Source organism: Bemisia tabaci, chromosome 3, assembly GCF_918797505.1.
Source record: "Bemisia tabaci chromosome 3, PGI_BMITA_v3".
Taxonomy (NCBI): domain Eukaryota; kingdom Metazoa; phylum Arthropoda; class Insecta; order Hemiptera; family Aleyrodidae; genus Bemisia; species Bemisia tabaci.
Window position 1 is genome coordinate 24405903 of NC_092795.1, and position 144179 is coordinate 24550081.

Genomic DNA, 144179 nt, shown 5'->3' on the forward strand with positions numbered 1-144179 from the left:
CCGTATTGTTATAATTATCATTTTCCTGAAGAAAAAGGTTAGGTTCCGTATCAAAAATGAGAACGCAATAAGGACAAGAATATTAAAAAAAACTCATTCTCGAAAATAAACATGAAAAAAAAGGATGCATTTTGGGACCTCGCGGTCGTTTTCTCAAGACAAAAATTCTGACAATCAGAATCTCCCTCCGAGGAAAAGACCACCGGGTCCCAAAACGCGTCCACTTTTTTAATTTTTATTCATGAGTTTGAGTTTTTTAACTCTCCGGCAGTCTTATCTTTCTCATTTATACATCTGACAGTTTGATAACTTGTTCTTTTCATTAATTTTGGTTTTATTTCGTTTCTGTTGGTTTCATTCATATCAAAATATTATTTGTTACAGCACTGAAACCAACGAAGAGGAGGAGTCCCCAGTTTTGGAAGAAGAATGCTTTGAAGAAGGGCAAGAGTCTCAAGTTTTTGGAGAGGAATGCACTGAAGAAGGGCAAGAGTCTCAAGTTTTTGGAGAAGAATACACTGAAGAAGGGCAAGAGTCTCAAGTTTTTGGAGAAGACTGCATTGAAGATAACCATTTGGATGAGAGTCAGAACATTGCACCAGTATACAATGTTTCTTTACTTAACGAATCTGAATTGAATGGGTCTGAAATTAATGAATCCGAACACAATGAATCCGTCCTTAGCGAATTGACTGAAGGAGAACGACAAAACACAAGTTATGAAGATGAAACTTATTTTCAGCAGTAAACCATTGTTCCGACTTTTTTAATTTTTTATTATTTTCTAGTCTTTTATAGACTTTTTCTTTACTAGTTCCTTTAATAGTTTAATTTCGTTTTTCTTAAGTTTTTATTTCATTGCCAAGCTGCTTATGTATTTTTATACTTAACGAATCTGAATTGAGTCTGAAAATAATGAATCGGAACACAGTGAAAACGTCCTTTGTGAATGGACTGAAAGAGAATAACTATACTTAAGTTATGACATGGAGGAAACATATTCTCAGCCGTTTATCATTGTTCTAACTTTTTTAATTTTTTTTTTCATCCTTTTATAGACTTTTTCTTTTCTTGGTAGTTCCTTTTTTCTTTTTTCTTGAGTTTTTATTTCATTCTCAAGCTGGTTATATATTTTTATACTTAACGAATTGAACTGAATGAGACTGAAATTAATAAATCAGAACACAGTGAATACGCCGTTGAATACGGCGTTGGATGACATCCCTTTTCGCAGCCATCAATGATGAACGCTTAATATTACATAATTATGATCTCTCAACGTCTGAAAATATGTATTTTCCTGTGGATCCGCCATCGGAATCCGTCACCAAAGCCGGTGTACTTAAAAAGATTCACGCGCCAATCAGAGGTGAAACTTTCTACGCAAACAGGTACCCTGATATGCCTTTGAGACAACTCAACGAAGAGGAGGAAGACGAGGAAGATATACCAACTGAGGAAACCCCCAGCGCCGAAGAATCGTCTTCCACTGGAGGTAACTGGAAATACAATCACTTTTTAGAAATAGTTTTACCCCATGGAACATGTATATAAAATGTTCCTTTTTTGTGTACGACGTAGAATTTAATTGAAGTTTCCATCGTGTTTCAGGTACTATCACAGCAGCACAACTCCAGGCGGCGTTAGCGAAACAAAGAGCAGATCTAGAAGCAAAGTTCCGGCAAATGACGAAAGACATGACGGCTGCAGCTCCCCGCGTTCGAAAACTAGGTAGACGACAAGAATACCAGTGTATGCGGAGCCAACCACTTCATATTAAACCCCAGTCAACCAAAAGACAATACGCCTCACAGCCACCAGGAAAACAAGATGGTCCCCAGACACAAGCGCCACAACGTAAGTTGGTATTTGCTCCACTCCTTCCATACCAATTTAAAGAAGAAAAGAAGAATATGGCTTCATGTTTTTCAACATACAGCATGAAATGTTCACTTCTTGAGCTAATAGAAGCGAAACTTACATATGACACAAACACGATATTAATTGTGTTTTGCTTTTTGGTTTCAGCAACTAGAGCCCCGCTGCGTCCTAACCCAGAATGGGACGACGACTTTGATGCTGAAGAGGATGCGTATTTGAAGAAATCCCGAAGTGAAAGAGAAATAGCTAACTACCTGATTCAACGCAATAACCGCGGCGCAAGACCAGCAAGTAACGTCCGAAACAACCCCAAAACGAGTGCAGGAACATGTAGCGGAAGCCAGGTTCCGGAAACGGCTACGGGATCATCCAGCGGCAGCCAATTATCGCAGGTGCCTCCAGGAGGAACAGGTAGTAGCGCTGGTATCCAGCAGCCCCATACACTACACGGAACAAATGTACTGTTCGTAGATGAGCATGGGAATATTATTGAAACCTCAATTCTCGGGGAGGATATGTGGTTCACTCAGTCGTCTTCTGAGGCAAACATTGATACATCTCTCGAATCTGCACCACGACTGAAAGTGCAAGATCCTCCGCCGATCTTGACCATAGAGTACAATAGAGTCGCAAAGTACTGGATCGCCGATGAAGTCACTTTTCGAGGCTGTTTTGTCCAGTTCTCCGGAGACTAGTGTGCGGCGACTAGCGATGACGCATACGCAGAGACTCGCGCTCAGCGCTCCCCACTCCCGACAGTCCCGACTCGGCTCCGTTCGTCGGCTAGACACACACTGAACCAGCTAAAATAAGTAGGCCGGTAATAAGTCTGAAATTGAGTCCATATATGAATATTATCTCGGAGTAACATACATTAATGGATTCATTATGGCTTTGAATATCTATTTCAAGCAAAATTTGCACAAATTAATACCGATGGAATTAAAAAAAGTCGAAAAAAACACAAGCAGTTGTTGATTTCTCCATAAGCCACCGTGTAAAAAAATGCCGGTTGGTTCACACTTGGTATAAGTCAGAAATTAAATTCCTATATGAATTTTATCCAGGAGTAATATACATCAATGGATTCATTATGACTTTGACTATCTAATTATAGCGAAAATTTGCACAAATTAATATCGATGGAATTAAAAAATGTCGAAAAAACACGGGCAGTCGTTGCTTTTCCCGTAAGCCGCCGTGATAAGAAATGCCGGTTGGTTCACACTTGGTATAAGTCAGAAATTAAATCCCAATATGAATATTATCCAGGAGTAATATACATCAATGGATTCATTATGGCTTTGACTACCTTTAAATAGCAAAATTTGCAAAAATTAATGCTGATTGAATTATAAAATACCTAAAAAACACAAGCAGTTCTTGATTTCTCCATAAGCCGCCGTGTTACAAAATGCCGTTGGGTTCGCAAATGGTTCACTATTTTCGGAGCACACGCGGCTCGGAAACGCCTGTTCATGGATTGGCTTCATCGCCGCTCCAGTACTTTGCGACTCTATTGTACTCTATGATCTTGACGGAGCGTGAATCGGCGCATAACCCTATGTCCGCAGAAGTTCAAGAGCACATTTCTCAGGACATCTTTTTAGATGCCGAATCCACGGCACAGGCTACTCTTGGAGTTGCGACGCAATTGCCACACACGCCAGAGAAACAACCCGGACCCACTCCTGGGACCCAAGTCGAACATACACGACAGAAAGAAGCCGGTACGAGCCCTGAGAACCAAGCCGAATCCACACTACAGAAACAAGCTGGAACGAGCCCTAAGATGCATGTCCAAACTACGCCTCAGAAACGAGCTGAGTCGACCCCTGAAAAGAAATCTATTCTCAGCTGTGAATCATGTTCTGACTATTACTTTTTCTTCATTCTTTTCTAGTATTTTCTAGACTTGTTTTCTTTTCTTTATACTTAGTTTCTTTTTTCCTAAGTTTTTATTTTCTTGTCAAGCTGGTTATGCGCTTGTTATTCATCAGGATTGCCAAGTTATTATATTATTAGTGATAAAGAAATAATTTATTATTTCATTGTTTTGTTGAAGTTTTTCAAGTCTGAATTAGACCCACCTACGCGACACACTAATTGTCAACTTTTTCTCTTAATTTTTCGTGGCCTTACTCTTTTAGTTTTTAATTGATTACCAATGTACATGCTTTTAACTAAGAAAACTTTTTGTTCCTCCTCCATTTATTGGTTCATTTCCCCCCTGTGCAAGCAAGTATGCTTGGAATATTCTAAAATATGTGATTAACTAGAATCTGCTGAGAATATCCTCAGCTTATTCCGAATTTTTGTCCGATTTTTGCGGATTCTGCAAAGAATATTCTAGGATTACTCTTCGCACAAGTCCGAAAAAGAATACCTATCCCAGGATTAAAAACGGATTTATTTGTTTATACGGAAAGCTCTCTTTTTTCTTTCTTTGTTCTCAATTAAAATTCGACACTTTCTTTTTTATAAAATTAATTTTGGCGCGATTTAAAAGAGTAGAAAGAATCGCGCGTGATTGGCGGGATCCCGGCCGGGTCCCGCCAGAGAGCGTAGGACGTCGGACGCTAGACCCAGACGGACGCTATTTTAATCGTTTCGTCATAAAATAAATAGACTACGTCAACAGAAGCGAAAGCTCCATAAGAACCAATATTAACATTTTTCTTCTCAGAGTCGGTACTTATTGAAACCAATTTCGAGGTTACCTAAAAAATAAAAGTGGGAAAAAAAACATAATTTTAAGCGAAATAACAGTACTTCTCCGGTTTAACGATAAATAAGTTAAAAGAAAACTCTTTTAATTCCTGAGAACGTATGCATCCGTTATTATTCGACCTCTCCAAAACGTCGACCTACCGCGAACGTAAACAGTACTTATTGAAACAGCTTCCCTTCGGTGTGCTTCGTTGACATGAAAATGGCGGTGGCTTTCGCTTCTGTTGACGTTAGTCTCTTTATTCTATGGTTTCGTTAAGTTAGAAGTTACATATTTATTATTTGTTATACGAGACCTGAAAATTGACTTCATTTAACCGGTAAGTTTCCAAAATTTATCTTTAAACGTTGACCAGATTAATATCCGAGCCCTTTTTGATTTGCATTCTGTATGGGTTTTTAAACTTCTGACGTATTTTCCTCAGCTCATGACTGACATCTGCAGGTCCACCTCCGTCACAGATCTTAGCAACTTTGAAATGCTCAACTTTGTTCGATCGATTCATATTGACTTGTCCTGAGTATAAAATGGTGTAAAATTTGGGTACCATGTTTTCCCCTTTCTATAGCAGATTTTTTAAAAGCTGCCCCCTATTGAATGCGAATAGTTGCTGGAACTTCGTTTTGCGCCTTTCTCTTGTGTTATATGTCCGAGAAGCAGATGATATTTGATATGCTCTTTAGAAATTGATCTGTTGATTGTTCGGATGAAGCAGACGTTTTTGGAGTAAGATGAGTACCTAATTATCCTTAGTCCTCTTTGACACGAATATGGCAAGGTATGGTTCAGCACTGTAAAGTTAGGTTAGGTTTAGACCGATCCGATTCTCAAATCTCTTTCCATTTCAGCTTCTCACTTATTTCAACAGCTATACACTATTGCTGCAATAAATTTCTCTTATTCTGGCTTATTTACTCAATTTCAGATTAATGCTAGCATATGTGTATCGGTTCAGGTTCAGCCATTGTTCTTGTCAATAATTAATTGTTGATGGAGAATCGTAAACCTAAACAAGTGCTGCTGTACTACGAATGCTCTCAGCGAACAAAATACAGACGGATAAAAAATGGATTGAAAGTTGCCATCAGAAGTGACAGAGGACTGCCTGAAGTGGAGGTATGCAGCCATTCTGACTACGACTTGGTTGTTGGAAATGTTGATGATGTTGAAATTGTTGTTGATAGAACTGAGAATGCAATTGATAATTTTGGAATTTTCGCTGATAGCACTGAGGATATTTTTGAAGATGCTGTAAGTGTAGCTGGTAGTGATGTCGATAATGTTGGAAATGACGTTGGTTATGTTATGGAGAATATTGTTGATAATGTGGCTAATGATGATGATGGTAATAATGATGATTTTCATGATGCCCTTAGCTATGTTAGTGATGAAAGTGGAGACCAAGGTGTCAATATTTTAGATTTTGATACTTCGGATGGTGAGAATAATACTTCGGATGAAGATGAAGGAATTCTTGAAGAAGGAAATTTTGATCTTAATCGAAGTCAGCTCTGGAAGGATCTAGTAATTTGGTCTATTTTCCATAGAATTGGGCATAATGCTCTTTGTGCATTGTTGAAAATATTAAAACTCTGTAATCCAGATGAAGCTAAATCCCTGCCTTTAGACGCCAGGACTCTGAAACGTACTCCTCAAGATGTAAAGGTTGATAATTTAGAAAGTGGAGGACAGTACTTTCATTTTGGCCTGTTAGAAGAACTGTTGAAAGCACTTACTTTACGCGCAGGTAAATTTACAAAAATTGAAGTCTTGTTCGGAATAGATGGTGTACCCTTATTTAAAAGTGTACGAATGGAATTTTGGCCCATATTATGTAAAATTTTGTCAGTACCAGGCCTAGAACATCATGTCTTCCCTGTTGGCCTCTACTGTGGTGCAGAAAAACCAAAGAATTTAGAAGAGTATCTCGGCAAGTTCATCACTGATGTAACCAACCTAACTAAAAATGGCGTAAATTACCTTGGTAGAAATTATGAATTTATTGTGAAAGGGTTTAGTTGTGATTGTCAGGCCAAGAGTATGATTTTGTGCACAAAAGCTAGTAACGGTAACGGCTCTTGCACTAAATGCAAGCAAACAGGTGTGTGGTCATATATTTGCAAAAGAGTATATTTCGCAGGAGTCAATAGTGCTCCCCGAACCAATAATGGTTTTCTTTCCCAGGAAGATGTTGGTTTCCATCATGGGATCTCTCCTCTCACCCAAATTCCTAATTTTAATTTTGAAGCGTGGTTTCCTCTTGACTATCTCCATCTGTTATGTGTTGGAGTGACTCGGACATTGCTTCGTCTATGGGTCACACCATCAAAAAATAGGTGTCATCTTCATGCTGATAAAGTTTCCCAAGCTTCAGGGAGAATGTTCTTGTTTCAAAAATTTGTGCCATCTGATTTTGCCAAAGATTTAAGAGCTTTAGAAGAATATAAACGGTGGAAAGGAACAGAACTCAGATTATTTATCTGTTATCTTGCTCCATATGTGATGGGCGGCATCTTGAATGAAGCTAGAGAGGCTAATCTTCTTCTATTGTACGTTGCTGTTCGTTTTTTACTTAATCCTATTACGTGCCAAGAGTACAAGGAAACAGCAACCCATCTTCTTGTTGACTTTGTGGAAAGCTGCAAGACAGCATATCATGCTAACATTCTAACTCATAATTTTCATAATATGATTCACCTTCCTGACAATTTAAATTACTTTGAAAACTTAGAGCAGTGTAGCGCGTTTGATTTCGAGTCTTTCCTGAACATTTTAAAGAAGTGTGTGGCAAAAGGTGGTTCTGCTCTCCAACAGGCAATCAAACGTTGGAAAGAGAGAACCAGTGTTAATGCCAATGCCCCCAAGAAACCTATTAAAAAACCATTTTGCAATGTTGGTCACCGTGGTGGTCCTTTATTGGAGTCTTGTTGCAACCCACAGTACCGAAATGTTAATTTCCCCTCTTTCAAGCTATCATTGTCAGCTCGAGATTGATGTTTCACATCTAATGATCAAAGCATAGTAATCGCCCGCAATATTTGTCTTCATAGGCCTTCCAATGAGATGGTTATTGTTGGGCAAAAGCTTTTATCAAAAGAAAATGCCTTTACTTTTCCTTGTGAAAGCTCCAAGCTTGACATTTATTATGCCTCCCAACTTTCGGATCTTGTTCTCGTCCCATTTAATGAGGTTCTGTACAAAAATATGATACTTCCATGCCGAGAAGGTTACATTGTTCAACCCATTTTGCACACTCTACCGCAAACAGTTTAGTTGATGCCCTAGTTTGGCAACAATGTGGCAATCGAGAACTGATTTTTTTTATAAGATTTTAATACTTCTTGAAACTTTTAAGAGATTTTAGTCTCTGTGTAACTAACGCCTCGTCAATATTTATAATCATGTCCTCCTAATTAATTCTCTGAATTTTTTTTTTTTTTGATAAAGCAAAATATTGAAAAAACAGAATAGTTGAGTACTCTCAGATCAACGATTGGAATGACTGTTAACAAGGAAGTATTGCGTTGAGTTAGGTTTCTTTTCTTTTTTATTATTCTCTTTTAAGCAGTCCTTCAGCTCATCGATGTGTGTTTCCATTTCATGTAATACCTGCTCATAACTACCTCCATTTTTGCCTTTAACTTAATTAAGAAATTTTAACAGAAATACGGAAAACTCATTTTCGAATTCTTATTTCTTTGTCATAGGTTATGGATTAACGATACAGATAATGTGGTGTGTAGCTATTTTTTGCGATGATGGTGATATCAGGATCGTATGTCAAAAATGGCTTGTCGAATCTACAGAAGGCAATGTCCGATGTTGGTATCCAACTGCTATTGATGGCAACAAATTGAACCGTCTGTTGGCGGAAAACACAGGTCCTGATCAAGAGAACTGGGGAAATGGTAGCAATTGAAATCCTAAAGGACAAAATAGGTGAGACAGGCTTTTTGCAAATATGTAGATTTTTTTTTTTTTTTTTGGTTATCCATTTGCCAGTTTGAGTAGTTACTCCTAGCATGTGGAGGAACCAAAAAGTGATACCTAAATTCAATTGAGGAAAGTTTAACTTAAGATCTAAAGTTTTCTATGTTACACGATTCTGTAACAGGTCATTCAGAAATTAAGATTCTTCGCAATGAAAGTGTGTCAGACAGCAGTTTATCTATGCTGAGATGTGTTGAGAATCGCTACTTACAGATTAACTGCACCAGTTCAGAATGCACTGAAAACATGATTTTGAAGAGCATGCCTGCATAGTGCCTATTGCAGGAAGGCAATTTTAAAAAGCTCAGCGTCTTATTCCTAATTTTCTCTGAGCATTACTTGTCATGATCTTAAAAATCTGGTTTCAGTATGTACTAATACTTAGATTTTATACTCCTTTCAGTCTTTTAATTAATTTTTTGCAGAGCTGAAAGTGAAATGTGCACAGTTTCTGTGTGTATTTTCAACATTTTGACCCACGATCCTTAGAATGATAGCTTTTTAAAGCTTATCTCCATGTGTGCAGTTGGAAATAGATCAGCCGGTAGATTTTAACAGTTTAATTAAAGGTGTATTAGTGAGTTTGAAGATGAAATAGCCACCAATTTTTACACCTAGTAAAGGAACAAAGTCTTTAGTGTTTACTCATCTTCTCAATTTCATTTGATTTACTTAAAATGTAATCAAATTTAAATCATTTCAGGAACCCTCATCGATGCTCGAAAAATAGCTAAAAAAGCTGAGGATGAAGAAAACAAGCTTATCCCTCACTGAACCGGAAAACATGGGTCGGGGGCGAAGAAAAAAGAAGAGCAGCCAAAGGGTCTTGTCTCTTTCTTCTAGTTATGAAGAAAACCCTTCCGCACTATCAACAGTTTCGAAGAGGTCTCGACGACAAGAGGAGCCACCTCGATCACTCCTAAGGATACAATCCCTTAAGTGGCCTACCAGTTGTATTGATAAAGCTGGTAGAATACCATTTTCAGATCTAAATCAAATTAGTAGACCGCAAGGTGTTGCATCTTCAACTCAGAAACCACCCCCCTCCTCTAGTAATGCTCCCAAGACTACCCACAAGACTGGTACACCCCAGCCTCCGAGCCATTTTCAAAATTCCAATCAAGTGAAGGGCTTCGCTGCCTCAACTCAGAAGCCACCCCCCTCCTCTAGTAATGCTCCCAAGACTACCCACAAGACTGGTACACCCCAGCCTCCGAGGCATTTTCAAAATTCCAATCAAGTGAAGGGTTTTGCTGCCTCAACTCAGAAGCCAACCCCCCTCCTCCAGTTATGCTGCCAGAACTACTGATAAGACCGGTACATCCCAGCCTCCAAGCCAATTTCAAAATTCCTATAAAGTACAGGGTTTTGCTGCTTCAACTCAGAAGCCAACCCCCTCATCCAGTCATGCTGCCACGACCACTGATAAGACTGGTCCTGTACCGATCACCAGTCAAAGGAAAAATTATCCAAAAGTGCAGATTCCTAATTCTAAAACATCAACCCATTCAAGTGCTGCACATTATGCACCGCCTCCAAGCACTAATTTTGATCCACGGGTTCAGGTTGACAGAACCTACTGCCGGTGAAATTATTCAAAAACTCGCAAATTTCCAAGGTGAGTTTCATTTTATTGATGGTTTCACTGTGTGATTCATAACTTAAGTGCTGCGGCCTAATCCCCCAGAGGCGTTTGGCGCATCTTATGTGCAGGTTTTCAATAGCATCAAAGATTGCGGGGCGTAATATATTTTTATTTTTTCGGGTAGCAGGCCTAAAATCACAATTAGAGAACAATGCTCTTAGCTCTGAAGGAATGTGGATCAGTTCTGGTGGTTTTATTTTGCCACCATGGCAACAACTTTTCGTTACAACTTCATCCTCACAGCATAAAACAAGGAAAAAGTTTTAAAAATACAAAATAAATAAATAATAGGAAGGGAATAGAAGTGAAGAGGTAAGAGTGGGAGCGCAAGGTAAAAATAAATAAGAATAAAAATGTGAAATTAAGAAACTTGAAAGTTTCCGTACCTTTGTTCACATATATTAACTTTGTGGCCCTCCTTTACTGTTCCTTTTACGAAATCAATTTAATCATCTTATGTCCTCAATTTTTGTATGCTTTCAGAACAATTGAATCGGATTGAGAAGATTACTGTGCAGACAGCCTCAAAGGTAGTTGCACTGAGCAATGTAAGTGGGGACGTGCCCACAGCTCTGATAGAAATTCAATCAAAGCTGTCAGATCTTCTGTTAGTCGAAAATAATAGGCTGAGAGATGAAATCCTGCAAAATTTACCGATCAATGATGATATGGCTCTGAATGAATTTGAAGCCAAGTTAATAGACCCGAAATTTCGCTCTGCTTTTGTAAGTTTGCATCATCTTTTGTTTTCCTCTCATTTCCTGATCAATTCGTGTTTTCATTCTCTGCTTCCCTCAAACTACGTTAAATACCTTTCAAACCAAACTTCTTTGTGTGTAATCAAAATAAGTATTGATGAAACAGAAGAGTTTCTTGAGAAGTTCAACTGTTTGAAAAAAATGACAATTTTAGAGGAATTATCCAAGAAACATTTTCAGTTATTTTCAAATTTTTCCTGCACAAATAGACTAGTTTCTTGGTAAGTAACATGGATTTTAGTAAAATCCTAGAAGTATCCTCTTATAACATACATAAAGAAAGGGGGTGAGGCAGAAAAACAAATGAATATCTTTCTTTTCTTAAGACTATTGTGTAGTTTTCTGCAGGTCTGGGCCCTTTTTTCTTTTCCTCTTGTTATTCCATTCTGGTCTTGTTGTTAATGTTCATTGAGTATATTGAGTTCATTCTGTATATTGAGTGAGAGACAACACAAATCTCCAGAGTAAGAGGGCTATGAGTAGATTAATAAAAGGCCTTATTTCAAGGTTTATCCCATGAAGGATATTGCCACTGAAGAGTACTTGTCTTGAAATTTTCGTAATATAGGTGTCATCTTTCAAGTTTTTTTTTGTTTTATCAGTGATCCATTTCTTTCAGAGCGAAATCACACTCTTCCTTGAAAAATAATCAGTCAGAGGCAGAAAACGCTGTAAATGAGCAAAACTCAGAAGAATCCATCATACTCCAAGAAGACTTATCTCAAAATAACTTAAGACTTTCGCCTGAATACTCTGCTCCCAATAACCTCAGACATGCGCCTGAAGATTCCTTGCCAAATGTTGCTGCATGTGATCTAGATTTGCCTGATTTCTCACAAATTTGGGGCGAAGGTGATGATTATGAATCTGCAAGCGAACTTGTTGCTGAGGAAAGATATGATGGGGAGAATGAACGTGATGAGAGGGATAGAGAAGAACTTGATGATGAAGAAACATATTTCGAACGTGATGAGAGGGATAGAGAAGAACTTGATGATGAATAAACATATTTCAAGGGGGGCACTGATTTTGTTGACATGTTTCGTTGATTTTTTGTGTCCTTTCCTTTTTAATTTTTTACATTATTTGAATATTTAATGCTACAGGTGATACTATCTATTAACTTTTTTTAGTCCCTGCTCTTTTCTTACTTCCCTTTTATAGTTATTAGTATGGAAATCTAGTTCAAATTGGTACTTTCTCAACAATTTTGTGTTAACTGCTATTTACTAGTTATTATTATGAAAAAAATTAAGTTCTACCAGTGTTCTCTCCATTTGTTTTGTCACTGATTGTATTTTGTAATTTCTTTAATATTTACTTTTAATGAGTCAAACTTTCATAACTAAGCCTGAGAAAAGTTTCGAAGGGACTTTACTTTGTAATTAACATAAACCTGAATGAGAGAGTTCAGCTGCTCTCTTCTATTGTTGTCATTTTAATTTTCATTTATTTTTCACTTTTACAGTCATTATGCACCGCTGTTTTTCTATAAAGGGGACTCGTCAAGGCTCTCTTTCAATGAAGGCAAATTCCAAAAGTTACCTTAGGCTTCTTTCCATTTCTGTGTGCCATCCGGTGTACGGAGATGAAAAGTTAACATTAATACAGGGCGTAATACTGAAAACTTGTTTTCAAGGTATTTGATATCTTATGCCAGTAATTTGTTTTTTTATCATTCCTTCTTTTTTTGGACTTGACTGTATGCTCACAATGTGCCTATTGCCCATAGCCCACTTACTTTGAGCTCTCCTTTGAGCATAGAAGTTTTGAGTCCGACTGAATTTTTTATATTTTGTCACTTAGCTCACTATGTATCTTTAGTTTTCAAATTTCTATTTTTCCTTTTTGTTTCGTCCCCACTGTTTTGTTTGTTTAATTTAAGTTTAGTTTTATTTGGGTGATTAAATTGGTTCTACGCGCATAAATTTGGGTCACCTGCCTTTTCTTGTTATTAGTAATAGTTTAAAGGACCCCGCACGGTTCTTATGGAAAATGGCCCTCGGTCAAATGCGTTGAAACTTCAGTATGTTGTGCAGCATGTCATCATGAACAAAAGTTCCAATAGGCCAAACAAGATCCCATGTACGGTTTTCGAGATATTCGCCGTTTTATGTGCGTAAACGGAGGTTTCGCGCGCTCCCGCCGGAGCCATACCATTGTGCGGCGCCGCTCGTGCCCTTCCCTCCCAGTCACTCTCCGCTGCCCCGCCGCCCATACCTTGGCTCCTCTATCGCTCCAACTACGACGCTCACGAGGCTGCGCCCATCATTACCGGACCGCGCCCGCACGCCGTCTTCTTACGCGGCCTCTTCTTCGGCCATGTCGCCTCTTTTTCTCATCGATCCTTTCTCTAAGTCTTCAAAAACGCTTAAGAAGTCCATTTTTACGCGGCTTTTTTGCGAGTACGAGTTTACGATCGGCGATCAGAACCCTCGACCTTCGAAAGTTACTTAGGGATTTTCTTGCAATGGTCTTCCAGCCGCATCTTTAATGTCTTTTTTATGGAACCTGGAGAAAACTCGTACTCACAAAAAGCCGCGTACGCGCATGAATGTTACGGTCGACCTGCAACTCTTTTTCATCATCTCTATGGAGTTTGTCTTGGATGTACGATCTGATTAGAGGATACGATCAGCAGATAATAAGATGGCTGATAAGGTGGTGCTGCAAGATGGAGCGACTTAAGATGTGACCATTTACGCCTAAATGGACATCTCTCTTCCTCGAGTTCAGTTATTAATGATCCCTCTCTCCTCCTCCATTGGTGCGGTTCAGCTAAGTCAAGACTAAAGCAAACTTAATTCCTACTTGGGCATCGTCAGCCGACTAATTACCCTCAACCTCCGCCACATCATTATTGAAAGAAAGAAAAAAAAAGAAAAAAGAAAAAACATCAACATCATCTTCCGACAGAAGTTACTTTCACTGCTTCCACATGAGGAAAATGAAGAAAAAAAAGAAAGAAAGGAAGAGGGAAGAAAATAAAAAAAAGTTCGTTTTATTTAACGTCTCTTAGGCATTCCAACTCTCTTACGTACTTTCGCATGGATTATCATTTGTTTTTCCTCTCTTTTTGTATTATTTGTGATATTAGCATTATCATGTTTAGTAAAAATGGACTTCTTAAACGTTTTTGAAGACTTAGAGAAAGGATCGATGAGAAAAAGAGGCGACATGGCCGAAGAAGAGGCCGCGTAAGACGGCGTGCGGGCGCGGTCCGGTAATGATGGGCGCAGCCTCGTGAGCGTCGTAGTTGGAGCGATAGAGGAGCCAAGGTATGGGCGGCGGGGCAGCGGAGAGTGACTGGGAGGGAAGGGCACGAGCGGCGCCGCACAATGGTATGGCTCCGGCGGGAGCGCGCGAAACCTCCGTTTACGCACATAAAACGGCGAATATCTCGAAAACCGTACATGGGATCTTGTTTGGCCTATTGGAACTTTTGTTCATGATGACATGCTGCACAACATACTGAAGTTTCAACGCATTTGACCGAGGGCCATTTTCCATAAGAACCGTGCGGGGTCCTTTAGTTGAAATTGGTACTAATGTTGAAAATTCTGCGTTACCTTCTTCTATTTATCAATATGAAAATTAAGTTCCTCCAGTGTTCTCCCTATTATTTTGTCGCTTATTGTATTCAGTTACCTCTTTACTATTAACTTCTTGCAATTCTAACTGTCATAACTAAGATTAACATTTTGAGACTGAGAAAAGTGTCCCAAGAGACTTCTCATTGTTTATAATATGGTCTAAAACCTGACAGAAGAAGTTAAATGGTATTTTTATTTTAATTTCTTACCTTAGGCATACTTAATCATTTCTATGTGTAACCAATAAATGCAAGTATTTTTCTGCAGATGATTGTATCTGTTTGTTTATTTGCTTTACTTCCATCTATCTTGCCCAAGTTGCGTACTGGTAACCCCATTGCAATGTTTCACAATTGTTCTCAACATTTGGAGCTTACTCACTGTAAAAGTTTCTGTTTATTCCCTGTTATTTTAACTTCCTAAACAAGAACTTTGAAAATTTGTGTCAAAATTGCACATTGACTGACAGATTTTTATAATTTATATGATGGTTGAATTTATGAGACTGAAAATCAGATTTTGCACTCCATTGCCATTTTATTTACTGGTGGATTTGGCTTCCTCTCGTGGAAACTATTTTATATTTATATTCTCAGAATATTCTTCTCAGGAATATTCTGAGGATATTCTCTGAGTATTCTATTTAGTGCCACGAGAATGTGCACAGAACATTCTGAGAATATTCGATGCATCAGTAGATCATTCTCAGAATATTCTCAGAACATTCCATTTTTCCGGTGGAATATTCCTGGAATAGTTCTAGAATATTCTATTTTTCAATAGAATATTCTTAGAGTATTCTCAGATTATCTCCTTGCACAGGGGGTCTGTATCCAGTATTAAACATTTAGAGTGATCACAGGATCTTCATTGTCTGGTTGATGTGTGAAGTAATCGGTGTGTAAGATTCCAATGTTAGCAAATTTTTGGGTTGCTACATTATCTGTATATAATGGAGATGTTGCATGTGTGAGGGATTTGCGATTTGACCATTGATTCTTACGTAAAAGTTCGCGAGAAACACGATGGTCCGACTGGTTTTCTCTGAAATCAACTCCCAAGCTCAAAAAAAACCCTCAAAGTGAGGCCAAAATGGAGGGGATATCCCACCCTACCCTGAGAGTCCACCTCTACATCAAAACAAAATCTCCATGCAAAGATAGGGAGCAAATACATTGGCAGGGTTGCCACTTTATTTGGGGACTCCAAAACTGAAAACACGGCATTACTGCTAATGTGTTTGCTCCCTATCTTTGCATGGAGAGTTTGTTTTGACGTAGAGGTGGACTCTCAGGGTAGGGTGGGATATCCCCTCCATTTTGGCCTCACTTTGAGAGCTTTTTTTGAGCTTGGGAGATGATTTCAGAGAAAACCAGTGGGACCATCGTGTTTCTCGCGAACTTTTACATAAGAATCACTGGTCAAATCGCAAATCCCTCACACATGCAACATCTCCATTGATGGTGTGTTTAAGGGTATATGTATGTGTGTGTTAACATAATTTTTTTTTAAAAAAAGTATATACCGAAATCTCACCCACTCTGTTTGTGAATTTGTGACATTTTTTCTACCATGTAGCCCTGCATTCAATTTGAGTGATTATAAAAACACTTATAATGCCTTTTAGGGTAAAAGAGGGCTGTGAAAGTTTTGGATTGTGGGGGGGGGGGGGGGGGAGGTCAGGCTATTCAGAATATTCGTCCAGAATATTCTGGAAATAATCTCAGAATATTCTATTAAAAAAAATTCGTCCCAAACGAATATTCTCAGAATATCCTTAGAATAATCTCGGAATATTCTCAGAATATCCTCGTTTTGCCAACGAATATTCAATGAAAATTCTAAGAATATTTGTGTGCTATCTGGGCAGGTAATGCCTATAAAAACAGCACCTCTCATCCTTGAAAATTTTCCACTTTAATGACCAAGAAACTTTCTTCTCTAAATTAGAGGAGTATGTCAATCACCTGAAAGATAGGGGTGGACAAGTGACAGACGAAAAGAAATTAAGTTTTCTTCTCGTGATACTACTTGGAAGTATATCTCACTCTATCCATATTTTCGATGCTGTTTCGAAAGAGAATCGTAACACCGAGTTCCTAAAATCTAAAATCATAGTTGTTTAGGAACGAAAGAAGAAGAGCTGAGACGAAGCTGCGAGCTCTCAACTTGTCCAAAAGCTCATTCAGAGGGGGGCGTTCAATCGTGGAAAGTTCATCGGCAATCGCAATAACGACAGTTGCGTGACGCCAATTCCAAGTTGCAGATTTAAGCCTGATTTCCAACAAGGATCAAACTAACACAGCTAGAATGGATGGCGGAATTCTAGAGGTCAATCTAATCGTTCTGGTGCCTGACTTCAGGGGCAAAAACAACTTTAACACAAATAGAGGTTCAAACTCTGGGAATCGACGTCCCTGAAGAGGTAATTTCAGAGATAGTGGAGATCAAAATAATGTTTTCTACCTAAAGGATAAAGAATATGACACATCCTAAGGGAATCAAGACAACGGAGCAATTCAAGGGAACGTCTTTTACCAAGGTAACCAAGGCAAGGACTCCAATCATTAACTTCGTGGTATGTTTCAGCGTATCAGAATAATTGTATTAATCCTAAGTCAATATGTGATAATATAAGTAAAATAGAAATGATTGATATGTGATTAATTAACAGTAGATAGTGACCATATTATTAATTTCGAGTCATATTCTTTAGAATGTGCATTGCTCGAAACCCATGAAGCCTATGAACCATAACATCATTTTTAGGTCGTTGCAACCTAACTCAACTAATATCATATGATCTACGGATGTATCTCGTCTGTCGAATCCTTAAAAGTGCAAGGTAAATACAAACGAACAAATGGCGACATGAAAACATGCACCACAAATTAAAGTAAAAAGACTTTGCACTTTAGTTAGCAGCAGCGATTGAGAAATCAGTCACAATGGTTATACAAAATGGTTCTTGTAAATGCTCTGGTAGCTATAATAGTAAAATCTGAAAGGTGTTTTCCTCAAACCCCATTTTGCACCTAGGTATTTCATTGATATTTTATTGGGAAAAAAATGTATACATATATCTAGATACGTCTGTTTAAGAGGTCACAGTGGGTTTTAACTAAATCTAATTAAGAAAATGAAAGTCCCCATGTCTGAAAGCGGAAAAGTACAGCGAAACACCTCAGGAAAACATCCCCGCTGAAAAGAAAATCATTCGTTGGGCCGTTTTTTTTTTTTGCCCCCCCAAAGCCAAAATGGCGGCCGATATGCGCCGCCGCGGGGTGCAAATGTTACAACTCCCTCAAAATGTCAAGTGACACATCGATTCCTATGTAATTTTGGTCGTAGAATCCGAATATGAGGTCAGAAATCCCTCACGACTAAAAGGGATCGCGCAAATTCAAGATGGCGGCCAAAAATAGGCCCCGGAGTAAAAATTCTCAATTCCAGCTTTTGGTGACGAGTGAGATGTCTTTTTTTATGTTTTTTGGGTCATAGGATCCAAATTTGAGGTCAAAAATTCCCTTCTGGCCGACAGGGATCCCTCAAATCCAAAATGGCTTCCATTTTGGGGCTGACATATTATTTCCGAAAGACGCGTATAGTCGAGTGAGGTGTCTTTTTACATGTTTTTTGGACCACATGATCAGAAACTGGGATCCAAACTGTGTCCCTGTGGGCCGGAAGGTAAGATTTGTCCCTTAGCACCTTGATTGTAACGTTTTTATCAACTATTTAAATAAAAACTCAGAATTTCACTGTTAGAACGGCGCCAACCACACCAAGAATGCTCTATTCTTACAAATAATGTTTGACCTTTTTGCCTAGCAGGGGCTATAGTCCCCTGCTTCACAAAAAAACTAGCGCAAGAGAAATAGGAACAAAACAAAAATAATCTTCTTTAGAACAGTAGAAACAGTGAAAACAGTGAAATTCTGAGTTTTTATTAAATAGTTGATAAAAACGTTACAATCAAGGTGCTAAGGGACAAATCTTACCTTCCGGCCCACAGGGACACAGTTTGGATCCCAGTTTCTGATCATGTGGTCCAAAAAACATGTAAAAAGACACCTCACTCGACTATACGCGTCTTTCGGAAATAATATGTCAGCCCCAAAATGGAAGCCATTTTGGATTTGAGGGATCCCTGTCGGCCAGAAGGGAATTTTTGACCTCAAATTTGGATCCTATGACCCAAAAAACATAAAAAAAGACATCTCACTCGTCACCAAAAGCTGGAATTGAGAATTTTTACTCCGGGGCCTATTTTTGGCCGCCATCTTGAATTTGCGCGATCCCTTTTAGTCGTGAGGGATTTCTGACCTCATATTCGGATTCTACGACCAAAATTACATAGGAATCGATGTGTCACTTGACATTTTGAGGGAGTTGTAACATTTGCACCCCGCGGCGGCGCATATCGGCCGCCATTTTGGCTTTGGGGGGGCAAAAAAAAAAAACGGCCCAACGAATGATTTTCTTTTCAGCGGGGATGTTTTCCTGAGGTGTTTCGCTGTACTTTTCCGCTTTCAGACATGGGGACTTTCATTTTCTTAATTAGATTTAGTTAAAACCCACTGTGAGGTCTCATCTTCCAAATTCTTTGTTATGAGGTTAATAGCCTAAGATGCTGAATGTCTTTAAATAAATGAACTAACTAACTTTTCTATAATTTTTGATTGCTTTAACAAATTCATATCCCAAAACCACATTCAGTGCATACAAAGGAAATACACTTGGAAAAGAAAAAAATCTTTGAAAGGTAATGTGATGCGTCTCATAATGAATGTTTCTTTTTTTCTTTTCTTTTTTTTACTAATGTATTACTATGTAATATCGTAGGAATGGACGGTGAATAATATTCATTGAATATTTATGGTTGTCGATGCTTCAAAGATAGACCGAGCTTTACAATGGCAAACAAGTTTGGAGTGTTGCCAAATACGTTATTTACTTTAGAAATTTCAATAAAAAGTGACCGTTTTTCCGTCAGTAACTCAGAGTAAGAAAACCGAAGTTCTGACCTGTGAAAAAGCAATTATTTATACTTTGTCTATGCACACAGAGGCAAAGTAAAAATTACAATGATAAGACCCTTAATTTTATAGTTAAGTACTTAAAAAATAACTTTAAAATATTCAACCTTAATGATAAAAACACCGATAAAAAGGACAAGGTTCCCCAGAATAGGTGAGGGAGGGGGGAGGTAAAACTTGGAGCAATTAGACTGCTGACTCAACCAATGCTACATTCATTTCCCATTGCTTGAGTTAAGAAAATTCTAATTCTTCCACTTGAATTCTTACCCATATTTTGAGGAGCAAAATTAAAAAATCAGTAGTTGCACCTCGCAATTTCATTGATAAATTGGTTGAATGATTCGACTTGGTAAATATTTTAGGTGCCTACATTTGCTCAGAGAAGATAAATGTTCTCTGAAGTAAATCTCTGGTACATATTAAAATATTAAATAAGCTATTAGCTTTCTTATTTTTATAGTTAGAGTTCCTTTTCTTACATGGGGTGCTCAATAGTATAATACACATTGCATAGTTAGGCGGTCAAATTAGGAGTGATTATAAGCCATTGTGCACAATTTCAGATCTGTTACATCTCCTATGCGCCTAAGATCAGTTTTTCCTCAAGAGCTGTTTGAAGAATTCGTCAGTTTTTTGGGAGTTTCTTTCATCTTCGAGGATGTGTCAAGAGGTGGTCACCTTCCTGCCAAAGTATCACAAGGGCCAATTTGTGCTGAGGCAGTGTATGGCGAAACTTCTCAAACTTGTCCATTTCTTTTAAAGGGAAAAACAGAATAATGAACATTATCACTTGAAAATGTACCTAACATTTCTTTGGTCATCAAGATTAATCATTAAAATTTTCATGAAATATACATAAAACCTCTTGAAAACACTGAAAAAAGTTCAAACTGCTCTTCGGAAAAGTTTGCTATGAGCAGACAGTAGATCAGCACTAAAATTGGGTACAATTGCTCCATATTACTCCTGATTGGACTCTTAGACAAAAATTTGGTACAACAAAACAATCAAAAAGGGCAGCATGAATGTTGTTACTTTAGTCCACGCCCCTCAAACTTCGAAAGAATTAGGGATCTGAATGATTTTCAGACCCTCATCTTAGAGAGTTTTTCATCTCAGGTATAGTGACAATGGATCTACTTGTTTCACGAATTGGTGGTAGCCCGAAAGGAGTATATTTGAGGTTGAACCATATAATACAGAGGAGAAAAAATTAAAGTTGGCACCTGCAGTTTCAAGATAGAGTTATTACGAAACATAAGTGGATTACAAGGAACAACCACTTCTTACTGCTATCGTATAGAAATGTATCAAAATTCAAGGCACTTTTATGCACTCAAGGCACACGAATAAATCGACAGTCCAGACAGCTAAAAGGTGAAGTTATGAGAATTATGGAATAGCTCTTCTAAAGAGGAATACTGCAAAGTTTAAAAAAAGAGCAAGAACTAGGAAAAACAGCAGAAGTTTTTTTCTCTTTTAAAAAATGAGCAGGTACTTAGGTACTAAGGTTAAAAAATAGCTCTTTAAAAAAGCTTTTGGAGTAAAATGTTGTAATCCCATTTAATTTATGGGGACCACATTCACTTCAGTCAGTCTATTTATTTAGATCATGGGACACCATCTGTGACACATTGATGTCAAGAAAATGGTGAAAAGAGCACCAGTATCACAGTCAGTATAAAAATCCTTTTTTCTTACAGAAATCTAAATCTACAGAGTGATTTAAATATTAAATACCTCTTGGTAACTTCTCATCAAATTGTCCAGTAATGCGTGTTTCTAGTAAAAAATACTGCATAAAATTATCATTGACATTGATTATGGTAGAGATTTGTACTTTCAGCTGGAGTTTGCAGGCTCCTTGAGTTGTTCATTTGAACTTAGTCTTCGCTGACAGATGACATAAGTCATCAGTAGAATAAGAAAAACAGAGATGAAGAACACTGATAAATGAGGAGATCTAAAGGGCAATGAAGCTCTAGAAGAGGATGTCTCTCCTGAAAACTCTGCATGCGAAATATTGGGCACACTGCTTGAGTGTTCGTTTGTGAAACATTCAGATGGCATAATGTCCGTGACACCAGTGATGTACTTAAATTTTTTATCAATATCCTTCAATTTGTCACAAAGAAACATCTTTAAATGCGTTTTCCAGACATTTTTGTCAAGATTATCTTTCGCAAACATCACAAAATCGGTCAAGGATTTAAAAATCTGTTGGACGATCAATCCTCTTGAACTCCGAGGCTCTTGAAGTCCAACAAAATTGTGGCCTGGTATTCCTCTTTTTCCAGGCTTACATGCAGAGAGACTTACTGAGTTTTCTCTCTCAATGTCCCAGTAATGCCCGTTCTTAGTCGCCAGAAAATCGATTACTTTTCCAGGCTTCCCTTCTATGCCACCTTTACCAGCCAAGCCACTAGTGCCATCCTCTCCTTTTCTAGTACTCCTTGAAACCACACATTTAGTCCCGAGAGAGATCATTTCAATTCTCCCTGACATGCCTCCTTTTCCGCCCACACCTCCGTTGCCACCATTTTTCCCATCGCTGCATCCAGTGCCTATCACTTTGCATCTCTGCTGTTCGCTTGGACTTGCTAAATTACCAGTTCCCGTGGCAGCAATGGCAGCGGCTGCTAAACCACCAAGTGGCCCACCAAAAAATGTGCTTGCCGCGAAGTAAGCTAATGTTCCAACAGAAGTTGCAGCCACTATTTGTCGAGTACAGTCTGGTGGTATTGGTTGGCAACTATGCTTCTCCGGCCAATATAAATTCCTCCGAGAACCAGAGGAAGGTGTTGTACCATCGTTCCCCTTCACACCATCTTTTCCTTTTTGGCCGCGACCACCTCTTCCACCATTGGCAGAAATACTTAATTTGTCGCAATTCACGAACTCATCCCCAATGCCTAAAAAGTTTCCAGCAGGGCCTCCGGGTAGACCAGGGTTTCCAGGCACCTCTTCAGCATCAGACATTGGAGCAATATCTGTTTCAACAGCATCACTCCCATCTAATACTATTTTGGGTGAGTTAACAACTATCCAGGTCGGTGATATAATTGAAATTTGAACATCTTCGCCTGTTAAATCTACGTTGGAATCGATGAAAACTTTTTTAAGAGCAAAAATTTCAACCAAGAGGACGTTTTCGCAAGATTTGTCTTCAAGTGGCTTTAAAGCATCACTGATTTTAACAAAGTAGCCTTTTACTCTCAATGTGCTATGAACTTTGTCACAAAACAAATTAATTTTGAATTTTAATGCAAGATCGATGAGCAACTCAAGCCTTTGAAATTTGACCGGACTCGCAATACCCATTTCATTGATTTTATCATGATCAATTCCAGAGTATAATTTACAAGAATCGTGGAGCTCATTCTTCAGATCATTAATATCCTTTATTGTGAAATTCTTCGGAGATTTCAGAATCCCAGTAAGTTTGTCTGCAACAATCACACAGTTTTTTGGGTCTCGCTGCACATCATACGAAGAAATAGCTGAACTAAATTCTGTTAAAAATGCATACCAACATTTTGATTCTTTCAGACGTTGATTGAGCCTGATAATATTTTGGTTCCATTCTGATGGTTTAATTTTTATGACTGTGGCACTGAAATTATTCAAAAATTCCAGGTAGCTATCATACCTAGAAAGGTCTACTAAGGTCTCTTTGCTAATGGTCAAATTCAACAACTGCATACTTTCAGTCACTAAATTAGTCAATTCATTTAAATTGTCAACTTTCTGAATGATTTTTGTAAAAATGTCATGCGCTTCTTGAAACTGTCTGCGTAAGTCTTCAATATCATTTTCCTTTTCTTCTTTGGCAGAAAGGTCTTTTTCAATTTCCTCAGTCAGACGCCTAACATCAGCAACAATGTTTTCCCTTATAATCTCTACCAAGTTATAGATGCGGTATTTGGAGTGCGCTGAGATCGTGTAATCAAAATCAGCCTCTGTTTGCTCAATGAATTTGATGTTCTTATGTATTATTCTCTCAAGAGATCTCTTGCTTTCTTGCAGCAAAGCCATCTTAGTAATGGGGCCATCTCGATCAGGTCTTCGAAAAATACCAATTCTGGGATAGTAATTTCCATCTTTCTGAAGAAGAATCTTTATAAATGTTATGATTTTCAAAGCTTTTTCTCTTTCCTTGTTCTTTTCTTTCAAAGCAAGGTTGCCATTAGACTGCAATTTAGAAATTATTTCATTCTTAAGTTTTTGTAAAAAATCAACAATTGTTTCAATGACAGTTTCGTCGCCTACCAGGGTCCCATCTATGTGCAAATTGTCCACCTTTGTGACAACTAATGCCAAGCTATCCCTGAACTTATCAATGTTTCTGACAGCTTTAGCAACATGCTCAGCAAACATCATGAAGTCTTGTCTATCTACACCAACTCTGACAGCAGGATACCCTACAATGAAAACTAATTTCACAGCTTGGGTCTTTGTGATGGTTTTTTTTGTGAAGTAAGTGGCGGTAATATCGTGAGCAACCCCACGAGTGTCACTAAAGCCTGGACAGTCATAAAAATTGGCTGAAGTATTATTATCAATGTGAAGTTCAGGATAAATAGTCCTTGAAGTCCATGTGTCAGTACTAACCTTGCCGAAGATATCTTCTAAAATGTATTCGCCGCTCCTCTTGACTGTTTCCACTGATATTAGACTCTTGTCATTCCCTGTGATGAACTGGGAGAAAGTGCTTTTTCCGGCGCCAGTGTTACCCATCAACATTATTGCATTTTGGGCAGGCTGAAATTTCATAAGTGCCTCACCCTCTTTGAGCAGTTTCAAGACCTTTTGCACCTCATCATCTGTTTCCATGTTGTTGCTAGATTCTGCAAAGGAAAAATATGTGTTTGAAAGGACTGGCTTTTAATGATTGGAACTGAAAATACCTGTCCAAATATGAATTTGCTAAATGTACATAAATCAGATCAAAATTTGAATGTGATGTTATGATCAAGTTTCCGTTTAACCTTTCATAAGATTTTTGCTCGAGAGTCTAGTGCCATTTACACCTTCATCCTTGTATGGGAATTTAGTGGTTATTCAGAGAATTAAAACACTATGATCATTTGCGTTGTGGAAATATAAAAGGGACCAACAAACAATGATTGGAGTCAAAACCAGAATGCTTTTGCACCAATGCTCCCTTTTTGGTTTAAGTTGAGGACTTCTTTTTCATTTGAGGAAAACTATGACCGAACATAAAATGGCCATAGCATTTTTACTGACTTGCCAACCAAAAAACTACCCAGGATTAAGAAAGCCAAACAAGTTTGCATCAATTTCATATTGCGAAACCACCTTTCTTCCTTTGCCACATTGCAAACTTCCCGTTGTAATTTATTGTTTTTTTTTTTTTTTTTTTTTTGGAAAACTAGTCTTAACTTCTCGAAAACTTCCTTGATTTTCCTTCTGTCTTAGCAGAATATTCCGTGGAAATTTGCAGCTATAAAGTCAGCTTGTTTCTCTCCAAAAAAATAAAATAGGAGAGGAAATTTTGAAACATCGCAATGGAAATATGGCAACCACGAATATGGAACCAATGGATACTTGGTTTTGTAATTTGGCCATCGATATTCTTGTGCTGTGTCATATATAAAATCAAGAAAACTTGCATGAAAAGTTATTTTGTGTGTATAGGGCCTAAGGCCTAAGAGATGGGTAACCAGCAACCGACTTAGGCAGGGATACAGAAAGTGCTTTAGAACAAAAATTAGTAAAAATTTCCTCTTTCGAAGGAAAACTCACTCCACAAAAAGACAATAGTGCAGACTCAGCCAGAAATTTCAAAAAATAGCTTGCAGTTTTATTTTTTCCGTCATTTGTTGCTTAACATAATAAGAAAATAACAGTTGTATCAAACAATTTCCTCCAGCACTCAAGAATTCTTTCAGGCTACAGCTTGCATGCTAGAGCATTTTCTGTGCTCTTGCTTTGGAGGTAAATAATATTTCCCATCTTCATGCTAACTTCATTGCAGTTTGTCACTAGTAATATTACTTAATTATTAAAAAAAACCAGGACAAGTAAAACCAGCCGATTGGTTGCAACGACAAACAACTATTTCATGAAAGAAGGTAAAATAAAACAAAATTGACAATGATATAAAAAATACTGCATAAAGTTTAGCTGCTGCCAATTCTTTTCTGTTCATATTCAAACTTTCTGAGAAAACTTGACAGAATTTGTCTTGGAATTTATTCAAGATTTGATTGGTCCCAGGTTATTCAAAATTCAAGGAAAAATTTCTCTAGATTTTTGTTAACATGAATATTTTATCAGAGAACTGCACAACATTTTGATGGTAAGGAGACATTCTTCCTCATCACAGCAACATTCTCAGCATTTCTTCATCAAAGCAGACTAAAATTTTACTCTGCAAATCTTAATTTTCTAAAACCTTTTTGTATTCGGACAAATGATTAACTGAGCGGCAGTGCCATATACTCAGAAAGTTAATCAAGAACACGAATAATGACTGATGAGACTGTTTTGGAAAACAAAAGTTTCAGTCGAATTCAAATCGTAAGCGCTCACAGATTTTGAGCCTTCTTGAGCTGTACCCAATGGCAGGACCAAATATTCTTTTAATATTTTCATACTTTTTGTAAAACATACCTACCTTTTTCTTTCATAAATAAAATAAAACAAGTCTCTTTTATGTCAAAAAGTTACCAGTAAATATTTGCGTGTCCATTGGTTCTTGCAATATTGGCCTGTCTCCATAGTTTGCGCTTGAACTTCCCTGAAAAAACCAAAAAGTATGACACATGAACGAATGGTAGCGCCTGCTAAATTACTGCTTTCAAATAATTCTCAAGTGAAAGGATGTTACTGACAACTAGGTAATATTTTTTTGGAGGAGTTGTACCTATTGCATTTAAATACCTTACAATGCTCAAAAATTACACCTGAATAAAGTTATTATACACCTAACTAAAGCGAATGTTACATTTGAAGGCAGAGGATATGATAGCAGATAAAATATGCATGAGGGTAGGGTGCTGAAGTGCTTAGGTGATTCTTCTTTCGTTTTTAGTTTGCAAAGAAATTTTTTTTTCCTAGAGTCAGGTCACATCAAATCATGATGATCAGACTAGGCTAAAAACTGAAAGACTTTACAGTCTAGAAGGGAAGCAAAAATAGACAAAATAAAGTACTTAAAAGTCAAGACACCCATGATAAAATTATGTAAATAAAATAAAAAAATTGGTTTGATGAGATTTTGTTATTCTCCGAAGGTTGGGCCGAAGGATAAAGCCAAAACCACTGAGCCAATACTGAAGTTACATTTAGCCCCTAAGATATGCGCCTTACTTACCTCCGTAAAATCCACTTTCTGTGAGTTTTAGAGAAGAAATTGTCAGAAAATGTGTGACATTTCTTAAGGATAGCAATACTACTTAACTCAAACTCACAAATTTTGGAGATCTATATTTTTTTGCGTGTAGGTAGGTAGGAAAGCTCCTTCGGTTTTTATACATTATACCTTGAATTTTTAATCACATAACAATCAAAAACTTTCAGAGCATGATGAAAGTTTCCTTAGCACCTCTGAAAATCTACAAGCCCAGCTCCACAGTCAGGATAAATACATAATAATTTTGTTGAGGTAAGGCTTCTTGGACACACCAACAGTGATTGAAACACACGCCAGCCAAACAGCAATTTGCTGATGAGAAATTAAATCTCAACTACTTATGAGTTAAAAAATTAAAAGTCTTCACAAGACCTAATCAATTTAAATGATTACCTTTTGACTTTGTTTTTTTGGCGACCTCTGAGCTATTTAAAGGGCTAAGTAACTGACAAAGTGGAGATGGACTGATGCTGATGGAGAGAGATAAAGAAAATAGTGGTTTTGTGTGTGGCTTCGACATATATAGCATTAGGCTGTTCAATAGGGTAATCGTGACTCCAGGTATTTCGGAAGGGCAACTTTCCATTTTGGCTCCGAAGAAATCTGAGATGGCCCCTGTAGGAAAAAAAGTTACAGGCCACTTGGCTGCTAAGACTTTATGCCGAGTTTCAAATACTGCACACCAACAAAATCAGTACGATGCAGAAACAATATGTTCGGCAACATAGCAGCTAAAGTCTTCATGGACTTTCTTCGGCTTACTAAGCAAGCTAGCTGAACTTCTCGGGAGTGTCGAGTTTAAGATGTCGTACATTTACTTGTTATCAAATGTAGCCTTCAGAACTTACCACACATTTCCTTGAAGAGTAAATCAGGAGTATGAGGATGGTTGCTGTAAGGGAGATCCCTGGCTTGTCATGACGAGACATTGACATTGCACTCGTAAAAACACGGCACAAGCCAAATGCGTTGTGGTAGCAGTATGCAAGTAGATAATAACACAATTTAAAAGAAAAAGTTAAAGAGTAGAGATTCCACTCAACAGCAATTTTATAATTACAAATTTTAAAGCCGGCGAAGTGGAGTTGAGTGTACGTAAACACGCTGTCAGAGCAAGCAACAAAAAAACATAACCTCCTCTCCTCTCTTGCTTCTTACGTCACTCAAAAATAAAGCACCGGCGCATGGCGCACAGTAATAGGTCTTTGCGCACAGTGGAGCGAGCCAATAGAGTAGATCGGACATGATATTTTTGACTAAATTTGCAAATTTTAATGTTTAAGCCGTTGCATTTTAAATGTAATATTACGATGAAAATTTAACAAGAAAATCAATGGACCCACCTTTCACATTCTGTGACTCGTGATAACGAAGATAAAAGATTTTCAGGTTCTTACATTACGTTCAACCTTTCCCATTGACTCACTCCGCTGTGTGGCGTTATCTGACAGATCGCCTCTGATTGGCTTAGAGCGTGGGCTCTAGAGTGGTTCTTATTTTTCGACTTTTCGAAAATCAAATGTCCGACCTCCCTAAAAGTTGTCATTTGGTGTGAAAAGAACCTACAAAAAATTTCAGCCCTATCATACTGACGAATATCGATAGGTACAGAAAACAACCAATGTTCCTTGTAAAATCGGGAAAAATCGATTAAATTTCGCGTGACGTCCTAGAAAGGGCTGAGAAGGGATGGACTCGAGGTGACAGTTTCGTCATTGTAGGTAATTGTTTTCATGTTTACAGGATAAAGATCTACGTTACAAGGGCGTTACAAGGACGGAGAGATGCAGGAGCAATTTCACTAAATAATAAACGGAACTAAATCCACAATATAATGCAAAAAAATTTGGAAAATCTCGTCATGAAAATACATAGGACCTAAGATTCGTAAACGCCTTCAATTGAGGCGTGATACCTCACGCGTTCCGGAGAGTTCAAATAGTTGTATCCCTGCGCCTTAGCAAGGCGATGGAAGTTTAATATTGAAGTAGCGTTCTCGTTTGGTTTTTCGGCTTTCCTGTGCCGCTACTGCAGTTTCGACCGTTAAGGCCGTAGTTTAAGGGCGCTAAAGCGAGGATTGTATTTCGCAAAAGAGAATAAGCTTAGCAGAATAATTAAAAATTAAGACGGAGGAATAATTTAACTAATTAATAAAAGGAACTCAAATCGACAGTATAATGCAAACAAATTTGGAAAGTCTCGTCATGTAAATACAGAAGATTCGAAAACGCCTTCAATTGAAGCGTGATACCTCACGCGTTCCGGAGTGTTCAAATAGTTGTATCCCTGCGCCTTAGCAAGGCGATAGAAGTTTAATATTGAAGCAGCGTCCCCGTTTGGTTTTTCTGCTTTCCTGTGCCGCCAGGGGCGGAGTGGCCATGGGGGCGGGGAGGCGATCGCCCCCTAACAATTTGCCGCGGAGGTCCCGAAGGAGCCCACGCGGAAATGTTGTAATTTTCTTATCCTTTTCAATCACTAAAAGGCCCCGAATTCCTTGAAAATTTGTCTCTAAGAGACATGGAAGGTCGCCAAAAGCATTTGTGATGAAGGGACCCCGGATGAATTCTGAGAATGGGTTATTTTAAAGTCCAAGTACTGTAGAATCCAACACCAATAATGCCTACGTGTTTAAAAAGTGTGAAATTTTCAAAATTTACCGGGGGAGGGCCCCTGGAACTTCTTAGAGGAGTTAGAGGGGCCCACGAACGACAGGAGGGGCCCTTATATTTAGGTCTCCTGCTATTTTTTCGACTACCAGTCCGCCCCTGCACGTATGGAATGTGGCATCATTGATTAAAAGTTGCACTTTTAGTTGAAAATTTCGTGTTCGACCTTTCCGGCGAGATCATTTTACTACACCATTTGTCAGGCGGGCTTTACTGCAAGGATCTAAAATAACAGGGTGCCTTCAATTCCTTATTCATGCCTCAAGGACATTCCCTAGGCATCTTTACAAATCACGCTGAGCACATCGCGATATGGCAACTAAAACACAAAGGATACTCGCACATACCACGCCTGTATGCAACTATTCGTACCTTGGAGACTTTTTTGTAGTATAAACAATCAATTAAAAGCGCTCTGACATTTTTGATCCTCGCAGTAAAGCCCGCCGTCATCGCCAAGTCGCGGGTGAAGCGGAGAGAGCTTGGACAGTCAAAACGCCTATCCGTGAGTATGCAACATGGACATCCATGGAGCCCATATAGTTGCATCCAGGAGTTTAATGAAATTTTTATTCTGTTCGTCATATTCGACACTAAGTAAGGGCGCTTTATTTGTTTTGCTGCTACCGTAACTGAATTCCAGCGTTGCATTATAGGCCAATGAAGTAAATTATTGCTGACTTATTGCGATATTGTCAATTTCTAAAATAATGCTTCGATTGTTTCAATACGCAATAGCGTTGCCGTCCTAAAATGTGGGCTGTAGCTCCTACCCTCGGATCTGAGAACGACGAATGCGGCAAAGTTGTTTCATGGTCACTTCAGGAAGTTTTCAAACGCGCATCTCAGTATATTTGCATTTTTTTCGCTGAAAAGTTGGAAAAAAGTCCAATTATAATTGGATTACATTTTGCAAAAAGGAGCCAAGAGCATTCCAGTGTTGCAGTGATTGTGCAGCTTACACTCTTCGCAAGTAATTACTGAAATCATACGCAAAAAATTAAATTTACAAAGGTAATTTTTGAATTGACTTCATAGTTTATTGCTGGAGTAAAGGTAAAACCTGTTTGGTCGATCAATTTCTATTTAGAAGGCAAAAAAAAGTTTCACAATCTTAGCGATAATGGCATGCTCCTGGTTCCTTTTTGCTGAATTCAATCCAATTGTGAACCAACTCACGGTTAATTCGGAGCCCGGTGTGGTAGGTAGGACCCAAAGCTTGTATTAGATATTGATCACTGTTATTGGTTACTGATTGCTTCAGGATCATCGAACCAGAGCATCAGAGGAGAATTTTTCTCAGTGGGGTACTCTGAGGTGAAGGGGTAGACGGGTACACTGAAAAAACAAACACATTGGATCTAGAGTCTAGACTCTTAAAAACATCGACAAGAAAAAGTGCTCTTGATTCAATCGGAATCTAGCCTAAATCAAGAACCAAGCCTCTTAATTTAAGCGGAGTTCGTTTTGATTTAAGCAAAAATCCAATTTGAATCAAGAGTATTTTTTCTTTTCAATTTTTTCAAGAGTCTGGACTCTAGAACCAATGTCTTTTTTTCCAGTGTAGAGGAGGAGCACATAATACCACGAAGAATAGTCTTACAGAGAAAATAAACTTCAACGCAGACTCAATTCATCAGATGCATAGCGTTTTATAGACCAGTACCATGTTGATTATCGTTATCTTCACTCGCCAGTATATTTTTGCATAATTCTGTCCCTCTGAACAAAATGGGTCAGTTGCGCTGGTCACAGAATCGTGTTTTGATGCTTGATTCTTGTAGATCAGCTAAAAATAATAAGATCTATCCAAACCGCAACTTTTCTACGTTCAATATTAACCGAGATAGCGCCCTTAAAGTCGGGTTTTTGACGTCATCCACCGCGGTTGCGACACCCTTGGTTATTTCTTCCTCTTTTGTTCGGTCAGTGATACAAAGGGCGCAAAGCAAAACTTCAACGATATTTAACATAAAAAAACTCAAGAACCAGACGGATTTGCGCTTCGAGGATCCTCTTATCAGGAGATAACGCACTCGATTGTGTTTAGTGTCGTTGAAGTTTTGCTTTGCGCCCTTTGCATCACTGACCGAAAAAAAGAGGAAAAAACCAAGGGTGTCACAACCGCGGTGGATGACGTCAAAAACCCGACTTTAAGGGCGCTATCTCGGTCAATGTTAAAGAAAGTTGCGGTTTGGACAGATCTTATTATTTTTAGCTGATCTACAAGAATCAAGCATCAAAACACGATTCTGTGACCAGCGCAACTGACCCACTACAGTATTTTCTACCATGCTTTTTTTCTACAGGACATAGTGCGAGTGTACATACGCAAAAGTCGAGAATGTAGCAAGCGCCCATGTCCAGACAATCACCGCCGAGTTTAAACAAGACAGAAAGCTCTCCCGCGTAATCGAACGAGTCATAAATTATCAGCGCTGGTAATTTAACGACCGCTGCTCCCGTCATTAATGACTGCTCAGTCACTCATTACACACTCCGTATGCTTGCAGTGGCGAGGCGTGAATGATCGATTATCGATATTTCCTCATTAAAGCTATGGCAAAGAATCGATTATGAAGGTGTTCGTTGCGTACACCCTGATTATCGATATTTTTCCATAGGTTTGAATGGCAGTTAAATCGATATATCGCAAAGCACGCCACGCCACTGTATGCCTGAGCCGTTTGATCTCTAGAATTTGTAGTAATTAACTACAACTCACTCAGATCTCACCGTAGGTCTTTTACACAATTCGAGCCAAGTTCGAACCCGCGGTCATTCTGATGATAATCATGATGTCATCGACTGCTGACTATTTACCGTGCGCTCTATCAGCTTTTACTTTTTCTCAAGCGAATCTGTCGTGCTGCGTGAAAACGGCATAAGCCTATCCGTGCGTTGCTAAATTTATTCTCAAAGAAAACGAATTTTCCCGAAAACTTATGCGAATAATTTCTTTTGAAAATGTTGAGGTTTTCTGCGATCAACTTTATGTACTAGATCAGTCGGTTTTCAAGGGAATTATGCGTATCGTTCCATACAAATAAATATTTAATCGGGGATAATTTGACAACCATCATACGTTCATACGATGTTTTGCCTCGACGCGGCAGACATTAACGGTTGTCTTTAGCACGCCATTTCACTCTCCTCGATTTGTTCGCGGCTAATTTTGCCGACGGACCAACGGAGGTGTGTGTGTTTAGAAATTTTTTGCTAACTAGTTAGCTGGTCTGAAAAATGTTTGTTCTAGAGAGGATCCTCCTGGAATGTCAATAACGGGAGGCTGGTATTGTTTTCATTGCCCAGCCTTTCCTACTTTCTCTGCGTGCAGGCGTGCTTACGACATCCGCGGACATTCGGGATTTACTCATGGCGATTCGTGTGTGCGCATAATGTTATCTTGGTCAGGAATTGATTGTTTGCTCCCTTTGAGCAAACTTCCCGACACTCACTTGCTCAATTCAAAATTGAAAATTGAATTAGTTAGTTAGTTAGTTAATATATTTTAAGACATTCAGCGTCACAGGCTATTAACGTCTTTACAGAGGATTTGGAAAATGGGTGTATATACGAAAATTTAGATTTTTAAATTAAGAGAGATGTAGAGTTAGCCTGGTAGTGACATTGGGTTCAGCGCATGTCAGTGGGTTTGTATTCCAAAACAGAATGGAGCGACTTTCATGTATGTATATGTAAAAACAGCATGACGTGTATAATGTGTGTATAGCGCGTTGTGAAAAGCTGTGGAGGATGATGAATAAGTAACAAAAAGTTCAGATCCAGCAATTTGGTAACATCGGATTGCCTCCATTTAAACCTATGCTAAATAATCGATTCTTGTCGGAGCATCTGGCCCTTCCAAGAATCGATAAATTTCCATAGGTATAAACGGAGGAAAGACAATGTTGCCAATTTGCTGGTGTGCGTAAGCGGGCGTGCGTAATTTTGACACAACTCTTGAGAATATTAGACATTGTTTTCCATCAAAAATGGGAAATCGATACCTAAGGCGTGAATCGCATTTTCCTGCTTCCTTGAGAAAACCCGGCCTTTCACTTGATGGTCCCTTTTTTCATGCTAGGTCACATTCGTTCATATATTTGACAAATAAGTGTGTTGCAACCTTTCGCCAGGGCATAATTTTTTATAGTGTATTTTTTGAAGCATGAAAGCGCGAAAATACGAAAGTTCTATTTGACGAATTGTGAGATTAGAACTCACTTCCAGACCATCTCGATGCTCTCATCGTGACTTTCCAGCCATTTTTCTTTAGAAATAAATCTTTCCTCGCTCTAGCGTAAGTTTATATCAGAACCCACCATCGCCGCGGGCTGTATAACGTCTGGCCTACTCACAGAATGAAGGCGCGCACGCCAGCCTTCACATTCCTCGACATCCAGAGCTGGTTCCACTTCTCTCAGTCTTCCAGCCCGGAGAGCGCCACTGTGCATATCTCCATGACGTCATACATCGATACAGCTCTTTTCTTGGCTCTCTAATTACTCCGTGGTCCTCATTCCGAGCGGGTTCGCGGATTAACATATCAACGACGAATTAAAGGCGATTCGCATGATCGAAAAGCAGAGAGCACGGCCGGGAGCATCGCGTCCCAAGTTGAACCTACTTCCAAGGAGATGAGGTCGGGGGTGGGGAGAGGGGGGTTGCTGGGGAGGGGCGGGGAGGGGAGGGGGAGGAACTTATTTGTATTCCGTGGACGCGACCCTGCCGCCACTTTGCACGCGCGCACGCTCAAGCTGAGAGAAAAGTGCGGCCCCGTTGAATTCCCTCTTTCCGACGTTGTATGATTTAAGTTTTATTTCTCGCGGAAGAACTGCACCTGCGACAGCATCGACGGCAGTGGCGTGGCGTGAATGATCGACTATCGATGTTTCTCCGTTTGAAGCTATGGTAAAGAATCGATTATTAAGGTGTTCGCTGCGGACACCCTGTTAATCGATCCTTTTACATAGGTTTAAATGGCAGATCAATCGATGTATCGCAAAGCACGCCACTCCACTGATCGACGGTGAAACTGCTAAATCACGTATCTCGGGTTGCGACGTTGCAGACTACCAGTAACACTTTATTTGTTGACGGGAAAACTACTCGATGGCAGGTTTTCAAAACTCCCGTAATTTTTCATTGGTATGCGAAGAAAATTCTGTGGGAACTTCGAGGAATGATTTTGATGTGGTGCCTTTCGAAAAAATAAAATGGAAGCGGAGACTTTAAAACACCGCAAACGAGATACGTGGTTTGAGAGTGTAGACGTCGATCTGAGGACTATGTGTTGGTGCTGCCTACAAAAGTAAAAAGATACCTTTCGTGGAGTGGCATGGGTACAAACATTTTGTAAGGGGAGAAGGGTAATTTTTACCCTTACTCTTAGATTTAATTTTTGCCGAACTCGAGAAGTATATTTTGCATCCGAGAATGCCATGGTGTATGATCCTGAGGGAATTTCTCTCCGGCCCCAACACCGTTGTGGTGACCGGGACACAAAAGAATCTCAGAAAGATATTCTATTTGGACACAAAATTTGCAATGCTTCGGCGAATGGTGACAAGGGTCAATCGCTGCACCGGCCAACATCTGTCCTGATCTCAGCTCCCACCCACTTTGGCCAGAACTTCGAATCTTAGAATTCCATAGGTGCAGATTCATCTGTGTGGATTGCGCTTTTTTTCTTAAATTTTGACCAGTTGACCATCGTAAGGGCAAATATTCTAATTTTTCCAAAAATCATCAAAAACGAAAATACTTGCTCATTTCTGACTTCCTAGGAGAACTTGTTTCACTCTTAGCGAATCTATAAGGAGTACATTTTTTTAAAAAATTTTATTCGTCAGAATGGAATTTTGAGTTTTCTATGAGACCTTCCCTACCTTATTATGAGAAAACTTCCAAAAAGTTAAGTTATTTTCGAACAAAAAAAGAGAGGATGATAAAGTAATGTCATAATCAAATAGTTTGGGTCCCGGAGATAATGTCCTACAGGCTGATGTTGAAGTTGATAGGCAAAGCTATAGACACAGAGGACATAGGGAGTATAGAGCGATCCTATTGGTTGGAAAGGTTGGTTCCTATTGACTAGGGGAGAAAATGATGGACTAACTTTAGGGTCTCTCTTGGGTTGTCATTAGTTAGTCAATTATCTATCTTTTTGTCCATCGCAACCACCCGCTTCCACCAATAGGATTCCTCCATATACCTTTTGTCTTTTTTGTCTAAAGCTTTGTCTATCAATTTCAACAATCCGCCCGCTGAGCTGTCAAAAGTAGCTCTCACTTAAAAAATACGTTCTTGAACTACAAATTTTAATTAGTCATAATCCTAGTTTGGTTCGTCATTTTTGTTTGTAAAACAATGTTTTACTCGAGGACAGTACTAACTCCGTTTCCGATTAGCTGAGCATCCTGAGCGTTGGAGGAATTGGAAAATTTTGAGCAGTGCATTTATTATACCGGAGGTCTGTCGATGAAGAAATTACAAGAAATTAACAGTCCGTCGACAGTAGTTAGTCAGCTATTTTTCCTAACCACTCGTTTAAGTCTCTGGCGATAATTCAATTTGAGTAGGGGACCAAGTATAATAAATACGCTTCAAGGCGCATTTCGGAAAAAAAAAATGAGTTGGAGGTGCGGTTTTGACTTCAGCTGGCCGTAAATATTTTCGCCATTTTTTCTAACCCCTCGTTTAAGTCTCTGACCAAATAGTTCCATTCCAGTATGGATCAAGTTTATGATAAATTATTAAAAACGGTCCAAGTCACATTTTGGGAAAAGAACGAGTTGTGAAAGGCACTGAATTGAACTAGCCGTAAATTTTATCGCCATTTTTTTAAACGCTCGTGTAACTCTGTAACCCCATTGCTAATCATTGTGATCTCTTGCACCCCTTGAGTCAATTTGCAAAGTTTTACTATTTGATTTTTCTCGATATTTGTTGAAATGGTCCTTTTCATGATGTTATTTTGAGGCAAGCTCCCTGTAAATCCCCCTCAATCACAATGTAAACAATACACTGTTTCTCCTATGGAGACGAGCCACACAAAGAACCATCACCGCCTTCTTACTCAAAAATGTGTACGGTTTTCAAGACCTGCGAAAGATTCGACTTTTTTTTTTTAAATTTGCAAATTCTATGGGTAGAGGTAAGATCATGCGGAGGGTGTAATGAGTCAATGATTTGCAAGATATGCTGACAAGTGTCGCGAGAGCCATTTGATCATCTTTGCAATTTTTTGGGGCATTAGCTCATCCTTCTAACGAACGCTCCAAAAATGAATCTCCCATGATTTCAATTCCGAAAATTTTTACTGAGCTCGGCAAGTAGCTCGGTAAGATCATGCGGAGGGTGTAATGAGTCAATGATTTGCAAGATATGCTGACAAGTGTCGCGAGGGCCATTTGATCATCTTTGCAATTTTTTTGGGCATTAGCTCATCCTTCTAACGAACGCTCCAAAAATGAATCTCCCATTATTTCAATTCCGAAAATTTTTACTGAGCTCGGCAAGTAGCTTTTGCACCCAAGAGTGCCATAATGTGACATATTATGGGTGTCTCACCGAAAATAAGGTCCTTCTCCTTCTCTCGTGGACGATCTCATACGGCGAACTCTCATGAAGTCATTCTCACGTGTGATGATATCAATCCTTCTCAAGCATTTCGACGGCGTAGGTAAGTCCACAATCACATATCTCGTTTGCGGTGTCCGAAAATCTCCGCCAAAATTGACATCATTCCTTGAAGTTTTTGCAGAATTTTCTACGCACAAAGAAGAAAAATTACGACAGTTTTAAGGTTGAGAAGTTTTCCGTTTAGAAAATAAAATATGCCAGGAAGTCTGCGACGTCGCAAACCGAGTTATGTGATTGCCGACTTACACCGTCGATTTGTTCTTTTTTTCATTATTATGCAGGCAACAAATAATTTTAAACCATTTATATCAGACGTGCGAGAAACTGACAACCATTTGCAGGATTTGACGTTTAAATAGGCAAAGGAGGGTTGCACTGATGACTAAGAAAATGTACCAGTGGATGCAGTAAATTGGAAAAAACTAGATAAAGGGATAAAAATTGTGCATTTTGATGTACCTAAATCAGCAGGAACTATCTCTATTGTGGCATGGATCCAGAAGCGCATCCAGCAATTTGGCAACACCGGCTTTCTTCCATTTAAACCTATGATAAATAATCGATTCTTGTTGGAGTATACCCGGCCCCTCCAAGAACCGATACATTGCCATAGGTTTAAATGGAGAAAATACAATATTGCCAATTTGCTGGATCCGACAATGCATGGATCCTGTCGTGCACATAGTCTTATGGGTCTTAAGTTCCTTTTACTTTAAAAACGTCCGTTTCAGAGTCCGTTACATGTGGACAAAGTTCTTCTCGTCCTTAAAACTATTTCGTTCATTTTAACTTTGAAAAGTCTTCTCAGTTGTTGTCTGTATCTTGTCTGTACAGCGGACCCCATTACAACCCAAGTTTCCATCTCCGCATCAGAAATGCGACCTAGGACGCGTAGCGTCCAGCGAAGGTAGGGCCGCGTAGCGACCAAATTAATCCGCAGGCTCTCCTTGATGAAGAAATCACAAATCGGTACAATCTATTTAAGTTTTTTTGATTAGAACGAGAATAGGTCTTGCCCACGCGCCAATTACTAGGTGCGCCGTGGCAGGCAAACGGCATACACGTTGAGTGGTCTCTCTGCTGATAGAAGGACGTAACTTTATTTTGGGATAAGCCCTGTCGTCAACACAACTCCATGCATTTCAGGGCTCACGTTTGAATGAAATTATGCTCTCTAGTTAGTGGTGCAACGGAGTAAGTACCTATCTCCTGCTCTTGGGACTGTGTTTTTATACCTCGGGTAGAAAGTCGTAATTGATACACCGACGCGGCAACTGACGATTGCTTTTCAGTCACGAGCGAGTATTATCTCGCATCGGCGCCCTCCTGGTCCTGGCCAGCGACTGCAATTTCCATCGTAGGTTCCGTTTCAGCGCCGAGTCCGTTTCGGGAGTGGTGGCACAATCCTCGCGCACCCGCCTTGCGAAGAGTTCTTGCAGCTTGCAGCGTCCTCCTTACCATCCTTCCATACTACTTGCGTAAAATTTTAACCCATTTCCTTATAGAACAGTTGATCTCACTCTCTCACTTAGAGGATAAAATTATGGTCATACGAGCCGATAAGTTCGGTGGGAGTCTTTGATTTTCATAAAATCAAACACTATTTTTCATGTGGCTACTAATTTTCAGTCTTGAAAAACGAAGGAAATGGATCATATGATGGAGCTCTTGCATGTGTCAGGAATTTGCGATTGAAGTATTATTATAGGTATAAAGTTGCTCCTACAACGCACTCTGGTGTTCTGCGACACCCAAACGCCACACATGCCTGTCCTTCCAGAGATTATCGGGCAACTGACACCGCTACATCTCTTCGTCGACGCCCTGCCGCCAACCCTTTACGGGACGTTCCCGTCGCCTCTTCCCAGGTGGTACCCAATCCAAAACTTGTTTGGGCAACCTCTCCTCCGACATTCTCTGCACATGTCCATACCAGCATAACTGCTTGGACATGACGTTGTGCAAGATATCGTTTCCAACTTTCGTCATCTGCGGCGAATTCTCTCATTACGGACACGGTCCCGTCTCGAAATGCCGGCAGATCGCCGCCAGAAATCCATTTCCGTTGAAACTGAAACTTATTGAACTAAATTAAATTAACTGAAACCTATTGAAAGTTCAACTTTCAGTTGAAGTACTATTGTATTTGTAAAATTTTGCTGGAAACACGATGGTGCCACTGGTTTTCTATGAAACAAACCATCCATCTCTTTTACCTTTACCATCTCACTTTTTTTACCAATTATTGGTAATTTTACCAAGACGGACCGGTAAGCTTACCTAAAAACCGGTATTTTTACTGTTTTTTTTTCAGGTAAGAATACCACTTTTATTGGTAATCAATTCCCGGTAACTTTCCCATTTTATCTCGGCAATTCTACCACAGTCGATAAAAAATATTGGCGTTTTTACCAAGGTCCAGTAAAATACCGAGAAAGTTCAATAATTTTACCGAGATGTCTCGGTAAAATTACAATTCCATAAATGGTAATTTTACCAAGAAAAAACTGGGATCAAATAGGACCCTGAATTCTTGGTAATTTTACCCTTTGCTCAGTAAATACACCGAGATTTTTTTTTCAGTGCTGTAAATTCAGTTTTTATCGAAGGAAACTTCGATAAAAGTCTGAAGGCTCATACGGCGTTCTTCCTTAGTACGGCAGTTCAGCACATCAGTGCAGCTGCTAAATCACAAGTCTGCCATTCTTGCGGAGCTTTCCGGATCTCGCAAGAACTCAATTCCCGCGCTTCGCTATTTTTGGGAGTGCGGCGCTCTCCCCTACCATCCTGGGCGCACCTCGTCCCGGCGCGATCACCGCGAGTTGCCCACTCGCGCGGACCCGCTAGTCTTCTCTCCGTCCCATCGCGCGTTGTCCGAGGAAGCCATGCTAAAACGCGCCCCGTTCTCCTAGCGCGTGTTCGGTGAGTCGGTGCGTTTTCGCGAGGGATGCTAACTATCGAACCAAATGTGTTGGGCACGTGCGTCCAAGTGTTTTACAGTTCGCAGAAGAGTTTCAGCAAAAGTGCTATGGCGGCCCTGAACAAGCTGCTGTAAGTGTCGTCGAGGTTACCCCTTCTCAGCCGTTTTGGATTGTGATTTGTTCCATGTGAATTATCCGTGTTCCTACGTTTTTACCTGGATTTACCGTCCCTGGAAAAGTTATGAAATTAATCAAGGTGCGTATGACCTTAGTTCAAATCGGTCTGGTGATTGAGTAACGATCTGCTCGTAAAAAACTAAAATAGTGTATTAAATACTGTGCACGGTGGAAAATGTATTGCTAAATTCGCATTCCGAAAAACTTGACAACTAGAGCTGAGATTCGTTGCCGCGATTCGGTAAAATTGCTGAAAACTCTCGACACACCATGTGAGTTTTTGGCGATATCTTGCCGAATTTCAGAAGCTTGAGCCACAAATTTCGACTTTAGCTGCAATGCTTTTTCGAATACTTATATTGTCGATCTCCTTTTTACCGTTTGAGCAGAAAAAATTGAAAAATTACCGAGGCCATAAATATTATCAAAGAGGCACCAGGAATCAAACCCCTAGGAATCATTTTCCCCACGATACTTTTTTTTTTTTTTTTTTTTGATGATATTCAATCATTTGACCACCCTTCTTTCAATGGAAATCTGACTACTTCATCGGTTCGAACCCAAAATTATAACATCTTTAAAGCTCAAAAATTTGCTAATATTATCTTCAGCTTACAATGATTGCATGCATTTATTTTATCGAAATAAGGGATTCCATCCTGGAATGAGAGCTCTATATTCAGATGGTCTTTTTCCACGAACTTGTTGAACATTGAAAAAGGTATGCCCCACTAAAAATGTCCGTTGTGATCTTTTTCTCCTTTTTTAAATACAAAATGTATAGTGATTGGATGCATCTATGTATAAACAACCTACCTGTACGTTAAACCCGATGTAGGCATAGACTTCTTTTGCATGAATGGGTTGAGTTGAGGCATTGTAATACGAAACTCCACTCTAATTGGTTTTGATACGGCACCTCTAAAAACATCGAAAAATAGAAAAAAAAAGTAAAAAATAACTACAAAATAAAGCGACACACACAATGCTAGATCTAGTAAGTACATCATTGACTATTTTTAAGCACACTGGCTGAAAATACGCGATTCTATCATTTGCAGAAGAGTTGCACCTTGTCTTTTCACCCATTTTCATCTGGAATTAGCCTAGTTGACGGAACAAAATCTATTTACAAAACGGCACTCTCATTTTTTTCTCACCTCCGCACTGCGCTAACAGACGTGTGGTCGTGTGGGCTCGCGACATCATCAACAAAGTTACTACCGCTCATCACTCACAATTAATAAAACGCTTCTGTGGACATCGAGGAATGTCTGAATGGCAGCTCGTCTATAAAATTTTCTTGTTTCCTGGAAGAGGGTCTTCATTATTTACGGCGGCTATAAAAATTCTACAAGACATTGAACTGCGGACAGCCGGTAGTCGCTATTTCGAGTGATGGCTTAAAGCAGAATCTAGATTACATTTTTGCGCTGTCTATTACTCCAGGATTACACCGAGCATGCTGTTCCCTCCCAGGTTGTGTAAACTGACATTTATGGAATTCGTCGTATTTTTATCGGTCGTCATTTTTATTTGATGTACGCGGAAAGAAGAAAATATGACCATTTTACTTTCTGCACCTTTTTTTGTCTGAAAAGAAATTCTATCATTCATTCGAGGAAAAATAAACGGTGAAACTATAGACATCACGTATCTCATTTTGCGATGTTGTGGTCTTCCGCTTCATTCCATTTCAAGAATGTAGAATTAACAATTTTTTCAATAGAGAATTTGCAGGTGTCTGAAATTTGATGAATTTCGTGTTTAAGTGGGAACTACTGAGTGAACTGAACACGAGGATACCCTTGGTTCATAAATTGAACAATTATTGGAGAGGATATGACAAAATGATCTTATCTGCTAAAATACATGTGTTTAAATGGGAAATGCCACAGATGACGTCACTAGGTGGTGCATTTTCTCACTTTTAAATCTATTTTTATACTATTTCCCATATCAGAAAAAAATCATAAAAAATACTGGGAAATCAGCTCTTCAAGCACTTCCAGAGGAAGCAATAAAAAAATTGCATGCGAATTCTCTATTGTGAAATTGGGCATAGCGATGGTTGACGATAAGAAAAAATATCTTTGCTCCCATACCATAACATTGATATTCATCAATTAAAAAATAAAGCAAGAAAGGTAAATTTAAGACACCTTAATAGAGATGAGTGACTGATACGTCTCGTCATCAAAATATTGTTGCGTCGACAAAGTTTCAAGGAGAGGACTGTTGATGCAATGACACTAACAAATATTTATGTTGAAAATTATAATAGAGTGGTAACGTTTCGCAGAATTGTCATTTTGTAAGATTTTTTTCTCACAACGGATAATCACAGGTGAAAGCATACCATGCACTGAGAGACTTCAACGCAAGGATAAGAAAAACAACCACCAATACTCATTTAAAACATACTGTAGCTAGAGCAGAGGGTGTTGTACATTGAATCGCAATTGCTTGAATATTCAATGACTTTAATATCCTCGTTATGACAAGAGATAGTATGCCCTGAATTCATTGTATGATTTCAAAATATCAATCCATGTAACATGTTGATATTTGCCTTGTCTCGCGTCAGTAAATCTCAGTAGCAAAGCGTGAATCGTCCATTATCGATATTTTCCTACTTAAAGCTATGATAAAGAATCAATTCTGAGGATGTTCGTTACAAACACCCTGATAATTGATCCTTTTCCATAGAATAAAATGGCAGATCAATCGATTTATCGCAATGTACGACACGGTCGACACGCCACTGATAAATATTGCAAGGATCGAAACAATTTTTTGACCAACTATTTTGATGTGCAATTTTGCGAGACAATGGAAGATGCATTTTATTTTCCTTGAAATTAACTATTCTGGCCCAATTACATATAAAAAAACTGTCATGGAGGAGCATTTTTAAGATTGAGACAACCCCATCATTTTCGACATTTTTTTATTCGAATTATAAGAAACTCCTATTAATCGGTCAAATAATCTTACAAATCCATTGGAGCTCTCTTCTTAACCATGTAGCTAGCTCATATTTTCATTGGAAATCAGTTGAAAACCGCCTAGAAAGAATATTGAATTATTTGTGGAGAAATATTTTATAGAAATACTTTAAGCGTCCTTGCATAAAACGGCAACTCTGTTCAAGGGTTCTATCCATTCTTTAAATATACAGTAAAACATTTTTAAGTGTTACATTACGACCTTAACTAAGAGAGTGTTTCTAATTGAGCTTAGGAATTGATTTTAGAGAAAAAAAGAAGGAAAAACAAGTTGGTTTTTGCAATCGCTAGCGATAGCAATATTCGTCATGGGAACTTTTGCTTCTGGGATATGAAAATTTTAAGGTACAGTTCGTTTGTAGTATCTTCAGAATTGAAGGGGCTATGTAATTTTGTGTCGACATCTCTTTTTTAACATTTTTAATTTTTTTTCTTTGCATACAAGAAAGCTGTTATTTACCAATTATTTATTTTCGTTGGATTATGTATGGTTTTTGGAAGTTAACGCATTTAACTTTCAGTTTCGTTTTTTCGGCGTAAAGTATGATATTTTTACTCTACGCATATGCCCGAATACGCATCATAACGACGGTGAAACTACCAAACCACGTATCTCGTTTGCGGTGTTTAAAAATCTCCGCTCACATTTTATTTTTTTGAAGTAGACCAAATCCATATCATTCCTTGAAATTTTCACAGAATTTTCTCCGCACGAAGAGGAAAAATCACGGAAATTTTCAAGACTGGACGTTAAGTAGCTTTTCATTTAAAAAATAAAGTATGACAGGAAGTCTGCGACGTCGCAAACCGAGATACGTGGTTTGGTAGTTTCACCGTCGATAAGTGACCTATGTGCTTCCTAAGTTGCCATTTTTTTCATTCAAATAGATGTAACCGAAATGTTAGATGTGTACTACCTATACTACTTTCATGTCATTGCTTTATTTATTTATTTACTTTTTGCGTAGGTATATATTGTTATTTTTTGCTGAATTTTGGAGAAAATATTGCTTTAAGAACGTGGAATGTAAATTAATTTTATTGAAAAAAGAAAATACCATCATTAATTTGGGCGAACAGAGAAAATATACATCAATATTTGGGTCAACATCTCCCTGATTATATAAAGGATGAATATATTAGTATTTCTGTATCAAAAAACTTAGCTTTTGTCTTCAGAGATACGATGATTCTAGTCCCAGTCAATTTGTTTTATTGAAAAAACAAAAAAACAAAAAATAAATAAAAAAAAAAAAAACAACTGAAATGTTAGCATACTATTTTCATGTCTTTCTATTTGTATCAATAGGTACTTTTTGCTTAACTTACGAACGTTGAATGCAAATTAACTTTATTGAAAAAAGAAAATAACGTCATTAATTTGGGGGAACATGTGGCTGATTATATGAAGGAGGTATATTCCAGTATTTTTGTTTAACATATTAACTCACGAGAAAATGTTCGTACATTTATCATCTAGTATTAATTATTTTTTGATGATTGGTCTAAAACATTCAATACAACCATTAAAAATTATCTCCCATCGCCGGGTATCGAACTCCCGATCACCTATTGCCCGCACCTTATCAAAAATATGGGGCGCCTCAGTCGACTAGGCTATCACAGATCGGCGAGAGTGGGAAAAAATAGCATTTAAAAGACTCGGACGATGGGCGGGACTTATCACAAGAGTTGTCCTTGAGCGATTCGGCGATTCGCGTCTTCGTAGCTTCTGGAGAAATGAGCTAAGCGCCTTTCTCTGTGAGACATTGTTTGCCTATGCTATCATGTGTCTCAAGGTTCATATCAGCAGGCATTTGCCATCGCGGCAGTAAGCTGAGGCAATATTTCTGTATTCATGGAATAAATCAATCAATCGAGTTCCGATTTTGGCTCATATATCCGTAACGGGTCCTCCAGAGCAGTTTTCCACCTTGCACAATAGTTATAATTTCTTTATTTCTATTTGTAAAATTTGAGGTGGGATAATGGCGGCTTCTCAAGAGCAACGAGGTAGGCGATCTTTTGCACCAACGAACAGAAAACTGATGGCGAAAAATAACCAATCAGAACCTCCCAAAAAAAAGAATTTGCCTAAAAACGGAACTTCGTGGATCTGCGCAGATTTACCAGTCAGACACGACATCTCAAGTGGAAAAAAACTCGCTGAAAGCGAATTTTAGCAATCAACACAACTTGACGTAGAGACATGATTGGCTAAAAAATACAACGGTTTTTGATACATCGGAAAATCAACCAAAAATCGGAGACTGGGCGAAACGCTCAAGGTCGCAGAGGTATAGGGAATCCCATAGCGAAAGCAACGGAACGATTGTAATATCATGGGGAACTCCGTTCCCATGACAAAAATACTGAAATCATCTTATTCAGTGATAAATTCTACCCATAGGTGTCGTTGACCAGTCCCAAATCTTTGACTCATGCAAACGCTCTATTAGGTAAAAATTTTCCTTATTCTGCCATCATTTTAATATCATGCCACAAGCCTGTGCTAAGTCTGGAGAACTTTATTTAGACTAGACTTTCGTCCAGAGGCTCCCGACTAACATGTAAATAAAATAAAAATGTTCGAAATGAGAAAGAACCGCGGAATGACGACACGGAAATGATAACTTCCTTTTTAAAGTAAAATTCGTAGGGGATGGAGCTGGTAAAGTCTTTCGTGCTTTCATAACCTTAATTTCTGTTGTTACAAAAAAAAGAAGAAAAAAAGAAAAAAAAAGAAAAAAGAAAAAAACCCTCGCTCTCAGTATCAAACTCTAATATGACTGATCCTCACTTTTCAATCGTATCAGGAACAATTAGGAGACAAATCTTTTTAAGGGAAGGGGGGGGGGGGGGGGGTTGGAAGTATCGAGCCTTAGATTTTCAAATGTATTATTTCATCAATTGATCTCAGAAAAAGTTTGATTTTAAGGTTCCACCAGATTCAGCCATTGAAAAACTTGGAATAAAGCACTTTAATTTGTGTGTGTGCTTGGGGGGGGGGGGGGGGGCTGTGGCGTTTTATTTTAAGAAAAAATCGGATTGAGCGGCGAGTAAAGGAACGAACCACGTTCACGCAAGGCGCTTTGCTTTTGCGATCCGAGACATCCAAGTGCCTTGCGTTTCAGCTTGACAGTTATTGCGTGCTTTCGTATCATACATTATATTCCGTCGGGAGGTTTTAATGAATGATGGTAACACATAGCATCAGCCTAAACGGCGCGTGCATCTAACCACCGGGCGGTCGGTGATGTGTCAAATCGAGATGATTCTGTAAAACTGCGTAAAAGAATTTAGACTCTACGATCGCCCCACTAAATGGTTGCCTGCTTATATGAGCCAAGATCTTGGACTCCATACTCATTGCTCAATTCTTTGCCTCTTTGATTGAGCATCATATAAGTATCTCTGATTCTTATTTTTTTTTATCATGACAGAACATGACGTGTTCTTCTCACTTATCTAACTTGACCAACCTTCACCTAGCTTCCTACTGACAGAACCTTATACTCGACCTAACTTAACTTGACCTATAACCTAACCTAGTTCATAGAGGCTTTCCTGTGTTACAAAGACCCATTTTTTCGTCTTAATGTAAGCGGAGTAGTCCTGGTAAATCTTTGGACGTTATGCCAGATAAAATGCCACATCACCACTGGAATCGGTGTTTTTCTTATGACCTCACCGATTTCTTCCATTGGACTTTTTAAGTTTTCTCTAGGACTTTTCCACAAAGGGCCTCAGCATTTAAGGTTTAAAATCGCTTCATGTGAGGAAAATTTATTTGAAAACGCATACATGTGACAGGAAAATTGAACGTAAGAACAAAATAAATGATAGTCAATTGATCGAAAGTTAGTCTTTTCGTCCTTCCGAATGAGAGAGAAAAATTTTGGAGGAAAATGAATCGACACTCTTCGGTGCGTAGCTTTTACTCCATGAGTGTACCTGCCTAAAGAGGTCACAGCCTCATTTTTGGTCAGCTTGTCGCGGCTTATCGTCAGAAATGCTAGGTTGAGCTGTCTTTGGACACCGTTAATTCGATGCTTTATTACGCGTGAAGTGCGGCTCGGGATGTACATGTGTATCTTTTTACGACACCGATGTCGAATTTTAATTGGAGCGTGCGTGCTGGGCCTGCCAATCATGAAAAATATTATGTATTTCTTGAGGCTCATCTGCAGGATCCAGGATGTAACTTCAAATGGTGTATTTTTAATACATCTCCATCAATGTAAAAATCGCGAGTGGCTTATAAGCATAAAAACGCTGTTGCGAGGGATAAAGAGTGATAATGAATTTCGTATTACAACTTTCAGAGGAAGATGGAGAGGGGAAAACAAGAAGAGATTCGTAAATGTAGGTTTATTTTTAAACGGTTTAACATCGGGCTTTACCTAATCTCTACTTCGTCGAAACAGACCTGAGCATAGGTCGCTGCTCCGAATTCATGGTGAGTTGCTCTCTACCGGAAAGCGCTGATCGATTCATACCCCGCAGATCATCGTATTCTTTGACATTTTGAAATAACCATAACACAATACAAACTATTATGAACTCAGTAAATGAATCAGTGAGAACGAAAACACACCAACTCGATAACTCGAAAATGTTACATTTTCATTGAAAACAGTCAGTTTTTATAAAGGTCATTGAAGTTGGCGCATATGTTCCATCTTGGACCTTTAAAATGCCCTGTACTACTTGTCTTTCGGCACCAAAAATCTTTTTCTTGGACCAAATTCTTCATCTACTGTGCAGTTTTGTGTAGGTCTTGATTATTTTAATTTTTCCGAGTTGGTGTTTTTTCGTTCTCACTGATTCAAATACAACAACAATTTTATTTTTTATAAATCAGAATCAATTTAAAACTAGACATTTCATGAAACAATGAAGTGAAGTCAAAATCATACGTAGGTAAATCATTCAAAACGTGTACGGGCTTCAGATTTATAGATTTCAGTTTCAACATTGATCTCTGTACGGAAAAAATGTGGAGCTCTGTATCCGAACCCGTGAAAAACAAAACCTCGAGAAACGGGCAAAGCTTTTAAGCAGAAAAATGCGTCAAGTCTCAATTTATTTAGCGGATACAATTGTTTTGTGGCCACTACGACCCACTCATCAGTCTATTAAAGAACCGGACTTGTACACACGTATTACATTGCTGCCAAAGTGATGAACAAATTGTGGATATTCCAAACGGATGCCATTTAAAAACTAGCGATCCCTTCTTTTTGGCTCATCGATTTGAAGGCACTCACATGGAAAATGTATATGAAATCAAGATTTTCACAATTTTTAGCCGGAAGTGTTGTATAATTCGTCGCTATGCTGATGAAAGAGCACAACTGCACATTGAGATCAGTGGCGATCGAGGCGTCGAGGCGTGAATGATCGATTATCGATCTTTCCCCATTTGAAGCCATTGAAAGAATAGATTATTTAGGTGTTCGCTGCCTACAACCTGTTTATCGATCTTTTTCCATTGATTTAAATGGCAGATCAATCGATTTATCGCAAATCACGCCACGCCACTGATTGAGATAAATTGTCCGTATGATCTCAATTCTTCATTACGTAAGGTGTAATAAAGTTACGCCATTTTATGTATCGCCAATGATCCGGGAAGAAGAGCTAAAACACAAGCTCAACTGTTGGAAATCCAAACATTGATTACGCCTAGCAAGAGTTCTTTAGTGTAGAACATAGTATTTGTGACAGAGCTTGCTTTGTAGGACTTTTCCGGGGTGAGGCCGCATTATGAAGAGGACAGAGTGTTCACATGAATATGAAAAAGAACAAACGTACGATTTGCTTGAAGAGACACCCGGTGATTAAAGACTCTGTGGGGTGTAGCGCACGCGTGTTGTTGCGATAGTTTATTTATTTGATGTTCTTATACTTCTGAGCGCACCCTCATTAATTTCACGGTCACATACTGTGATTTATTATTATGCGGGCAGTGTCGAATATTACGTGCACCCGAAATTTAATTTCGGACTTTCTTCTAACTCTCTCACCAAGGAGCACATATATGCAGGCTGAGCGTCGGATGAAAGGAAAGTATGAACAGTAGGTCAGCTCGCTGAATTTGGATGTAGAAGTATCAAGATAGTACTGTTGTATGCCACTTCATCATGAAAAAACAAATAATCAAGTCCTTTATGATCAATTTTATTAACCTTAAATTGATTCGATGGACGCCATATTTTGTGCCAGAACGGCTTGCGATATATCGCATCAATTGGTTCCATTTTTTCAGCTACTCGTCATTTTCCTTGAATTTTGAGATCGCAGTTCTGTTGTCAGGAGACTTAAGCACTCACATTACCAATTTTAACAAAGAAATTCAACGTAATAAAGGCGTGGTTTTTTTTAGAGAGAAAATATCGCATTAGAGTGCAGTTTCGATATCAGTATCGATTAAACAAACGATTTTAATTGTTTGTAAGTGTCTATTTTCAAATGTATGAGGTTCAAATTTACTCGCAAGGTTCGTAAGGATTATCTTTTGTTGATGATCTCTTTTAATTTTCCTAAACCTTGATATAATGCATATAATAAATGGGACCTCATTAAGGAAAAAAACAGCTGCTTAAGGACTGACTTTGAATGCTGTCTTTAAAGAAGATTACGCCGGAACGCTACCATAGGTAAACGTGTGCAATAGGCTTCTTTTCTAAACGTGCGTTAAAGTCTCCAAGCTTTTAAGTAGAGGAGACTTACTTCCTATCATTACATTTTTCATTAATAAAAGCACAAAATCGCAGAGCTGCAAGTTCACTGGTGGGCCCCTAAACTTATGTATCCCTTTCTCTCTCAACAAGTGCAAAACTGGGAAACTTCAAACATCGTGAATACAGATGTCGTCTTCGTCTTGAGTAATTTTTGAAACGAGGGTCACGACTTGTAGATATATTGTCAAAGCCTGTGAGCGTTTCGTCTCGATCATAAATCGATATCATCATCCTATTTCCGCGGATACTTTATTTTTCATCAACGTGCTTGACTTTCTTCCGCTGCAATCGCGAGCCGTCGCACAATGGATCGAGTTAGTTAAACAGGTCGGACACGAAAATTTTGGCTAAAACTGCGGATTTTGATGTTTATTTCGTCAAATTTGGAAGTTCAAGGGGAGCCACTAGAAGAAAATTTCACTAGGAAATCAATGGAACCACTTTTAGAACCGCACAATTTTGTATAAACGGAGTTATAAGCGTTGAAAGTTATCAAATTTTGTCCGACCTCTCCTATTGACTAGATCCACAGTGCGTCGTCCGTTTCCTTCACTATTCCACTTTCCTGATGCTGAAAGCAGCATCTCTTGCTACGAGGCATTGCATTGTATACAAATCGATGGCTCCATTGTTTGTAGCTTTGTAGCTCGTTTGTTTTCATTTCAAGTGAACTGGTTGCCGTACGAAACACCGCAATCCCTTTGATCAACAATTTGAAAATTATTCCGGAAGCACTGAAAATGCCCATCCCATGCGTATTCTATAGGCGTTTTTAAAACCAGGTTCTAAAAAGGAGCCGGACATATTTGCACTAAAAAAGGACATTTTACGATTATTTTAATTCAGTCCAGAGAATACGTGAAACATGAGGGTACAAATATTATTTCATCGACTTTTAGACAGAATATATCTTCCGTGTTACACAAATTTACATACCGAATGTATTTTGGAAATTTTGTCATCTCTCGAACAAAGAACGTACCTGTATTACAAGGTTGCAAAATTGAATTAAACGATTGCATTTATTTTAAAAATATTATTACGATTTCTATTTCTGTAACTAATTCTTTCCTATGATTAGAAAAAGAATCATTCCAACAAAACAAATCGCAGGTGGAAATTTTGCGACGTTGAAATGGAAAGTTACAAGTTTTCGTCTAGAAAATAACAATTTTTAATACATGCTCAGCGTAATTTTTTCACGATTTTCCTCTCACCGCACCGCAATCCGCACCGCAATCCTTTTGATCAAAAATTTGAAAATTATTCCAGAAGCACTGAAAATGCCCATCCCTGCGTATGCTATAGGCGTTTTTAAAAGCCAGGTTCTAACAAAGAGCCGGACATTTTTTGCTTTTCATCAACTGTTGGCCAGAATATATCTTACGTGTTACACAAATTTACATACCGAATGTATTTTGGAAATTTTGTCATCTCTCGAACAAAGAACGTACCTGTATTACAAGGTTGCAAAATTGAATTAAACGATTGCATTTATTTTAAAAATATTATTACGATTTCTATTTCTGTAACTAATTCTTTCCTATGATTAGAAAAAGAATCATTTCAACAAAACAAATCGCAGGTGGAAATTTTGCGACGTTGAAATGGAAAGTTACAAGTTTTCGTCTAGAAAATAACAATTTTTAATACATGCTCAGCGTAATTTTTTCACGATTTTCCTCTCTAAAATACTCAGTTGACTTTATTCTCTGCGTGCAGCCGCAACAGACTCATTCAGTGGCGATTCTTGAGAGTTGGCAAAATTGTTTTTCCACCATTCAAATGTATAGAAAACAATAGATTTTTGCTGAGGCAGTTGCCTCACCTTAAATCGACATTTTTTATGGCTTTAAATGGAGGAAAAACACTGTTGACGACTTGCAAAATCGTCATTGGACTAATTCCTCATGGTTCCTCTCTCCTGAATTCAGTTCAAATTACTCTCCGCTCTTCAGCAGATTTTCCAGACCCCGACTCTCTCGTGATAGAGTCAGTATTTAAAGTGAAACCGGACCTTTGCGTGGAGTGAACAATTATTTAGGCAAAGGGGTCTCGGAGCAGTGCCATTAAAACGGCCAGGCGCAATCGGGGATTTCCCTTTTAATGGTGCATGGATAATAACGACGACGAGAAGGGAGTGCGACAGCCCCCCCCCCCCTTGAGGGGGCAAGTGGGGGCCTGGCCCGGAGACCCAAAGCTCGTCGATCGGTTCTGTTCCCGCCGCTTCGTGCTCATTTCTCCAGGGACTTACTCCATGCATTCTTGTAAAGGATCTTTAACACAGGGTCGAAAAGCAGCGTTGTCGTATTTTGCTTCCTTAAGTACGTTCCAAGAGAGATTAGATGGACTCCATTTTGCAATTCGGAACTGCAATTTCTGGTCAATGGGTAAAAACACTTATCCGCATACAGAAACCGATCGTACATACGTTGTTTCTAAGCTGAGACAGAAATTGTAGTTTCTAATCGCAAAATGAAGTTAAGATATAACGCATTGACGAAGAAGAGTAAAATGTCCTCAAGGTGATGAGAGGGAGAAAAATAACTTTACCAGCCCTTAGAGAGGTTAAATCTCCTTTATTTAGCGCAAAAAACACCTGAAAATTGATCTCATAGCCAAAGTTTGAGGACTAAATACGCGGAATTTGAGGAAACCGCTGTTAAGTTTGTGGATGCTGTTGCCAGTCTGAAATATAATTCATGCAAGCAACGATTTGCATCATTGATCCAATGTTGAGAAAAGTGTGTGTTTAGAATGAGATAGGTGATTCTGTAGTTTCATCATTAACTTCCTTTGTTTCAGCAGCCCAACTACAGACTTTCACATCCATTGATTATATGATGCCGTTCCATAGGGAAGCACCTTATGGTACGAGCCTGTTCCATCACTTTCAATGGAACAGCCAAAGTCTGTGGCTGAGCTGCAGGTGAGTCATTTTCAGTTTGTCCTCTGCCAGAAAATGAGCACTTATTCACCGCATGAGAAAGACAAAACAAAACAAATCTTGATCAGACGGAGGCTCATGCTAATGCATGCAGTCCCAGTTTTTCTGCGCCTGCAAATTATGATTGTTTGAGCTTGATCAGAAAGAATAGCGTTATCATAAGAATGAATCTCAAAGGAGAGGAAACTGGTTATATTCTTCTTCCATATATGCCTCTTTGCCGAGACAAATGGCACGCGCTGTGCCGTGGAGTAATAAAACATAGTTATGCTTCTGCCCTTACTGCACTGTCAAATAGGTTACGCCATGAAAATTGCAAGAGCCCCGGACAAGTTGTAACGGGAGAATAAACTTCTCTGTAAAGGGAAGACGAATGTTCCGTGCTTCATTGATTCGCTTCAAAATTGAGAACCGGCAGGTCTGGCAATTACTTTCTATCAAATGAGGCCATGGATTGAAAGAAGAAGCATCAAAATTACTGGGTGTTTTGATAAGATTCAACTTAGCATCCCGCACAGGCGGATTTAGCAATTTGGCAACACCGCATTCTCTCCATTCAAATCTATGTTAAATAATCGATTCTTGTCGGAGCACCTGGCCTCTCCAAAAATCGATAAGTTTCCATAGGTTTAAATGGAGAAAAGCAATATTGCCAATTTGGTGGATCCGCCCACGGCATCCCGCGACTTCACTTCTCTACTTTGATGCCAAGATTATGAACCATAACGAATATAGTGGCAGACGTATGTGCTAAAAGTAATAAGCTATCTTGAAAATATTGAGGTATAAAATTAAGTATGTAACTGGTACATTTCGAATCAGAGTTGAAATATACCAAATTTTGTTTCAGCTCTAGTAAAAACGTGGTATTTAAGACGGACACAGGAGTTAACGCAAAACTTTGAAAATATCAATTTGACAGCATCCTATTTTAAACTCTGCAAAAGATCATTAATGCAACTGGTTTTATATAAGGTCAACTCCTGGTCACGAAAATAAAGCCTTTAAAGTTCCGGCCATAATGGATGAGAGCGACGCCGTAATAAAGTGGAGCCTTCATATTGAGTCAAATCCCCCATGCAGAGAATACCCTATTTAATTTTAAAAAATTACTTTCTTTATTACATCCACAGTCTATACATAAAGTGGCATTACTGGTGAAGTATCCCCTCTCTGTTTGAAGAGTTGGCTTCATATGGACACTCTCTCTCATAATAAAGAGGTCCTCTTCCTTCCGATGTATCGTTTAAACCAGATACGGTCTGTCAGGTTTTTAAAGATGTTATTTGTCCAACCATGCCACTCAGATCTAGATCATCCTACAGATTAACATGAAGACATAGAGCGGCCTGGAAAATCCCCGGAGGATTTTGAATTTTTAGTTTATTTGTTACCAAACTTTGAAGGGTTTTCAAATTTTCGCAATTTGACTCATTGTCAGGTTTTTTCTCCCATGATATGAAATTGCGAACCTCTTATTTTAAATAGTATAAATTTCTTTTGAGATAACATAAATTTTACTGCCATAGTTCGTTATAGAGATGTATCTGACTGATTCGTCTAGAACGTTTTCCGTAAATAGAAAAATGCTAATTTGGAAACCCTACAGGGTGTCCCATAGATAAGCGCAGATATTTGCAGAATCAATTTTTGGAATCAAAATGAGATTTTTTTGTTCCATAACTTTCTCATAAGTACACTTCCTTCAGAATTACAGCCTCTCACACTTCGGCCCAAAAAATCGGATATTCTTATAGTTATGACCACACTTATAAATGATAATGAATGAAAATCAACACTTTTGTGTTCTTTTACTCGTCAAACACAATTCTGACCTGAAAAAGAATCGAAATCATATTTGAAGTGGAGTTTTGGGAGGCTGGGATTTATTGGGAAACGCTGTAGATAAAGAAAAGTCTTATTTTGCGCCCAAAAATCGCGCTGAAAAAAATGGGGGAAAAAGTGTCTGGTGATCCTAAGATGCTACCTTGATTGCCCACGCAGTTGAATTTGCATTCATAGGATGTAAAGTTAACTGCGAGGGCAGTAAAGGCAATATCTTGAGATCACCAGACACATTCTTGACATCCTAGCCTGCTAAAACAGCATATTATTTTTTTCAGTGTGATTCTGAAAGAATTCTTGTTTATGTTTGAGACACCCTGTATAGCGAGATCAGTGACTGACTTAAAAAGTTCTTTATTTCACAAAGAAAATATATTTGGCAGCGAAGAGGGCAATCGGGGGCTAGGTGGGAACAGCGAGGTCTCGTGAGCGGGCGAGGGAGAGAGCGCTTATCAGTGGCTCGGGGCAAAGCTGCCGCCGTGATGCGCGCTGCGCTGCGTGCGATGCGATGCGATGCGATGCACCGACTGCAACTATAATTTGATCTTTTTCAGGTGCTGATCTCCGTTCTCCTTTTCTGCGCCGCGGTGATCTATCCGTGTGAATCACGCGACGCCACAGCCGATTTCCAAGACGATGCCCACAGTCACTCCCCGACCAACCACGAGAGGCAGTCCAGGGCTCCCGGGCTCGCGCACCCTCAGCGATACTCGTCCAGCTACAGGTAAATCCCTTCAACTTACACTCGAAGAGAGATTCCCTGAAAATACTTGCACGGAAAAAAAGCACGAAGTTTTTGGATGATATGGAAATTTCTAATTAATTGTGGTAGTACCCCAATTAAAATATTTAGAGTACCAGACGTAAAATTATGGTAGCACCCCAATTAATCATGGTAGTACCCCAATATTTCATAGGTTACTAACCCAAATGTTGCGGTCCTAACCTAACTTGAGTTGCGGTACTAATACAATTGAGTAGAAACGTCCATATCATTCAACAAGTCGGGGTAGTACCACAATTTTAGGGGATAACCCCTGACACTTTTTTTCCGTGTATGATGAAGACGGGGAAACAGAAAAAAAAACTGAACTACACTTTGCAGTTAGGAACTAAAATTTTTTATTCATCTGCAAAAACGCGTATATGTTCGTAGGAAAACTTTCGGCACACACGCTACTTTTCATATTCGCAATAATTAATTTTGTAAATTCGATCTCTAATAGTTTCTGCCAAAAAACAACGCTATGACCTGTACTTATGGTTGTATCTATTTTCTCTCGCTTTATTTTCGTGTTAGAAAAAGTGTAATCTTTCCAAAAAGCCCGGAGGTTTTTTAATCTTTTTTCTCAGCTTTTTTTATTTTTCTTTTTTTTCCTTTTCATTTTAAGTTATTATTTTAAACCGTCTCAAATTTTTGAATTAAGAAAAATGCAGTCGTACAGAAAATATGCGAAAAACACGCCATGAGTGAGATCGTCCAATTTGAAAAATTAAAGACTGATAAATAAAGCATGGACAGATTTTATAATTTTAAGTTATGCAGCAACAGGCGCAACGTGTGGTTAATACTTGAGCTTGAATACAACTATTCGTGCCCTATGGATGTCCGTGTTGCATATACAAATAATTGAAGGCGCCCTGCCCGTTTCTCGATTGGTAGGACGTCAAGAATAACGATGCTAACACGCGGTAAGCTGGTGGTTTATTTTTTTAACCAAATGCGGCAACTTGGCGAGACCTTCTGCTCGCGGTGTTTTGTCTCAAGTGCAATGGGCCGAGGTCTCGGCGGCGTCGCAAGCGCCGCGACGCGACGCTTTGCGTCGTTGGAGAAAGCGGAAGAGGTCGCGGTCCTCTCAGTCCCCTGATTTATTTAGAGTCAGAATTACGTCAATGCTTCGCTCGGCCGACGTGAGAATTTCTAGAATTCTTTTGTTTTACTTGAGACAAGGGCGTGAAAAAAACTTTGATTGTCATTCAAAGAGACAGATAGAGAGAGACCCTCCTCTAGTACGCCGGAAAAGGAGGGGACTTTTACTTTCGACGACTCAAAGTTTTTCGCGTGGGCAGCCGCCTCTTGTCATACCATTTTTTTGGCTGCTGAGCTAAATTTTTAGTTTTGTGCCCAATGAATCTACGAAACAACGGCTTGTTTGCTTAGTAAATTTCTTAACTCGTTCCTCACTATACAGCGAGGGAGTTATTTTAAGGGTTGGTTACCGAGACAACGTTTCCACCTGTTGCCAAGATACTGACGGGGGATGTTTGTCTCTGTTGTTAAGGTCAAAATTATTTGTGTTGAGAATAATTGATTTTGCATCAGCACAACTAGGCATAACTCAACCAAAGTGCCATCCAAGCCCTGCAAAACGAAATAAATTAGTCAGTCAGGTGGTTAAATCAACATCAGATGGTGATGATCATAGAAAAAAAAGAAGGTGATTGCGAATATTCCACAAAAATTGCGAATAGGTAATGTTGTTAAAAAGTGACTGTGCAAAACACTTCGGTTGATTTTCGTGTGCCCTTAATGACGTCTTTGGTTACAAATCAATAGTGCATAATCCCTCTCTCTCTCTCTCTTTTGTTCTGTGGGGAAAAATAGTTTGATCGCCATCCCCCAATTCCATCACGATTATCCCTGATTCAACGGTGATTGTGGTCAAAATGTCATTATATTTCTCAATAACGACCTATCAATTGACCCATTAGTATCTAGCGGGCGGACAAAAGTTGGCGAAAATTGACTAGCCCTGACGCTATTTTCAATCCGCATCGACGCAAACACAAATAGTATAACTGTAGTTGATACTCTCAAAGCAAGATTCCTCCGCGGGTTGTTTTTTTTGAAATTGTAGACAGAGAAGAAAAAGATTACATGGATCGATCCAATTGGTAGAAGTGGATGGTTGCGATGGACAGAAAAAATGAGTAACAGACTAACTAAGGATAACCCACGAGAGACCCTACAGTTAGTCAATCACTTCCCGCTTAGTCTACAACAACCACCTATTTCAACCAACAGGATCGATCGATTTTCTTATGTCCTCTCTGTCTATCGCTCTGTCTATCAATGTCAATAATCAGCCCGCAAAATCCCAGACAACACTGCGAACCTCTACAACGACACTTGAGACACAGTGCTAAAACCGCGGCAGAGTCACAGCGGAAGAAAGTGGCGGCCCAGCTGGAGAGGGGGGGAGGGGAGTGGGATTTGACTTATGCAAATACACGTCCGGATTCGCGGATGTGCTATCTACGGGCACGGGGTCCCGTTCCCAGCCCCGGCTCCCGAGTCTCAGTCCCCCCGCAGTGTTGTCGGATTTCCGGCGGAGCTAATGGAGATGTTGCATGTGTGAGGGATTTGCGATTTGACCATTGATTCTTATGTAAAAGTTCGCGAGAAACACGATGGTGCCACTGGTTTTCTCTGAAAATCATCTCCCAAGCTCAAAAAAAACTCTCCAAGTGAGGCTAAAATGGAGGGATATCCCACCCTACCCTGAGAGTCCACCTCTACATCAAAACAAACTCTCCATGCAAAGATAGGAGCAAATACATTAGCAAGGTGTCGTGTTTCAGTCTTGAGTCCCCAAATAAGTGCAACCCTGCTAATGTATTTGCTCCCTATCTTGCATGGAGAGTTTGTTTTGATGAAGTGAACTCTCAGGTAGGGTGGAATCCCCTCCATTTTGGCCTCACTGGAGACTTTTTTGAGCTGGGCGATGATTCAGAGAAAACCTGGCACCATCGTGTTTTTCGCGAACTTTTACATAAGAATCAATGGTCAAATCGCAAATCCCTCACACAGGCAACAATTCCATAGGCCAAAAATAACCTCAAAATCCACCGCGGAACGTGAGTTTCAAGGTGCGGCAACGGCGCCTGCAAACTGTCGATCAGGCAACGCGCGTGGCACTGCAACCTCACCCGCGCATTATCCCACCGTGACCGGCTCCGCATTACGGCGGGGATAGAATGGGCGACGCTCAATGAAAGTGGCGTCGATCTGCCCATGGGGTCGACTTGTGCGCGGTGGACGTCGCGAAGGAATGTTAAAAGCATGCCATCTTTCAAATGCCTGCACCGAAGGTCAAAGTTAGCGATCGGACATTTCTGAGATGTAGATACATCCAGGAGTATATCTGCGTACTTTTCAGATCCCCGGGGTCAATCTTAAGCACTTCACTCAATTTTCAGCTCAAAAAGTGGAAACTTTATCATCATTTCTTTTACATCTCTGTTTTTCACACTTAAAACGTGGTATTTCTAAACATGACAGATGGAAACCGGTGTCTTGGGCAAAACTTGAAATTATGAGTGGTTTTTTGGAATTTCTTTTTAAATTATCTAAATGGCTAAGTTTTAAAAAAAAGATAGAGATTTGGCCAAAGTTGTGTTTCCTGGTGACAAACAGAGCATAAAATGACATTTTTTCAGCTTTTTTTTGGTGGTCTCAATTGTGCATTATTTTCGTTATCCAGCGCGGACCAGAATCGGTTGTCCAGAATCGGTGCTTTACCAAACACATTTTTCAACTTAAGCAATCGATATGCCTAAAAATTTAAATTATTTTCGATCAATTTATTTTCCTGCGACGTTTTCCATTTTGTAATCACCACTGCAGGCCGATCATTGAAATTGACAGACGAAGCTAGAGACAAAGAGGACAAGAGGGATGCGGAGGGATATTGGTGGACGCGGGAGGTTGTAATGGACAAAGGAGGTAGGTAACAGACTAAGCAACGGCAACCCACAAGAGACCCTATAGCTAGTCCATAATTTTCTCTCCTTAGTCTACAGGAACCACTCATTTTAACCAATTGGATCGCTCCATACTCCTCACGGAGAAAAAAACTTCGTGCATGGGACCCGAAGTTGAGGTCATATGGATCTCTGCACTTTTCAGATCTCACATCTGAAAAATTGAGGTCCAGCTGCCGAAGTTCGGGTCATACATCTAAAGTACTTAAGTACACGCCGAGGGGTTCGTGTCACACACCTGAAGTATCCGGTACATACCTAAGTACTTTCAAATGTCTGACCCGAACTTCGGCAGTTGGACCTCAAGTTTTTGGATGCGTGATCCGGAAACTTCAGAGATCCATATGACCTCAGCTTCGGGTCCCATGCACGAAGTTTTTTTCTCCGTGCTTATACGTCTTCTTTGTCTAGTCTATAAAATTCAATAATCAGCCCGCTGGTTAATACCGGAGCTCCCCGGCTCATCGCCGAACGCCCGTTTTCCCAAAGTCTAGGACGGAGGGCTCTCACCGTCCGACCTATAAACCGGCGTCGCAAGACTCCCTTTCCAATCGCGGTCCCCGGTGGAGACTCCACGCTCGTGACCCGCTTAGTTACGTTGTCGCGAACTTGACCTCTGCGATTTTCTCTCGGCGGCACCGGCACCGGCGTCTACTAACCTTTTAGAATTTCACACATTCGTCGAGCAGCACCATGGGAATCCATTTGTGATCCTCCAGCTTGGCAACTTCCTCCCCCGATGACGTGTCCGGGGGAGACGGTGGTGGGGGACGACTCCCACGGGCACACCCAACATTCTTCGGAGCGTCATCTCTCCAGGATCTCGTCGGCGTGAACGGAGTGTCCGACGCACGGGTGGAGCGGCAGATCATGAGATAGCGCTCGAGAGCCTTTGGGTATCGAGGTATCTTTGGAAGACTAGGAGAGGATTTCAGGGACAGTCTCTATACTTGGATTGCATTTTGCAAAAAGGAACCACGAGCATTGCAATGTTGCTAATGAGACTGTGCAACTTCTTTGGTCTTGGAAAAAAGCCTGATTATCTATTGACAGTTTTTATTTTACTCTCTGGAAACTGTGAATCTAAGACTAAACTTACCATGTAAATTTCATGTTTTCTCATGATTTCAGTTATTTTACTGCAAAGGATGAATTTGCACAATCTTAGCATCATTGCAATGCTTCTGGTTCTTTTTTACAAAATGCAATCCACTTGTACCACGAGAATCATGAAGATCGAGGTTAACAGAGATGCATAATGTCGCATTTTTGGAGGAAATGAGTTGAGAGTAGTTTTGCATTCAATTAGTCGTCAATTTTCCCCTGTGAAAAACTCGAATTCGAAAAAAGTATTATAAACATGAAAATGGTCGTTAAATTTTGCTTTCATCAGCATTGAGTCTCGTAAAGGTGTAAAACTTCAAATCTATTTTTCTCGGTTTAAAGTTGATAGGACTCGGTGCGTTTTTGTTAAACTCTGTCGAGTCCATAATCGATTCCACTAAGACTGCGCCACTGATGAACTGATGAAATGTGTTTGTGGTTATTGAAAGATCCGAAGAAATGCATTGTACTTCTGAGAAAGTCCACTTTTAGATATGCAAGATTTCTGCGTGAAATGACCTCAAAATGTTAATTTTTTGGGGTTGAAAAGGGCTGTTTATTGCTCCTTAGAGTATTCGGCAGAATTAATGAAAATTTTGGAAATTCCCCTCAGTATGGCATTGCCTTTATGAGCAAAATGTTTGGGATTTTAAGAGTTGGAAGGTTTTACCTAGAGTGAAAAATATATGTCTGAAAGCACATTCAATTTTCAGAGTCATTGCATAATTTTCACAAAAACGATGGAAACCCTCCAAAGAAAAGTTTTCCGGAAAAAACTTAGTATTCATTTCGTTTTATTGTTAACTGACTCACATGTCTACCAGTGCGTTTCACCAAATACTTCCAAAATTAGGTTCTCCCGAAAACTCTGGATTGGACTACCTCTTCACAAGTCGTCGGTTCTCTGACGCAAGGGCGTATCTCGATTTCCACATGATCCCTGTTCTCCATATAACTTTATGCTTTCCAAGGCTCATTTGGAGACAGAGATACGCCGTTACGTCAGAAGAGCGACGAAATTTAGTTCGTACGTGCGCTTCATTAAGAAGACCTACGTGTTCCTCTACTTTCTCAGAGGAATGTGCGCAACCATGAAACGCCGATGTTCCTAATATATTTTAGGAAACATGGAGGTGATAAACATGTCCTCTTCCCTTTTATCCGCTCTTATTTCCTTGGTGAAAGGATGCCTCTGTCTCCCCAGATGTATATTGGCAGCAAAATTGACGTATCTCGAACTGAAAACTTCAAGTTGATCTGCCATTCTTCCTTTGCAATGTAATACAATCCATAGAGGATGTTAGGCGGGACATGGCAGCAATGATTGAAAGCCATCCTTTGTGCTGCCGCGCTAGAAACAAAAAGTCTTACGGACACGCGCGAGTGTTGCAAAATTTCTGCCGACAAAATGCACATTTTCTGGACAATTTGTGATTGTTTTTCCTGTGATCTTTCAAGTGATCTTTAGAACGTTATTTAAGGAGAATTTAGACCGAATGTTTTTCCTATAAAACACCTTATAGATCGTTTTCGAGAGCAAATTAAACCAATTTTGATAGTAATTAGCAGGGTATAGGGATATGAGGGATATTGGGTATTGGGTATATTTAGAAACATTATCTTCCCCTTAAGCAGATTGAATTCTGAATTGCATCTAAAATATTCGAATGCAATAAAAAATGTCGATGTCTAATCATAAAAATCAATATATCTTGTCAAAAGAAAATAGGACACTGACCATTGTAAGAACGGAGGTGCTCCGTTGTAGGTTTCCACACACATATTTAGCGCAGAAACAAAGTTTGGACACTGAATCCTAGAAAAGATGTAGTTATGATTTACATTAGTCAAGACAAAATCACAGTTGTACGACTTTTGTATTATTTGATGAGCATTAACTGTAATTGCGTATTCAATTTTTACGCAGGAATCGATTTCCAAACTCCCTGTTGTGAGCAAAACTTTCTAGTAATCCTTCTGGAGAAGAACCCTCCAACGTGCTGCTTTAGTTTACCCCTCGTTTGATGGCCAGCTGGCAACATTCAAAGGCTCATACTACCTTTTGCCTTAGCAGGGAGCCCTGTTAATTTCGCAATGGGGTCGAAACTAGTTCAATTTCGGGCTCCGAGCCGTGTCGGGCTGCATACCTAATTTATGCTACCAAACCGCGGGTATAGATAAGTACGTGTTTCCCCACCCTAATAGACCCAGAAAACGGTTCCGCGATACACAGAGCAGTTTTACAGCGGGTCTTAAAACTCCTCGCGGCCGGCCGTGGACTCGGAATGTCAGGACATGAATCTTGATCCGAAACTGGTTCTGCTGAGTCGCGACTTCCATTATGTGTCGCGGCGACGCGGCCGACAGAAGAAGAGCCACTCTATTTTTTTTTTCGAAATGCAATTACACCGGAAAGCCACTTGTAGGCAAGTTATAATGAGTGGAAGCTGCCTGGCCTAATGCTCGTTACCATTTTTAGAGTGGAAGCCGTGCCGTGTCGTCGGCTGTCCGCGTGCTGGATGGACGGCATTGCCGGATGTTGAAGCGAAAAAAACAAATCAGCCTCAAAGTCACGATATCAAATCAATCGGAACTCAATCAGTATACAAACTGATTGCAGTGGACGCACGAGTCATTAAGACAGGAAAAGTTGGTGACGTAGCCAACGTGCGTTAAAATTGGACGTATTTATGCTAAATGGGACTATGTGCCAGTGAGAAGATGGGGTGTGCTTGTCAGTGGTCGGGCTATAAGAATGAATGGGAAATATAAAGCGCCAGTGACGTCTGCGGCAACGAAACCATCCCCGTTTTCGCTCATGCTCGGCTTTAACTCATGAGCCCTGTCCACAACGCTCTTGTCACATGTCCACGGCTCACGAGTTAGCACTCAGTTCCTTTTGATTTAATGTCAAATCCCGCTTTTCCATTTTCTCAAAAGGAACTATATCCTCTTTTACATTGTTTCTTATCCAACTCACCACGAGCACACCCCATCGTTTCACTTGCACATAGTGTTCCTTTCAGCATAAATACGTCCAATTTAGTAAAAAGCTGAAAATCTCAATACATAGGGAAAAATCTCTTTGAGGGGAAATTGTGCTTGTATGAGCTTTTTTTCCCTCTGTATTGAGATTTTCAGTTTCATGCTGATTTTTAACGCATGTTGGCTACATCACCAACTTTTTCTGTATAATCAGTATAGGATAGAGCTTTGAAGTTAGAAACAATGTGAAGAGTGTTTCAGGGTATAGCCTCTATTGAATGAGGAGTAACGGTGTGGTAGCCAAGTTGTCAAGTACTAGGTAAAAAGTGAAAAGCTCGAGGAGAAATGTATACATTTTTCAAAACAGTTCTAGCCTTTTGGGGTCTTCGCACCATCGCATCGTCAAGGTAAAATAGCTGAAGATTACAAGATTCTTAATAACAGTAGAGGAAAGGGTAAGAAAGACTGCTTTTCTTCTACACGGAAAAAACGAGTTTAGGATGGGGCCCTAACTAGAGGTAGGGCAGTGAGAGGTCAAGGTAGATTTACACAGGTATGGACAGAACTAAACAACTGGCCTCTGATTGGCTCTCCAGCGGCCCCTTAACGTCAGCCATTTTGGATGTTTTGATTATTTTGATTTATTATGTTCGGTTTATCGTTTGTCAAAATTTTGTGGGATTTTTTGCACAATTTTGGTTATGCGATATTAATTTTAGCGTTTAAACGCACAAACGTTTGAATGTTAATTTGATTGTAATTAAATTAAAAAACGGGCCCCTTAACCTACGTCACGAGGTCATGTGACACGTACTGAGGCTCATGGGAAATTTTCACTTTTCCATACCTGTGTAAATCTACCTTGGTGAGAGGTAGCTCACGTCCCTACAGATTACAGGCACGAGACCTCCATGAGCTAGTTGCGAACGCTGCCACCGACTGGGTTTTGAGGTTTTAGTTACTGCGCATGCGCAGGAGTAGCGAATAACGTCATTTCTCGCTGAACGCCAGTTGAGGACTGATGCCCGTATGATCAGGTGTCATTGATATGCCGAGAGGGGGAATTGCACTCAAGAGGCGTAAATTCGCCGCCTCGATTATCGAGGCCTCGTAGCCTGGTGGTAACGCGCTGGTCTACCATCTCTGCGATGCGAGTTCGAATCCATGCGCGGGCACGGATTTTTTACGCTCGGCGTCGATATGGAGGTAGGGCTGGACCCTACCTTCAGCTTGGGCCTGACTCTCCGAGGTTTAGGTGAAGCAATTTCACCTACCCGGGGTTTGGGGCCGGGCCCTGCGCCGCAGTACCCGATCCTAAACCCGTTTTTTCCGTGTATCACTGCTCTTGCTACTATTATTACGAATCCTATGTATAATCTTCAACTTTTTGACCTTGGTAAGAAAAACTCTAAAAAACTTCCTACTAAGACATGGAACTAACTTAAAGAATATCATTTAGGTACGGAAAATTGTATTCGTTTTTGAGTAACGGTGCCTTATTTTGTTGGTATATATAAATGAGCCAATTAGATAAGGAGCGAATTGAAGCTCTCTGTTACGCATCTCCTCATCAAAATTTCATGTAAAACACGATTCGCGTTACGAAAATAACTAGACTTAATTCCTAACTAGGCTACATTAACGTTTATTGATGCATAAAACCAAACTTCTCGCTCATGACAAAACAAAATTCCACGCGAGTAAAATCGCGCACTAAACGGAACCGTAACCGTCTCTGCGGTATGAAAATATGGCAGCCTCAAACTCGGTGCTCCGGATCTGCTGTTGCACGTTTTTAACACGTTGAACGACACAAAAAGGAAAAAGAACACTGCCGATTTGAAAAACCTCCAAGACCGTTGTGGTTTCCGATTTGAGTTAAGTAGACTCTTGTATTTCTTGAGAGCGGGGGATTCGAAATTTCCGTGGCGACTTTATACTAAAAACGATAAAATATCTTAATCAGGAGTTAATTTCAGTAATTTTGTTTACTAATCGAGTTTTATGTGAAATTTTGATTAGAAAACATGTATCAGAATGTTTAAATGCATAACTTATTTAGTGGTTCATTCTAGTAAAATAATCAGACCAATAGGTAACTTTGGAGACTTTAACGCTGCCGTAGAAAAGTAAGACACCCTAAATTTATCTTTAAACAAAGAGGGGTATGAACCAAATTAAGGAATAGAACCTTAACTATTTTGTAACTTAAGTAGAGTATATTTGGGACTAAAATCGGTGTTTATAGAAGAGCCTTAAAGACATAAAGTTTTAGTTGAATATTATAGGGATCACTCAAATGGGGCCATGGAGGAGAAAGTAACCTATGTTCTTCATGTTTCAAAACTTTTAAAATAAATTAACATCTAATTAGCCTTCCAATTCAGTGTAAAGCTTTCCCATGCTTTACTTGAAGATTTTGTAATCAATAAATAATCATAATCTTGTGCAAAATCTCAAAATCATTGAGTGGATGTTCAATTAGTTCGTCTCAAAAATGTAAAAAATATTTTTAAAAAAATCGCGGTTTCAATGTATTCAGGTATTCAGCTTTGTTCATACGAGTTATTCCCACCATTATTTTAAAGCCACAATTATTTACCTTCGTATTTTCTGTTTTCTTTTGCCCACGCAGGAATCAATACATTAAAATAGCTAGTTAATTTTCACCGGGGGTGAATAAATCGAATTAGAGGAGATTCGCTTGAGCTGTGGAAAGTAAGCTTTGAAGGTTGATCGTAAATACGGTTTTTAACTCGGCTTTGAATGAGTGCGAAAGTGAGTAGTGGTCACCGTTCGAGTGCCCCGGGGGCAGGCATTATGGTTATGATGTCGTTTTTCAGTGCTACACCTCTCAGAACGGCCTGGTCGTAGTGACTTTAATGCCTTATTACAGTTACTCTGAGGATGTTGGATTCAGTCACGCGATGAAAGTAGAACACCGAGAATTAATACTCCAATTTTTACTAAAAGCTTTAAACAGAGCATGTAATTGTTGCTGAAATCTATTTTGTCTGAATTTTCCACAGCAAGGGAGCTTTATTGTCTATAACATAATGTACGTTTGCTAAGTTCTCTCTGTTTTCATATTTTAAAATTTCCTTAATCTTTGTTTTTTAAAAAAAATTGAATTGATTACAAAAGCTATTCTACTCATTTTAGGTATAGGATTAATGTCATTTTCAGCTGACGATAGCTAGTCCGTTTGTGTAAACAGCAAAATTGTTTTTTTACGGTTTGAACCGTCCAAAAGTGAATTTTTTGCTAAAAGATATACATTCGCTCTCTTCAGGAATGTGTGAACAACTGAATGATAAAGAATAGTGTTGGAGACTACGACCGAATGGAGTCAAATAGGTATGATCAGGAGAAAAATTCGACTGCTTTAAAGAGATTGAACGAGAATACAAAATGCTCATTTATAAGCTCATATGAGAGGTTTAGAGTCACGTATGGACATGCGTTGCAACATTCTCGTCGCAAAATAAAGACGTCAAGCGATATTTTTTTTTTAAAAAAATTGCGAGGCATTGATATCTTCCAGAGCAATTTTAAAATTATTAGATGTTAAAATTGAAGTGGGAAAATTCCTTTATCCGTGCAAGGAAACAAGTTGACACTTAGCAGGTCATAAAATCTTATGTAAATTTTCCGACGCTAATCTCATTCCCATCAAAATCACAAAAATGATTTTCACCACGAATTCGTTCACACTGCACAAAATAAAGCATGATTAGCCGTCGTTTAAAGGGACGGCGTGCAGCAGGAAGGAACCAAGTCACGTCAGCTGTTGCCAAATTGGATTGGGCAATTACATTTTTTAAAAGAGAACGTTTGTGTGGATCCTTTCAAGAATTTTAAGGAACTTGCTTCGTAGTACGAGGTAAGTCAAAACAGTCCCAGAAATCTGCACAACCGTTTTAATGTAAAAAATTAAATTGTCCAATTGAATTCGGCAATAGCTGATGCGGCTTGGTTCCTTTCTGCTTAACAAGGGCCAAATCTCCTCCACGTTTATTTAGGCCAACAATAGGCCACGTAAGATCGATAGTACCCCACTCGTTTCACTAATACATATAAATCGTTATCTATACTCGAACCTACTTCTAAACATCCACCCCCGCCTTCCTCTGCGAAGGCATTCCACCGAAAATGCCAGCGTAGAAAGTTGCGGCGGAGTAGTAGCCACACTAGAGAAGACGGGTCAGTCATAGCCTCGCCAAGCAAGAAACACGTTAGTTCAAGCGGAGATTAAGTGGATATCAGTAGCGACTATTACTACTGATATCCGAGGTTTCTGATCGGATCGGCGATGGGAGCATGCGGGAGACGCGCTTATGAGGTTGCGGCGTACGTGAACTTGGTGAGCGCGGTTGACCAGCTGACCCATTGGCAACGGCGGCCGTAACTCACCGGCCGCCGGTTACCGTCGATTTGATGACGGATACGGATGCGAGACGCGGATAGACCATGGTAATGAGTTACGGCCGCCGCATCTCGGTAGACTATGGAAGCGATGAGTGTGCCGCCTCGCGAGCATTCATGTGACGCCTCCGGAAGCAACCGCGTGAATTAGCAATATTTTAAAAAAAAGACTGATTTAGTGGCTGCGTCATTCGGTATAATATCGAACCCTTGGTTCGATTGTAAACAAACCCATGCTTTGTTTCTGATTCGCGCCTTTTGCGCCATGGTGGTAAAATGCGTCCAAGTGTTAATAACGATGGAGATTCCTCGTGTTTAATGAGGGTTTAATCGATTTATGACCGGTCAATGACTAAATTTTAATGAATTAACGCAATTAACGCAAAATGTTCTTACATGACGTTATGTTAGTTTGATAAGAGCGTTAATTAGGAGAACGGGCCTAAAATTATTTTCAGACATTTAAATGACAGTCTGATAATATACACGTGTCTTCAAAATAGCATTAAAAATGTTTTTAATGTGTTTCAACAATCATTTGAAGTTAGAAATAAAATTATCAAAAAAACAAATTCTGAAAACCAAAAACCTAAAAATTAAATAATTAAAATAGAGAACCGTTTGAGACTCAGATTAAAAATTAAAATGTAAGGATCAGACATTTTTCATAGATTGATAGTCACTTCACAGGCTGTGAATTAAAAATCTTTCTCATAAAACGGATATCATCACCCTCGTTTTCTGGTAAATATTTAAGAAAAAATACTATACGACAATTAAATCATTGCCAACATCTAAAAGTATGTTTGAAAAGTTCTATAAACGGTTGTAAAACACGTAGGATTATTATCTAACACAATACAACCTTTGTTTTTGTCCTTTTATCGTTTCTTTTTTTTTTTAAGAAAAAAAAGAAAAAAAGAGCTATAGCGTTGAATGTTGGGCGATAAGGACGAGAATATCAGTGAGCACGTGCACGTCCACTAAAAGCGGCTTCCAGACATATTACGCCTCGCCATAAATCTTGATGTCTCTTTAGGTCGGAACTTTCAATAAGAATCTGAAGATGCATAAACAGGTGATTCACGATAGCTGAAACATAGAATTTGGCCTACTTAGCGCTGAGTCGCGTCTTTAACCGCGACCGAGACGTCGTTCGTTTGAGTCGGCAGGATTTTAAGCGAAGGCATAAACCGCCGCGGAGAAAACGCACCGTTTCAACAGAAAAGCATCGCTGTTGCGCTGTTTTTCTCCACGTGCGTGTGGTTGGTGGTCGGCATGCCCAGAAACATGCATTACGCCCATTTCAAACAGCGAGCACAATTCAATCCATCAAATCCCCTTCCTGTGCGGATGTGCAACACCGCTTACTTTCCATGCCGCCGAATCGGCGTAGTTTGGTTTTATCCACGTTTATTTATGGAACCGCAAGCTTGTGGTTTATAAGGTTCTCCAGAGGAAAATTGAAACATCACATGTGCCAACGAGTCTTTTTTATTTTGTGGTGTATGTTGTTTCTTTCCGTTCTGTGGAAATGAAAAGTTCGAGTCTATGAACTTATAGGCACTGAACCTTATCGATAGAAATCCCGACTCGTATAAGATTCGCACAACAAAGTGTCTAATTCTCGTAACTAATTATCTTCTATAGGTCCGATTTAATCAAAAAGTTTGATCACATGAATCGAAAGTTTGGTTCGAAAAACAGAAAATTTCGATAATTATGGAACACCAAAATTCGGTTCTTAATGATCGCGATTTTTTTTCAATGCAGTCCGGTAACCCTTGGCGGAAGAACTATAAACTTATTGCGAAACTCTGTTGACGGAAGGCGAAAAGTAGAAAGGGGCAGACCAAAAAATGTTACGTTATTATATGTCATGGTTATAAAGCTTATCTTTTAAGCTTTTATACTTAAAGTAAACTAATTTACAATGCTCTCGTCTTGGTAATTAAATCATCGTGTAACTCATCGGAAAAAAAATCCAAATTCAATTATGTGTAAACATAGCTTGACATATTTGGAAAAAAAATGGCTTGTATATTGCAAAACAGAAGTTGCAAATATTTGAGTCAAATAATATTTAGAATAATTTTTGTTAAGACCGAAACCTGAAATTTTTTTAAATTAGTACCATGAAATTATGCATGAATGCGTTTTGCACTGCATACCAAAAATGAATAGTAAAGAACAAAAATAATTCATGCCATTTCAGCTTGTTTGAATGGAAGAAATGTTTCAAAGTGGCAACATGGTTATAATAGAAACCTGTTTCATTTTTACGGACGCAAACTATGAGCGGAATTCGAACTCATCCTAGGCCTTAAAATTCCGGCCTTGATGACTGATCAAACATTTTACGTCAAGATGATTCATCATAAAACCAATTTCTTTTTTTATCGTCATGACAGTGGGCCATTGACTGCAGCGAAACATTGAATTTCACCGTTGAAAATAGTAAATTAAGTATACCTGTTATGATGACTTGCTATAACAACACTACCATGAGCTGTGATATTTTGATTGAATTGTGAACTGATGTGCGTCTCGTTTTATGAGTATGTTCGCCTCACTTTCAGTTTTGCTCCTATGATAAGAAAAACAGAGTGGTTAGATTTGCGAAACCAAACAACCAAGGAAAATAACCTAACTCTTCGCCCGGGGTAGGGAGACTGACTATAGTCATGCTTCATGAACCTCAACAGCGGACTGATTTTTGTAATTGCGGTAGACAGAGCGGTGGTACGAATGTGAAGTTTGGCAGCTGAAGGAACGGACACAGGATATGTTAAGAGCAACGGAGATGGGTTTCTGGAGGAGGTCGGCAGGAATTTCTAGGAGAGATCGGGTCCGTAATGAGGGAGTGCGTCATATGTATAATGGAAGTCGAAATATCTGCAATGCGTGAAGTATTCATGCAGCCTTGTAGGCGCTATGCGTTCCACGTCAACCGCTGCTGACCGTACTATGTGTTTGGCGCAATGCGTGAAGTATTCATGCGGTCTTGCAGGTGCTAATATGTGTTACAAGCCGACCGCCGCGCTGAGGGCTTCTCCTTTTCATCTCAAGTCCTCGGCATCATTGCTCTCTGCGCCGCGCAACTCCATGTCAAGTTGCGTGTTTGGTTTCTCTCTTAACTCGACTAATTAAAGGTGCTGTCTCTTGTATCACCGAAAGACGACAAAATTAGAAATTACTATACTCTCAGCAGGAAATACGAGATTTTGTCGCCTTTTCTCGTTTGTAATTTTTTTTCTGGATCCGATTTTCTTTTTATACCTACATTAAAAAAATTTCGAAATTTGTCGCCATAGCGGCTCCATTAATCAAGCCTTGGACCCCAACAAACTTCCAGAGAATACTATGAAACCAGAAGACTAAACGAGTCCATACACTGACAAAAAAGTTACCGGCTATATAAACATACCATCCGCTCCGAGCTCAGAGGCCGAAAGTTCCGAACTGCTGGAGCCGTAAAGCTTCGACTGCTCCGGGTGCTACGCCCGGAACTTTCGACTTCTGAGCCCGGAACGCGGACGGTGTGCCCGTAAGTACGGCTTCCACGGTTATTTTTTTAGTCTACTGTATATTAGTAGGTTACACTTAATCTCCAAGTTTGCTAAAAAAAAACCGTTCTCTCTATGTTTTCAGGATGAGGAGGGTAGACGCCCCGTCGGATACCAACTCGAGTCACCTGACGGTGGTGCATGACGTTCGGTCGATTCTGGAGAGGAGTCGGGTCTTAGGGGCGCAGCTGGGCGACTGGCTCGAGAACACAGGTTTCCTCCCGGTCACCATCAACATCCCTGATGTCCTCGCCGGGTTGTACAGCTGGTTCCCGAACAACGCCGCCGGCTCCACGCCCCGGAAATTGATCAAGATGCTCTCCAAGATGTACAAGGAGATCACCACCAACTCTGACCTCAAGGACGAGCTCAAGGTCATCTCCGAGCACGCCTCGGAGTTCGAGTCCGGCTTCAAGACCTTCTGGGATGCCATCGACTTCTCCGAGGAGTTCGAGGCTATCGTCAAGTACATCTCCAAATAAGGCCGCTATCGGGTCAGACGATTCTTTACCGGAATGGCTCAGTTAAGCCGTCAATTGATTGAGATGTCTACAGCAGAAAAAAGATAAGAACCGTCCAATTGCCTAATTTTTTATATACAGTATTAACGGAGATATCGCCCTCAAAAAAGCACGGTATATGACGTCCCCCACTGCGGTAGTTTACCTTGGTTTCTTCCACGTCGGATTCATCAATTGATGATACAGATTTTGTACCGGTTACTTAATTCAATGACTTGAACGAAGGTGATAGAAACCGTGGTAGGCGTCACCGTGGTGGATGACGTCATACTCCGTGTTTTTGAAAAGGAATATCTCCGTCAATACTGGACCTAGGAACTTGATGTTTGGACGGATTTAATCACTATTTGCTGATCTATTATCTAAAATCATCAGACTACGATTCTGCGACTAGCGCTACTGACCCATTGAATGGTCGTGCGTACAAAAGGAGGTGTCTTTCTCGAGTGAGATTCAGTTTCATTGACTTTTTTTCATTGTACATTCCATGTAAAAAAAAATAATTTGTAATCATATAATTATGTCTGTAATATTGCTGGTGGTATTCATATTTTTTTCCACCGATGGTGTTGTCAGAGCATCAACTGGACGTATTTCTGCCAAACGGAACGAAGCGCCATCGGGGGAGGAAGGGAGAGCGGGGTTTGGATTGGCGGCGGAATCGGGTGTCGGGCTCATTCCGTCCTATACTCACAATGCTTTTCCATGGCGCTTAGTTCCGTTTGACAGAACGCGCTATCCGGCATTCTAATTTCCTCATAAAGAACTCAAATCGGCGCTTAGTTCCGTTTGACAGAAATACGTCCTCCTGCATTTCTACCTCATTTTTCCAATTTGAATTAGTTTTCATTTTGTATTAGATTTGCACCACTGTCTGTCTCATTAGCAGTGTAAACTTCTGGTGGCAAAGGTGAATTTTAGTCTTTTCTACTCGGACGAATATGCCTGCTGTAAACAATTCGCTGCTCTTCGCGTGGGAGAATCAGAAAGGAAAATAAAACCTCCTTCAAATACCATGAACTGCAGTCCATACAGGATGCATTCATCGGACGCTGAAGATCTTATTTATTAATAAACTGTAGAATTAGTATATATTTAAAAGGAAAAAAAAATACTTTGTAGTAAAGTTTGAACGGAGTTTCAGTCATTTAAGTGTCTGCGTAGCCAAATTACCTATAATTTTAATTCTAATTATGAGTCATTGCTCAATTTCTAATTCCTTGTAATCTTATTTATTTATTTATCTATTTATCTATTTATTTATTTATTTATTTATTAATGTGTAACTCATATCACTCTGTATATTTTTTACATATTACGCATACCTAATTTTGTAGAATTTACGACAAACCTGGAGACCGAAATGATTTGTTTCTATAAAGTTAAACTAAAATTGTGTCTTGAATTGTCCTTTCCTTAACTTTCTTTTAAATAATACTGTGAATATTTCAGACGAAAATATTGACTTGTTTATTATTTAAAAAAAAAGATGACACACTGAGACGCATACATTTTGTAACCATGAAATTTTAAATGGTCAATGTTGCCAAATGCAATGATGATACGTGTTTTTGTACTTCAAGCCAGTGCAGATAAGTTAACTGACACGGTTTTGAGGAATCATTCAGGTCTTTAAAGAGGCTTTTAGAAACAGATCTCCAATGTAGTTACGATACTAAGTGAAATAAAATGCACGGATAGACTTGAACCATTGCAATTTTTATCACTGACTAAAACGGTTCAGCACATCAGAATATTAATAATTGTACATAATTTTATTACTTCGATGCTTGTTTTTGGAGCAGCTACATTCGGTCAGCACATGTGTCTTCAATTACACGCCTCCCCTGTTAACCGATTAAAATTATTTACATATCCAGTATTTATTGCTTAATTATGTAAATAAATAAAGCAATATCCTGTTTATTTTATTGATTTTGTCATATTTTCCCTCACAACAAGATTTCTGTATTTTAGGAAATTATCACTGAACACGATGCTGCAAATTTCGCGGTATATTTTTTCAAACATTGTTATATATTTGACGGAGATAGAGGGTGTTTCCGAAGACTGCCACGCAAATAGATTTGTTTTGTTTGATTCTGCAAGTGGACATTGCATCAAACTGCAGAAGCGCTCAAAACTCCTAACTGGGTGTGGCCTTTAATAGAGACATAAATGGTTTTTCCGATAGGTATATTCATGGCTAAAGTCGAAAACTGAGTAGGTTTGATTACAATGATACGAGTTTCTGTTCGTATATTTAGTATACAGAGAAAACTAAAGAGTGAGTTTTTTGTGTAATTTGATGTATTATACTTTCACTCATTCCAAATTATTTGAAAGATAAATTTTAGTTAGTTTTCCTGCAATAAAACAAAATCTAAAATTCTGAAACTTTGCAGCAAAGATAAGTAATCATTCCATTTACATCCTATTGAAAACTTTAACTTTAATAGACCTGCCGTTCACAAATTACATGTCTCTGTCGCTGACGCCCCACAGAAGCCAATAACTTTTTCTGTGAATTAAAAATGTAAATTGTGTACGAAAAATGGAGGTAATCATCCATAATTAAACATATTAGCCTGCAATTTGGCTAAAACTAGGCAGTTTCAAGGACCATTTATGCAGAAAAATGACGTAACATTCAGAGGTGATTTTGCAAGAAATGAATTGGAGAGCTTTTTGATAGGTTAGTAGTATGCGAGTATAAAGATCTATAAGCCCAATCTTACCAGAATGGCAAACCTTGTAGGTGCTTTGTCCGATGATTTCCTCAATTGGACTACATTTTGCAACTTGGAACTACAATATCTGGCTCAGATTAGTTACAACGTATGCACCATTATTTTCCCTACTTGTACATAAGTGCTATGTAGATGATCCAGATATCGTAGTTCCCTTTCGCAAAATGTAGTCCCATTACAGAATGAATGGGTGATCGATGCCTCAATATAAGGCATGCGGCTGTGTGGGCTCTTAATCTGTTTGAAAATTTTATTAAATTTTATCGACAGCACAAAGAAAATTTAGTGGAATTTTCGGACAGCTTCTTTGAACAATTTCTCTGTCAAAAAATAAAGTGGCGGTGGAAATTTTGAAACGTCGCATGGCGCTTTGTGATACTTTGGCCGGAAAGTAACGAATTTATGTCGGTAATACAAGAATGAAAGAAGCCTACACGGAGAAAAAAACTCGTGCGTGGGACCCGAAGTTTAGGTCATATGGATCTCTGAAGTTTTCGGATTGAGCATCTGAACACTTCAGGTCTAGCTATCGAGGTTCGGATCACACATCTGAGACTCCAGTTTTTACATATGAAGTACTTCAGATGTGAGAACCGAAGTTGTTCAGATGTGTAAACCGAGGTACTTCAGATGTAAGAACTGAAGTTTCAGATGTGCGATCCAAACCTCAGCAGCTGGACCTAAAGTGTTCAGATGCTGAATCCGAAAACTTTAGAGATCCATATGACTTTAACTTCGGGTCCCACGCACGAAGTTTTTTTCTCCGTGTATATTCGAGACTGATCATTTGACAAAGAAGAGGCAAAATACTTAGAACTAAGCCGCCGGAGACATAATAAAGAGGGCTCTGACAGCGCAGATATTCTACCGCTGTGAAAGTGGCTTTGGGTGTGCATGTTACCGTCCGCGGACCGGAAGGTGGCTCTGGATACCCGAGAGCCAAGTAAATGAGCTGTCGATACATGTGCACTTGCTCAGATAGAATCTCTTTTGTTTGCGTTTTTCCCCTGCAACCAACGTAAGCGTCGTAATTAAAAGCAAATCTATGTCATTACTCTCCTTAAAACTCCATTGCTGCCACATTTCTTTTTTATTTCGGGCCGCACAGCTTCTGTCTTTAAAGAGGTCTTAGATGATTTACACTACGCTACCATACTAAGGAAGAAAGCCGTATGAACATTCGAGAGTTGCCAAATTTCCATGGATGAAGTATATATTTTTGATGAAATTCATGCACATTTTTCCATGACATCTTCAGATATTTTAGATTGAATTGCGTACAAAATTGTCTGAAAATGTTGGAAAAAAATACTCACAAATTTTCCAGTTATTTCGGTTTTTATCGTAGGAAACTTGGCTACATCTGATGCCTCATACGACGTTTATCCTTAGCACAGTAGCACGGTTAAGGAAGAATCGACACGGTCATTAACACAACGTCATAAAAAAGACAATTTTTACGTACCGAAAATTTATCAGTGCGAATTTGAAAATTGATGCGTGTGAGAGATCACAATAGGTACCTCGCCACTACACTGAAATAAGTTTGTACCTACTTTAAAATTTGTCAAAATCACAGAATCATCTTTCCGTATCTTGTTTCCTTTGCTGTGGCAAATCAGTTTGATCCAGTGTAAGGATTCATTTCCAAAGTTATGGTTGATTTTTCTATAGAAAAATTGTCCTTTTTCTGTGATACTATGTTAAAGGCGTCCTTGAACCTTTTTTTTCGCACAATTTAAGTCATATGGGGCCTCCCAAAGGAGAGAACTCACTTAAAGAGTGAGCATAAATCGTCACCTTCCGGCCAAAGTATCACAAGTGCCATGCGAGTTTAAAAATTTCCGCTGACAAGTTATTTTTTACGGAGAAATTTTTGGTTAAATCCTTCAGAAATGTTTTTTTAAATTTTATTAGCAGCGCAGACAAAGTTCAGTGAAATTTTCGGACAGCCTCGTTGAAAAAATTGTCCTTAAAAAAATAAAATCGCGGCGAAAATTTTTAGACGTCGCATGGTACTTGTGATACTTTGACCGGAGAGTGACGAAATGTGATCTTTACACACATTTAATTCGATGGTCCTATGGCATGCTCCAAAAGTTCGGCTCCCACATTGATTTTTAACTAGGCAATTGCTCCTAGAAAACGGCTGTCGACCGCTCATAATAGGGTCTGTGGGAAATGAGACGCAAATTATTTTGAAAAACAAATGATTCCCTGGTAAAAATTGGCCATAGGAGCTGCGTTTCAAAATACCTTAGGAGTTCTTATAGCCGACTGAAGAAGGCGATAGAAAATCATATAGCTGGCTGTAGAAAGTGGGAAAAATCATACGACCGGGCTATAGTTCCTATCGCCGGGCTTCACACTTTATCGCCTCGCTGTTGCTTTTTCGCCATCAGCTATAAAAGGCTATAAGATATTGTGTAGAAATTCGTGTGCTTTGTAAATCCTTAAGTTTGTGCGGAATCACCTTAATATTTACAAAACACACATTATATTTTCCTTTAATACATATTTTTTTTTCATCAATTAAAATGAGAATAATCCATACAGAGTGTGCAAACATTTCAAAATCATGAGTTGAAAACGCTGACTCCACGATATTAAATATTAGAGCCTAACACAAAGCGGAGCGGCGGCGTACTGGCGCCTACAAACCTAACAGGGATACTTCACGCATTGCGCAATGCGTGAAGTATCTCTGTTAGGTTTGTAGGCGCCAATGCGCGTTCCGCGCTGGCTGCCCGCCCCCCGCGCCGCAGCGTACCACGGCGCTTGAAGCAACTATTTCACACCAGAGGTATTGCACAGTATAAGGCGAAATTGAAGGCGCTCCAACATATTAAGAATGACAGGCATCCTTCAAAAGTACGGAGCTTTCTTCGCAAAATAAATCAAGATACTACGGCCCAAAAACATAGCAGTAGTCAAAAAACTCACTAAGTCCTAGCATCCGTAATTAGTGACGTCTAGCATACACTTTATCGCCAGGCTGTTGCTTAGTCACCATCAGCTATAAAAGGCTATAAGAAATTGTGTTGCCGGCTATAGAAGCTATTGGAAATCTGACAGCCGGCTGTAGGTCTATGGTATTTTGGAACACAGATTCTACTGCCAATTTTTACCAGGGTTTATTCGTCAACCAGCGGAAGCTAGAATTTTTTATTGATTCCAATGGAGAATGCTGCCCATTGGAACCAACAAGGGGAGCTTCAATTTCCATAAAACAATCATGGTACCTTTCATTGTAATATTCGTGCTTGCCGAGGCACAAAATGCTCGACAGTAAAAGGTCGATATTGGAATTATCAAAGCTTGCGGTGCTAACAAAATCAATATAAATGCTATGAAGTAACCATTTCTCAACTCCACTTAATTGTTTCAGATGGATATTCAGGAGAAATTTTTGTGTTGTTATCATATTTCATATGCAATCTAAGTATATATCACGTAAAATTGAGCTTTTGAGAGTGCATCTCAACTTTAATGGCGAAACTACCAGACCACTGCTCTCGTTTGCAGTGTTTGAAAACTCAACTTCCATTTTATTTTTTGAGAAGATAACGAATCAACATCATTCCTTGAAGTTTTCACAGAATTTTTCACGCGCAGAGAATAAAAATCTCGATAATTTTGAATTAAAAAGTGAAGATAAATAGTTTTTCATTTGAAAAATAAAATGTGATAGGAAGTCTGCAACTTCACATATCCAGATACGTGGTTAGGGAGTTTCACCGTCGATATGTTAGAGAGCACAGAAAGACATTATGAGGGCATTTTGTAAAATTTATCAGTTCAGTAACGTCAATGAAAATGTTTATGATTGAAATAAGAATAGTACTCCGACTAACATTGCTTCTTGCAACTTATTTTAGCAGGATTGTGTTGCACCCATTGAGGATTTTCACCTGGAGTAAAATATTTTAAGTACTTCGCATTTTCTTCACACAACCTTTTATTTGCATAGCCTACCACAACAAATACCTAAAACGGCAATCTACACACCTCCATTTGATTTTTTTTACAAAAATATTGACAGTATGAAATATAAAATTAAATGTATATCACATCTTATGTAAAGCGTATCGAAAGTCGAGTTTCACTGTAGCATGTCCATGGTCACAAGAGAGTCAGTTGCGTAAAAAGAGAGATCCTTGAAATACGTGAACTTTAGGTTAACCCCAAACAACACATCTCCACTCCGCTCCTCAGTTGCTCACCAACTGAGCACCCCCGACTTGGGAGTGCACCCTCTGTCGCGGCGACACCTGCGCATCGTGGATCTCAACCACCCGCATCATGCTCCTCTCGAGTGATTCCGTCTCGGCCGCGTTCCGCCGCACCGTATTCGTCAGCTCCCCTTCCGTTTCCGGTGACTCACTTCCGGTCGCACTACCAGCACTTCCGGTTCCACTGGTAGAACTCTCAACTACAACTTTCTGTTCAGTCTTACCGTTGATTTCGGGGGTTTCAGCCTTGCTCAAACTACTACTGGAGGTGTCTCTATCTTCTCCGGTTAAATTTGAAGTCTCCTTTTCACTTCCTGTAAAACTGGAAGTCTCCCGGTCCCTTCCGGTTGGGGCTGCAGTTTCCGCCTCCGTCGATACTTCCGTGATCGACTCGACGACGGACGTCGATTCCTCGGCGGATAAGCGGCCATCGATAACCAACGAAGAATCGTTCTTATCGTCTTCGTTCGACGAGGAGGCTTCGTTTACACTAGGCTCTGTCGACTCCGTAGACTCATTGGACTCAGTAGACTCGCTCAACGTGCTACTCTCAATTTTATAGTTCTCCGTGCTCGTCTCAGAATCCTTGCCATTCGCGGTGGCTGTCGACTCTTCTTTTTTGTCTTCAATTGCTGGAGCCTCCGTCACGATAATCTTCAACCCCGATTGGGCGGCTGTCGTTTGCTCAACCGGCGATGACGTCACCAGCTTCCCTTGCTCCAAGTTATCCGCGCTCAGACTTGGAGTCGTAGCGCTATCCAAGCTCGGCAAGTTAACAGTCACGTCAGACAACTGTCCGCTGGGCGGGAATCCGACCACAGGCTGGACGTAGGGGAGGTAGACTTGTGGGTTAGACGACGGATAGTTCTTATCGATCAAGGTGTAATCGTGCCCGATGAAGGGTCTCGAGAAGGGGTTCGCGAAGTGGAAGCGGTCCGAGTTGTCGAAGTGCGTGATCTGGTAGCTGACGGGAGCCTTTGGGAAGTAACCGTGGTACTTGAAGTCGTGAGGTACATCGGTGCGGATGATGGTTTGCGAACTCTGCGGGTATAAGAACGACGGGAAGGTTGAGAACAACGGGCCTTTCGTTATCTCTTCGCCTTTGACGTGGAAGTCGGAAGTGAACTTTGTTTGTGGGAAAGCGTTGAGGTTGAAGGCCGGTTTGAAGTCCTGCTTAATCGGGGGTGGGTAGTCTTGGACCTCCGGTGCGCTGGGGGCCGTCAACCACGGATGAGGCTCTTCGGCAAAGCCGGTGGATGTTGGTGGTTCCTGGTAGATCCGATCAAATTCTTCGTGCTCTGCGGGGTAGCTGCTCGGTGTCTTGGAGTGTAATAGCTCCTCGAACCTATGCGCGACTTCGGAGAAAGGAGAGACCAACTTGACGACCGGTTCGTTGAAAGTGTTGTGATGCTTGGTCTTCAGCGGTGCGAACTTTCCGGGTGGGGGGTGTTGGACCTCGGGCGGGGAGGGGCGGAAGTGTGTGGGGGGTGAGAATACAGAGTAAGCAGGGAAAAGGGGGAGCTGGAAGGGAGCGTTCCTCGTGAAGCCGTGCCCGAAGAAGGGGTGGTGTCGCGGGGCGCGGGTGTTGTCGATGGCGCGCCTGCTACGTTTCCGCAGAGAGGGGTTCTCGATGACCACGGAGTCGTTGTCGTCGTCGGGGGTGTCCGCGGACTTCAGGGTGGTGTCCTCGCTGGGGTCGTTCGATTTGCTGTCGGCGGTGAGGTTGTTGGGGCTGGTCGGGGGTGTGTAGTCATCCGGCAGCTTCTGGCTGTCGATGATCACCTCGTCGTCCTCTTCCTCTTCTTCTTCTACTGCGGTGGGGGCGGCTGGCTTGGTGCCTGTGCTGCCGGGTGCCTCACCATAAACGTCCATGTCTTTGGGAGGTCTGTGACAAAAGTAAAGACATTGATATTAGTTATGCGCTATGGAAGAAGGGGGTTGCTCCTTTCTTACTACTGTTAATCAGCGTTAGAGGGATGCATTTGTATAGGGATTCAAGCAAAGCTGTCCCTACAGAATTTTGACCTACTCCATCGAGGAAAAACAAACTTCTTACTAGTTGAAGCTGAGGGAAAGAGGTTGAAAGTTTTATCTCCTGTAAATTCAACGTTACAGATAACTTTAACTCCAAATTTCACGTTAAAGATAGTTTTAATTTAAGCATTCACTTTTGATTTTGACCAGAAGCAAGTATACTCTCAGTTGGAAACTGATTCTCGAAATTTCTACCCATATGTACGTGCAATTTCAAAATTGAATAGAACATGTAGAATTAGGGTAGATATCTTTTATTTTTCCTCAAATTTTTGTCCTTGACATATTGCCGGGAAAACTTAAATATACGTATTTAAAATGCGGCTTTTAATAGTAACTACTTTTTTCCAATTAAAAAAACACTTGGAGAGCCAATGCTTTGCTCTGCAACTTTTGGAAGAAATGTTTAGGGTTCACGTTGCAAAAGTTAGCATATATTGATGAATGATGTCAATAGTTTACAACAGGCTTTATCTTGCTTTGAAACCAAATACAATTCGGTTGATGAGGATTTAAGTCTCCGAAAATATGGGATATGATAATGAATTATGAGTCACTTTATCAGCAAAGCCTGATGGAATCATGGATCGTATAGATTCTAAATCCTGAACACTCTTTAAGCTTCTTTATTCCATTCGAACGAACTACTTCCAATCCTAATTCATCGCTTTAAGTGGACTATTTGGTTTTTTGTATAAAATTGTATTCCGGTAGCTAAAGGCAAAAATCTGTAACTCAATTGTAAAAATTAGATTATGTACTTTTCAATGTAAGAACAAATAAACAAAATGATTTTCTTGCGATTTGGTGAGATTTTTTCTGAGAATGGGTGAAGGATGCTCGCACAATAATTCATTAAAAAGCGTTGGTTAGTTTTCTTCAAAAAAAATAAAATATGATTGAAGACTTTCAACGCTGAAATCTGAGATACACATTTTTCGATTTTCGATTTTTATCTTCTAAACAGTGAAGTTAGTACCCATTTTCCTCTGATTACGAAATTACGTTACTATTAATTACCGAAGATTTTGCAAATCGATTAAATGAGCAAGAGTTTGTTCGTACAACTTGTGGTGAAGCTGTTTGGCAGCTTGAACTTCAGGAGTATCCGTCACTACTTCGGGCATGGCGTTCTGCGGCAGCGTGTTTCCCGCCATGTGGAATCCTTTCCCTTCATCCCAATACTGCATCTATAATCCGAGCATTGAATCAGGAATTAGTAGAGAATAGAGTAAGCTTGATATACTGAATATCCTAGTAGAAAGAGGTATACTTCATTGTACCTGTTAGGTATATACATGTTCATGTTATAGTGCTCCACTAATGCTCATAAAAATACTCTATTAAGTGTAATTGGCATGCTTATGATAACGATTAAAGTTACGTCGATTAAGTACGTCGGCATTGTGAAACTTGAAAATTACCACTTACAGATTAAGCGTTAAATGGATTATATTTTGCAATAAGAAATCACTATCGCCTACAAGAATGCATGAATACTTCACGCATCGCGCCAAAAACAGTGCGGTCTGCGTGAAACGCATAGCGCCTACAAGACTGCGTGAATACTTCACGCATTGCGCGGTCTGTGCGGCGCGGCGGTGGAAGTTAAAATTATTAAACCACATTTATGTTTGTTCTTTCTTAACTTTTTAGTTCATTTCTTACAAATGAAAGGCCTTGTCCCCACAGAGATAGGTTTACGGAACTGAACTTTCGCGTGAAGTTCCGTGAACTTTTGCCAGTAGTGTTGACAGGGCTTTCCCAAAAAATGTGTTCAACACGAGTAAATGCGTCTTATGCACCCCTCCCCCGCTGGCACGTTCATCTGATAGTTTTTATTGAGTTTCAAAACGAGTGAGAGTATAAGGGGGCGGAAAAATATAGGCGGACCATGGGCGGCAAATAGGTGGATCCGGCCCTGTTTGGGTGAATTTAATCTTTTCACCCCTTTTTCTCACGATGATCCTGTTGATAGTTACTGTCGAAAACTGTATATTTCCATCCCAACGTTCCCATTTTGTTGATTTTTTTTTTTTTTTTTACAAGATAGCTGGCCAATATATTTTCTAAAAATTTTCTAAAAACATGTTCGATTTCATGAGGAAAATTCGCATACAAAACTAGGTTAATTTTAGAGGAAAGAAAAGCGGAGATTCGTAACGTCGTCGCCGCATTTTTTCGACTTCAGCCACCGATATTAGGTGTTTAAGTATCCTCTATGGATCGAGTATTTGTTTTTTATGGGGTCTTTAACTTGGTCTGCCCTGCTAAGAAAAAACGTCGTATGAATATGAATTATCGGACGCATTGCCAAATTTCTTCCAGTAAAATTAAAAATGTTTGGAAAGCTTTTAATGATTTTTTTTTTTAAATTTTCGGGAAATGATCTTCACGTTTTGACCAAGTCTCTGTGAAAAGTTAAGGGGAAAAACATTCATAAAATTATCATAGATAAATATTTTATCGATATGAATTTGAAAATTCGGAGATGTCCATACGACGTGTTTTCTCAGCACGATATTGATGCACTTTACTCTACCGATGCTGAAAATAATTTTGGTAAACCTAAATATTATGTAAGTAGCTTAACTCACTCGCACTGGATTACCGGAAGGATCGAAGTAGGTATATGCACCGTAGACTTTGGCGTCGGCGTCCCTGGACTCCATCCTTGTCTGTTCCCTCGTGTGAAATCCGAAGATCACCCTTCCGTTCTTCTCTTTCTTGTAGAATTGGTGCGGCTCTCTCTCCATGTTACGGTCGGTAACTGGTAACGGGGATGACTCCACTGGCAATTGCGGCTTTTCGGAAGGAACACTCGTCTTTTCTGTCTTGGCATCTGAAAGAGGAAGTACATAATTTTCATCTCCTGGTCCATCTATTATCTATTTTTATGAATGCATAGCACACATCTTCAATTGATTAAACATCTCCATAAATCTGGCTCGCCTACGTGGAGGACGTGATGCAATAATTTAAACTTGTATGTAGGTAAAATTGCCTACATGTTTGATTGAAGGAAAGTATTTCAGTCAAAAAAATTTTTGACTGAAAAGAGAGAGCATATTGATTGACCACTTTATTAGGAAGGGCCCTTTTTATCATGATACGTTTTTGTCATTCAGGATACAGATATATGTATCACAGGCAAATTGTAAAATCCGGTATTTTGTTAAATTACTTGGCAAACAGTCAAATATCCTTACTTGGATTGAAATTATGATACTTTTTCCAAGTTTTGATTAAATAATTCATTGCTATTGTAAGAAAACATTCTCTGTAAAAATTGGAACTATACAGTAGTAAATTTCAAACATGATTTTTCGCTCCTGAACGAACATGAATCTTGACATTTTCAGCATGTCATGAAATACAATTTTTTAAAAACTTTAACATGTAAATACGCGAGAAGCATTTGAAGAGGAACGGACAAGGAGAGTTCGCATATTTTTTGAGTTATTTTTTTTTCCAAAAGATGGTAAACTCCTGAGCTCTTGACCGTAAATCTAGAAAATTTTGTAATTTTTCTATTAGTCTCAGAAAATCCTTATGGTGAGAAAAACGGATGGAATTTTCTCATTCTGCGCTGAAAATCCAACGGAACTTTTCAGTCGAGGCCCTTACCTTATTTCAGGATATTTTTTGGATACTTGTATGATCAATCTGCATATCTTTGCGACGATAATATTGGACATTACCTTCAGGCTCGGTGAGCGGGACACTGGTCGATCTCTGCTGCGACTCGGCCGGCGTGGGCGACACCCGGCTAGGATCGTAAACCTCCAACGGGAAAGGCTTCACCGAGATGGGCTTGGACTCCCAAACGCGTAGACTTTCCCCAGACTGGGGCTCCTCATGACCGGGCAGCGAGTTATCAAGAACAAACCCTGTCCTAGTCCGATCCTTGGGGGTCTCACTGCCGCTGACCCGCGAGTAGCGGATGGGGATAGGCACGAGGGGGTGGTGCTGGAGGGAGGTGGGGCGGAAGATGATGGGGCTCTTGCCCGGGATCGGGTTCGGCAGGAAGTAGTTGCGGCGGAGGGTGTTGGAGTTGGGCGGGAAGTAGATGGAGTTGGACTGGACCAGGATGTCCGTGGGGTAGTCGGAGGAGTATTCCGGGAACGTGATGAGCTTGCGTCCCAGAGGGCCGGGACCACGGGATAGTCGGGAGCCCCATGGGTACGGCGAGGGGACCTCCACCACGCGCAGCGGGATCGATGAGTAGAGCTGCCCCAAAGTCAAGTCACTCACCGCTATCAGCCATGCCTGAAAATAGAAAAACACCAGAAATTTAGCACGAGTAGGATAAGCACCAGGTCTTGAGGTGGACGACGCACGGGAAAAAAACACATTGGATCTAGAGTCCAGACTCTTGAAAACATTGACAAGAAAAAGGACTCTTGATTCAATCAGATTTAAGCTTAAATCAAAAGGAAATCCGCTCAAATTAAGAGGCTGGGTTCTTGATTTAAGTTTAGATCTGATTGAATCAAGAGTATTTTTTCTTGTCGGTGTTTTTAAGAGTCTGGACTCTAGATCCAATATGTTTTGTTTTTTTTCCTGTGCGCCTAAATTGAGTACAGTTCAACAGGGAAGATTCGAGTTTTCATCTATAAAAACAAAATATCTGCTTATTAGTTGATTCAAAGAACCCATTAGGCACCGCGAAGGTGATTTCCTGTTGCGTTGTCACTTGTCAGTCGCTCGATAAACTTTGGGAAGATAGGCACACGTGGCGTTTGGGTGTCGCAGAGCGCCAGAGTGCACTGAGGAGCGACGTAAATGTATGTTTATTTCTTCAAGAGAAATAAAGAAGAAATATTTTTGCACAGACCCCATTGCCTTTCAAAAAATACTTAAATCTTCCCTGCAAAACCCGATTAATACCAGGAAAGAATCATTTAAAGTTTAAGCAGGAAAAAAATGAGGGATTGAGAAAATATTATGAAACTTAATTCGTAATTTTGTACAGGCAAAATTTTTTGTCAAGCGAGGAATTTAAAACTGTTTTTACTGAGGATGATCGCAGAATTAGCGAATAACTTTACTATCTCTGGCAACGCGTCTCGTGAAAACGCCTTCAATAACTGAGGATGCAAAAGAAGTATCACATAATCATGACATCAGGATCAGGCGCGGAGTAACGGACAGCATTTTCAGGCCTTCATGGTTTCAGTTTAGGTAGATTCGAAATGAACATAATTCTACTCAGCGCTAAATGTTTTCAAATATCAATTGGCACTCCTTAGTTCAACTAGGGATTGGGAACAATTGAATATCTGTAAACTCATCTCATCACGAGAATCTATTTATTTTGTTTTGTGCCGTGAGTAATAAAGTCAATGTCGTTTTCATTTACCGAGTTTGAGACTTTTATTCTAAATCCTTAATTCAAATGATATCATGTGTTCTGTAAAATTATTCAGGAGCTGAACTTATGGTTGACTTCTCAATCCAAAAATGGAGAAAGATTCAATGGTGAAAAATTTGAATTCTTTCATTCCAGATGTTTAGAGATAACTAATGGACATTTTTTAGACAGATGCCCCATATTAAAAGAAAATTATCTTTTAAAATCGATTATTCATCTTTATGGGGAAACGGTAGGGAAGTATAAATGCAGTGAATGTTTACTTCCCAATAAAAGGATACATGCTAGATTTTAAAACATTTCTCTTCATCACTAAACACATATCATTACTTTAAAAACAGTGACAGCAGGAGTCCAATAATGCTACCTGGATTTTAACGTTCAAACATCATTAACTATATTTGATTTTTTTAAAAGTACTCTGATCAAAAGTGGATCCCTGTAATTTTCTTTGATTATTTTTGAATGAGCGGAGAAAATTCGTAGCATCGTTGGGGAGAAAAATTGTAGGGTTAGTTTTCAGTACCAACTCGGAGTTTTGCAACTTTCCGATTGAAAATATGCCTCGTTCGCTTTCAGCCATGGATTCAGCGTCAATGAGCATCAGATACAGGTGGCAGGTGGCACGTAGAGAAAATCACAAATAGAAAACTTTCACCCCTAGCCAACATCACACAAATTGGCAACGGGGGAACGAAGATAGACTTTGGAAGAGTTCAAGAAAACCATAATGATCGGTCAAGAATCCCAAGCGATCCCGGTCCCAATTAATTCGGAACGATTTAAGATCAGCATTTTCTGGAGCTTTTATTGCATTACCGGCTCGCCATCTCCGATCGCTAGATTGACTCCGCTATTGCCGGATCGGATCAGACCGAAGGAAGAACCGCACTGAAAAAAAATTGAAGTTTTTTTAACATTTTGGATGTTAAAAAAGTGTGCGAAAACTTACAAAGTGCTAAATTAACTGCTACAGCAGCTACTTTAGCAATGTCAAGATGTAAAACTGACTGCCACAGTAGGTAATTTAGCATTTTGCGAGTTCTCGCACACTTTTTCTACATTTAGAATGTTAAATCAACTTCACTTTTCTTTCGGTGCACGAAACATTTGCGTCATACGTAACTTTAGTTTGACCTACACGGGTATCTTAGGCCCGAGGCTTGCTATAATCGTATGAAATTGAGCGAAAAGCACATAAAAAATAGATAGTTTTAAAAAAACACCTAACTGCAATGACTTAGGTCTCCAAACGGTAGTGCAATGCAAACGCACCATAAATCGAAGAGGAGAGGAAAGGAAATGAGTTAAAAGGAGAGGAGCTGATGAACGCGAAAAAGTAAAAAGGAAAGATATTAATGGAGTAGCAAGAGAAGAAGGAGAAGAAAGAGAAAGTGAGTAGGTAGAAGAAAACGTAGACGAAGGGGAAAAACACGATGTCATGATGATGATGAAGATGAGGAAAAATAAAAGAAGAAGAAAAGGAAGAAGAGCAACAACAAGGAGAAAAAGAGGTATAAAGAGGATCAGGAGTGAAAGGCGGAGGAGGGGAAGGAGAAGGCTGAGGAAGAAGAGAGAGAACAAAGAGAAAAAGAGGAGGAAGAGGAGGAAAAGGAGGAAGAGGAGAAAGAGGAGGAGGAGGAGGAGGAAGAGAGGAAGCAGTTAGCAGAAGAGAAAAAACAATCGATGAAAGAAGAAGCAGAAAGAACGAGGAAAAATACTTTCTTCATTTCCTTCATAATATTCTTTTTCTCTCTACTCTCCTCCTTTCTTCTCTTTCTTTTTCTCACTGGTTTTCCTCTCACTATTCTTCCACGTCTCCTTCTCGTTTTTTCTATTCCTCTTCATAATAGTCCTTCTTCTTCTTCTTCTTCTTCTTCTCCTTCTTCTTCTTCTTCTTCTTCTTCTTATTCAGATCATTTTTCATTTTTCTCTCACTCCCCCCCTCCGCATGATCTTTACACCTTTCCTTCCCTTCTCTTTATCTTGTTCCTTTCTTCTAATTTCAGATGCACTCCGATCTAACGCCCATATAAATTCCCATATTCCGCAGTGAAATTTGGCATCGCAGGACGGGCAAATTGTGTATCCGTGCGGCATGACATCCGCGGAGCAATTAGCATATTTTTTGTAAGCACACTCGCCTACCACGGGACGAATAGCGAAACAAATATTTGGGTCACGAAGGGCCTTATTCCGGGTTAAGTGTGACGAGTAAATAGTGAAATCCGCTTGTTCGGCTACTGAGCGGTGAGCATTGTCGAGATCTGGCCGAGGGAGTATTCATAGAGAACTCCGCACACTTACGAGAGTATGTCGGTGGATATCTATCTCGATGAATGTTGAACTATATGAGACGATGGGAATCATTGTCGCGTAAGAACAATCATGATGTTTACCCAAAAAACACTTGTATTTCACTTTCCTCCACTTGTGTTGCGGCAAAGAGAAGAGTATTGCCAAGACTGTGCTGCTCTCTGATTGGCTCTCCAGTTTTAGATTTTTCGTGGTTCTTAGAGACCAATACACGAGCAAGTCCGATCAAAATAGGTTTAAGGGCCTATTTCGCGGATAAAATGCATAACATTTACCTGGAAAGTGTAGTTCATGCAAAATTGTTGACATTTAAATCTCGCGCCACGGCTCCGTTGGCAGAAACGGACAGCTTCGTTTCCGCCGAAAGGGTCGAGAAGAAGATACCTCCATTTCCTTTACCTCGCCCCAGTGGTTCTCAACACTCACACGTTTTCTGAGAAAATTAAAGTGCGAAGTTCAAAATCGTGGTTCTCAGCTGCGTGGCAAGACATTTGAACCAGTTGTTTTCAAAAAGGAACAAATCCATTTTTGCATGAGCCTTGGTTTGCATAGGAGGACATGCTAACTAAGACTCATCGAGGAATGGACTTGTTTCCTTTTGAAAACAACTGATTATTTTACGCGTTGAACTTTTGAGGGCGTCCTGAGAGCCTGATATGGCATCATCGTCCCGAACGAACCCGATGTTCAGCGAACTAACCTCTATTGAGACTCAATTGGATTAGGCGTGAACTGACCGCGAGTGGATTGGATTAACGAGGCCCGCGAACCGCAAGCACGCTAACTCCGACAGTAGATCCACGATAAGACCCCAACGACCGCAAATCGATGAACGCAACGCAATGGCTAGCTCCCCTTCAAAGTCCTGTCCCTACATCCAAGTCGATTTGGAGCCAGCCATGATTTTCGAAGCCTTTTCATTGGCTAGAGGTGCAAGTTCGGGTCATTGAGTGACCCTCTTAGAACCTCGTCCTGATCGTGTAAGGCTCGCTTCAGATTTTGGTTTGGGTGCAGTGCCAATATCTAGGGAGAGAATTTTTATCTCGATCCTTTTGGTACAGATGAGTTGAGTCGTTTTCTAACAAGAAAAACACACCAAAAATGTGACCGTAACTGTGTGCAACCAACGGGAAAAATAGTGATGGGTCCACACAATTTTGCAGAGAAAAGCATGACCAAAAAGTTCAACAGTTTTCAATTGGAGTCAAAAATTCGTCTTGTACTGATACTCATTAGTGCTCAATTTTCTCATTTTTACTAGACGCTTTTCAACTTTTTGGCACTGCAGTCCCCCGCAAAATAGTGTAAACCTAGCACTATTTTACCACCTTGTCGTTTTCTAATTGGATGCGAGTCCAAGGATTCCGTACGGATCGTAGAGCCCAATATCACCATCAAAATTCCCCTTAAAAAGATACTTTTTTTGGAATTTTACCAACTTTTGATGGGTGATCAACCAAAAACTTCCACTGAAGTCTAGCCAGACAGTGTCACTTCTAATACGAATGGATTGACTGGGCTCGTAAAAGGACTAAACTTTGCAGTAAGGAATTGTATCCACATGGGCATAATCATAAATCGCCCATTTGCATAGGGAAATTATTGAAACATATGTTGTTTCTAGAACGGACCGCATGCCTCATTGCAAGATTTAGTCCACAAAAACAAATGCCACATGGCGACATTGAAAATTATCTGATTTAATGGAACAATCACATTTCGCGAATATTTTCCCTCCAAAAGATTTGCTGCTCGGCAAACCGCAAGTCACAACAAATCGGGATGGCAACAGTGGACGTGCTGGCCGATTTTCCATCCAAATAGACTTAATTATAATGGACAGGTCTAAAATTGTATGTGTGTTTGTCGTGGCTCCTCACGTGAAAAACCGAACCGTGTATAGTCGCAGCACGGCCGGAGGGCATCTCATTTCGCCGTAACGGAGGTCGGCACTACGCCGAAAACTGAACCCGATCCGTTCGCGAAAATTCGGCTTTTATCTCTGCTGTCATCGATGTCGTAATTGCCTCGTTAGGTTACAAGCTCCTCATCATCGTCCTCGCTCTTCCGGTGCCCGCGGCGTCCGACTCGACGCGCGGCCGCGGTCAACGTTTCTTTCGGTGGCTGCGTTTTCACGGCCCACCGCACCGGTCTCACCGGGTGCAAGTCGCCGGGGAGTCAATGACCCTGTATTCTGCCGCGCTAAGGAAGAACGCCGTATAAACATTCGAGAGTTGCCAAATTTCCTTCGATAAAATGTTTATTTATGAGAAAAGTTATGAATATTTTTCCTTGAAATTTTCAGGGACTTTAGATCAAAATACAAACAATATTCTCTGAAAAATTGGAAGACAAATATTCATAAGTTTACCAGGAAATTCGTATTTTATCGAAGAAAATTTGGCAACGCCTGATGGCTCATACGGCGTTTTTCCTTAGCACGGCAGTATTCAAATTGGTGAGCATAATAGCGACTTAGCGACGGATAACAGGCCGCGCCGCGGCCGCGACAGGCCTCTGCACAGCATCCTCCTCTGGACCGGATAAATAATAGCTGCAGATTAGCCCGAGACAGTCACGCTTGGACGTATTTGTGCTGAAAGGAACTATGTACACATGGACACAACCGAAAGGAACTATGAAGTATGCGGATCCTACGCACACAGTTCCTTTTGATTCGATTAATTTTCACATAGTTCCTTTTAAGATAAATACGGTCCGCTCGGGAGCTGGGGATCCAGAACTAACCTTGAACTGCCGTGCTGAGGAAAAACGCTGTATGAACCTTCAGGCGTTGCCAAATTTCCTTTAATAAAACGCAAATTTTCTGATAAACTTATAAATATCTTTCCTCCCAATTTTTCAGATAATTTTGTTCGCAATTTCACCTAAAGATTCTGAAAATTTAAAGGAAAAGTATTCATAACTTTCCCCAAAAGTAAACATTTTATCAAAGGAAATTTGGCAACTCTCGAATGTTCGTACGGCGTTTTTCCTAAGCACGGCAGTGGAGGTGTCTTCCTTCGCCGGCTTTTCACCTTTGCTTAGTCTGTGACACCCGTAGACTGCACGGCGGGAAAAGAGGGGTGGTGATTTGGCGTGCAATTTGGTTTAAATGACGTCACAGAGTATCCGAAAATGGCTCAATCAGAATTTACAAAATATGTTTAATGATAGGAGATCAGAGCGATTTTGATTGGCGATGCGAAATATTGATGATTTGGCGCAGTTTGTTTATTATGACGTTATGAAGTAGTCAACAGTCGTTCAATCTCGTATGAATGTCAAGAATTGATCAATAATTTTTTATTTTAGAGTATGAGGCTATTTGATTGGCTACACATGCCAATGAAAATCATCAATCCATTTAATTGGAGATGTGTTGTAATTGTTTGCTGATTCCGTTAAAATACTCCAATTCCTTTCGATACATACGTGTATTAGATGTAGAAAAATGTAGAGAATTATTTTTGGAAAAAAAAAAAAAAAAAAAAAGTTCATCATTGTGCATACCAAGTAACTCTTCTTTCCAAAATGTTAAAACCGTGAACAGTTGATAAACTTTGCAGAAAAATTACCAAAAGATCATTTTGAATTCTGTTCAACAAGTGTGTAGTCATATTTGAGGCATCAAAATTCCTGATTTCCTACTCAACGGATTGTCGATTCAGAAACATAAAATTTATTAAATAAGGCTAACGCAAAGCCCAAAGTACCCTTTTTGGTGAAAAAATAAGATTAGCTCTAAGAAAAGGGACTGATTACTAAACGATAAGACTCGAAAATTTTATCAACGCTATTTTGAAACGCTTCCTTTATTCCCAAAAAAGTGGTCAGAGTGGGTAACCATCTGAACCACTCCTCGGTAAGGTTAAGTTTGATTCACCTAACCCAAACCGCACACGTCGAGAGAAAAGTATTTCCTTAAGGAAGAACTTAAGAATATTCTCTTCATACCGATGCGAATTTTAAACGTTTGTTTAGACATGTCGATTGAGTCGAAAAAATTAATATTTTAATCTTTCCAAGAAAGTTTCCTTCTCGGCTGCCGCATGTCATTGACCTGCAAAATCGTTTAGTTTTCACCATTGACGGTGTAGCATCTAAATTACCAATACTGACGAAAACATTCTAACTTTATGAAAGACAGCAATTTTGACTGTCATCGAGTCTGTAACTCTCTGAGAATAAAATTAAAATTTAAGATGAAGTCATTGAAAGATATTTCAACTCTGAATAATATTTTGTCCGAGGGAAGGTTTCAATCGGCTTGATTTAAGTAACTGGGTCGAAAGCTTGCAATGTCTTTCATCATTGAGCTTTGTCTTCGCCAGTTCGATGATTGGTTTACGAGGTACGAATATAAATAAAGTTGGACGTTGCAGTCAACTGCATAAGAAATTGGTTGAATTATGATTGTCACTTTAAAAAAAAAAATGTTGCGTCTTATAAATTGTGATCCTGAAGAATTGGCTAAAGATTAGAGTTTCTACAAAAGGTTGTGAAGAAAAAAGAGCATTTGAAGAAAAGTCGAGACGTTATTTTCCCTAGGAAAAAATGCGGATTGCATTAGATCACGAGCGAGTCTTCCTACGCTTGTTGATTTTGTCTTCATTTTCTCTATCTTTTTTTTAAAAAAGAAGAAGAAAAATAAGTATTAAAAGCCTCTTACCTAAGTCATTTTATGACTTTTGAAATGCAACTGTGTTTGTCTCGTCTGTTTGAATTCATAACACCACGATCATTGATGAAAGTTATCTTTTTAGCGCTAGCGCAATACGTCGTTCTCCAGACAAAGGAACGTAATTAATTTCCAACATAGGAACATTATAACTAGCAAATTGTGTTTTTGCCAGTAAAACGTACGACGTTTACATTTGAAAATTTCATAGCTTTTTCTTCCCTTTACACGCAAAAAAACGGATTAAATTTTTGGATAGAATCTGCGTAGTCATATTCTCGGAAAAAAATTAGCGTTTGAGTCAATTTCGCAATATTCGAATGAAGTTACGTTTCTCTGAGTACTGGCACGATATTGAACCGTAGGCGGATGCAAGGGAGGGGGCGTGGGGGGCGTGCGCCCTTCCCTTCTTTGGGGGGAAAAAAGGAGGAAGAAAAAGGAAAGAACGAAAGGAGGGAGGAACGGAGGAAAAAAGAAAAACAGATGCTCGATTCAAACTGCTCATTAAATGCCTTAAAAATTCTAAAATTTTCTAGGGGAGCCCCCCAGACTCCCCTTCCGCCCTTCATACGAATGTCTGGGTTCGCCAATGTATTGAACCAGGGTCATCCAAGTATTTTTACCCCCCAACCTGCTCTTGCAGGCCTTGTTTACTTCCAAGCTTTCCTTGGACTCACTTTGTTTCTGCACCGTTGATGCTCTCAAATTTTTGATATTCCTATACCACTTGCTCTCTTTATCTCTTTTCAACTTTGCCATTGTTTTTCTTTCTGTTACTTTCTATTAATAAATCTTTTATTTCATTTTCGTGACCTTCGGTCACTAGAACAGTAAATTTTAGTTACTTATATATACCAAAAACACGAGGAGAATGAGTGAGACAACAGTGACTTTAACGCGTGGATAGAAAAGTAGTTGCGCCATCCGGAAAAAGGGGTCACGCTCGTCAGTTTCGTTCAAAATACTCAATTCTCTGCAGACTTTCAAATCACTTGATTTTCGTACCTCTCATATCTCATATCTTTATACCCTTACTGCAATAATTTTAAGATCGTAAAATGGTGTTTATCTTTATACCCTGTATTTAGAATAAGGAAAAATTCATAAAGACCTTTGTAGGTCTGGCAATCGTCATGTAATTTCTATATGTGTACATTATAATACATTAATAAAAAATGTATTGAACCAATAATTTCAAGAATTTCGCGCCAATGTTGATCAAATACTGCCTCGATAATTCAGATTTCACAAAGTTGTGGATGCGGCTCCGAAAATATCGATGGCAAAAATTCGCTTCGTCTCTCTTGACGCGTTTGATCTTCGACGTCGCACCGCGAGTCTGAGGATCGAGCTAGGCCGCGGCGCAAATTGCACTTGCATCTCATAAATATATGCGCGCTTTACCGTCGCGGTCCCGAAGAGGGGGGAGGGGGGTTTGCATGCGGGGGAGGCGGGGGTCGCGTGCATTCTACACGTGCAAACGTGAGATCTAGGCCAGGGCGGAACGGTTAAAGGTTGCTCGGAGTCAAGTTGAAGGTCATATTTTCTTTTTCCCCACCGCGGGCTTTGTCTCCGCGCCCGCACGTGCCAAACCGTGCGGAGAAATCACGAGGAGCGTGACGGAAATCGGATCCCAAGATGGTTCGCGAGACGTCATGGTTTGGTTCAGGAAGAACGTATCAGCGGCGCTACCAGTGGCGGTTGGCTGTCACTGAGCGCAGAGAAGCGCTGTAAGAGTGATGTATAGTAGTAGTAGTAGTAGTAGTAGTAGTAGTAGTAGTAGTAGTAGTAGTAGTAGTAGTAGTAGTAGTAGTATAGTAGTAGTAGTAGTAGTAGTAGTAGTAGTAGTGTAGTAGTAGTGGTAGTAGTAGTAGTAGTAGTAGTAGTCGTAGTAGTAGTAGTAGTAGTAGTAGTAGTAGTAGTAGTAGTAGTAGTAGTAGTAGTAGTAGTAGTAGTAGTAGTAGTAGTAGTAGTAGTAGTAGTATAGTAGTAGTAGTAGTAGTAGTAGTAGTAGTAGTAGTAGTAGTAGTAGTAGTATAGTAGTAGTAGTAGTAGTAGTAGTAGTAGTAGTAGTAGTAGTAGTAGTAGTAGTAGTAGTAGTAGTAGTAGTAGTAGTAGTAGTAGTAGTAGTAGTAGTAGTAGTAGTAATAGTAGTAGTAGAATGCAGGTATCCGAAATTAAGATTCTGCATGGACCAATAGATAAAGGATAAACTAGATTACATTTTGCAATAAGGAACCACTATTTCTGGCCCATTTTAGTAACAGCATACATGCCATTTGGTTTTCCCATGCAGGTATGTGGTCTTATGGGAAATCCAGAGATAGTGGTTCCTTATTGCAAAATGTGATCCGACTAAAATCACACGGAGATGGTCCGTTCTCTAAAGCCTACATTGAAAAAATAGCATGGAAAAGTATACCTGAAGCAAATACAATATTCACGATCTCAATTTAGCTTTTAAGTTGCATATTCAGGTGGAAAAACAACATATTTTCCTAATTCTCTGTGCAGCGCGTGCAATTCGTGAGTACGGTGCCTAATGAAAATTAAAAAATGACCAAGAATTTAATGAACTGATATTAATTTGGTTTTCAAAAAAAAATTGAGATACAAGAGCTGAGATTTCTTGACGTCGTACCTTGTTTGCGGTATTAAAAATCTCCAATCATGTTTTATTTTGTTTTGAAAGAAAAACAAATCGACATCACTCCTAGAGATTTTCTCAGAATTTGCGTCGCACAGAGAAGAAAAATCACGGAAGTTTCATAGAATGGACGTTAAGTAGTTCTTCATTTAAAAAATCAAGTATGACAGGAAGTCTGAAACGCCGCAAACCGATATATGGTTTAACAGTTTCACCATCGAAACCATTTTTTGCTGTTATACACCTGTTCACTGTTAAAGAGACCTTCGGTCACTAGAACAGTAAATTTTAGTTACTTATGTGTGCCAAAAATATGAGGAGAATAAGTGAGACAACGGTGACTTTAACGCGTGGATAGAAAAGTAGTCGCGCCATCCGGAAAAAGGGGTCACGCTCGTCAGTTTCGTTCAAAATATTCAATTCTCTGCAGACTTTCAAATCACTTGACTTTTATACCTCTCATATCTCATATCTTTATACCCTTACCGCGATTGCATTGAAATCCGATTATATTTTGATTCTTAGAAGGAACAATATCTCCTTAAGATTTTCTGAAACTGTTTTAAATGACTAAGGATTTTTTTTTTTTAATTAGAATGTTACACTATTTTTTTTTATTCAAATAATAAACATGAAATTGTTCTGACGTCACTAAATATTCAGCCCCGGAGAGTACAATTTTCCACCATTACTAAAAATACTAGCTCTCAGTTTTAATCTATTTTCTTGCATATGAAGGTCCAGAACCCTGATTTGTTTCTTGTTCTAAAAATGACCGCTCTTCTTTGCGGATAATTTTCAAATACAAAATGCTCAGAATAAAGTGAACTCGCCGATTATTAAATTCTCCCCCCTTCTCTTGAAATATCACTTTATTTTATAAATATACCAGATTAACTTGATCCCTGATGTGAAGCCGGTTTTATATAGAGATTAAATTGGCTCTAAATCATCTATTTTATGAACCCAGATCATGTTGCCAGGAAATCAAATCGAACTACCAGTGAGGGAAAAAACGAAATAAAATAAAAGAAAATTCTTTGAGGAAGATTCTGGTTCCATCTTCTCCAGCTTGGTGTGATATAGATGAAATTCTCTCTGGATTCGTTCAGTTTTTCTTATTTCTTGGAAATTTCTGGTTAAAATTTCTGGTGAGAGGACCGCGGGATTGGAAAAATGACACCGCAAATTTGGACTTTGTGGTTTAGGACCAGTTTTGCCTTTTTCACCTCGTGATTCCATCAAACTACGCATTTGTGAAGCGAACTGTTCTTGGTTTTTGTGCCGTCAAACGATATAAACAATCAGAGCTTTCCAATTGATCCAAAAAAGGACAGCTGCTAATGAAGTTAAAACGTTGACGAATGATCTCAAATTCTTATTTGTACAATGAATCTGTTGAATATTTTAAAAAACTTAGCTTGATTTTTTTTTATAATGCCTGGAAACGAGACAGAAATTGTGTTATTCAGTTGTTCTTGCAAGGCTGGATGAGGAGAGATGGAGCGCAAAACGTATTTTATTTAAATATAATGATATATAATAAAATGAAAATCAATCGGAAAATGAGAGACGAAGATTGCTATTAAAAATGTTCAATTTTGACGGTGTTGATTCAATTGAAACAAGATTTCAATTCGGCCACGAATGTGTCCGAAAGATTAACACGCACATCAGCACTTAAAAATTCGTGCACAAAAATGGAATTATAATTGTCCTCGGATGTCAACATTGCATCGCAACTGAGTAGCTTAGTGGTTAAAATTGAGTCACAAAATGATGTAATCTAGTTTCAGTTTCAATCAGTTTTGTGACCGAAATGAAACAAAAAGAGAACGATCCCCAGCTATAAAAAATATCCACGTCAGAATTGCATTCATTCCACATAAATCAAGACTGCAGCAAACGCCTCTTCGTCGTTTTTCTTGAAGCACCTTTGAATGCTTCACATAATGAAGCTCCATATTTTACAGTAGTGGTCGCTTCTTTAGGTTGGGGTCAAGGTCGTTCATTGAAGACACCACAGACGCTCAGATAAAGTCTTTAGTTTAAATTAAATGAAAAGAATAAAGCATGCCGTGAGAATTTTCTCCCGGTAGGATTTTGAACTCCTGTAATAAAGTTGAGTGAGCAAGTGACTTGCTTACTTGGACGATAGCAAACGTGGAGGGGAAGGAGGTAGAAAAAAAACAGCCGAGTCAAGTCATTTTATAATACTGAACCACCGCATCGATGGAATGAGGGGCCCCAGCGTTTATTATCTGTAAATTGAACGTAATGAGCGCCTGTAAAATGATCAGGTGGTTTTCCGTTTGTTCCAGACGCCAGGACTGTCTCCAAATGAAATCAAAAGTTTCTATGGCATGCTAAGCCGTCTTTAATGGCACAAAGGCGCGCTAAACTGTTTAAATCCCTCCAAAAGGCAGTTTTAATGTTGCTCACACTTTAAAAAGGGATGCTTGCGATTCTAAAGTATGTCAATTGTAATTTTTTCTGGTGCATTGTGCGATGGCCTTCATTAAAAGGAGCTTAGATGCAAACCTTATCCTTGCGAACATTGTTCAATCAGTGTTGGTCAACAAAGAAATGCGTGCACAACAATTTGCTCGTTTGTGTTTTTACGGACTGAGTTCAATGAATATAATTGAAAAAAATAGACAGATAAAAGAAAATTACCGATACAATTTAGGATGAAGATCAATATTATGTTGCGTTTGTGACGTTGTGAAAATCGTGCTTTCGGAACAAACTTGAGTCCGTGAGTGTTCATGAAATATCTTAGAAATTTTTTTATCATCACTTTTAATCAGCTGAAATATATTTAGTTTTTTTTATTTATGCACTATTGAATCCAAAAATTTAAGTTCCCAAAGAACTTAAAAACTTACATTCCTAAGATGAGTCAAAATCAAGTTCAAAATCTGAATCACCTCGTAACCATATGTGAAGGAAAAAAATTAAAGCGCCATGTTACGTAGACTCTATTAGGCGTATTTCTACCAAACGGAACTATGTGCATTATGACGTGAGCCCTGTAATGTATATATTCTTATGGATCTTAGGGCTCATGTGCACATAGTTCCGTTTTGGATACATACGCCCAAATGCGGTATCGTATTTGTAATATCGATTAAGCCTCAATAAGAAAAGGTCGTCTGTATCCGGTCAAAACAAAGATGATCTGCATAAAAGCAATGAGCATCTTATTTAGTGCCACGCTGAAAAATAACAGAAAAAGACATATATCTTCTCCATCCCAAGGGCTAGCATTCATATCCTCACATCCATACTTGCCAAACTATTTGATCGCTCCTATTTTTCTCGTTGCGAAAAGTAACGGACCCATAGATTTATTGGATAAAGTTGGCAGCGCCAACCGATCTTTCAATCGGACTTTCACACCTACTCCACATGAGTTTTATTAAACTGACCTGACTCGAGAATTTAATTGGGGAGCAATAGACAATGAGATGACCTTCGTTCTAAACGTTGCCATTACAGGATTTTCGGTGTTTTATTACGTGCATACGTGACGCAAGTAAAAGGAAATTACAAGTCTGAAAAGGCAATACCACTTGGTCGTGCCGTGTCTTCTGTCGGGTCGTGAGAACCTCAGCTTCCTACTGCTGCATGTAGAATTAATCAATTGATAATTGGGTTTCATTTCTTTCAAACGTTGTTTGTAGCTCCTCCTCTACAAAATAATGCTCGAGCAATGAGGAGAGGAGTTCTTTGGCAAGAAGAGGCCAAGCCCATAGCGGTGGAAAATTTATTATACAATGATTCTTTCGAGATTTTTTAGATTATCGAAATTTTTTTGTAGAATGTTTTTATTGCTTTGTAAGTATTTGTACGGGAAGGGGCTTTATTTCTCGGGGTTAAATTTAATTTTGAGTATTTAATAATAAAATTCTGCGTCTCAAAAAATCAGATATGAGAAGTTATGGTATATAACTTAACCAAGTATATACTTCCGGACCTTCTTTATCAGAATTTTTTTTCCTTAGCTCCCCATGAAAAGTGTTTCGCTACATTCTTAAAAGTTCCATATGATTTTTCGAAAAAAATCACTCCATCGAACTGGATGATCTCTAGGAAATGGTTCTGTTTAATCATTCCATCGCAGGTCTGTACTTGTTGTACCTATATAAATGTATAGGCCAAACTTATGTTCACCGCAGTCACCAACAACTTAACCCAAGCAAATTTCAATCTTCACTAAAAAGAAAGAAGTGACTTGATCCAAACAGAAATACTCTTTTTGCCTCCAAGAGGATTTCCTCTAAAATCAAGAAAAAAAGATGCTTATATCAAGAGAGGAGACCGCGTTCAAGCAGAAATCTGCTTCATTCCAGAGAGGTTCTTAATTCAAGAGAATATAATCGTGGTGACAACTGCCCGAACATTTCTGATTAAATCAAGTTAATTTTTTCTGGTGAAGTTTGTATTGAGTGTTATTTCTTATTACTCCAGAAAAAAGCCTAATACACGAAGAGAGGAAAGCGCCAACCATAAATGGTCATAAAATAATGCGTGCAGGAAAGGCGAGGGAAAAGCAGCTCAATACCTAGTTTTTCCCCTGATAGCAAATAATTCGAACAGACAGGAGCCCTTATCACTGCATTGATCGCATGCCGGACGTCAAACCGCGGCATGGCGCACACTCGAGCGGCATGACAAATTTCCCAGCGCCGCACAGTGGATCGAGTTAAAAGGAGAGGTCGGGCAAAATTCGGAAACTTTAAACGCTTATAATTCCGTTTTTATGAAACTTAGAGGTTCTAAATGTGAGTCCATTGGTTTCCTCGTTAAATTTTCTTTCAAAAGCACCCCTCGAAATTTAAAATTTGACGGAATAAACATCAAAATTTGCAGTTGTAGTAAAATAAAATTTCATGTCCAACCTCTCTGATGGACTTGATCCACTGTGCGCCGAGTGCGAGTTGAGCGATTAGCCGTAGCCTTGACCACGAAAAGAGCAGAAGAACGGACGGACAAAAAATCCTCGGCTGGAAGCGGCGCAGACCGCAGTCGCAGTTCACACTCGACATTTCACGGAGGCCCCCGGAATGGGCCGCGTGTGAAAAAAAGAGGGAGGAATGCCCTTTTGCAGACGCGTTTCAGAGCAGGTGGATGCCTGAGAACTGTCGGCCGAGGGCTCTGATTTCCGCTTTTCCCGATGGATGTTGGATACTCGCGCGTGTACCGCTGCCACTCTGGAGCGGAAATAAACGCGTGTGGCATTATCGCAGTTCGTCCGATAGCGCTGCGATATTTTCCGAGGATGACGCCACCGTGTTAAAGGAGAAGACTCTGTGGGTATTTGGACGTTGAGAAAATCTCCCAAGGAAATTATTTACTCTTGAAAAAATCTGAGGAGATATTTATAGGTTTTCAGCAGGGTCGGATTTACCGACTTGCCGCCCATGGGCTGCCTGTATTTTGCTGCCCCTTCTCATTCGTTTTGAAACATCAATAAAAACCATCAAATGAACGCGCCAGCGGGGAAGGAGTGCGTGAGACGCGTTTACTTGTGTTGTACACATTTTTTGGGAAAGCCCTGTCAACACTACTAGCAAAAGTTCACGGAACTTTGCGCGAAAGTTAAGTCTCGTAAACCTATCTCTGTGTGGACAAGGCCTTCCATTTACATGAAATGAACGAAAAAATTATGAAAGAACAAACATAAATGTGGATTAATGATTTTAACTCCCGCCGCCGCGCCGCGCAGACCGCACTGTGTTTGGCGCAATGCGTGAAGTATTCCGACAGTCTTGTAGGCGCTATGAGTTTCACGCCGACCGCTGCTGAACGCATTGTGTTTGACGCAATGCGTGAAGTATTCGAGCAGTCTTGTAGGCGCTATGCGTTTCACGCTGATCGCACTGTGTTTGCCGCAATGCGTGCACCGAAAATAATAATATGCTGTTTTAGCATCTAGGATGTCAAAAAATGTGTCTAGTGATCCCAAGATGCTGCCTTTACTGCCCCCGCAGTTGCATTTGCATTCACAGGATGTTAAAATTAACTGCGGGGGCAGTAAAGGCAACATCTTGGGATCACCAGACACATTTTTGACATCCTAGATGCTAAAGCAGCATATTATTTTTTTCGGTGTGAAGTATTTGTGCAGTCATGTAGGGGCTAATATGTGTTACACGCCGATCGCCGCTCCGAGGGCTTCTCCTTTTCATCTCAAGTCCTCGTCATCGTTTCTCTCGGAGTCGCGCCGTTCCAGGCCAAATTGCGTGTTAGTTTACGTTAACTTTCACTATAAAAACCGACGCTTCTGATACCCTGCCATATCTGACCTACGCCACCTTCTGAACTCAAAGGAATGACCGAAAAAGGACAATAAACATTTCTCCCATTAATTAACTTGGCTCTTGTATAAACTGTAGGCGCATTTCCCAGGACTTAGTAGTTTATTTTGAGTACTTGGTGATTTTTGCTAGTGAAAAACCTCGTATGTAGGCGCATTTTCCAGGATTTAATAGTTTATTTTGGGTACTTGATGATTTTTGCTAATGAAAAAGCTTGTATTCGTTTAAACAAAATCACTGGAGGACTCCAGACTTATTAACCTAGTCTTAATATAAGCCAGTAGCGTATCGTGTTTTGCTATAAATCGATTAATCCATCCCAATTACACCTATGTAAAAGGATCGATAAAGAGCGTGCTCGCAACGGACACCTTAATAATCGATTCTTTACCACAGTTTCGAATGGGGAAATATCGATAGTCAATCATTCACGCCTCGCCACTGATGTAAGTAGTCCTCGTAATGTTTTTTCGGGATAGGAGGATATCCTTAACTAAAAGGATCATAAATAAGGATATTCCTGCCAGGGACGGATTAAGGGGGTGGCCACATGGGCCGCGGCCCATGGCGGCAAAATTAGGGGGCGGCAAATTTTGAAAATAATTTTAAATGCAGGTACAAAAAAATCGGATTCAGAAAAAAATTACAAACAAGAAAAGGTGACAAAATCTCTCATTTCCTGAGAGTTCATTAATTTCTAATTTGTTGTATTTCGGTGATGCAAAAGACTGCGCACCTTTAATTAGTTGAGTTAAGAGAGAAACCAAACACGTAATTTGGCCTGGAGCGGCGCGGCGCAAAGAGAAATGATGACAAGGACTTGAGATGAAAGGAGAAGCCCTCGACGCGGCGGTCGGCATGTAACACATACTAGCGCCTACGAGACTGCATGAATACTTCACGCATTGCGTCAAACACAGTACGGTCAACAGCGGTCGGCGCGGCGTGAAACGCACAGTGCCTACAAGACTACATGAATACTTCACGCATTGCGCCAAACACAGTGTGGTCAGCGCGGCACGGCGGCGGAAGTTAAAATTATTAAACCACATTTATGTTTGTTCTTTCTTAACCTTTTAGTTCATTTCTTACAAATGAAAGGCCGTGTCCCCACAGAGATAGGTCTATGGAACTGAATTTCGCGTGAAGTTCCGTGAACTTTTGCCAGTAGTGTTGACAGGGCCTACGCAAAAAATGTGTTCAACACGAGTGAACGCGTCTTATGCACCCTTCTCCCTCCGGCACGTTCACTTGATGGTTTTTATTGATGTTTCAAAATGAATGAGAAGAGGGCGGCAAAATACAGGCAGCCCATGGGCGGCAAGTAGGTAAATCCGGCCATGATTCCTGCTGACAATCAAAGTGAGAACTTTTCCCTTTTCGGGAATGAGACCTCTGTGAGGAGCGTTTCGGAAAATTTCCGACTGATATTTAATTTCCCGGAAATCTTTGCTAAAAAACTGCCCTTACTCACAATCACATAGCACACACTAAAAAATGAAAGTGTCAATAAGATCGTTTTAGATTAAGTTCAAGCCTTGTGTCCACTCCCAGCACTCAACTTCCCCCGAAAACTTAGTCAACTAAAAAACGGAGAATAGTTATTTTGACTGTTGGGCTCGGTCGGAACATTTCTACTGGAACCAAAATTAACGCACGCACCACACCCGCGTTTGGTCATGTACCGCAGGAACACCTCCGGCAAAACGAAAATCAACGAGCACATCACAATTATTTTGGTTGTAGGTACCAATAACCTGCTTGGGCGGCCAGAACATCATAAACTGTGCGGGGATTCCAGGAACTGAGACGGACTGGTCACATTGCTGTTTACTTTTTTAAAGAGAATTGGTGTTTTTTACCAGTGGTACATTGACGAATTTGGTCATAAAAAAGAACAAGCGCACACTTCACTATGTTTCCTGCGTCACAACGAAATTGCATGTCGGTGGATACGAGTCCTGGAGAGCTGTAAGGGTTATATGGAGAGTAAAAGTTGTATTGTAACACTGCTGCTTTTTTTAACTCGAAAAAATTAACGTGTTCTTTATCACTTAGTGGATTTGACATAACTGATTAGAAAAAAAAAACGCGTAAGACACTGTTTTTCTTTAGACACAGGGACAAAACCTGTCGGTGGATGCGTTTTCTTGGGTCCAGGGTTGTTTTGGAGCATAGCAGTTGTGTTGGATTCGGCCGCATTGCTGTATTCTTCTTTTGAAAGAAATCAAAGCTTTCGTTATCATTTAAGTCCTTTGAAATATTTGATTATAAAAATACACAAACAACCAAACGCGCATAGCACCACACTTCCTTTGATCACAGCGATAAATCGTTTCGGTGGGTGCGTTTCCATGGGGGTGGGAGTGTTGGTATGTGAAAAGTTGTGTCAGATGTGCACCGTAGCTTTATTTTTAAAAAAAAAGCTTTTCAAAAGATCGCGTCCGTCTTCGCTCTGGTTGCTTTGATAAATGCAATTAGAGAAACAAACAAACAAACAAACGCACATGGCCCTACATTTCCTTCGATCAGAGTGATGAACCCTCTTGTTGGATGCGTTTTCTCGAGGGGACGCGGGTATTTTGAGGGTTCACACTTATGACAAATCGATTTTGAAACTGGGGAAATGCCAATATCGGTTTGCAGCGTTGCAGACTGCCTGTCATACTTCATTTTTTACGCGAAAAACCACTTAACGTCATTTATTGAAAACTTAAGAGACTTTTATGCTCTGTAAGAAGAATATTTTGTGAAAACTTCTCCAATTTCCTGTAGGCGCAGACATTTTCAAAAACCGCAACCGAAATACTACGCACTTTGCAGTTTCACTATCAAATTTGGCTTTTTTCCGATAGAAAACATCGAGTTTCCGACCAGTAAATTGCGTCGACACTAACCGTTGGTAAGCAAAAAAACGCGCTTGTTACTCCACACGAATGCGTTTTCCGAGGGGAGCGGGGGTGTTTCTAGAGGGTACTTACGGCGATTTGGAGGAAGGAAGAGGTATCCATGGTGACGCCTGCCGATAGCAGATAAACTCAACTGCCGCGGCGGCTCCGGCTCGGATCCTTCCTTCGGCCCGCGCCTCCCGCGGTCTCGGCCGCTGCACCGCGCCGCGCCGCACAGTGGGTCCAGTCAATAGGAGAGGTCGGACAAATTTTATGAAACTTTAAACGCTTATAACTCCGTTTATACAAAATTTTGAGGTTCTGAAAGTGGTTCCATTGGTTTCCTCGTGAAATTTCTGCTTGCAGATGCACCCCTAAGAATTTAAAATGTGACAAAAATAACAACAAAAGTTGCACTTTAAGTGAAAGAGATCGTGTCCGACCTCTCTAATCGACTCGATCCACCGTGCGCCGCGCTGCTCAGCCGCCGCCGCGGAAAACGCGACGCGCGCCCCGCACCAACTCGGGCCAAACCGACCCACGGGAGTTTTCCCACTCGGCCCATCTCTCTGAGACTGCATTCTTTCGTCCCGAAATAGAGTTTAGAGTGTCATCGGGTAATTTCATTGCGGGCTGATTGTTGAAATTGATAGACAAAGCTATAGACAAAGAGGACATAATGAGTACGGAGCGATCCTATTGGTTAATTTGGGTGTTTCTTATAGACTAAGGGAGAAAATGATGGACTAACTAAAGGGTCTCTCGTGGGTTGCCGTTGGTTTGTCTATTGCCTACCTCCTTTGTCCATTGCAACCACTCGCTTCCACCAGTAGGATCCCTCCATATCCTTTTTGTCTATAGCTTTGTCTATCAATTTCACCAATCAGCCCGCTGGTCCCTGGACAGACGTTTTTGCACTGGAAAAACAATCTATCCCTGTGTAGAAAGAATATTTCAGGTAAAAGTTAATTCATTGCGATATTTAAAAAAATTTGATTTAATAATGTAATTTACTAGAAAAACAAAAAACCCCAGTATATCGGTAATTAGGGCCGGCTTTAACAACAACACGAAGCTTCGGACGTTCCGGGTTGGTTTTAACCCCCTCCTTGATCAAGAAACAAAAAATATATAAAATTATAAAAATCATGATCCTTGGACCTCCATTCGTAATAGCAAAAAAACTGTGTTTTTTTTTGTTTTTGTCTCCTTTTGTTTTTTGTTTTTTTCATGTTATCACGAATGAGGGTCTTAATTTTTATAGTTTCATATATTTTTTGTTTCCTGATCGAAGAAGGGGTTGAAACCATCCCGAAACATCCCAGGCTTTGTGTTTGTTTTTATAGCCTTCCCCATTTTCTTGTGTTTTTTATAGTTGAATCTAGTAGGATGAGCTATTTTTGTATATTACTGTTTAAAAGAAAATTCACAACGCGGTGAATTGTGGGACAATCATGTTGTACCATGCGAACCTTTTTACACGCCGCCAGATTTTTCCAGCACAGGCCTTTTTCTGGGACTACGTTCTTTCGTTCTCAAATAAAATTCCACGAGTAATCGGCGGTTTTTGCTGATGCCTGGAGAAATATCCGACCGGACGGTTTTGCACCGGGAAAAAGGGACCCATCTCAGTCAAGATAAACATATTTAGGCAGCATTAGGTCAAGATATGTGCAAAATTCTTTTTAACAGATAAAAATTCTCATCGGGCCTGAGTGGTGTCCAATGTCTTGTGGTTCTTGGAAAATTTTGGCAGTGGAAAACTTTATCTCGATTTCAATGTTTCCAAATTTTCGAAGTAAGATTAGAATTTGATGAAGAATACACGTTGAGGAGTCGCACGAACCTAACAAGTCTAAAATCTGACGTTCAAAACTGTTTAAAAGCGTTGATTTACACTTGAAAGCAGGTTAGATTCTGGATCATGATACACGCTCGATAAATTTTGACCATATTTTACGCGATTACCATATAACTGAACCTGCTCTGCATCGATCCTTTAAAGGTTCCAATACAAGTACAAAATGCTTGATAATCTCAGATGGCTTGAATTAGAGGGTGATTATATCCCAAAGTTATGCGGAGTCGGACTGCCATCAAATGGACTGCGTTAAGCAGAAAGGAACCAAGCCACATCAGCTGCTGCCAAATTTAATCGGGCAAGTTAATTTTTTACATGGAAACTGTTGCTCGGATTTTTGTGCGCATTTCAGTGAATTTTCTGTATAGCACGAGGCAAATTCCTTAAAATTCTCAAATGAATCCGCCCAAACGTTCTCTTATAAAAAATAAATTGCTCAGTTAAATTTGGCAATAGCTGATGTGGCTTGGTTCTTTGCTGCTAAACGCGGTCCAAATAAAAGGATCTATATTTCAAATTGAGTTAAGGCGCCTCTGTTTGCATGCTTTTCAAACATTTCTTTAAAAAATGCACAGAAATTTCAAACCGGACTGTATTCATGACGGTTTAGGTTTTTTACTTCAAAAAAGTTTTCAGAAAAAACTTACACAAATTTCAGCAATCATGTTTGCTGCTAAGAATGATCTCATGGATTATGTCGAAAAATTTGAAAAATATCGGATCAAATTTCGGAGCAATTTCACGCCCTCCAAATTGGATTATAGACATGCTAGTTACTTATTCCGCGGGATACAAGCACATGTTCTCAATAGTCTCCTGAAATCACGGTTTTAATAGGACACAATTTGACAAAAATGACTGTCCCGTAAAACTTGCCTCCGTAGATTAAGGTACGTTTTTCCTCACACGGTCATCAACGTGCCTGGCTGCGATAAAATTTTCCAAGAAAAAGAATGACCCATAATTATAAATGTCAACGACAAAACTTCCATCCATCTCTTCTTATTATTAATCCCGTCCTGTCAGACAGCCATTTTCGCCTGAATTACTTTGTTCCTATTTCTATATCTTTGTTTTTTCCTTATTTCCGTTACGGGAGGTGCTCTATCGATGAACTTTATGTGCACTTGGTACACAAATAAATTGACCAACTCTGAATTAAAATGATTTATTTAATTTAATCTTCAATAACTGTTTTAATTAAACATCTTGTATGCAGGGTGCTCCAGGGTTAAACGGTCAGACTGCAGGAGCGTGTTCTGATGGGCCAAAATAAGACTTTTTTGTTGTATAATTTTTTTTCCAAAAGTGCCCCAGTCGGAGCTACGGCCCCCAAAATTTCGGAAAGTAAATTGTTTCTCCTGAATTTTGGCAACGGTTGTAAATAAAATATTATGAACATTTGTTCTCTTCTGTACTTTTATGCCTTGAATTCATAAATGATCTAAAAAAAATCGAAATCTCAATTTAAAGAGGGGGTTTGGGGGTGTTTTGGCTCTACAGTGTGGCCGTTTAACCCTGGATCACCCTGTATATATGAGAGTCCTCTGTCGAAAATTATCGGAACACAGAGGGCACAAATAAGAGTGTCATCCTCGTCTCAAAAGGTGATCCTTTGACGCTGCCATTAAGTTGAAAAAATTCCAAATTGTAAGGAAAAATGGTAATCACACAATGCGTAACGTAATTTTTTAGACCTTCGCAAAGGTTGATAAAGTGGCGAGGGGGTGGAGGCTGGAGGGTCTAAATTCTGAATTTGACTTTGATGTTATTTATGAAAAACACCCGATACCATAATTTTCAACACTCACTAAGACAAGAATAGATGCTACTTACCAGGGTAAGACCGATAGCAACCATTGACTTAGACATTCTCTTACTTGCCAGTGGCAAAAATAACGCAAGTTATTCTACTATGCAAGCACTTCTAAGCCACAAAACAACGTATAAAAATTATTCACTGGAAATGACGAGGGAAGAACCTAGCACACTGATCATCACGACGCACACTCCTCGAGAACTACGACCTTTCGAGCTTCCAATTTTTTACGAGCAGAATTATGAAAAATACACACCACCCATGTGTTACAAGAATATACGGATTTTAATACCAAAGGCCTCTCATAATTAGTAGTGCTGCGACTGATCGCAAAATGTTGAACTTCCAGTTTTTGGTTTACCGGGTCGATTGAGTCATTGGGGGAAAATACCAGAAAAATGGCAGTCAAAATCACCCGTAGTGACCAATTTGTATGGATCACTGACCCAAACGTTGACGCCTCTATTTGGAGGTCGCGTGTCTATCCATCCTCAACATAGTTGTCGGATGGTACCACAACTCGCACCCTCTACAACGATTTCCGCATAGCTTGTCAGGATCAAATTTTGCGGAAGAATTCGGATTTTACTGGAATATAACTGAATTAAAATCAGCGATGGCTGTTCCTCCCATAGACTGGGAGCCCACATTCTGTGTTTTAAATTAGTGGGGATGGTCAACTCACGACTGTCAAAACGCTGAGAACTCTTCCAGTATAATGATGGATTCCAAAATAATAGGTATTTATTTATTGCCATGCCCACGGCGCTAACACGGGAGGCACTTGTTTCGCGTTCATTAAAGAGCGCACAGATACATTTAAAAAGCACCTATCTATCCACGAAACTTTACAGCCGATACGTCGTTTCTGAAATATACTTTGATTGCGGGAAGTTCATTCTTCAGAGGACGAATGTCCAATCGAGCCGAGGTTCTACTGATGATTGTGTTGAGCGGAATTGGCGAATTCATAAATCGAGACATTTGCTAATTCTAGTGATTTCAAAACATTATCCACACAGTGCGGAAATGCCGCACCCGGAAAAAACAAAGGCTGAAATTATGAATATCAATATTTCAAAGAGTGGCAAGCTTCAAATTCTTCCCTTTTTGACTATCGCTGTCGGGATTGGAAATTTTTCATGAGTGGCACTAGTTATTATTTTTGTGATGTCATATGTACGTTGAAATAAAAATTAACTTCACTATAACTTTGCTTTAACAAAATTTTCAAAATTGTTTGATCACTGTTTTCTCTCTCTGAAACTATCATCAAGAATTATCCAAAAAGAATATCGAAAGTCTCAGTTTTTAAAACAGTTGTGAATTTTTGAAATTTGTTTCCGAATATCAAACTGCAATATCCCATAAGTGACTTTGTATCGGCATTCAGCAAGTAATTGAGATCGGATTCACACAAATCCTTTCTCTCCTGATGCAAATACTGCTAGTGAACTTTTTAAGAAATGTTAGGACAATGTAGAAAATATTGTATCGGAAATATTGATTTCGGTTTAGTGCCCAACTTGATTGAAGGAAACTTTGGTTTCTCAAAGAACAAAACTAACGTTTAAATTATCATACACGATCAAAAACTTTACATTTTTAACGTGTCCATCGTGTTCCAAGTGACATATTCATGCGAAGAAATGAATCGTGCTGCTTGGTTTCTGAACCTGCTCATACTATTTTAGTTCCTCCGCATTCCAAAAGAGATCTAAGGAAGCTGCGATTAGGTATAACTGTTGACGATATTTCCGAGATGGATCTTAAAATTTTCGAAGCAGTTGAACCTAAACCAACTGGAAGTAAAGCTCTCAGAGAATCATCCAAGAAGACACACGGGAACGAATTAATTTCTCGCAGTGCTCCTGCATCATTAGGGCGTTTTAATGGTTAAAGGAACTATAGCGGATGCATTAAATAAAAAGGAACTATGTAAGTATGATTTGTGTTTTTCATACTTCCTTTTGATTTACTTCATTTTCACATAGTTTCTCTCAGCGTAAATACGTCCGAATGAAACGCGTGCGGGCTCTTTTTTTCTTATTCTTTTTTTTGCGCAGATCGTATTAAATTGGCTCATTTGCTGTGCCAAAGATTTACGACCGGTAATAAAATTCTGCGTCTCAAAAGTTTGAAAGAATTTTAAGCAGCGTTGTCGAATTGAAAATTTTTCTTCTCAAAATGAATAATTCACAATTATTTGACGTTTTGTCACAGGAAATCTCAAAATGAGCTGAAGACTGCCATTTGAACTCGATTTACCAAAATCAATATAATGGTTGAAGATGGACCATACTTGGAGAAAATTAATGAGACTTAATATATTTTCATGTGACTTTACCTATGATGTGAAAAATGTGATAATACCAACCATATTATTGGCTGATTTTGGAACCAATCAGAACTATAGTGGAACTAGTGAAAGGTGTAGTTGAGTTAGCAAGGAATGTGGTTAAATGCGACGGCACTAGGATGTGGTTGGCGCCAAAATCAGCCGGGAACATAGATGCGATTAATACATTGTTTCCCGTGACAATTCCCACTCATGTTTCACTTTTTCGAAAAAAAAACGTAAACGACATAACTTTTTGAAATTTTCTGATTTTTCATCTCCAGACTATTAATATTTTACTTACACAATTTCAAAACGGAATGTTACTTACTTATTTCATCAAAAAATAATACACAAGAGGAAATGAGGCAGCATCTAATGTAGTTAGGCTGATACTTCAGGTAGGCCAAGTTTTGTCAAAACGTAATCTTTGATAATCCCCGAGATAAGATCACCTCCAAGGGTTTTATTATACTACCTATTTCACGAAAAATCTCATCAAACTGGATTTCAATGATACAAAAGTTACAGGTCACAAAGTGTCTTTTCGCGATTTTTGCAGATAGAATCTGTCAAGAATTTTCCGAAAAATTATAAATAATAATCTGCAATATTCATGGTCTCGCCATCAAAATGAGCAAGTTGCATATATAAAATATTTTATGGTTGATATTTAGCACCAGTCACAAAAACGTATATTTTTAAATGAATTTGTTCGTCACTTGATCTCGTCAAAAACTTTAACTTGGTTACTAGTTTTCTCGATGCGTGGGGGTTAACTGATTATGAGCTGGAAGATGCGAAAAACCCCAAAAACCATGTCAAACAAATCGCATTTAAAGTGTTAACGCCCATTCTCCATTGATTTAAGCTGAATCTTGAATTTTACCGGATCAGATTAATTGACGTGCATGATTCATCAGGATTTGTAGTTCAATTTTTACCAGAAAACAGGAGACATCGGAAACACAAACGCCGTAACAAAGATGTTCGCACTCAAAATATTTGAAACAAATTGCTTTCTTCTCTCGCATTTCACATCTCAAAAAATGACAGAAAACACTTACAATCTCACAGTCTATCATTAAAGTTGTAGTGATACAACTATTCGTACTCTACGGATGTCTACGTTGCATAGACGAAGAATTGAAGGCACTTTGAGTATCCTCGCCCTGGCGGTGATATTTTTCACGGTGATAGACGGTATCAGTTATGCTGAAACCGGATCAAAGAATGACATGAGGTTGCCAAAAATGTTAGTTTTTCGACGTTTCGACGGAGATCTTTTGCATTTCCTGAAAACTTGGTACTTCAGAATTGCATCCTGTCGTGAATAGCGGATTGGTGTGCAATCTAAATTAATGCATAAATCCGGCAATCTAGCTCCTACATGAATCGGAGTTATAGACGATGAATGAAAGATGCTGGAATCCAACTGCACTATAAAGTGTGAATCCAATTGAAATATTTGCCTAAATAACTGCGAATAAAAGTCACGAGCGAACGCTAGGTGCATCACTGCATGCGAGTGACGCATTCGCAAGTATTTGAATGGGTGACGTTACATCGGTGAGAATTTTTTGCATTCAAGCATAAAAGTGGAGAAAACTGCCGCGTGCCAATACGGCGACTCCGATACATTGTTCTCGTTATTCATCGCAGAATCAAATAATCGGGCCGTTGAACTTCCGTTGTCTTGACCGTTGTGTCATTGACATTGGGGTCGTGAGGTGACGTCATAGTGTAAACAGAATAATATTTTTTTTTGCTTTTGTTGTGTCTTATATTTATAATTGAGTTCTTGCGTGCGACGGGAACTTTAAAAAAAGTAGTTGGGGACATTTTCTCAGGAATGTGATGATACGTTATTTCCCCTTTTTCCTAATATGTGAGATAAGGAAAGTGTAGATTCAACAGCATATTATCGCTAGTTAATCAACACATACTTTATCATAAATTACGTAAAACATTGTCAGTTCAAAACTTCATTGAGGGTGTAAGTACGTACTTCATGAAATTTGAAGTCAGAAAAATTTTACCCGAAATATTTCAAAAAATTTTCTTTGAAACGTCGTTTCGTTATTCAATTAAAATTATTTGCTCATTCATCGCCAACGGGCGATTTCGACGATTTGAGGGAGCGCAACGCCCCGGGGGTTGGACCACGTAGCGGCCAGGGGGCTAAGCCCCCTAGTTTATTAAATTTTCTATTTTTCCCGAAAATATCTACCAGCCACACCATGCTCCCGACCGGGTTGATTCGGTCCGGCCGTCATGAAACGGGTTTGGAGCTGGACGGACGTCGCGTCGGACGTTGAGCCGCGGGAACAAGCGGTAATCACGATTCCTGCGCGTCTGCATGCGAATGTCTCATTAATAACCGACGGCAGCCTTAAGATGTCAATTAGCGGAGGAAGGAATAAAATCGAAATGTCCGAGCGCTAATAGTTCTGCTCCGAGTTAGCAGAAGATCCTTCGGCGATAAGTTCGCCACCGATGATGACGCCCGGCCCGGCCCACCGCGGATGCTTCCTCGAAGATAACCATCGATTTCGTGAACCTATTCTCATCTTCTGGGTCACCAGTGCGTAGCGCGTTCGGGCCCTGATGTCATCGGTGATTGTCCGTGATGGGCGGAAAATCGGTGCGTGAACGAGTTCATCGGTTATGACAACATACCCACGCTGAAAGGCGGTCCTCTTGATCGTGAGTTTTTTACCCTAGTCTGTCAGACTCTTCCCACGAATCAGAAATCGAGGAAGATGATTGAGAGGAAGAAGTCAAAAGAAATAGAAGACAGTTTACACCTTTCTCCTCTTCTCTTCCTCCTTGTCTTTTCTTTCCTTTTATTTTTCCTGATTTTCTTGTTTGCCTTTTCCTCTTTCTTCCCTCTGTTTTCCTCTTTATCGTTTCTCTTCTTCCTTCCATACTTATTTTTTCCTCTCTTCTTCAACCTCTATGTATAATTAGTTTTCCTACAGTCTTATTAATCTCTCCCTCCTAGTTTTATTTTTATTATCAATCTCCCTCTTCTTTCTAGTTTTCTTTTCACTATTAATTCCCCTCGTTTTCCCTCCCAATCCTTTTCTTTTTCCCTTCTCCTCCTTATTATCTTTCTCATTTTTCCTTGTTTTAATATTCCTCTCCTTCTGATCTGCTCTATTTAGATTTAGAATGCGTTATCATTTAATGTAATTCCAGATTCGTAATATGCCCGAGTCCGTCAGACTAGGGTTAAAAAAAACCTCCCCCACAAAGCGTATTTTTTTGTCCCTTTCCTGTGGATCAGAGAATTTGATTGTAATTTGAGTTCATTTAAATATGAGAATGAGATAAGTTTCAATTAAAATTTTAACTTGATTCCAAAGCTATTTCTGATAATCCTACATTTCAGAGTTTACATTATTTAGCATTAAAAATACTTTTATCATCATTCAGAGTTTAATCAGAGTAAATGTAATTCAGAGTTCATACCCAAAACTAACGGGAAGCTTTGCACTAACACATTTTTAGAGGCTCCATTACAAGGTCTTATTTCAGGCACACACAAATAAAATATCCGGATTCAGGGTGTCCTTTCTCTATAGGCCTGATTTGTTTGCTCATCTTACAGTTTTTCATTAAAAATGAGAAAAATGTTGCAACTCTCTGGTAGATTACAGAGTTTTTCCAAAAGCTTGCATTTTGAGGTGTAGCCAACTCCTCCCTATCATGTACTAATACAATTTTACCAGAAGTACCAGAGTGCTACTGTTTTATCCAAAATCAATCATCAGTTTCATTCAGAGTCCTCACATTTGTAGCTGTTATAGTGGATACGAGAAAATTTAAATAATATTTATCTAATTTTCATACCCAAAAAACAGGATCTGCTCGTTGAGAGAAAAAATTGCATATTTTTTACATTGATTTTTGGATAAAATAAATTTGTAGCATCTCTAATCATCATCAATCGCCAAATGTTATTAAGGTTTTGTTTTCCATTAGAATTTAGGGACACTGGCCGTGCGAAAAAGTGAAAGCAGTTTTCGGCTGAATTTGGTGATTTGCATGTGGAGAACATGAATCACATAATTATTTGTATTTACCAAAGTAAAAGGGAAAACAAATAAAAAGATCAAACAGGAGAAAATCAATTGAGATCTCGCAGTGGAAATAATTTTCTTTTTCAAGGTTATTTTGGGCGTGGAAAATGACTTTTCTCTGACTTCTTACACAACGAGAATGTACGGATGAGAAGAGAAAAAAAATATTTTCGCAATTATAAACACGGCTACCGGTCATGGACACCATATTCTATTTTTCAAGAACAAGGATGTTTTTCTTTCGTTAAAATAAAGGGGATAATGTATCTCCTCAGCTAAAACCGGCGTTAGAAGATGCATGATCGAGAAATAACTTTTTAAGAGGAGTTAATGGAGAGTCTTTTGAAAATAATTATTCCACAAAAACCGATGTAAACACTCAGAATATTCCATCTGGGACAATTTCACACAAAAAACAACCGAAGAAAATAAGCAGCGTGCAAAAATACATGTCCACCCGTTAAAATTTACAGCCGAGCAACATGGCGCAGTACATTAATTTATGGGCTTTTCTCGTTAAACCAACCACTAAACGAACGCAGATTTCGCCAATATATCATCGGGTAAAATCGTCAGCAATGTTCAAGCCGATGCCCATGATAAAGTGTTGATTACCAAATACCTGTTTCCTTTCCTCTCTGAATGTGAGGTCTTCAGCTTACCCCTTCGGATGAAGATCAAGTGTCGTTTTGTTTTTTGAATAATTCACGCAGGACATAGTTACACGTTTTTTGAACTGCACGTTCTTCAGTCAAACTTGTGTACGAGTACCTAACTTTTCATATGAATGCAAAGATTTTTGGCGTGATATCTTAAAATTTAGGAATTATCAGTGGATCTGTAAAAAAAAATTGCTCCTTACAGAATATAACCTGAAAATCGGAATGTGCCTATTTGCATCGGAAAAGGCTAAAATTCACTCACATATTCACTAACTGCGTGAGAAAAAATTTGCGCATTTTTCAGGTATCATTTTTGATGTGCTTGTCTTAATCACTCATCACTTTCGACGAGAAACAGCCATACCTTGCAGCAGACTTTTTGTTTGATCTACATAATCAAATTGTTCTGAGGCTGATTATTGAAATCGATAGACAAAGCGATTGACAAGGATGACACATTGGAAATAAGGCGATCCTATTGGTGGAAGTGGGTGGTTGCAATGGACAAAAGAGATAAGTAATAGACTGACTAACGGCACCCGTGAGAGCCTCTATAGTTAGTCCATCATTTCCCCCCTTAGTCTATAACCACTGCCCGTCCCAACCAATAGAATCGCTCTATATTCCTCATATCTTCTTTGTCGATTGCTTTCTCTACCAATTTCAAAAGTCAACTCGCTGGAAAGTACCAGTAAACCTTTGTAGCGAGAAAGAACTGAAGAATCTTGTTAAAGCCTAAAAATATATAAATGGAGCTGCCTGAGCTGAACACTCTCCCCCCTCAGTTTCGTACTGGAGCGCATTAGAGTTCAAAAAATTAATTTTGACTCTAATTTTAATTTTTGGAACTTTTTGGCTTTGTTTTCCCCGCGAAATGGTGTGGACCCAGCACCATTTCTCCACCTTGTTAAAAATATGATATTTTCCCGTCGGTTTCGCATCAGCGATTTAGATTCTCACTTGGGGGCAAATAGATTTGTCGGGCTCGATAGAAATGTCATATATCAAGGGATAACACAGGACGGCTGCTCTGCCCACGGGTGGAGCCTCTCTCTGGAGTTGCAGGCCGACTCGGCTAATAAAGTCTTATTCAAATTCACACAATTCTTGCACGCGGCTCATCGGCTACGCTGCTCAGCCCGACATCGCTTGGACAATTTTAATCGAAGCGGAACATTGAAGTCCGGGTTGCCAGCAAGATAGTCAACATAGGAGAGTCATCTCAGTGTCGGATTTCTCCGAAAAAGGCGCATTAATGAAATTTTGAGGCCATGAGGATAATAATTACTTTGAGCGAAGAAACTGTGCTAAAAAAGTGACCAAAATTAGGTTATTAGCATTTATGTATCTCAAATCTGACGAGTCAGAGAGTCAACAGAGGAAAGGCATTCCGATGCCAGACTTCCTGAAAAATAGAAAAATCAAAACTTTGGAAATCCCTAAAGGCTTCTTATAACTGTTTCAATTGCACTGACGAAACTAAACTTTTGAGTGGAATTAAATCAGTCGAATTTTCATCATCCCCTGAATGGACAATGTAGTTACCATAGCTATTTCCATCTTGGAAAAATTCTACCAACCTAGACACCGCCTAATGCGTCAGCTTGGCAGTCGCTCTTGAGGAAAGTAGTGGCGAAAAATGTTAGATGAGAAAAATTACTTCAGTTGCAAGTTCATAAGTCATGCAAGAGTTTTACTTAAGGATGACCCTTTATTTGCAAACACGAAATTGTGTGCTGTTGATACCGCTTGTATGACACGTTAATTGCAATAACCTTTTCGATCTCTAGGCATTGAACAGACAGTGGCGTGGCGTGCTTTGCGATGTATCGATTGATATGCCTCTCAACCAATGAAAAAATATCGATTATTAGGGCGTTCACAACGAGCACCAAAATAATAAATTCTTTAACATTAGAATAGTCTAGATATTTTGAAGCTTAAGCTCTTTCTATCGGGATCCATTGTAGTTTTTTTAATAATTTTACCTTTGTTTTTCCCCCGATCACGCTGGTTGTAGATTTATGATTTCGGGTTTTTTGTAGATTTTTTTTTTTTTTTGGATGATCTTATAATCGAAATAGCTATCGCCAAAATCTAAATCTACAACCAGCGTGATCGGGGGAAAAACAAAGGTAAAATTAACAAAATAACTATAAATCTAGATAGTCGATTAGCACGCCTCGCTATTGGTAACAGATATTCATCGCTTTCTTTCGTTGATCCTTGTGCGGCAACAGTGGTATCCACTTCACAGTCGGCTAGCGACCCAGCTTGGCGCACAGTAGGTCGAGTCAATCCGAGAGTTGGGACATGAACTTTTTAAATAAAACTGCAAATTTTTATGTTGAATACGTCACATTTTAAATTTTAAGGTGTGAATCGAGAAGAACATTTCACGAGAAAACCAATGGAACCACTTTAAAAACCTCAAAGTTTTGTGGGAATAGAGTTGTGAGCTTTTAAAGTTTCCAACTTTTGTCCGACCTCCAGCACTGACTCGATCCATTGTGCGGCGGTGCGGTCGGAGGCATCGGCCTTGACAGCTAAAGTCGCGGATCTTCTTATTTGATAATTGATCGTTTTTCGGTAAATCAGGAGCGATCGGGATAAAACCACCGCGAACCTAGCGCAGTCTCAGTCCTGGGAACGTCACCATAGCAACACCGTAGCGATTCGAGAGGCCGAGAGGCGTCGCGCAGCATCATCGCACATAGTCGGTGACCACGGCAGGCGCGAATGCCCTCTAATTACGCCATCTTACGCGCTGTTGCCAGCTTTACCACGAATAGGCTGAACTTGTGACGAATGAGATATGTTTGATGCTCCGCAGTCCGTGACAGGATATACATTAATATTATATAATTATATATAATTGAAATTTGAACAGAGGGTAATGAGTCTAATTTTAACACTACCAAAACGTTTCGGCTGAAAACTCAGCCTTCCTCTGTTGGACAAAAACAGTGAAAATTTTAAAAATCTAAAAACTTAGTGCTTGGCTGTACCTTTCAAAGCGAGAAAAATGTTGTTCCAAAGATGTCTTGTGACGAATGAAGAGCGGTAATTCAAAATCTGCTGAGTGGCATTGGGTGCATGCTGCTGAAATTGTGAAATTATTTCTTTTATTTATTAAGAATGTATCCATCCGAGACTATCAGTTTTTCACCTGAAAGTAAGATAAAAATTGACAGAAAATTTCCCACAAAAAAGTTCCTGGATCAAGGACATGGAGGTTTTTTTTTTACAAAGAAGAACATCATGCACACAATGGAGATGTTGCATGTGAGAGGAATTTGCGATTTGACTGTTGATTCTTATGTAAAAGTTCGCAAGAAACACGATGGTGCCACTGGTTTTCTCTGGAATCAATTCCCAAGCTCAAAAAATGCTCTCAAGTTGAGGCCAAAATGGTAGGAATATCCCACGCTATTCTGAAAGTCCACCTTTACATCAAAACAAACTCTCCATTCAAAGATAGGGAGCGAGTAGGTACATTAGCAGGGTTGCCGTGTTTTCAGTTTTGAGTCCCCAAACAAAGTGGCAGCCCTGTCAATGTATTTGCTCCCTATCTTTGCATGGAGAGTTTGTCTTGATCTAGAGATGGACTCTCAGGATAGCGTGGGATATCCCCTCCATTTTGGCCTCAACTTGAGAGCTTTTTTTGAGCCTGGGAGTTGATTTCCGAGAAAACCAGTGGCACCATCGTGTTTCTCGCGAACTTTTACCGAAGAATCAACAATCAAATGCAAAGTCCTCACACGTGCAACATCTCCGTTGTGACCTCAAAGGGATAAACCAAAATAGAACTCGGCACAACCGTTTTTACGTTCTCGCCTAATACAGTGGCGTCACGTCCAAAGCAATCAACCTTCCGCGCGAAAATCCGCGGCGGCGAAAAAACGCGAGGTTCGCGAGTGACGAAATCCCGGGGCGGCGAATGAACCGGGTAATTAATACGTATCACGATCCATCGATCCCGGGCGATAATTGCGGGTTCGCCGGGAGATGAGACGGAGCAAAACAAAGCGGCAGGAGGAGGCGGAAAAAAACACCGAGAAACGAACAAAAACGAGAGTCATGCAAAGCGGCTGAAACAATGACCTACGGAGGGGGGAGGAGGGGAGGCCGGCGAACTTGAACCTCGGTGACCGGTAAGTGCAGTGGGTATCCGGGCTTACAAGGCGAAATCCACGCGGGAAGAGCCCGTGTTGCCAGCTCGTACCGCGTTGAATCTTCACTGAAAAAAAATTCTCGGCGTTTTTAACAAGGTCCTTTGGTACCTTTACCATCTCACTTTTTTTTACCAATTATTGGTAATTTTACCAAGACAGACTGGTAAGCTTACTTAAAAACCGGTATTTTTACTGTTTTTCTCCGGTAAGAATACCACTTTTGTTGGTAATCAATTCCCGGTAACTTTGCCATTTTATCCCGGTAATTTTACCACAGTCGATAAAAAATATTGGCATTTTTACCAAGGTCCAGTAAAATCACCAAGAAAGTTCAACAATTTTACCGAGATTTTTCGGTAAAATTACCAATTCCATAAATGGTAATTTTACCAAGAAAAAACTGGGATCAAATAGAACACTGAATTCTTGGTATTTACCCTTTTCTTAGTAATACACCGAGATTTTTTTTCAGTGTTTGGAACACAGTAATGACGAATTGAAAAAAAAACCTGCGATCCCTAAGACGTTGCCAACTTACTTTGACAAATCGCTAATTTTCGGGAGAATTTGTGAGTATTTTTTTCTCTTAAATAATTGTCCGAGAATTTTGCTCCTAATTTGATCTGAAGTGTCTGAAAATTTGTGAGAGAAATATGCATACCTTTCCTCAAAAATAAAGTATTTTTTGAGAGTGAATTTGGAAACATTCGAATGTCCATACGTGGTTTTTACTTAGCATGGTAGAGTAGAATTTTGATTATTTGGAGTAATCGGGACTGGAAGCACCGTGGATGATCGAATACCGCGGATAATCAAATACCGCGGTTAATCGGAAACTGTAGGTAAAAAGTATATCTCCTGTCCTCACGATGTTTATCTCTTTTAGAATTTCTAAACTTAGATACCTTTCAGAATGCATCATCCACCGTTTTCTCTCTAATTGATTTTCAACTGGAAAAGTAACTTTGGCGGTACTTTCATCTTATTAAAAAAAAGAAGAAAGACCTAAGACACTAAATCATTCTAACCGAATCTTCTAACACGCCAATTGAAATGAAGCTAGTATAGACCAAGTACAAATTTAAGCATTCTGATATTTATTTTCTCCTCAAAATTTCACATAGAATACAACTTTCTCAACGAGAATTACTGAGATAAAACCCTTAGATATTCTCCTAAAAACAATGTCTTCGGTTTCAATTACTTCAAATAAGTTTCCTAATAGTAGAGGCTCTATCACTTAATTTTATTTAATACTGTCCTCGATTCAGGGTGTCTTACTTTTCTATGCTAGCGTTAAAGTCTCCAAAGTCACCTATTGAGTCTGAATGTCCTATTACAATGAATCGGTAAGCAAGCTACAAAAAGCATTCTGATGCATGTTTCCTCCTTAAAATTTCACGTAGAGCACTATTTTTGTAGTGAGAATTAATGATAATAACCCCGGTAGGTATTCTTTAAATAAACAGCGTATTTTGTCCCAAATATACTCCTCTAGTTTCTTTACATATAGTTTCCTAAAAGCCAAAGCTCCATCGCTTAGTTTTATTTCACGCTGACCTCGATTTAAAGCTAAATTCAGGGTGTTTTACTTTTCTATCCTTGCGTTAAAGTCTCCAGAGTTACTTATTGAGTCTGAATAAGAGTGTTTATTGAGTGAATATTGAGTGTTTCATGCCCCTTCCTATGCCACTCAAAGTGCAAAGGCTGAACCAAACGTTGTTATTGAGGGTGCAATAATTTCATATCGTAAAGAACTGTTGCGGTAACATTTTATGCACGATTTATCTCACGTAGATTGTGATTTTCTTATGAGCAGGAATGAATAGGAATGAATTGATGAATCGGAAAACGTTATTAACTTAATTAGGATTTTCACGGTTCAAATCGTGATCTACGTGAAATTTGGATGAAAAAACACATTTCACAGCTTTCACGCTTGAATTTGTACATGTCCATTTAAACGCACAGACTTTTGAAAAAGCCTAATTTAACGGCCACAGAGCAAAGTGGAAATTTTTCCTACGAGATTTTTAGCAATTACGATACTCCTTAAGAATTTGCAGAATTAGCTAGAGCTTAGTCAAATTATGTCTATTCTACCTCATTTTCGACTCATATAATGGCTAGTCAGAATTAGCTAGGCTAGTTCAGTGTAGGGTTTAGGTTCAAGGTGATAAAGATGTTTGGAATATTTGGCACCTATCGTTGGAAAACACCTTGCACAAACGTATTTAAAGCAGCTTAGTGCATTATCTTTGGTTACTTTGTAATACAGTGAAAAAAGAGAGAATGGAATAAGTTTGAGTACCACAAAAGAGATAATCTAGACATACTAATTTTGTTTTAATTTGCGAGTCTTATTACTGCAGCTGCATCGCTATCTATTATTTTCTATTACTCAAATTGTAGCATTGCAATGAAGCTTTCTAAATCAGTACCATCATTGAAAGATTATCGACACAATATTTCGACTATTTAAGCTGGAAGAAACTATGCGCATTGTGTTTGAGTGCGTCAAAGTTCTTTTTGGCATAAGTACGTCCATTTGATTAAAGCCTCATAGCTAAAAAGGGTAGCCCATAGCTAAAAAGGGCAGCCGATTTTCCCAAATGCATCTCATGAAAACAGAGAAAAGTTTTGCACATCATGAATTCGAACCCTTCTTTTAAAAAATGTTCCCATCTCTGTCGGACGATCCTTGATTCTAATGGGGACATGAAATGACTAGTTATAACAGTAGGTCACTTGATTTCAGTGGCTACATTTGGGGCACCCCCCCCCCCCTGTATTTCAGAGGGCTGGGAAAAACCTCTGCAACTGTAACTGTTGCCGCTGTAACTGCATTTTAATGTTGCCAAAGTTCCCCTCACAAATTACATTTCCACCCAGAAAATCTTGAAAATTTCTAACTGAAAATTTCCCTGATTTTTCTTCTGATTTCGTGTAAAGATTAGAAACAAATTGCACGGGTCTATTCTCTTGAAAAATCAAATTGCTTGAGTCAACTCTGCAACCTTGTGATGGAGTTACGTTTCTTCTTTCACGCCTGGATACACGCTCAAATTTCCATCAATTTCCGATCAAATGGTGACTGGTGCGCACCATCTACCATCAAATTTTTGTAGCATTCAAAAATTTGACCGCCATTTTTGTCGTCATTTCGATCGGAAATTGACGGACATTTGAGCGTGTATCCAGGCCTTTTCATGCTTATTTCAATCAACACGCTGTTTGAATTAATCTTAGATACCAATTTAGATAACTCTTGACCGCCATATTTGTCATCATTTTGATCGGAAATTGACGGACATTTGAGCGTGTATCCAGGCCTTTTCATGCTTCTTTCAATCAACACGCTGTTTGAATTAATTAGATATCAATTTAGATAACTCTCGACCGCCATGTTTGTCATCATTTTGATCGAAAATTGACGGAAATTTGAGCGTGTATCCAGGCCTTTTCATGCTTATTTCAATCAACACGCTGTTTGACTTAATTTTAGATACCAATTTAGATAACTCTCGACCGCCATGTTTGTCGTCATTTTGATCGGAAATTGACGGAAATTTGAGCGTGTATCCAGGCCTTTTCATGCTTATTTCAATAAACACGCTGTTTTAATTAATTTTAGATACACTGGAAAAAAACACATTGGATCTATAGTCCAGACTCTTAAACACATCGACAAGAAAAAATACTCTTGATTCAATCAGCTTTAAGCTTAAATCAAGAACCAAGCCTCTTAATTTGATCAGATTTCCTTTTGATTTAAGCTTACATCTGATTGAATCAAGAGTCCTTTTTCTTGTCAATGTTTTCAAAAGTTTAGACTCTAGATCCAATGTGTTTTTTTTTTCCAGTTTACCAATTTAGATAACTCTCGACCGCCATTTTTGTCATCATTTTGATCGGAAATTGACGGAAATTGAGCGTGTATCCAGGCCTTTCGGCAAACGACGAAGTGTCCAACTCTCACTACGATATAAAGGCTTGAAGCTGAAGCCATCGTGACCTTTCCCCTTCTCAACCTCTGCTCTGTGATGCCCTATTTTCACGAATGTTCTGAACGAAGCCTAGCCGGATCTAGGCGGCTCGCGGGAGGTGTTTTGCCAAAAAATCCTCATGAGTACGAAACGGGCGTGTTTTCATTGTTTCAGCGATCAACGACCCGGCGCTCATATGCCGCGGGCGCTCTCTTAACCGCGTCTCGCGATGGAGACACGAAACTCGACCGACTGAACCAGAGATGGCCGAGCGTGAGTCAGTAGTTTACCGTTCGCTTTGAGGGAAATGTCAGCCGCCTCAAGGTCGCATTTATCACTGCCTTGCTTTCACGGAGTCATCTTCCAAGTGCGAAACTTCGCTCGACACGCGCCGAAATCGGTGAGTAGGTCGGAGATGGGAATTATCACAGAAATTCACATACGGTATACTGCCGTACTGAGGAAAAAGCCGTATGAACCTGCGGACGTTGCCAAATTTCCTTTGATTGATTACGAATTTACTAGAAAATTTATAAAAATTTTACTTCCAGTTTCTCATAGGATTTTGCTCGCTCTTAAATCTGAAGTACCTGAAAATGTCAAGGGGAAATATTCATAAATTATACGTAAAAAAAAACATTTAATCGGATGAAATTTGGCAATGTCCGAATGTTCATACAGCGTTCTTCTTTAGCACGGTAGTATAGTAACCGGGGGCCTTCTCTTGTTGTTTGGCAGTCCCCTCCTCTCCCCACTGAAAAAGAGGGATTCTCGCCCCGGTGCAGTTAAGCAGCCTGGATCAATTATTATTTTAAAATTTGAAGACAGCAAGCTCAATAGCTCATCTATAGCCCAATTCACACTATAAAACTTTCCATTCAACTCTTGAATACAACTTGTCGAATGAAAAGTTGGATAGTGTGGCACTGACACCAGAAAACGACAATTTGATGACACGTCGAACGGAAACGTGAATGTTAAGTCATATTCAACTTTTCGTTCAACTTTCCGTTCAATAGGCGCAGCCAAAAGTGTAATGGAGAGTAATTTAATCAAATTTTTTTGCATTCAACTTTCCATCCAACTTTTCGTTCAATTATGTCGGATGAGAAGTTTGATGGTGTGAATTGGGCTAATAGATTATCTACCGACTAAGATACGTCGTTTGATACTTTCGATCCGACTCTCAATGGTTGCAACGTACAAAAAGAGATAACCTCGACCTTTATTCCTTTCGTTTTATCGGCTCATTTGAGTTTTGCAGCGCCGAAACTTATTTTCCCTACACTGCCGTGCTAAGGAAGAACGCCGTAAGAACAATCGAGAGTTGCCAAATTTCCCTCAATGAAATGTTTATTTGTGAGTAAAGATATGAATATTTTTCATTGAAATTGTCAGGAACTTTAGGTGAAATTGCGAACAAAATTATCTAAAGAATTGGAGGGAAAATATCCTTAAGTTTACCAGGAAATTCGTGTTTTATCAAAGGAAATTTGTCAACGCATCTTAAGGTTCATACGGCGTTCTTCCTTAAGCAGGGCAGTACAGTTCCTCATGTAATTATGACACTATGTTTAGCATTAAAAGTTTTTTCGTACTCCTCTTTTCTTTCCTTCTTTTTCCTTATTTCTTCTTTTCCTTTCTACACGTTTCAAGTTTATTTATTAAACATTCAGGAATAACAGGAGGAAGGAGGATAAAAGTATCTCCAAAAGATAAAGTATCCAAGTAAATCCTCAAGTTTTGGGTTGCATGATATCTCAGGAAATAGAGCAGCATGAGGATTTGAAGAGAAGAATTAGCAAGGTTTAAATCGCCTTCAAAACCGCCGCATGCAATAGTGTACGCTCCTCTGCCGCTTTTATAAGTCTATTGATTGTAAAAGGAGTATTGATAGAAGAACCTATAAAAACTCAGAGAATACGTTTGCTTGAGAGATCTCACGCATACAAGAGGTACGAGAAAAATATACCTAGTCTTCAAAGTAATGACTTCTTCAGGAGCTCTATCGACGCAGACATGCATTTTATAAAGAAAACTAATGAAAAATCGTTCATCATCATTAATGGAAAGCTTACTCTTTGAGTAAACCTGGGAGATAACTGAGAGTCTCCACTTTTTCATAAAATTGAGTTGACTGTTGAGAGTCATTTTTAATTTTTCCTTTCATTGATTTTAATGCTTATTAATTGTGTTTATGTTAATTTTTTCTTTCTTTTTAAATTAAAACTAGATACATCTATATGTTACAGATATTGCCATGAAATATTGAATAATTGGGCACCTCTATACTTTAATGACTGGGTGCATTCTTTAATGAGTGCATAATTAACCCAATGGTGTCCAAGACGGGCCAAATTGAACCGAGACTTGCTAAAAAAAACGTGCGCTTTGCAGACTGCGTTGGTCGGAACATACAAGCATTAGATATAAGTCTACGAATAAATCTTAGAAAAATAATCATGTATCAGTGTGAAAAGTGTCAACCCAGCCAAAGATTGGAGAGACGCATTCAAATCTCGTTTTTTTAAACTCTTCTCCCGAATCTGAGTGCGTCGTTGTCATCGGTAACATGGAACGAAGCATTGCGGGTTCACGTCTCGCGCCATAGTGCCTTCAATTTTGCAGACGCAACACGGACATCCATCAAGCACGAATAGTTGTATCTCTGCGCCGCCGTCATCAACGCGCGTCCTTTCCCTCGCTCCATTTTCATATTGTGTTGGTTCCGCGTTTATCTTATTTGTAGTGGTGCTTTCAAGGGCCACGTAAGCAACACAGCAGAGGGTAGGCAAGGCAAAATAAGGCCTCGTTTTGTATACTTTCATCTCCTTTTAGTTTAGTTCTTCATCCGTCACGATTGAAATCTAATTTTTAAACATAATAAAGTGAGTTAGAATTTACTTTCCGCTGCAAGGCTCCATGTTATTTTTTAATTTTAGCAACGTGCAACAGCAAAAAATGCATTTATTAAACTAACCGGCAACATTTCCCCTTGAACTTGGATGGCCAAGCTCAGCGACTATAATTACACGTGTGACAATGCACCAACATCCAAGAGACGCGACATTGGAGACATCTGTACGACAATAGTGACAGCTCGATAGAGAATGTTTCGCGTTGACTCCTTCGCGCATCTCAGTGCCTTTACTGTGCCAGTCACGCCGGGCCAAGGCACAACCATTGGCCTCAAAGGATTGTCCTGTAAAGAAGAGAAATAAGCGGAAGAAATACATTGTTGATAATTGGCCACTAGACAGCCGTAAAGGGCCGTGTATTATTGCCGCCAGTCACGTGAGGGGAGGAGGCCAAACCTAACCTGACATCTGGCTAAAATTCGCCCAAAACACCATTTTAAAGAAATAAAGTTCGATCAAAAACGACGCGGAGTGTCGATTGTGCGGTGCGGATTGGGTTAGCCTAAGCTTGACGTATTTTTCTAGGAGGTGGGTCCAACGCTGCCTCCTATGTAGCTGACTTAGGGAACGTGTTAGAAAAATAAATAAAAAACCGATCGTCATTCATGGACTGCCCCTAAGCAATAAGGCATCAAAACACAAGTCTTCGCATGAAAATCTTATACAAAAATGTTGAGCACTTTGGAAAAATAAAATAAAAATTAATCAAAACAAAAACTAACGAACTAAAGGTTTTTACCGCTCATTGTTTCTGTTAAAATTATCCAATTGAAATTTTCTACTCCCTGAAAGAAATTTTCATTACCGCGGGTCAAATAAAGGTTTGACAACAATATAATCGATTGAGAAATATCTTCATCCGGATTCCGGTAGTTTCACAAAAAAACATATCATCTTCTTATTCACAGTATCAGTAATCATATTATGACACAAAACTTTGAAGCTGGTAGGTTTATTTAAAGAGTAGGACCTACATCAACATTCTGCGCTTCAACTGTAATACTTGTTGATTTTTAGAAAAGTTAGTTTATTACATTTATTTTCAAATCTGTTACTTTTATATTCCACGAAGATAACAAACATCGAAACAAAATTTAATTTGTAGACCTTAAATTTCTGAAGGTTTGAACTTAGGGAGCTTCAATTGGATACTTTAATGCACGGTTGGAAATCACATATTGTTTCCATATTGTAACAGTGTACTGATAATATTGCTTTAATGAATGATTCTGTAGGAACAGGTAAATTTATTTTCTATTCATTACTCATTATTTGTTAATCTGTTTGTGATGAACATATTGCAAGGCAAGATTCTGAGACCGATGGTGTACACTCATGAAAACTTAAAACATACGGTCACAACCAAAACTGACGTGACATTGTATAATTCCGTCATTAAATCATAAGAAAATGCTGAAAACGAACATTCTAAGGCTCACCAGGTACCTCTGTTCCGATTCTGAATGGTGGACTGACTACTGAGTTGCAATATGAATATCAGCGAGATCGCCTTCAAAAAGGTGTAATACAACTTGTGCTACAAGAATGAACGCCGAGTATTCAACCTTTGAAGGCAGTCAGTTTGAGGACAGTCTGGTCTTTGCTTGGCTTCGAGCTGAGCTCATCAGCTAGCTGACCATCAAGACTCGATCGCAACTTTGTCCAATGACCATTATCGTCCCTGCCTTAGCCCTATCTTTCAATGTCATCTGCCGATCAGTCTATTTGAAGAAACTGGTTGAGGCAAATTTTGCAAAAGGATTTTAATTTAGTTTTCTTTTCTTTACCCTTAACAGCTTAGAAAAGCGAGCAGAGCCCAATCAAGCTGCTAGAACTACACATCCATTCTCTAGTCTTTTAATTTTTCAGAGATAAAGGCATAGCCAGATTAAGGCAAACTAAAATCTGTTTGTGAAGAACCGAAACTTTAATGAAACTTTCACTCGGAAATTTTCTTTCGCTTCCTCTTTAATTGAAAACGAAGCAGCTCTAAAGATTTATTTTCTATGCGATCCTTCGAAGAAATAATATACCCATACAATTGGACAAGATTCAAAAATTATTCTTCTCTCTTACACTCGGATATAACAATCAAATTAGTACTCGTAGGTAGGCTTCTTTATCTTGAGACAATTATTTTCTAGCAGCAATATCATTATTTCCGACTCACATGACTGAGTGCTTCAAAGAGGAACCAAACACTCCAGGATGTAATTCATATCCAACGAAGCCGCCGCACTTACACTACGTACAACGTACAGACCATTTTTCACCGTCAAAAACTTTTTTTTTGGATAAGTTGTAATCTTTTCCCAATTTTGGAATAAAACGTTTTCCAGAATTTCATTCAGAAAAATATCATATTTTTTGAAATCAGGGTATAATCCTTCCTATACGCTGGTTTATATAAACAAATTCTTGATAAACAATTTTTGGGATTCTTCCCAGAATTCTTGGGATTGGCCAATGGGGGCTGAAGCTTGTGAGTAATAAGAAAACTCAATTTTTTATCAAATATTTCACGCAAGGTATAGAATTTGTTTACTTTTGATCGAAAATTTACGCCACAGGTAATTCAAGATTTTTACCGTACCAATTTTTTTATTAATGTTATGAGACGCTGAAGGGAATTCAAAATTGATGGCGTTGCATTCGAATTTTTACATTCTCGAACTCAGATTAAAATATTAGCGGACGTACTCAGTATTATCTCGCCTGCACCTATTTTAAAATTTGTTTCAAACAATTGTACCTGTAGTTTTTTTTTTTTTTTTTTTTTTTTTTTTTTTTTTTTTTTTTTTTTTTTTCAGACAAATAAATTAGTTTTATACGCTGTTTTTTTTATTGAAGAGGTAGATTATTCGATGGAAAAGTAGCGACGTTCTCAGCACCTACAAGGATTGAGAAAATAGCCCAAAGGTACTCCGTTTTCTTTTTTGCATTGGTGGAATGACTCTTTGTTGTTCTCTTTTCTGTACCTGTTCTGCTGATGTTGTGTAAGATTGAATAATGGCCGTATTGGCACTGGTTTTGTGCCGTTGCCCTTTTGGGCGTGTCCAATGTCCATCTCTGTTTGGGTGACCGGTGAAAATTACAGCTATATTGAAAATGAGAGTAGTTTTTTGAGTGGACGTCGAATTCTTTATTTTGGTTCCATCTTCAAATGAGGCCCTCTCCTCTGATACATTTTTTATTAAATTTGATAAAGGTTTTCCCTCTCCCTCACGAAGTAATGGGCAGTCCGAACCCGTGATTTGCGATGTTTCTTAAGTTTCGGCGGACGATGGTTAAAAGTCGGATTTTGTCTCCATGAATACACACGACAGAAAAATATCGTAACTTGTTTTATAGAAGATCAACATCATAACGGTACACAATTTTGATGAGAGATGTTTATTTTTTGGAAAATGTATTTAATTTTTAAATATTTAATTTGATATTTTGGTTCGTACCTTTTAAAATACATATTAGCAAGTCTCCCGCTCAGGAAATAAAAACACGAAATTTGAACAGTTTTGCAACATAGTGAAGCAAATAGGCTTTCTTGATCGAACTAATTGGACTATCTGCTACTTGATGAGCTAATCCTTACCGGATCCACAAATAAGAATTAAACGATTCATTCGCCAGACGGAATATGCAAGAATTAATCATATTTTTCTCACTCAATTAGAGTTGGGTGTCTGAGTCCACAAATCACCAACTCCTAAATATGAAAGAAAAGTCTGGTCGAGGAAAAAGTTTAAAAGAAATAAATAAATTGTAAAATCAGACGCCACTGCATAATACTACCGTCTTCAGGAAAAACGCCTTTTGAACATTTGAATGACGCCAAATTTCCACCGATAAAATATTCATTCTTGAAAGGAAATTCGTGAATAATTTCCTTGAAATATTCAGAAACAGTAGAATAAATTTGGAGTGAAGTCCTTCAAAAATTAGAATAACGAAAATTCATGAGTTCTCCAGAATAATATTGTTTTATCAAATGAAATCTGGCAACATCTGGATTTTCATACGGCGTTTTTCTTCAGCGAGGCACAATACTGGAAAGCCGGTGCGAAATGTGGGTCGGGGTTGGCGGGGAGAAGGACGAGTCGTTCTTCTTCCATACATGAATCGGTGGATGCTAAAGCATCACATGCGAAAGCATAAAAGCAATCTTATGTATTTCAGGGCTCAATAGACATGGCCATACTAGGTTTTAACATCGATCGATTCACATGAAAACCACTGCAAACTGAGGCTCTTCATCCTGAGCAATGACCATCTCATCTTGAAGGTCACCGAACAACCGGTTTGACCGATGCACTCGGGAATCAGAACAAGTCATCGTCCCTCTGACGTAAGAGCATACCTCAATTGCCTCGTGAGCCCTGCCTTACATATAAATCCACTCTTTCTAGAGCTCACGCAGAAATTGGGATACGTCCTTATGTTAGAGATACGACAAAGTGTCCTCACGAACTCTCGATCTCTCGCCGGAGGCAGGAGGGACTGGGAAAGCAGGAAAAAACAGAAATAGTGCGGGAATACTCATTGTTTATTTTTAGAGCTCATCACCGCGATGCGATGAGTTTAAAAGTATTAAATACGATGGCACCTACATAAACAGGTGTTGTTCGTGAAATTTTGTAAATTTTACAAAAACGAAACGTTGTCAGTATTTTTTATACAGTATCAATGAGCTTTTAAGAAATGAAGAGATCTTTAATGGTTATCACAGAAAAAATAGATGGTGCATGACCACAGAACGTTCTGCTCTATCAGCATTTTTTCTTAAAACACAGTAAACGCATCAGAACTTTCTGTATTCAAATCAGAATTGAAAAAATAACGTTTTTTGTGCAAGTCAATTCACACTATCTGCACACAAAAAACCATAGTCTACTAGCGTCAAGTCGAACAGTAAAATGATTTCGGTATACTTTACGATGGACGAATTACCTTGAGAGTTAATTTTTTTTCCCACAAGATTAAAGATGTCTTGCACCCTCGGAGGAATTCTTCCTGAGGGGGGCAGAGAGAATGCGAAGCTAAATTTCTGGTTCATAAAACGGTTCTCTTGTCAAAAAGACAAAACTGCAGTCGGTGACAAACTCATTTTACAATTCATTTTCATTCCATTGTTTATTTATGTATTTATTTATTCATAGGATTTATTCATTTATGTCGATCAAATTAAATGTCTTTCTCAGTAGGTAGAAGAAAAATATCCACCGTCGACTCCCATGCCACTCAACTTTTGTACAAGCAACTCTTTGACGTGTTGTTTCATTATAATTCTACTTCAAGAAAATAAAATGGAAATGCACATTGTTGAAATTTCCCTGCAAATAAAATAAATCATTTGTCCCTCGATTACTTTACACCTCATTGTGAGTTTTCTTTCTGCAACGTTCCTCGTTTACTGTTGCCATTATCATTCCCTCCCCGCATGGCCCTTGGCGCAAACGTTATTTTTCTCGTATAAGAAAGGAGGGATAAACGTGCTGTTTCTAACCGCGCCCTTGATACTTGGTTGCCAAGTTGCATGATAAGTCGAACATTTAAAAGGATTAAAAATGTATTCCTTGGGAGTCCTCTAGAACAACTTGCTTTTACCTTAAACTCACAATCAGTCCCACACTCTGCAGATATGTTCGTCTTTCTTCCATCTTGGTTATACGAGTTTTTTCAAAGTTTTCAACAATTTTTACAATTTTTTACATGTTTACCGATAGATAAGTAAGAAAACAAGTGTACTTCATCTTTAATAATTTGAAGACAAAAGTTTGCAAGGAGGTTTGAAAGTAGTAATAATACACTCTCCTTGGTTGAGTTTAATGGCGCAAATACTTCAACTAAGTTGCATAAATATTGACCATTTTTAGACTTGCGATTTAAGTTCTAAAAATCTCAACAATATTGCTACAATGCCCAAAGCAAAACTAACAACAGTGTAGAAAACTGGTTGACAGTTAGTGTTACTACGCTATTTATTTAATCGATTGGCATTCCTTAAATCAATACTTTTTATGATTTTTTTTCCTTTTCCCAAATCAATACAAATAAAATTCCAACAAATAAAAATATTTCTTCTTTTTCGAAATAGACACATCATTTTTTGAGATTTTAAATAAGCATACATGCCAAAATTACCATCCTCATTTTGTATTGAATTGAACCATTTTGTATAACTTCAGAAAGTGGGATGTTAATTCCTCTTGAATGACAATACATTAGATTAATTGGACTACATTTTGCCATTAGGAACTACAATTTCAAGCTAATCATAAAAGCACGTCATCTGCGTAGGTAAACTTATGGCACATATGCTGTTTCGGAAATGAGCCTAAAATTTGTGTTCCAAATTGTAAAATGCCGTCCAATTATTGAAAGTTACAGTCAAAACTAAGCCAAATGAATTTTCAAAGGAACAAAACATTATTAAAATTAAAAGTTGAGTAGTGAAAGTGAAATGCACTGATGGAAAATAGTAGTTCTTTATAAGATTAAGTTTCAATTGTCTCTGAATCTAAACAGGATCAACTAGGGAAAAAATTGCTTGAGATAGAGGTTAGAAAATAAGAAACAATGTTTTAATAAAACATAATTTTAATAGTTTTAATAACGTCGGAAATTTTCAACCACGAAAGAATTTCAATCAAATTTGCACTTACAAAGTTGCTGAATTCAAAGTATAAGATTAGTGGAATACTTAAACAAGCATTTTTAAATCCCGGGATTGTCAATTGAAATAAAACCTAACTTATAATTATAGATCACAGAATTTGAAGTTTCCCTCTTGCCCTTTTAATGCTCAAAATATTTCACAGCCTTCCAGGCAGTCATTTCAACTGATATTGACAGCGCTACGATACCGAGAAATGGATCCTCTGCGAATTATAATTCAACGTTCATCACCATCTGGAGCTTGTGGTGATCAGCGAGGAAGAGGCTTAGAGCTTTTTTCCTTGATTGCAATTCTCAAAAGTAGATATGGGCTTAATTTCATTGTTGCGTGGTCTTGCATTTTTCATTGCGTGACTTTTGCTCCTTTATTCTGTTGAGAAAGAATTGAAAATTGCTTGTCAATAAAACACTTAACAGTATTGATTGTAGGATTTGAATTTTCCAAAAAGAAAAAAAGAAAAAATTGGCAAACCGCTAAAATTAAAATACCTTACACTGGAAAAAAAACCACATCGGATCTAGAGTCCAGACTCTTGAAAACATTGACAAGAAAAAATACTCTTGATTCAATCAGATTTTTGCTTAAATCAAAAGGAAATCCGCTCAAATTAAGAGGCTTGGTTCTTGATTTAAGCAAAAATCCTATTGAATCAAGAGTATTTTTTCTTGTCGATGTTTTTAAGCGTCTGGACTCTAGGTCCAATGTGTTTTTTTTCCAGTGTAATTAAGAAGGATTCCTTGCATAGAATGAATGCAAAACAAATTATGAACAAAAATTTATATCGATATTTCTTTGAATTTCGTGAAAATCGTAATATATTGATACAAAACTCGAATTCTGGTTGCAGCTTTCGGATAAAATGTATTTACAGAGTTGCCATGACTTCTGAGCTTTGATGTTGATTTCAGGTAAGGTCAGGCATACTACCATGTTTCTTACGAAATATTACATAGATAGGTACAGTGCTTTTGATCACCAATCCCACTTTTTCAAGATATACATTAATAGAAATTTCGAAAAGAATACTACAAAATCGCAACGCGAGGTACGTGTTTGATGACATTTACCATGTGTTAGAAGCATTAAACTGCAGTTGAATCGGTTTCTGTTAGACGGGCGTAAGCCCAAAAACTCATGAGCCGTAGCTTCCTGTGTGATCAACGGAAACCAGGGCTCATGAGTCCTTGGACTTACGCCCGTAAATACAAACCGATTTAATTTAAATTACTGATGAACAGGAGAGCATGGCTGAATTAAGCAATGCAGGTTAGCAGTAAATGCATTGATTTTAAAAGTAATGTTTGTATAATTTCATGTCATTTCACGATGAAGATTTTATTAGTGAGATGTTTATGGTTTTATGACTCATTCTAGGAAATTCTTTGTGCAATTATTCAAGCTCACCTGTACATTGGTAATTTTATTGACGTTCCTTTTTTCGGATCTTCATTTTCGGTTTTTATGCAAGTTTTTGGATTTTTTGGTTTTCGGTTTTTAGCAATCACAAAGGGAACACTACTCTGTAAAGGGTATGAAAGGCTAACATAAAAAAATAATATTTTTATGTAGAGTAATAAAGAATGATAAATAAAGTAGTTATTCAATTACCTCTTGTGAAATATTCACTAGTTGAGGAAGAGAATAATCATCATGGTCTTATCGTGGGGTATTCATGTTTTTCAGATCTGCGTGCCTTCTGCCCTGACTCGATTCCATCGACATCGGACCAGAACTTCCCATTCCCATCATTCCCATATTGCTTCCAGCGAGTGCAGGCATAGATTTCTCCATCATCATTCTTCCCATCGGCATGGTGGACGCTTGCTTTTCCATCATCATTTTTTCGAGAGACATACCCTCCATGTTTTTGTTGCCATCCATCATCATTGACATATCCTTCTCCATCGACATATCCTGCATAGACTTGCCCATCATCATTGACATGTCCTTCTCCATGGGCATCTGTGACATAGATTTGTCCATCAGCTTAAGCACATCCTGCTGCATTGACATCTGTGGCATAGACTTGCCCATCATCATTGACATGTCCATCTCCATGGGCATTTCGGACATAGATTTCTCCATCATCATTGGCATACCCTTCTCCATAGACATCTGTGGCATAGACATCTGTGGCATAGACTTGCCCATCATCATAGACATGTCTTTCTCCATGGGCATTTCGGACATAGACTTGTCCATCATCATTGGCATACCCTTCTCCATCGACATTTGTGGCATAGACTTGCCCATCATCATAGACATGTCTTTCTCCATGGGCATTTCGGACATAGACTTGTCCATCATCGTTGGCATACCTTTCTCCATTGACATCTGTGGCATGGACTTACTCATCATCATGGGCATACCCTTCTCCATGGACATCATTGGCATTCCAGACATAGATTTGTCCATCATCATAGACTTATCCATCATAATTTTTCCCGACATCCAGGTCATGGGCATTGATTTCATGATGGCGGGGGCAGGCATTGCGATTGATGATGACATCATTGTGGTAACTGAAGGAAGGTAGCTGTACGTTGTTGTGTAAGGCATCACCGAGCTGAGAGGTGTCATCGAGGGTAGCAACATGGTTGGCATGGCAGGCATTGAGGTCATTGCAGGCATGGCAGGCATCATCATCATTGAGCGAGTTATCACTGGTGTGGGGCTCAGGAGCATGGGTGCAGCGAGTGGAAGAATGTTTTTCTTCGTCCGGCTGGCTTCTTCAGCAGCCATTACGGACGAAGAGAATAGTAAAACTAAAGGAACCTGTAACAGACAACGCGCATTTTTTTTAAGAGGCTTCTTCTTCTTTCAACTTAAAAATGAAAAAAAAAGCCACTCAAATATCTTGCAATGATGTTTTTATCATACTAATAATAATATAAAAAAAATTAAAATTTACAGTATATCTTCTACTAATAGTCTCGGCAATGCATGCGATGATATATAGGTTGAACGGAAATGCCCCACCAATTCTCTTTACGAGTACTTTTAAACGGATAAAGTAAGAAAGAGGAACATTTTTCAATGTTCCTTTCTGATGGGGAGACTAGATAGGAAAGATAGGAAAAACTACTTTAAGGGACTATGGGGGTGTCAAAAATTAAATTCAATCGGGGCACTTTTGAAGGGAGACACAATTTTCGAAAAACCTCGGTGAGATGGCACATCGTTAGACGGCGGTAACAAAGAAATTCATATTAGCAGAAACTAGGGATCTCTATCATGATCACCAATTCAAAATGGCGCCTCTCTGAAAATGGAAATCAAAGATTTTTGACTGGCCGGAATTTTGAAGTGGTAATGGCTAGAGACTTGAATTTTTCGTTAAATATGTTATTGTTTTATACCTCCGTTAATGGTGTAACACAAAGAAGGGGACTACTATTTGAAAAAAAGTTGAAGGCTACCGGGTCCCCTTGAAAGGGCTCAAAATTATTAATTCTCACAAAATTTAGTATTTTTTAAAATATGTAAGAGTATTGCCGAAATTTTAATCCTCCATTTTAAACCGTTTCAAATCTAAGGGAAGAGGATGGGGTGCACTTATTGTAGACCTTTACAATGGTGTAGCCAGAATTTTTTCATCCCACAAAACTTCCCCAGAATAAAATATTATTTCCAGAATCTTGATCTCAATTCTTTAATTAATTTTAGTTCCATGACTTTTTTTTCTTTTGTACAAGATAGTTTTTCTCACGTTGGACCTTTCACTATATTTTATACTTAATGAAATTTATCTGAAACAAATTAGAATGGAGAGGTTTTAGATATTTTATAGCAACCCACCAACAGGGAGCAGAAATGGACTACAGTAATACAAAATTGAACAAATTTTGAAAATTTAGACGAAAATTTCACGAGAAAAAGAAACATTGACAGCCTATTCGGAGGGTTCAAAAATAAATAAAAAAGTGTCTATGTATATTTTAATGGAGAAGATAACTTACCAAAAGTTTCATTTTTGTGAGATAACGAACTAAATAAGAGAAGAAAAATAATCAGTACTAGAGGTGATAGCTTAAACTCCTACGAACACAATCTTATTAACACTAAAAGAATGATTAGACTAATTCGATCGAATTTGACCTTATCCGTATTTATATAGGTGGTGGAACTGTTTAATCGATTGCATCAGATTAAATTCAAAAGGAGGGGAAGGATTAGGAAAATGTAATAGTCAACCAAAATAATTCAAAGGGTGTGTTCATAGTCGCGTTAAAAAAGCAGTAAAAACAAGTGAGGGGTAAAGTGAAAACGGAGAGGGAAAAGTAATTTTTTTAAGTTAAATTAAACGAGAATCCACGTGAAGGAGCGTCAATATATTGTTTTAACGGTGATTTTCCTTTGTCCTTTTCCTCTTCACACCGCACAAGCAAACGAGCAGTGAAGGGGTTTATTTTCGTTAAATTCATAAGCAAAAAGGAAAATTAAGAAGATCGAGAGAAGGGAAAAGAGAAAGAGGTATCATTGATGAGGGGCGATGCGTTGACAAAGTATTTTTCGTAGAGGGAAAAAGAAAAGCCGAAAATTCTCGACGTGCGGAAAGCGATTCAGCAAATAAGTGGAGGACGCTATTATGCAAAAGACGTCCTCTATGTTTCCACTTGAGCTTAAAATAACCAAGTAATAATTGATCATTGCGGTTCAAGTGAATGCAAATGCAGATAAACCGTTTTTGCGTCCGGCGCTGAACTGGCTGATGCAAGATATGTAGCGAGAAAAACATCCAGAACTTTTTTGCAAGCCGATGATGGATTTTTAGTCGGAGCACAGTTGCACCGACATAGTCCTGATACACGTGTAATGTGCGTGATGTTACACAAGAAGTTTTTGTTTTCCAGCCCAGTCCAGGGTCCACATTTCAGAATGCATGTGAATTACTTACTTTCATTTGGATGGTTGAATTAGGTGCGGTGAGGGATTTTGAGAAAAAACGAATTCCGGTTCTGAATTCAGTGGGTTATTAGAGAATGGATCTATTACACACGAGAGATCCGGTTAAAACAGTACATTTTAATGCAGGTAAGATCGCACGAAAATGAAGTTAAGCAAATCAGAAATTTTTAAAATCCTTTGCCGCATAACTTGCGCAGTCCGCATTGTATTTTTCCAAAATCTCGTCCGAGGGCAGTTTTGCTTGGTTTCTGGTCTGAGGTTATCAGTTTTACCCGGAGAAGAGACCTAACCGGAAAAAAAACCTAGACTAAGTAAGAAAGCACTTTCACGGAATGTTTCTCGTTTATGATTTCAATCGTTTGAAACATTTGCTTGTTCCTTACCCCTTTTTTTGGCAACAGAAGATGCTTCAAATTAATTGGAATCATTTGTGAAAAGTATTTTTTGAGAGTGTTCGTTTATTTTGAATAGGTATTTTTCCGTCTCTCTCTGGGCAAACCTAATTGCCAAAGCCTGCCAAACGGTACCTGCGGACTCGAAAAATTTGAAAAAGCGCAAAGCTGACTGCTCAAATGGACCACTAGACAAGGTACGAATTTAAGGATTCTGATACATGTTTCTAAACCAGAATTTCACGTAGAGCACGATTCGCGCTACGAAAATTACTGAAACCAACTCCTAACGAAGATATTAACGTTTTTATTTCACATTGGTTACGAGGAATTTGAACTGCCCGCTCACAAGAAACTCAAAGCTCTACGTGAGTCAAATCGCCCACTACAACGGTTTCAGCAAGCTCCTTAATCGAGCAATGTTCATTTCCCACCATGTGTTGTTCAAACTATTAGCAATTTGCTATAACTGAGCCAAAGCGTCAAGATTGAGGTTGCTAGATTTTTATATCGCAGAGACTGTCATGATAACGTTTAGCGCGGGATGTGAATCACGTAGAGCATTGAGTTTTCATGAGCGGGTGGTTTGAATTCACGCATCAAGAATCAATAAATATCTTCGTAAGGAGTTAATTTCGGTAATTTTCGTTGTGCGCAACGTATTCTACGTAAAATTTTGGCTGAGAAACATGTATCAGAATGCTGAATTTCATACCCTGTCTAGTGGTCCATTATGCGTTTTATGCGTTTATAAGGAGTGGGTGTTTGAGGTGTTCGATGTTCCAAACGAAATTTTTGTGCGATTCTACCTAAAGGCATTCACCATGCAAAATAAGTTTTGATAGTAGGACTCCTGAGTTACTTTTGTTGTCGTTGCAAACGGCTGTGTTGATATTCTATTGCATCAAAAATTATTTTAAAAATACAAAAAGACACTTTGTAGCCTTAGCAAAAGTAGAAGAAGGGCTCTACTAACATTTTTTCCCAGAGCAAATTTTTTTACAACAAAATTTCCCGAGCGCCGATAATTCAAAATATATAGCACACGAGAAAGAGTTGGTTAATATTTTTTTTTTTTTTTTTTTTTTTTTTTTTTTTTTTTTTTTTTTTTTTTTTTTTTTTTTTTTTTTAACCGAAACTTTAGTTACTTTAGTTATTTTGCCTTAACTATTATCCAAGAATATCATGGGGGAAACAATGAGCTCTAAAGCTTACTTTTTCTTGTATACACTTGATTGTTGTCATAAGATGCACGTTACCTGTTAAAGTAAACCCCAAAAGCAACAAAAAAACTGCAAAGCCCATTGGCGCAAAGGGAGAGCTTCCCTTTACGCTAACCCCCCCCCCTCCCACTCCAGAAGCGCAAATCCCTCAAAAACTTAAGAGGAAACATGTTCATGTTTTTCCTAACACCTAGACTAGGATTTTATGCCAGGGACTTTAGGGTGGCTTTGACAATTGTTCTTTGAACATTTTGCACTTAAACGTTGAAAGTATTTTTCCAAAGGAGGAAAAAATCCGAGCACAGGGCGACTTTATTAAAGTAAGTCAAAGAAATCTCTACAAAGCTGACTAAGATGCCTACATTTGTTACAATTTCCAGGACCGGCAAATAGTTTACTTCATCGACACAATATGCGATGCTGAAAATAAATTGAGGTGTCAGAGAAACAAACATAGCACCCTGTTAGTATCATAAGCGACAAAAACTAAACGAATGTCATTTAAACGCTTGAAAGCACCTAAACTGCGAGATTCCAAAATGACAGGGCGCCCTCAATTCTTCATTTATACTATGCTTAGGCACAAATAGTTGCTCTGCAAATCGTGCAGAGCACGATTTGCAGCTATATCAAAATAGCTATATCAAAATTGAAACTCAAAAGCTACTCACATTCCACAGATGTGCGCAACAATTTGTGCGTAATGAATGTTTTTGTAGTATAATCAGAGAATTAAAGACCTTTGTGAGCGTTGCGGGCGAAGTGTCAAGTGGTGGGTGCCTGGTGAGTCAAAACGCCTTGACTTCCGTGCTTATGCAACGCGCACATCCGTGGAGCTCGAATAGTTGTATCCTTTCCATGGTTCCTTCCTTTGCTTGTTTCTCTCACACCTCAATTTAATTCCAGGGTCATTCATTGCGCCGATGAAGTAAACCAATACTGATTTTTATCGTAAAGTTGCAGATTCGCTGAAAAATGCCTCCATTTTTGAAATATTACAACGCTGCCCTTCCAAAATGTGCTCTTCCTGACCTTAGTACCCATTTGGAAAAAAAATGTTTGAGCGCGTATCCTGATGTAGTCGTTTTTGTGGAAGATTTCAAGAGAAGCTCAGTCAGAAATACACATCAACCTACAATCAATTCAGAGCTCGGGTCGAGTAAGGCAAAAGACCCTTCACCCATGGGTGGAAATATTGAAGAAAGTCTTTTAAAAATATTGAAATATCCCATAGAAATAGGTACGAAAAATCTTTCCAGCAAAGCGAAAAGATCATTTTTTTTCTATCTCTGTCTTACGGGAAACGCAAAGGTACTTGCAGTGCAAGAGAGGATTTAAAATGACAAAATAAAGGAGAAAAAAAATTAAATGAAAAAAAAAATCAAATGAAAAAAAATTAAATGAAAAGAAAAATTAAATGAAAAAAAAAACCCGCACACACAGGTTTACGTGCGTTATGCAGAGAGAAATACACCAGCAATTCGTACAAAGAAAAAAGAAGGTGTTAAAAATCCTCTGAAAAAACCAGAATGCAGTCGAGGAAAAAATAAGTTTATTACGTAAAAGATTCCGTTTCCAATAAGAGTACAAGCAGGACATCGATCTTATGTATTGGAAAGTGGTGGTTCCATTGCTCTACTTGTATTTCACGTGTCAAAAGTCGGCACTCTAGCCTCTCCCCTTGATGACAGCATCTGAATGTGGTAGTCACAAATTTTTGCGAGGCCATAAGGTTTGTTTCTTAAAGAGAATGGCTAGAAAATCTAATTTCACAACCGTCGTAAAATTTTGATTCCTTCTCCAAAAATTAATTTTCGGCAAAAGCATAATTTGATGCAAATGAGCCAACCCTGTTTAACGATTTCTCGCGAATTCGAAAATGACCTTCCTCAAAGTTCCTTTCATAAAAACAAACAAAAAAAGCGATGCCTTGAACCAATGCGATTAACTTAACCAAGTGATTTGATTCATACTTTGTCTTCTAGTGCTGTATTCAAAAATTACTACAAAAGTACCTTGTTTGTCTGATTTTGGTTCGGTTAAATTATTTTCTTGAATGAGAGTAAAGTCCAAGGGTGGACAATGCTCATGAAATACGGCTGTCTTGAGAGCAAAAATTTCTGAAAATTTCAGGAAAGAACTCTTTTTAAGGCGATATTTAGGTAATGGAGAACCTCACCGCTCACATTGGCACATCTTTGCAGTGATTACCTCCTATTTAGAAAATGTTGGCATGAAACTACAAATTTGGAAAAAATCTCTCCGTTCAAAAAAATTACTCTTACTTTTCAAACAGAAATTCCTGTCTTAGAAAATGGAGGGGAGGAAAAAGAAAATGAAACGGGTCCGAGCGCTCGCTATCGTCGCTCCTCTGACGTAAGGGCGTATCTTAATTTCTACGTGAGCCCTGTTCTTCATATAATCCAATGCTTTTCAGGGCTCACGTGAAAATAGAGTTACGCCCTTAAGTCAAAGGAGCGACGCTATGAGACCCCGCCCCTGTTTGTTGTTCTTGTCCAGCAAAGCCGTAGGAGCCATCAGCGATCAATGCGATCATGACTGCTGTGTTAAAGAAAAACACCTTATGAGCATTTGAACGTTGACGAATTCACCCTGATAATTTCGTGTTATTTTTTAAATAAACTGTGAAGATTTTTCTTTGAAATTTTAGGTGCACTAGTTTGAATTACTAATAAAAGTGTTTTTAAATTAAAACTAAAAAATCGCGTATGTTTTTCACGAAATAATCGATATTTTGTCAGAAGAAATTTTAAAGCACTCAAATGATCTCAAGGCGTTTTTCCTCCGTATGGTAAATTATAGCTGAGGCGGTTGGTTGCCTACATTGGTACTTGAAATCGCCTGCTCGAATACCGGCTTCCAATGCATTTTTTTATGCCCCCATCCTCCCCTCTATCTTTCTCTTCTGTCTCTTTTATCTTGTCTTTTTTATCCCGTTTGTATAAATAAAATAATAAAACGCTTGGTCTCATTACGATCGTTTTTCTTTGGTATGAGGCCGACACTAAATTGACTTAAATGACAAATTTACATACTTTCTCTTACTTAAAACCTGGAATTCGACGGTGGGGCCAGAAAATACCCGTAGCTCTGTCTATAAAATTGCAATCCTTCTGTAACGTTTTATTTTAAGGTTCTTGTTGTGGCCGAGCTGACACGTAATGCATCATATAGGTCAAAAGTCTTAGCAAATTTTGACTTTTTAGCTAAAGGAAAAACGACAATAGCCTTGTGCAATGCATATGAGTTTAAAGAATCATTCGCAACGAAACAGAATTGCATAGTTTGATGAAAAGAAAACAGTATTTTTCAACAAAAAAGTTGTTGTATTCTATACAGAGATCGACCAAATGAGTTACATTTTTAGTAATCAAATCTTGATTTCATCACTCCGAATTTTGCAATTTTGTATGCAAGAATAATTTTTCAAACTCATGCTCAGGTGTTGTCCTTGTGATTTTGACTTCGAAGTTAATATTCATGCAACAATGTGAGAAAAAAAATGTTTACACTGCAAGCGGAGTACGCGG

At 39.1% G+C, this 144179-nt stretch overlaps 5 protein-coding genes and 1 long non-coding RNA gene across 7 annotated transcripts; 3 read left to right on the forward strand and 3 right to left on the reverse strand.

Annotated features, from left to right (window-relative positions):
- The first annotated feature begins 9403 nt into the window (after positions 1–9403).
- Positions 9404–11386, forward strand: LOC109031017 (uncharacterized). Its single transcript, XM_072297590.1, has 2 exons — positions 9404–10220; positions 10731–11386. Exons 1-2 carry the CDS (start codon positions 9893–9895, stop codon positions 11228–11230), a joined length of 828 nt encoding a protein of 275 aa, XP_072153691.1. The 5' UTR covers positions 9404–9892; the 3' UTR covers positions 11231–11386.
- Positions 11387–16645: 5259 nt separating this feature from the next.
- LOC109031088 (uncharacterized) lies at positions 16646–19266 on the forward strand. Its single transcript, XR_011899507.1, has 2 exons — positions 16646–17702; positions 19186–19266. It is a non-coding gene; the product is annotated as an uncharacterized lncRNA (long non-coding RNA).
- A 1526-nt stretch (positions 19267–20792) lies between these two features.
- Positions 20793–28173, reverse strand: LOC109031086 (uncharacterized). The gene is made up of 3 exons (XM_019042405.2): positions 27867–28173; positions 26334–26403; positions 20793–24487 (listed from the first exon to the last, which is right to left on the reverse strand). Exons 1-3 carry the CDS (start codon positions 27951–27953, stop codon positions 21483–21485), a joined length of 3162 nt encoding a protein of 1053 aa, XP_018897950.2. The 5' UTR covers positions 27954–28173; the 3' UTR covers positions 20793–21482.
- Positions 28174–39586: 11413 nt separating this feature from the next.
- LOC109031172 (uncharacterized) lies at positions 39587–74231 on the forward strand. Its single transcript, XM_019042535.2, has 3 exons — positions 39587–40508; positions 55530–55699; positions 71905–74231. The coding sequence occupies exons 1-3, from the start codon at positions 40494–40496 to the stop codon at positions 72299–72301; spliced, it is 582 nt and encodes a 193-aa protein (XP_018898080.2). The 5' UTR covers positions 39587–40493; the 3' UTR covers positions 72302–74231.
- Positions 74232–79030: 4799 nt separating this feature from the next.
- On the reverse strand, positions 79031–105814 carry LOC109031167 (uncharacterized). 2 transcript variants are annotated; one of them, XM_019042526.2, is made up of 5 exons: positions 105679–105814; positions 85058–85625; positions 83954–84198; positions 82422–82546; positions 79031–81207 (listed from the first exon to the last, which is right to left on the reverse strand). In XM_019042526.2, exons 1-5 carry the CDS (start codon positions 105706–105708, stop codon positions 79302–79304), a joined length of 2874 nt encoding a protein of 957 aa, XP_018898071.2. In that variant the 5' UTR covers positions 105709–105814; the 3' UTR covers positions 79031–79301. The 2 variants fall into 2 exon arrangements, with proteins under 2 accessions (XP_018898071.2, XP_018898070.2); XM_019042525.2 differs by having other exon boundaries at positions 82377–82546; positions 105679–105813.
- A 28194-nt stretch (positions 105815–134008) lies between these two features.
- On the reverse strand, positions 134009–138396 carry LOC109031012 (uncharacterized). The gene is made up of 3 exons (XM_019042278.2): positions 138065–138396; positions 135714–136880; positions 134009–134474 (listed from the first exon to the last, which is right to left on the reverse strand). The coding sequence occupies exons 1-2, from the start codon at positions 138074–138076 to the stop codon at positions 135762–135764; spliced, it is 1131 nt and encodes a 376-aa protein (XP_018897823.2). The 5' UTR covers positions 138077–138396; the 3' UTR covers positions 134009–134474; positions 135714–135761.
- Between the last annotated feature and the right edge of the window lie 5783 nt (positions 138397–144179).

Bases quoted from the DNA above. Each gene is read 5' to 3' on its own strand.
- LOC109031167 (XM_019042525.2), bottom strand. From the start codon at position 105,708: ATGGATACCTCTTCCTTCCTCCAAATCGCC. The intron at 85,626-105,678 runs GTAAGTACCCTC...TTCTATTTTCAG, and splicing joins CTTCCTTCCTCCAAATCGCC to GCATGGCTGATAGCGGTGAG. The intron at 82,547-83,953 runs GTGAGTTAAGCT...CTCGGATTATAG, and splicing joins CTTCCGGTAATCCAGTGCGA to ATGCAGTATTGGGATGAAGG.
- LOC109031172 (XM_019042535.2), top strand. The intron at 55,700-71,904 runs GTAAATCCCTTC...CTATGTTTTCAG, and splicing joins CGATACTCGTCCAGCTACAG to GATGAGGAGGGTAGACGCCC.
- LOC109031017 (XM_072297590.1), top strand. From the start codon at position 9,893: ATGCTGCCAGAACTACTGATAAGACCGGTACATCCCAGCCTCCAAGCC. The intron at 10,221-10,730 runs GTGAGTTTCATT...GTATGCTTTCAG, and splicing joins AAAACTCGCAAATTTCCAAG to AACAATTGAATCGGATTGAG.
- LOC109031086 (XM_019042405.2), bottom strand. From the start codon at position 27,953: ATGTCAATGTCTCGTCATGACAAGCCAGGGATCTCCCTTACAGCAACC. The intron at 26,404-27,866 runs GTAAGTTCTGAA...TGGTTTTTTCAG, and splicing joins ACTCTTCAAGGAAATGTGTG to GGAAGTTCAAGCGCAAACTA. The intron at 24,488-26,333 runs GTAACTTTTTGA...TTTCCTTTGCAG, and splicing joins GGACACGCAAATATTTACTG to AATCTAGCAACAACATGGAA.